Raw genomic sequence first — 134,682 nt, forward strand, 5'->3', positions numbered from 1 at the left:
ATATAATGTGCCATGCTATTGTACACTTAAAAAAATATGGAAAATGTAATTTTGAAGCTACTCAGTTTGTCACTTTCTAATGGTTGCTCTTCTGTAACTAAGAAACCCAATTCCCCCTAGAATTTTCAGAACTATTTCTGATCCACTCAATCAGCTACAAAATGTAAGTAATTTCTCCATGGCGATGGTATCTTTTTATCTTAAAGGCTATATCATGGGAAAGATTAAGATTGCATAATGGTTTCCATTTTGGCTATTTTAATTTCTTAAAACTTTCATTTCATGGCTGAAATTTTCTGTTTTTGATTTCTTAGAGAAGAGAACTTATTTCAATAAAGTTCCAGTAGGGACATTATGACAGTGAAAATTAGTGTAAAAGAATAAAAATATGTTGCAAGATGCCATAAATGTATCATGTTTAGGAAAAATGCATATTTCATCCTAGCTGGAACATGGTATATGATTATGTAATTAAATACTTTGTAATACATATGCGAAAAAGTACAGAGTTAAGGCTGTACCTGCAACCTGTACCTACATCCTGGTATTTCAAATGCTTAACAGTGAAAACATAATGTTCTGTTAATGTTTTGTTGTATGTAATTCATTTTGGCTAAAAATTAGTTGTGACCATGCTGTAAACCCTGCAGTATTCTCCTCTCCCTCTACTGCTTTTCCCCTATCCACTAGGCCAATAAGTCCTGTCAAAGAAGGAAATTAGGTTGGTTTGGCATGATTTATTCTCGACAAATCCATGCTGGTTATTCCTTATTACTCTATTATCCTCTGGGTGTGCACCAACTGATTGTTTGTTCATTTATTCCAGTATCTTTCCAGGTATTGAAGTTAGGCTGACTGCTTTGTAATTCACTGCTTCCCCTTTATTCCCCCTTTTTAAGAAAGGTACTATGTTTGCCCTTCTCCAGTCCTCTGGGACCTCGCACATCCTCCATGAGTTCTCAAAGATTGTTTCAGCTAGTTCCTCAAGTAACCTAGGGTGAATTTCATCAAGGCCTGCTAACTTGAATACATCTAAGTTGTCTAAAGATTCTTTTTCCCATTCTTTCACTATTTTGATATGTGTTCCTTCCCCTTTGGATGTAAACTCTGTCCAAAAAACACTAAAATAATAATTTTGGGCTATCCCTTTAGTGATTTCTGTGGAGGTAGGATGGGGTGTTCTTCCAAGAGGCAGGTAAAACTTGGGGAGTGAGATTTCTCAGCTACTGAAACTCCTTTTATTTATATTCATTTTGTACACTTTGTTTCAGATTTTGGGATCCAAACATGAATATCAGCCTCCAGGCACAGTCCTACTGTTCTGTATTTGTCATTCACATCCTGCCAATGTGTGTTAACTAAGCATTCAATTCAAGACTTCTTATAGTGAATTACTTTTTCATTGATTTCATAAATATTGTATTTTAATAGGTGTTCTGCTATAATTTATCTCTATTACTCAATTTGATGAACTGATAGGAAATTACAAAATGTGACACAACAATACACTTTCTCCTTTCAGTGGAATCATATTGAATATTTCATCTTACTTGGAAAATGATGTTTGCAGAATATTTCATTAGGTTTCCAATTTATTTTATATTTTCTGGCATAATAAAGAAATGGTTAGAAGTCTAATATGTAGCCTTGACTGAATAAAATAATATCAGCACTGTTGTTAATGATATGGAGTTTTGATTATACTGATATCTTAGCATTGTTAAATTAAGTTCTAATGTATTGTCTATCAGCGAAAGTAAAAATGTAAGCATAGCACAGAAATATCATACCATATGGTGAAGCTGTAATGCTGGAAACCATGAGGAAGGATTCTCTAGAAAGCACATTATAATAATCACAAATATTAATAATGCACATTAATAATCCTTTCTGACTGGACTGCAGCTTCATACTGTCCCTTGGGTGCTCATGGTAGGAAGAACAGAAAATGGGAAAAAAAGTCAGGGTGTTTTTTGTCATATTTGCCAACTGTACTCGTTTGCTCAGGCATATGCTGCAGTGTTACTAGTAGTTACCAGACAACATTATTAGAAATAAACTTATATGCTGTTTTTAAGTGAACACGCTGGCAGCTATTTTGGAGAAGGGCTTGTTGTGAGGTCTGGTGCAGTTGTTTTGGAAAGGTGTTTTAGGAGACACTAGTAAACGTTTGTTCTCTGCCTCAGTATATCTCAGTACAGCATTATTTGTTAGCTGTCCCCTATAGGGTGTACCCACATAAGCAAACAAAACCCTTAAATGTGTCAAAAACTGTATGTGTCTGGGGCTTGGATGTTGGTAGTCTTGACCAAAGTCCTAGTAGCAAGTTAAATTAAACAAGTACAGTACAGACCCATTTACGCGCGGATGTCAGGAATCAAGCCATCACGACCACGTGTTAACAGACCGCGGGTTAAGAGGGCCATGCTGAAAAAGTGTCTATGATTCACTTAGAAAAAAAGCTGGTATTTTCTGCTCTTTCTTGGCTCGCATTTTTTTTTCTTTCTTATGAAGTCTGTCGTTCGCCGCAGATGAATGATTTTGATATTTTCTGCATTTTGCTCCTCCATAAATCTTACAACAGTTTCTACAGCACTAAGGGCTTCTGTGGGCAAAACTTTGACCTTTTCAACAACATCATCACCATCATTTTCGCGGTCTGACGAAGCCTTGCAGCCTGTTAAAATTTCTCCCTCGGACAGAAATTCTGAAGTCGAGCAATCTTCATCCATCTCCAGCCACTCAGTAATGATTTCCGGCGACGTATCCAAACTAAAATCTTTTCTCATTTGAAAGAGAAGTTTACCTTTATCCTCTTTTGTCTGCGTGCGTGTTTGTAGGATGTCTTCTTCCGAAAATCCTTCAAGGCCTGGCTCTGAATCAGTGCCACTGCTGCAGTTTTCCGAGTCTGAGCTGTCTTTGACAGAAAAGGCATCACCGAGAGCCTTCAGCCAGCACTTTTCAAGGGACTTTTGTTTTACTCCGTCCCAAGCTTTTTTAACTAAATAAAGAATTTCTTTCATGTTTAACTGTTTCAGGAATTCGGAAATGCCTGAAGACATGCATGACATGATCGCTGAAATCAGCTCCCGTCGATAATTGTTTTTAAAATTCTGCATAATGGCCTGGTCTAAAGGTTGATTTTTGATGTTGTGTTGAATGGGAGGTATAGCTCTGGAATTTTTCCATCGCTCGATACCAGTGATTCAGCTGGAGGATGGGCTGGACAATTGTCAGGTAGCAAAAGTGCTTTGGCTTCAAGTTTCTTCGCCCGCAGATGCTTATGAACAGCTGGAACAAAGCTGTTGTGGAACCATTCGTCGAAAATGTCTCATCATCCAAGCATTTTTGCTGTTAGCATATATTACTGGCAGTTTTGCTCTATTGAGGTGATTAAAGCAGCGAGGGTTATGAAAGCAGCCAATGAGAAGAGGGGCAAGCTTATGGCTGCCCATCTTATTACTACAAAAAAGAGGAGTCACACGATCTTTTATCTTTTTAAATCCAGCTGTTTTCTGTGTCTCGTAATTAAAAGCTAAAGTCTTATCAGGTAGCAGTTTTGCAAATAAAGCTGTTTCATCACAATTATAAAGTTGTTCTTCATGGTAGTCTTCATTTTGTAAAATAGATTTTAACTCAGCGGGCAATGCGTTTGCAGCCGATTCATCAGCTGATTGGCTTTCTCCAGAAATCAATACCTGCGCTATGCCATGATGCTTTTTAAAAATGGCTTATAAACCCCTTGCTGGCTTGGAATGATCCATCCCCCATTAAATTTCCAAATTTTGTCGCTTGGGCTAGAAGAATTGCCCGCTTCACAGCATTCCTTTCAGCCTTTCCTGAGCAAACCCCGTGCGCACGGCTTTATCTATTGTGGGTTTTGCTGAATAGCGCACATGTGTTTGCTTAAGCCCTGTGGCAGAATCAATATTTTGTACAAAGCCATTCAGTTTAGATTAGTTTTTTAGCCATTTTTGGAGAGTAGATTCGGCAGTCCCAATATTTTTTGGGACTTTGGCCTGGGTTTCTCCGCTATTTACTCGATCTATTACAGCTAGCTTTTCTTCTACAGTGTAGGAACGCTGACTCTTGCCCTCTGCCATTATATTAGGCCTACGGTTAAAATTTTCTAATGTAGTATATATATTACTATATAACTACTATCTATATCTATATATATCTAGCGTGACAATGACTAAGCATGCGTGATACGTTTTTACCAATATCAGTAAAGACGTACAACATGTTTCTGCTCCACAGTTCCTGTCGATTTCTATGTCAGTGAATTAGTGAGCAAATCTGTAGCCCTACATAGCAAGTTCCTGTACCGCGTGTTAATGAGTCTCGCGTGTTAAATAGGTAGCACTGGGAGGCATGGTGCTACTGTGTGTTAAGTGGATTCGTGCGTAAATGGGTCTGTACTGTATACTTTGTTGGCCTTCTGCCATTATAAGCCACTGTGGGAATTGTGTGGAAGGCTTTTGGCTGCCTGTGCCCCTTCTCCCTGCCTGTTTAATTTGTTCTCCTCTCCACTAGAGCCTTTGTGAGCAGATGATGGTGTTATAAATACAGAAGAGGCAGTATGAGGAGTGACTAGGAAACAGGCCCCCTCCTTACTTCTCACTCCTGCATAGTAACAGTCATGCCACTTTAATGTCTGCTTACTGTGAGTAAGTTCCATCTCAGGGCTGAGACCTGTGAGGCACAGATGGGTGTCTGATAGCCCTGGGCAAGATATATGACATGGGGAACACACAGAGACACGTAGCACAGAAGATGTGAGGGTGATGATAGAGAGCATTGAGGACCTGGATTGAGATCACAGGGAGAGAGCACTGCAGTATTACCAATCCCAAATGTTCCAAAATCATGAGTCAGACCCTCAAAAGTCCTGAGATTGTCTTAAAAATCTCATGTCTTTTAGAAAAAGTCATTTTTGCTTTTCTTCTGGTATTCTTCTCTGCTAGTGGGAAGTTGCCCAATGCCAATTTGAAGGCCATCTTCTCTTATTCAAAATCAAAACTTGAATACACTCAAATAGTGGTTCCCTTCAGTCTGTATACTTCTCTCATATTTCTCTGTACCCCTCCCCCCATTCCTCTAATTCCTAATAGTCTACTGGTACATGCCCCCTCATGCCTGTTTCCTCCACGGCGTCATCCCCAGTACTTCCACATTCTCCTGGTCCCTGTCTAGTTCTCACATGGTGACTATATAGCCACTATCTTTTTTGAAGGCAGCCTGACTTTAGCCCTGCTGAGCAGTGGTGGCAATTTTAGCTTGGGGATGCCTCAGAAGATGGCAGGCACTGTGGATAAGGGCAAAACGACATGACATTGAAAGCAGAAATCAGAATACACTGCAATGAACCTGCTGTCTCATTACTACTGCTACCACAATCCTGTCACCACAGGAAAGGGAAGCATAGCCTGAGGCCAGAGGGACCAGGCTCAGGAAGAAGCTAGAGGATACGTATGTATGGGAGACCACAGTGCAGAGGGAAAACCTGAAAGCAGACAAACTAGGTATTGGGGCTGGAAAGCCTGAGAGCTGGACAGACGCACCCAGATGCAGGCAGGGAGCCGGAAGTAGCTGCAGCAGCAGGACACAGCTAGAATCTGCAAGCAGGAGGGCACTGTGGAGGGGTTACACTGGGACTCCATAACTTTCATACTGCTGGACTGACTGCTCCGAGGGGCTGGGTCGGGAACTGTTGTGTTTATCGATCTTTAATTGTTACTGTGAAAGTATGTGTGCCTAGCGTATTTTCACCTTTTATTTCTAGCATCGCTAGTAAAGGAATCCTCAGTTATGCAAAGTGAGAGTGTTTATGGGAATCCAAGCGCTAAAGCAAGGCGAACCTAGAGCCTGGAGTGCCTGTAGTGCTTGCCAAGAAGAGCACGTACACCCAAAACATTGTCTGACATCAGATGCTGTGGACTGGTGTACCACAGCACTCGCATCAACACCCTGCAGTGGGGTCAGTTACAACATCATGAAAACTTTTTTATCTTTTAAACAACCAACCAAGTAAAGGAAGACTTTTGATAAAATCATGAGAATTGGCAATACTACCCTGGTATACAGATACCAGTACCTTCTGTACACGAAGCACAGATGAGACAGAGAAGGGTGGGAGAACTGAGATAAGGAGAAACAGATTAAAAAAAGGGAACATGAGATGATAGGGTAAGCCTCAAATGACTCCACCCAAACACCTAGTGGAGACAAAGGGGGTTAAGCCCCAAATTTCACCCCCGGAAGACAGAGACAGAAACCCTGTGCACTTGATGATTGTTGTGATGGAGCAGGAGGAAAGCAAACTTCCAGGCTCCTCCTCGGATAAAGAAATGGGGAGTGTTTCCTGGAGGTCTTGACTGGGACAGTGAGATGGGGGATCCAGAGAGACTGTGGAAGGTGACCCAGGGAGATGGAAGACCTAGACAACATGTTAAAAGGGAACAAAGGTGATAGAGATGAAGAAGAGGAGTGCCCCATGCTTCTCCCTGTTATAGAGAAGCACAAGCAGGGGGAAATCAGGAAGGAACCTCTACCTTTAAGCGAAGAGAAAGAGGAGAGGAAATACCCCTTGAACAGGCTAAATGGGTGGAATGGGTCTGCCACCATCCTCCCCTAACGATGCCTGAAGAAATAGAACACCACTTGGGTTTGCTCTGTCCTCAAGAAGATAACTGTAGATAGCAAGCAGCTGTTATAAGAGGCAGTTTGTTTAAAGTAGTTGACAGGGGCCCTGTGGAGGCTCTGATAGATTTGACAAAATCTAGCATCTGCACTTCTGGCTGCTTATCTGAATCCCTAAGCTTCTGAGTGCCTGGAAAGTAAAATACATGAAACTAATTAAGAACTCTGGTGAATTTTAAAACAGAAGGCGTTATATTAATTGAATTTATAATATGTTGGGTATATTTGTATGGTGAATCCTTCTTTCTATTAAACTAATAGTTTATGACCCTCCCTCTTCCCAAAATGCTACACTTTCATACAGTAGATTATCAATATAGTAAACAAACCTGAATAACTTCATTCATATCTTCCTGGCTGTCTGAAAGAGCATGTTACATGTTTGTGTACTGTGTTAAACCTCTTAGATGCAGTACTGCAGTTGACAAGTTAAATAATTAAAGATGCACTTTACATTTGAGTTTGTGAATATGAATCTGTCACAAAACTGCTTCCAGAGGCATGGGTGAAACTCATAAGGGTTAGAGTTTGGCTCAGATTAGTATCCCAAAATTTGGATTGTTATCCAGACTCTCTAGATGTCTTCTGCCTGTATTATTGCACTGAAAATCTTGAGAGGAAAAGACTTCTTTATGGTATTCAGGGTGATCAGATGTCCCGATTTTCTAGGGACAGTACCAATTTTTGAATCTTTTTCTCACATAGGCATCTATTACCCCCCACCTCCTGTCCCGATTTTTGACACTTGCTATCTGGTCAGTCTAATGGTATTCTAACACTTTCATTTCTAGTTCTTACTGAAACCAGGAAGTTCCAAAACAGAGAGAGAGAGAGAGACAAAATCAGGTGTGGGAAAAGGGATGGATGAAAGATAGTGAGCCTCTTCTCGAGTTGTATAGCTCCCAGAACTGGGCTGTCTCCTGTGCACTTAAGGTTTTCATGAAAGAATCTCTGTTGAAAAGCTTAGGATTGCAACTGTTCAGGAAGATGCTTCTCAGGTGCATCACTAACAAAGTATGCTCAATTCCTCCCTTAACTGTTTTGCAATTAGAATGTTCCTAAAACTTGGTGTGGGCTCCTGAGGAGCTAAGTTTTATTTTTGAATACTTTCTTAGTTGGGCACTTTATGAACTTATGAAAAAAATGACTGTACATTCTCATTATGCAGTCCTCCAAAGATAAAGATGCTGCTTTTAAGGAAGACTATTTTCATATCAAATTTCACTTTTTAAAACCCACCCACAAGAAACTGGCATTAAGGCTCTTTTTTTTTATAGATAGGATTTTTATATTTACAAGGCAAATGTCTTTGCCTTCAAAAATAGTTGAAACCAATGCGCTCAAAGCTTCCAAAATTAATCACCTTAGGACAGGCAACAGTCAAGATAAACTTCAGTTACAGAATTGAAATTTTCAGAAAGGTTTGAAGGAACTGAAAACAAAGGGTTCGAATTTATGCCAGGTGTTCTCTCTCACAGTTACAGCTCCTGTGTTTCCAGTTGGCATTTTTTAACTCTTTGGGGCATGAATAGTCAGAATTTAATATATAGTACCAACAATGCATTTTAACTACTGACTACAATGTGAAGAAACCTGCCATCTGTCAAAAGTGTTGCTTCTTTCATCATATGTCGGTTGGCATTCATGCAAAAATCTGCAAGTGTCTAAATCCTGTATCTGCTGCATCTACAGTAGAACCTCAGAGTTACAAACATGAGAGTTGTGAACTGACCAGTCAACCACACACTTCATTTGGAACTGGAAGTACACAATCAGGCATCAGCAGAGAGAGACACACACCCCCACACAAAAGGCAAATATAGGACAGTATTATGTTAAATGTAAACTACTAAAAAAAGAGAAAAAAATGAAAGTTTAAAAAAAGATTTGACCAAGCTAAGGAAACTGTTCCTGTGCTTGCTTCATTTAAATTAAGACAGTTAAAAGCAGCATTTTTCTTCTGCATAGTAAAGTTTCAAAGATATATTAGGTCAATGTTCAATTGTAAACTTTTGAAAGAACAACCATAATGTTTTGTTCAGAGTTATGAATATTTCAGTTATGAACGTCCATTCCTGAGGTGTTCATAACTGAGGTTCCACTGTATATAATTAAAATATTTATTGTTTAGAAGTGCAAATAAAGAATCCATATTCCAAACTGTCTAGCAATGTCATTTACAGCACAGATTGAGAGAGTGAGGAACGTTTTCAAGAACAAAGCAGGTTAAAAGGTTGAGAAATTTTGTGTGATATAGATTGTTAGACAAACTAGCTTCCTAAAGACTGAGAAATGCAAGAGAGTGAACTCAGAGATATACGAGTGACAGAAGGATCTATGGCTATTTGTTTTCTAAAGTTCACTTTTTTTGTAGGCTTGGTTTTAAACTAAAATTTTAAGATCTTCAAAGGGTCTTGAAGGACTTTGTGCTCCATGCAAACCTGTGACTAATCGAGTGTTCTGTTCTCAGCCCCAAAAGAGGGCATCTCTGAACAGAAATGAATTCTGGCTACAGCACATCAAAGTCATTTTGTGGGGTAGATTTTTCAACGATCTTTTCCTACTTGATGAAACTTCACAACCTATCAACATTTTACAGGAGAGAGCCCTCAAAGCATTAGACTGCATAAATATAAATGTCTCTTAGGTTAACAAATGATCGGAAATCAAGTTAAGAAAAAAGAGGAATGTTGAACCAAGGTGGAGAAAACCCACCTTAACTGAAGAACAGTTAACAGGAAGCTGGTCAATGAATTATAACCTCATCTTATAAAGCTTTCATCCATCTGACAATTAATACTGATAGTTGCTTATATTATCATCAGAAGCTTTTCCTGAAAAGTGGACCTTTACTTGGAGCTTAGAGACTAACCAATTTATTTGAGCAGAAGCTTTCGTGAGCTACAGCTCACTTCATCGGATGCATTCAGTGGAAAACACAGTGGGGAGATTTATATACACACAGAACATGAAAAAATGGGTGTAATCATACACACTGTAAGGAGAGTGATCACTTAAGATGAGCTATTACCAGCAGGAGAGCGTGGGGGGGGTGGGGGAGGGGGAAACTTTTGTAGTGATAATCAAGGTGGGCCATTTCCAGCAGTTAACAGGGACGTCCGAGGAGCAGTGGGCGGTGGGGTGGGGAATAAACATGGGGAAATAGTTTTACTTTGTGTAATGACGCATCCACTCCAGTCTCTATTCAAGCCTAAGTTAATTGTATCCAGTTTGCAAATTAATTCCAATTCAGCAGTCTCTCGTTGGAGTCTGTTTTTGAAGTCTTTTTGTTCTAATATTGCAACCTTTAGGTCTGAAGTCGAGTGACCAGAGAGATTGAAGTGTTCTCCGACTGGTTTATGAATGTTCTAATTCTTGACATCTGATTTGTGTCCATTTATTCTTTTACGTAGAGACTGTCCAGTTTGACCAAAGTACATGGCAGAAGGGCATTGCTGGCACATGATGGCATATATCACATTGGTGGATGTGCAGGTGAACGAGCCTCTGATAGTGTGGCTGATGTGATTAGGCCCTATGAGGGTGTCCCCTGAATAGATATGTGGACACAGTTGGCAATGGGCTTTGTTGCAAGGATAGGTTCCTGGGTTAGAGGTTCTGTTCTATGGTGTGTGGTTGCTGGTGAGTATTTGCTTCAGGTTGGGGGGCTGTCTGTAAGCAAGGACTGGCCTGTGTCCCAAGATCTGTGTGAGTGATGGGTCGTCCTTCAGGATAGGTTGTAGATCCTTGATGATGCATTGGAGAGGTTTTAGTTGGGGGCTGAAGGTGATGGCTAGTGGTGTTCTGTTATTTTCTTTGTTAGGCCTGCCCTGTAGTAGGTGACTTCTGGGTACTCTTCTGGCTCTGTCAATTTGTTTCTTCACTTCAGCAGGTGGGTATTGTAGTTGTAAGAATGCTTGATAGTGATCTTGTATGTGTTTTTCTCTGTCTGAGGGGTTGGAGCAAATGCGGTTGTATCGTAGAGCTTGGCTATAGACGATGGATCGTGTGGTGTGGTCTGGGTGAAAGCTGAAGGCATGTAGGTAGGAATAGCGGTATAGGGTGGTGTTAATGTGACCATCGCTTATTAGCACCGTTGTGTCCAGGAAGTGGATCTCTTGTGTGGACTGGTCCAGGCTGAGGTTGATGTTGGGATGGAAATTGTTGAAATCATGGTGGAATTCCTCAAGGGCTTCTTTTCCGTGGGTCCAGATGATGAAGATGTCATCAATGTAGTGCAAGTAGAGGAGGGGCATTAGGGGATGGAGAGCTGAGGAAGCGTTGTTCTAAGTCAGCCATAAAAATGTTGGCATACTGTGGGGCCATGGGGGTACCCATAGCAGTGCTGCTGATTTGAAGGTATACATTGTCCCCAAATGTGAAATACTTATGGGTGAGGACAAAGTCACAAAGTTCAGCTACCAGGTTTGCCATGACTTTTATCGGGGATACTTTTCCTGACGGCTTGTAGTCCATCTTTGTGTGGAATGTTGGTGTAGAGGGCTTCTACATCCATAGTGGCCAGGATGGTGTTTTCAGGAAGATCACTGATGGATTGTAGTTTCCTCAGGAAGTCAGTGGTGTCTCAAAGATAGCTGGGAGTACTGGTAGCGTAGGGCCTGAGGAGGGAGTCTACATAGCCAGACAATCCTGCTGTCAGGGTGCCAATGCCTGAGATGATGGGGCGTCCAGGATTTCCAGGTTTATGGATCTTGGGTAGCAGATAGAATGCCCCAGGTCGAGGTTCCAGGGGTGTGTCTGTGCAGATTTGTTCTTGTGCTTTTTCAGGGAGTTTCTTGAGCAAATGCTGTAGTTTCTTTTGGTAACCCTCAGTGGGATCAGAGGGTAATGGCTTGTAGAAAGTGGTGCTGGAGAGCTGCCTAGCAGCCTCTTGTTGATATTCCGACCTATTCATGATGACGACAGCACCTTCTTTGTCAGCCTTTTTGATTATGATGTCAGAGTTGTTTCTGAGGCTGTGGATGGCATTGTGTTCTGCACGGCTGAGGTTATGGGCCAAGTGATGCTGCTTTTTCCACAATTTCAGCCCGTGCACGTCGGCGGAAGCACTCTATGTAGAAGTCCAATCTGTTGTTTCGACCTTCAGGAGGAGTCCACCTAGAATCCTTCTTTTTGTAGTGTTGGTAGGAAGGTCTCTGTGGATTAGTATGTTGTTCAGAGGTGTGTTGGAAATATTCCTTGAGTCGGAGACGTTGAAAATAGGATTCTAGGTCACCACAGAACTGTATCATGTTCGTGGGGGTGGAGGGGCAGAAGGAGAGGCCCTGAAATAGGACAGATTCTTCTGCTGGGCTAAGAAAATAGTTGGATAGATTGACAATATTGCTGGGTGGGTTAAGGGAACCATTGCTGTGGCTTCTTGTGGCATGTAGTAGTTTAGATAGTTTAGTGTCCTTTTTCTTTTGTAGAGAAGCAAAGTGTGTGTTGTAAATGGCTTGTCTACTTTTTGTAAAGTCCAGCCACGAGGAAGTTTGTGTGGAAGGTTGGTTTCTTATGAGAGTATCCAGTTTTCAGAGTTCATTCTTAATCTTTCCCTGTTTGCTGTAGAGGATGTTGATCAGGTGGTTCCGCAGTTTCTTTGAGAGCGTGTGGCACAAGCTGTCAGCATAGTCTGTATGGTTTGTAGATTGTAATGGATTTTTTACCTTCAGTCCTTTTGGTACTATGTCCATCTGTTTGCATTTGGAAAGGAAGATGATGTCTGTCTGTATCTGTACGAGTTTTTTCATGAAGTTGATAGATTTCCACTCCATACGGCTAAATGCAGTGCCTTGCATAATGACAGGTTTCAGAGAAGCAGCCGTGTTAGTCTGTATTTGCAAAAAGAAAAGGAGTACTTGTGGCACCTTAGAGACTAACCAATTTATTTGAGCATAAGCTTTCGTGAGCTACAGCTCACTTCATCGGATGCATTCAGTGGAAAATACAGTGAGGAGATTTATATACACACAGAACATGAAAAAATGGGTGTATCATATACACTGTAAGGAGAGTGATCACTTAAGATGAGCTATTACCAGCAGGAGAGCCGGGGGGAGAATACCTTTTGTAGTGATAATCAAGGTGGGCTATTTCCAGCAGTTAACAGGGATGTCCGTGTATTTTCCACTGAATGCATCCGATGAAGTGAGCTGTAGCTCACGAAAGCTTATGCTCAAATAACTTGGTTAGTCTCAAAGGTGCCACTAGTACTCCTTTTCTTTTTGCAAATACAGACTAACATGGCTGCTACTCTGATACTTGGAGCTTGACTTCTTTCCTTGGCTCACTGGTGAAAGATTGTAGTTGCAGTAGATTGAAAGTAATGTACCCACCTGCAAATGACATGAATTTCTTAGTCCATTCTTTTGGAAGAAAAATTAAGATAAATGAATAATCTAGGAATCTAGAAAAAGAAGTAAACTTTGACAATGACTGAAGAATGCACAAGGAGGCAACTGATGTTATTTTGCCTCATGTGCTGGGAAGGTTTTGTCCTATAGGACCCTGGCATTTTTTTTCAGAATGTAGTCTCTGCTTAATCACTGATTTCAGGACTTGTTCAACATATTTCTGTTTAAAAAAATCTTTAAGACCTGGGGAGTGCGTGTATGGAAAAAGTTGGGCGGGTCCTTAATTTGTCATCCTTTTATTTTAATAAGATTTGCATGATGATGATGTCATGCACATGTTTAAAATCCATCAGGTGATATCTTTTCAGTGCTCATGAAAGTGAAAGACTAATCCATGTCTTAAAGATTATCTTTTATGGATCAAGTGAGAGGAAAGATGGATAAGAGCACCAGGGGTAGACATCATAGGCTGTACCTGACTGATTTCACTATAAGGACTTTAAAAAATTCTTACACTGTTGTTGTTTGGGAGGCAAAGAAGTGGTTCTTTTTTTCCTCTTCCATAGACTCTGCGAAGTCTCAGGCAGTGGATTTGTTTTGCGTGGTTGACAGCTTGGTTAATCTGAGCAGCCTTGGCTTGGTGGCTGATTTGAATTCCTCCTATTATGAGGAAATGTCTCATTAGTTTTTGGATTAAGTGGAACCTGAGTGGTTTCAGGTCAAGCTGTCTGCTTCTGAGAATGCAAATAGGATCCAGAGGGAACAACTATTCAGTCTTCTCTGAATTTAGGCTAGTGACATTTACTGAGGTACAGGAAGTTTTGGGAGTATTTTGGTACAAAAACTGTTCTTTGGATCTCTGGTCTTCCTGGCTGGTGAATGTTATGGGGGAAGAACCGGGTTTTTTGCTGATGGAGATTGTCAGCATCTACTTTAACAAGGGTAGATGGCAGGTCTCTTAAGGAAGCTGTTGTGCAGCCTTTTCTCAAGAAAATGTCACTTGAAATTGACAGTCTGGTTAACTATCATCCACTATCCAGTCTTCCTTTTCGGATAACATGGTAGCTAATATCTATATGCCTTTGAATACCTTGAACCTTGTCACAAGGGTACAGTCCTTGGAAAGCACAGAGGTTGAAAAGGTAACCTAGATTGATAATCACTGCTTGATGAGGTATAGAAATCGGGTACCCATGTTAATATTGTTAGATCTAGTAGCTGCCTTTGAACATGAGATCATATTGACTTGCCTGTGCACTACAGCAGGAGCGGATGAGATTGCTCTAAGACCGTTCTTTCCTGCTGAACATTCATAGAGTGCTCTCATGTGCGGTCCTTCGGGATTTCAGCTTGCCCCCCTTGATAGCACGGAGTATATGGGGCCACTGGGAAAATTAGGGAGGTGGCATAGGCTATAGATATCCAGTTGTTTGTCTGATCTGAGCTAGTCATCACTGAGGAATTCCTTTCCCAGTGTGTGGTTGAGACTGGGGAATAGAGCTGGATGAACCTCAATCCAAATTAGACTGAGGTGATGTTGGTAGTTGGGGAGAAGTCACCATAAGTATGATGAGACTCGCATCTGGCCCTGTTGTTGAGATGTGTACCTGCTATTCATTGTTAGAGTTTACTGTCTGGGGATATTATTGGATCCCCAACTGCTATTAAATGGCCATATAATTTATAGGAAACCCTTATTTCATTTATGTCTGGCCTTGATACTGTGATGTGGATCTTGCTACGGTAACTTGGGCCTTTTTCACCTCAAACCTGGATCCCAGAGCATCCATTGCATATGCTCCCAGCAATATACTTAATAAGTGACTTACCAGATTCAGCAGCAGTTGATGTTTCCAGGTTAATTTTAAGGATTAGCCCAATGTAGAGCCAATTGCAGTAATCTAATCTTGAGGTGACAAATGCATGGATTACTTCAATGTACTCTACCTTGAGATTCTCCTTCAAATCAACCTGGAAAGTTCAACTGATGCACCGTGCAGCAGCCTGGAGCACATAAAACATGTGTGCCGGTATCTGTATTGTGATCTGGCTGCCTATTGGCTTCTTCCTGATTCTGTCCCATAACTTCTAAACGGTTTGGGGCCTGAATGCTTGCAAGATCTGCCTTTTTCACCATATCATACTGCCCCAGTTGTGATGAGCAGATACTCTTGAGAGGCCCCCCCTTCCATTGTCATAAGAGAGGGAACTGCATGCAAAGCATCCTCCATAGTGTGGCCTCAACTTTGCAATCTAGTTTCCCCACTCTGAATTGCCTGAAACTTCAGGGTCTGTTATACAGCCCATCTGTTTTCTCAGGCATCTGGGGAGTGAGGGATATGGAAGAGTGGTGTTTGCGGTAAGGGAATAGTTTTTATTTCATAGCCAGTTAATCATTTTCAGACATGGGGGACTGAGGAGGGGAAAGGGAGAGAGACAGCAGCTGGTTCAATTTCTTTTTGTGACTGTATTTTTAATTTATAGTGAGGGTGCCTGTGGCCTAAGATAGGCATCATGTATCTCAAATCCAAATAAATTAATAATTACCCTGGCTAAAGCCATGCATAGTACTTTCCTACAGTGAAGTGGAGATGGCATCTAGCTATGTTGTGGAAAGCAGGATTGTCAACAGACTGTAGAGGAAGTATAGCTAAGAAGCAGGAAATTAAGGGCTCCAGCAATGCAGCTAATTTATTATTTTATTTATTATTTTTATTACTGTAGACCAGGACCCTGTTGCAGTAGGTGCTGTACAAACAGAGAGCAAAAAGATGGTCCCTGCCCCAAACAGCTTAAAATCAAAATATAAGACAGGAGACAACAAATGGATACAGCTAGACAGGGGACTACAAGGGAAAAATGAGACAATATTGGTCAGCATCATAGGCAGAGGTATAACAGTTAAGTTTTTCATAGACATTGCAGCAAAGAAGAGGAATTTGAAAGAGCATAATCAGGTAGCTTTGTGGATATTTAGGAGAGCTCCTCCCAAGCACGTGGGACAGCATGAGAAATAATCACTATGGTGCTTCTTCGAAAATTTTACAAGTGGATGATGGTGGTGGCTTCATTGGCTGATCAAAGGTGGGAGTCAACAGCTTGAGAGTGAATGAGAGATGATAGATAGAGGACAGGACATGAAAGGACTTGAAAGTGAAGACAGACAACTTATGTTTGTGACGGAGAAGGAAGGGGGAGCCAGTTGAGGGATTAAAAGAGAGGGATAACGTAGTCAAACCAACAGTCTAGATAAATATTTGAAGTAGCATTCTGAATGGGGGAAAGATTGCATTTTTGAAGGGGAAAGATTGCATTTTTCACAGCCAAAGAAATAGATGTTGCAGTAATTGAGACACATAAGAACTACCATACTGGGTCAGACCAATGGTCCATCCATCCCAGTATCCTGTCTCTGACAGAGGTCGTACCAGAGCTTCAGGGAGAGTGTATAGAACACAGCAAGTGATCCACCCCTGTCTTCCACGCCTCTCTTCTGGAAATCAAAGGTTTAGGGTTCACCCAAGAATGGGATTGCCTCCCTGACCATCTTTTCTAATAGCCAATGATGGACATATTCTCCATGAACTTATCTAGTTCTTTTTTGAACCAAGTTATACCTTTGTCCTTCATTACATCCCATGCCAATGAGTTCCACAGGTTAAATTGTGCAGTGTGTGAAAAAGTACTTACTCTTGTTTGTATTAAACCTGCTGCCTATTAATTTCATTGGGGTGCCCCTCGTTTTTGTATTGTGGGAAAGGGTGAATAACACTTTTTCCCCAAAGCATTCATGATTTTACAGACCTCTATTGTATCCCCCATTAGTTGTCACTTTTCTAAGCTGAATAGCCCTAATCATTTTAGTCTGTATTCACACCGAACACACTATTATAATAATTTTTGTATCAGGTATGCCTTATAAGGTCATTTGAAAACTCATAATTTGCTGGTCAGTATTGTCCTTATAAAATGTGTGGCAACACTATATATGGACTTATAACATTCCCTTGTAGGGTGTTAACAACACATGAACCAAATCCCACAGCCCTGCCAAAGCAGAAGTTGGCAAACAGGTCTTCTCCTAAACAAAGGAATGTGTGCTTGCCTCAATTTGCATTTAAGCAGTAAACAGAGTAATCAAGCAAGAAGGAAAACGAAGGAAGCTCAAACAGGTGGAAAAAAAAACTGGAAACATCCTTCCTTCCACAAAGACTCTCTGTCTCCTAGTTCCCAGATGGAAATGTTTTTCAAAGGGGGGATTGAACTATAAAAAGGAGGACCAAATACCCTAAGGCCCTCCCCGCCCCCTCTGCCCATGTCTTTCTCTGCACCTCAGAAGACAAAAGGAAAAAGCCACTTGACTTTCCGGGCCGCAGAGCCTGACCTGAAAGTTTGATAAGTAATCTCCTGGTGCATGTGGTGAGACAGTTTCCTTTGCAATTAGGATAGTTTCTTAAGTAGACACTAAGAAGTGTTATATATTTACTTTTCTTGTAACCATTTCTGATTCTTATGCCTTATTACTTGTACTCACTTAAAATCTATCTCTTTGTAATTAATAAACTTGTTTTATTGTTTTATCTAATCCAATGTGTTTAAGTTGAAGTGTCTGGGTAATGATGATGTAAGAGCTAAGTATTTATTGTTAATTATAAAACAAAATAAAGAAGAATAAATAATTGGTCTTGGATGATTGTTCATGAAAGAGCCAGTGTCATTTCATATACAATTGATATTTGTTCTAGATCACACTTTAGGCTATTAGCTCATAATCACAATAATCAGGCTCATAATTAGTAATGTTAATCTTCAAGCACTGATTTTTTTTTGTTTGGTTGTTTCTAAAGAGTTTATCTGAGTAGGTTTCTTTTTTAAGATATTGGCTTTTATTTGGAATTTAAAGAATTGGAAATATTGAAATACTTTAGTAATAGATATAATTAATACTTAAAATAACAAAAATGTAATAAAAGAAGGTAAAACATTAACTGACAAAGATTTTTTTTCAGTTTATAGTAATTTTATATGGTGAATCTGCTTCTCCACGCTGTTATAGTAGTTCTTTGCTGGTATAATTTCACTGAATTATGCTTTTTCCTTCTCTCCTTTTTATCCTGTTTGCTCTTCTCCATGTTCTGTTTTTTTCAACTCAGTGTTTCTTTGCTATTTCCTCTTATTACCTTATTTTCTGATCTCTCCAAAATACTTTTTAACATTTATTTTGAGGGGTACGTTTTCAGAAGAATGGTCATAGAATCATAGAAGATTAGGGTTGGAAGAGACCTCAGGAGGTCATCTAGTCCAACCCCCTGTTCAAAGCAGGACCAACCCCAACTAAATGATCCCAGCCAGGGCCTGGTCAAGCCGGGCCTTAAAAACCTCTAAGTATGGAGATTCCACCACCTCCCTATGTAACCCATTCCAGAACTTCAACACCCTCCTAATGAAATTGTTTTTCCTAATATCCAACCTAGCCCTCCCCAACTGCAACTTGAGACCATTTCTCCTTGTTCTGTCATCTGCCACCACTGAGAACGGCTGAGCTCCATTCTCTTTGGAATCCCGCTTCAGATAGTTGAAGGCTGCTATCAAATCCCCCCTCACTCTTCTCTTCTGCAGACTAAATAAGCGCAGTTCCCTCAGCCTCTCCTCATACATCATGTGCCCTAGCCCCCTAATTATTTTCATTGCCCTCTGCTGGACTCTCTCCAATTTGTCCACATTCTTTCTGTAGTGGGGGGGCCCAAAACTGGGTGCAATACTACAGATGTGGGCTCACCAGTGCCGAATAGAGGGGAATAATCACTTCCCTCAATCTGCTGGCAATGCTCCTACCAATGCAGCCGAGTATGCCGTTAGCCTTCTTGGCAATGAGGGCACACTGTTGACTCATATCCAGCTTCTTGTCCACTGTAGTTTCCAGGTCCTTTTCTGCAGAACTGCTGCTTAGCCAGTCGGTCTCCAGCCTGTAGCGGTGCATGGGATTCTTCTGTACTAAGTGCAGGACTCTGCACTTGTCTTTGTTGAACCTCATCAGATTTCTTTTGGCCCAATCCTCCAATTTGTCTAGGTCACTCTGGATCCTATCCTTACCCTCCAGCTTATCTACCTCTCCCCTCAGTTCAGTGTCATCCGCAAACTTGCTGAGGGTGCAATCCATCCCATCATCTAGATCATTAATGAAGATGCTGAACAAAACTGGCCCCAGAACTGACCCCTGGGGCACTCCATTTAATACTGGCTGCCAACTAGACATTGAGCCATTGATCAGTACCTGTTGAGCCCGACAATCTAGCCAGCTTTCTATCCACCTTTATAGTCCATCCATCCAATCCATACTTCTTTAACTTGCTAGCAAGAATACTGTGGGAGACCATATCAAAAGCTTTGCTAAAATCAAGGTATATCGTGTCCACTGCTTTACTCATATCCACAGAACCAGTTATCTCATCTGGGAGCGCAATTGGGTTGGTCAGACATGACTTGCCCTTGGTGAATCCATGTTGACTGTTTCCAATCACCTTCCTCTCCTCCAAGTGCTTCAAAATGGATTCCTTGAGGATTTGCTCCATGATTTTTCTCGGGACTGAAGTGAGGTTGACCAGTCTGTAGTTACCCTGATTCTCCTTCTTCCCTTTTTAAAAGATGGGCACTATATTTGCCTTTTTCCAGTAGTCCGGGACTTCCCCCGATCGTCACAAGTTTTCAAAGATAATGGCCAATGGCTCTGCAATCACATCAGCCAACTCCCTCAGCACCCTCGGATGCATTGCATTCGGCCCCATGGACTCGTGCATGTCCAGCTTTTCTAAATAGCCCTTAACCTGTTCTTTCACCACTGAGGACTGCTCACCTCCTCCCCATACTGTGCTGCCCAGTGCAGCAGTCTGGGGGATAACATTGTCCTATATTTTAGCTAGGCAATCCCCCTTAGCGTCAAGGGGAATCCCTCCTTCAGTTATATTAGAAAGCTCTGGGCTGAAAATTTACCCTAAAGCCTTAAAAAGAGCCCTTTGCCTCCATTTTTTCCCTATTTTGCGGGAGGAGTGTGGAGCTTGAGTACAAACAGGATTTAAGGTTTTCAAACTTGAAAACCTCCTAGGAAGGAGGTTGCAGAAACATGGCAAAAATTTTGCAGCCATCAAGGCTTTGGCTGTGATTCTGTTTCTAAACTAAACATTTCTTTCTTTTACTTTTTCTTTTTCATTTCTCAGGGGTAGCCTATGGATTTTTAGGGTCTGCGGTTAACAAAGAACTCAAATGTATTGTTTAATTGATTGTGTTTATGCCACATTTATATGTACTACACACATACCAGCTGTTCCCAAGAAAGTAATCTTTTGCCTGTTGCTGGGCTTGATTCTTTGCTGTGTTGCATCAGTGTAACTCCATTGATTTTAGACTTCTCTAAATTTGTTCAGGGCAGAGCTGGCATAAGGGCAGCCTGAGTATCAGGAGCTAGTTGCCCCAGCGCTGCTGCACCCAGTAGAGTTTGAGGGTAGTAAAAGTCTGAGCTAGAATGTAATAAGTACAGAAGAATGGAAGGAGAATAACAAACAATTTACAATGTATATAGCATCTTTCATCTGAGGACCTCAAAGCATACAATAAACAAATAATTAAACTGTGTAACATCTTGGTGAAATTGTTTCTGATGTCTGCATTTTAAATATGGGTAAAGCTGATGTAGAGAGAGGTTAAGTGACTTCAACAAGGATGCTAGTCGCAGAACAAGGAACAGAATTCAATAGTTCTGATGGAGCCCCATCTTTGACCCTTAGGATCACTGTCCCAATAAGAAAGCAAAGATAATACAAAAGGTGGGAGTGAGACTCAAGCCCAGTGGGATGCCAAAGATTATCTTCTTGGGTATAGAAAAATAGGGATAGTAGGGGGGAAAATAGAGGGTACAGATGAATATGGATTTTAGCTCTGCCTTTTGCACTCCCTTTGCTCAGACTTGAGTTAAGACACTGTTGGTGTTTTAAAAAAACAGGATCTGTTTCATAATGTCTGAAAACAGTTATTTAAAGAGGATGTTTAATTAGTCAAAGAGAAGGGTAGTAAACTTGTTGAGTCAGCATTGCTCATATTGCCTGCAAAAAGTCTGTTAATTGTAGGCAAAATTTGAGTCTTTGCTGCTGTGACAGATTTCAGTTACCACTCTGCCTGAGGCATCAGGTGATCAGGCTGAGGCCACAGGATCATTTGGGGAGGGAAGGGGAGATGATGAAATACACCAAGTGTCTCAGTTTTAAAGCTTTATTGATAAAATAATAAAATAACAGCAGAGAGTGCAGGGGGGAGAGCTCCCCACATCACTCAGAGGAAGGAAGAAAGCATTAGTGCTCCAAGCCCTAACCCATTTTCATACTCACACCTGCACTATTCGAGGCTGGCCAAGCCTGGGTGTAACATAAGAAGAAGAGAGGGAGGGGTGGACGGGAGTTCTTGTCCCGTGCATGGGTCATCCAGGGTCTGCTGTGATCTCCGAATTGCTCCAGCTCTCAGGAGGGTTTTAAGTCCTGGGCTCCTTTGGGGGTGTTCCATTCCACGACCTCTGTTCCTGGTGCTCTTTGTGCCAGTCCAGACAGGCTTTCTGTGGTCTTCTTCGCTTTCCCAAAACACAATGGCTCCAGGGACGCAAAGCCCTGCTCCCCCCCTTGTCGTTTCACCTGTGTTTTCCATTTCTGCTGCCCTGGTTTTCTCGTGGCTGGGTGAGAGATAAACTTCTCGTCTAGCACTGTGACCTTGGCCTGGGGCCAGCGTCTTATAGTTGGACTGAGCTTGCTAGCTGCAGTGTTGAGTTTACCCATTCTCTGCTCTCTTTCTCCTTCCCCTTTTGGCCTTTCACAGCCTGCAAAAGAATCTTCCATTCCACACTCACTCATACCTTTGACCCTTCCCAAAATATCCTGCAATGCTTGCAACAGTGTTAGCAATATACAATGCTGATCTGCCTTCCCCAGGGGACCCCTTGAGGGAGGGGGCCAGCAGAGTGTGACACTGCCAACCTATTGCTCATGCTAGACTGATCTTCTCCCCTTATTAGCAAGCCTCTTCCCCTGTATTTTATTTCTCTGCAGATATCTGAAGTCAAGGCTATACACTAGGCTAGAAAACAACTTTACAGGAGAACCCTTAAACAAGGTGTCTCTGTGTTTGAACACTGAGTCAGATATTATTGAGTGCTTTCTTTAGCTGTTTGTTATAGTGTCTGTGGTACTGAATGTCCAGTTAGAACAATCCAGTAAATGTATTTCTCTTAAATTTCAAAGGGCATATAGCCCACACCTGCTTCTCCTATTCTATATTTCTGGTTTCCCAAATTCCACAGGGTATAAATTATTCTTCCTATTTGACCACTCGGAGATGCCTATTTTTTTTGAAACTTTGACCTGCTTCTTTCATAAATATCTGATTCAGGGGAAATGGGTGAGAGTCTGAGCCTTTGAAGAGACAGACAAGCCAGGTAGCAGCTAAACCAAGGCATTTGTATGTGATGATGACTTATTACTAACGCAGGTAGAAAGTGTACAGATATGACTATGGAATGGGCAGACACTACTATGGAGTATCATTTATTGTTAAAATATATGGTATCTCTCTTAAGAGACTTATGAAATCCTCCATACTCTGATCCAGTACATTTTTACCCTGCAAAGGCAAAATCCAACTCATCACAAAGGTTTTTTTTCCTGCCATTTTTGAGCAGCCCCCACAACAGACTTTTACACTATAATTCTATCTTTAATTAAACTAGTTTTTGTTTTTTGCTGTTACCTTCTGTCAAAACATTTGCAATGGCAGCTTTCAGCTAGTATACTATAAGTTTGGTTGCTCTGCTGAACTCATCTAGTGCATTAAATTCTTTTTTTTGGAAGATGACATAAGATCAAACAGCATTGTATGTCACTAAGAAAAGCTAATTATAATCATTACAAAATAGCTTTGTTGATTGCATTTGTTCTTTGGACTTCATCAGTTAGATTATTCTCTCTTCTGCATCTTTTGCCATCTGTCCTGTTTGCACTGCTATGGAAAGAAAAAGGATGATACAGAACCTATCAGTTTCCCTAGAGCCCTTTTTTATGTGATTGACAAAAGGGAGGTTATGTAGTGCACTTATGCAGTGGATGACATTTATGGATAAAGTGTATAGATGTAAATAGTCTAATCCAAAAACAGCTATTATCTAACAATCGTTGTTTCTCAGGATAGTTTCTGCTGGATTAGTTTTTATTTCATGTGCCCAAAGAGAGAGACTATGAATTTTAAGATGACATATAAAGAATAAGGGCTAGATGCACAAAAGGATTTGGGTACATAGGTCCAAAATTTAGGTAATCAAAACTCCCACCTAACCCTAAGGCACCAAAAGTTCCCTAGGCACCTATGTTGCCATTGATGGGCATGCGCAAAGCTGACTAAATTCTGTCACTGCTAAGCAGCTCGGTGCCTAACTGGTGCCTACGCCACAGCAGGACCCTCAAACAAGGCATTCCCCCACCTATCTCTACTGCAGGGCCTGATCAGGTAGCCATGCTCAGAGACCATCTGCCAGCCTGGGCCTGGCACAAAAAAACCCTCACCCTTATACTCAGTAGCCCAATATATTATTGGAGACCCAGGTTCAAATCCCCATGCTGCCTGATTCAGAGCAGGCACTTGAACTCAGGTTTTTCTATTTCCCAGGCAAGTGCACTAACCCCTGGGTTATCAGGTACTCTGGGTTGGACCTTTCTTAATCTCTTCTGTGGGAGACGTTCCACTTTGGCCAAATGATTATTTGCATACTTTATACAAAGAGCGAGTGACTCTATATCCTAGTGGTTATGGCAGTCACCTGGGAAACTTATGTTCAAGTCCCTGTTTGAATGAGTATTTAAGTACATATTTCTACAAAGTGGAACATCTTCAGCAGGAGAGATTGAGAGAGTGCCCCTCCCTTGGGAATGTCAGATAACTCAGTGGGTAGGACACTCAGCTGGGATGTGGGGATCCTAAATTCAAGTCCCTGTTTTGAATCAGGTACAGTGGAATTTGAACCTGAGTCTTCCATAGCCTAGGTCAGTGGTGGGCCACCTGCAGCCGCACATGGCCCATCAGTGTAATCTGCTGGTGGACTGTGAGACATTTTGTTTATGTTGACGGTCCGCAGGCATGGCCCCCGCAGCACCCAGTGGCTGCAGTTCGCTGTTCCCGGCCTATCCTGGCTAATAGCCATTGATAGACTATCCTCCATGAACTTATCTAGTTCTTTTTTGAATTCTGTTACTGTGTTGGCCTTCACAACATCCCTTGGCAATGAGTTCCACAGGTTGACACTGTGGTGTGTGAACAAATACTTCCTTTGTTTGTTTTAAACCTGCTGCCTATTTAATATTCTTTGACAATATCATAATTTGTGCATTGGTCTTAATGATTTTTCCTTTGTCTCTGTTTTGTATGATTTTCTTTCAGGTCTTTGGAAAGCCCCCAGTGTAGTCATTAGTCCTTGACTAATTTTGTACATTTTTTTGCATTAATTGTTTCCTGCTGTGCTTTTAGGTCCTATAGAAATTGCCAGTTATCTTGAATTGCTCTTTTTCTTAGATTTTCTGTCAGTGGGACCTTTATCTGTTATCTTTGTTTACTGTTTTCGACTGTTCCTTGTTTTCTAATATGAATTATATTATTTTATGATTACTGACACCTAAGAGGTTGGGGATCAATTACCTTCAGGGAGACTAAGAGATGTCCACAGTCTTGATCGTATTTATTACACAGAGGAAAGAAACTGATAGTAGAAAGGGAATAAAAAGCATGTCTCCCGCTGAGGAACAAAAATAGAAGATGATGAGGATCTTGGGGCTGAGCAGCACAGTAAAGGTGTTCTTTCATTATGATCCAGGTGGATAAGATTGAGAGACATTTTTGTCATTATAAAGTGATCCCTAGGAGCAAATTATCAGACATCATTGCTGTCACTAACACAGCTTTCTTCAAAAGTGACAGAAGTCCAAGCCCTGACAGAGCTGGGATTTGCCTCCTCAAACTTAAGTGCTTCATTGTTGAAGCCTGTACAGGACTAGGGGAGAGACTAATTCCTTCCTAAATAGCAGGTTTCAGAGTAACAGCCGTGTTAGTCTGTATTCGCAAAAAGAAAAGGAGTACTTGTGGCACCTTAGAGACTAACCAATTTATTTGAGCATGAGCTTTTGTGAGCTACATCACTTCAGGAAATTTAGATTAGAAATTAGACGAAGGTTTCTAACCATCAGAGGAGTGAAGTTTTGGAATAGCCTTCCGAGGGAAGTAGTGGGGGCAAAAGATCTATCTTGCTTTAAGATTAAACTCGATAAGTTTATGGAGGAGATGGTATGATGGGATAACATGGCTTTGGTAATTAAATATTCATGGTAAATAGGCCCAATGGCCTGTGATGGGTTTTAGATGGGGTAAGATCCAAGTTACCCGGGAAAGAATTTTCTGTAGTATCTGGCTGATGAATCTTGCCCATATGCTCAGGGTTTAGCTGATCGCCATATTTGGGGTCGGGAAGGAATTTTCCTCCTGGGCAGATTGGAAGGCCCTGGAGGTTTTTCGCCTTCCTCTGTAGCATGGGGCACGGATCACTTGCTGGAGGATTCTCTGCTCCTTGAGGTCTTTAAACTACAATTTGAGGACTTCAATAGCACAGATATAGGTGTGAGGTTTTTTTGTGGGAGTGGTGGGTGAAATTCTGTGGCCTGCGTTGTGCAGGAGGTCAGACTAGATGATCATAATGGTCCCTTCTGACCTAAATATCTATGAATCTATGAATCTATGAATCTTTTCTTTTTTCCTAAATAGCATTATTAATCATCATTAACACTTAGATCTTACAAGCCAAGGATCAGATTCAGCTGCTGCTAGAGAACTGGAAGGATAGTGCTGCTGTTTAAATGTCAGTGGAGCAGTTTTTAGACTTCTGCGTCTTCTTTCTCTATAATTATTACACACACGAAAGCACTAGTGCCCCTGGGATGAGATCTAGGCCCACTTACAATGTTCTGATCGTGTCTTCTGTTACTGAAAGGCAGAGGGGAGATGACCCAGTAGTTAGGGCATTAGCCTTTGACCTGGGAGATGCAGGTTCAGTTCCTTGCTTCACCACAGACTTCCTGTGTGACCTTGGTCACTTAGCTGCTCTGTTCCTCACCTGTGAAATAGGGATAATAGTACTTTCCTGCCCCACAGAGGTATTGTGAGATTGAATGCATTAGACTGTGAGGCACTCAGCTACTTTAGTGATGGGGCCCAAAAAAGTGCTCCAGACAGAATGTTGCAGCTGCTTTTCTTTTGGTGGTGGAATAGACTTCAGATACTAATAACGCTAGCTGGCACAAATCTCTCTTTCCCACTATTTATCATCCATAGTTGGACTCACAGTCAAGTATGTGGGAGGCATTGGGTTGGACCTGGGCACAGCCTCAGTGTGTATGATTGTGGCATTCATAGCCTCCAATGCAGATCTATTAATAGCCCACAGCAAGGGATCATGTTTGAATTGTGCTCTGTATTCTTGCCTTAGACCTCTGTCTTCAAGTGGTTATATTCAGCAATCCCCTGTAGTCCACCAGAATACAGCAAATGGCGTCTGTCTCTCCAGGTTAGAACATCTGGCTTTTCCAATTCTAATGCAGCAATTAACTTGTGAACCTGGACACCACCTTCTCTTGAAGCAGTATTTACACTCCAAACATAGTGAGCATTGGCAGCCCATCTATATCCAGATTGGCTTTACCAATTCCAAATCCAAATTAAACTATGCCCTTTGCCCTGGTATCTTTGGTTGCTATGATGCTTTGCGGCAGATAAACATTCTGTTGCACCAGAATAATTTCACTAGAGGTAGAAGGGATAGGATACTGCAGCTGTGCTTGATCTTCTTAATGTTGTTCTCACTTCTGGGCTTGTTACTATGGGCATAGCTAACATTTACTCCATCCTGCCTCTTTTGCTTTTTTGAGAGCTGGATAGCCTATTTTTAGTTTCAGTTTAGAGGTTTACATTCCCTCATTTTATTTTCTGCTCTCTCTCCTGTTTCCCTGAATGTGTCATTGGGTTATGGATCTGATGCTTAAGAGGATCCTTTCACTCTGTACATTGTGCTATCTTAAGCCATTTCCATCCTTTACTTTGTTAATTTCTCTTGTTCACACAGATATTAAAACTTCTTTAAAAAGCTGCAAATGCCAACTCTCCACTCCACCTTAACAAAAAGAATAGAAGCACTTTAAAAGTTGTTCCTTTCACTAGCTACGTTGATTATTGTAGATACTGAACGCTCATTTTTTCCTCAGTTTAGCTGCAAATTTTACATGCTCTCTCTCTCTTTTTTTTCTTAAGAGGTATCTGTTCTGCTTTCTACTCTAACCCACTTGTACTATGTGCAATAATCTTGTTGAGCTATTCCATATTTATTGTTTTGAGATATTCTTTTCTTTGGCTTTGCAACAACATACTTCGCAGCACAAAATAAAATGAGTTGAGTAAATGGAAGAATCTGGTCTCAAAATTGATGTATGCTTTCAGCAAATGAAGCTTAGTTGTTATGATGTCATGATGGAAGTAGGTAAATTTTAGAAGCTTGAGAACTTTTGGAAGAACACGTGGAGACTACATTTATTGACTAGTTTAAAAATGGGCCTGAGGTGTATCTGAGTAGTGTTGCTTTCCTGTCTTACGATGGTATATGCCAGAACTACTATCATATATTCAGGAAACGTTCTTTGCATCAGTACATAATTACATAAAAACTGTTTCCATGGACTGGTAATCACAACTATCACAAGAGACAGTCTGTTTCCAGGATGCATGGGATTCTTCCTATGAAATATGAATACTCGTGAACAACATGGCAGTTTCCCAGGGATTAAAGGTTTTCAAAGGTTTGTTCCCAAGTTCTGATGATAGATGCCATTTAAATACATCATCTTAAGTCTCTCAAGGCTCACAAACCAATTTAGTTTAATTAAACCTCACTGAATTACAGCTAAGATTCTTCCACCTAAAATGAACTTTAAATGAAATGGCATGCCTTACTTTTCCATCCATATAAAAATGGCATTCTATTCCACACTTGCAATAAAGAAACAATGAATAAATATGTAACTTTTGGTGTGTTTCTTTGAAACTTCTTACATTAACATTTGACAGACCACATTCAATCCTTGTTAAAATCTTGTTCCCTCTTGAAGTATCTGTACTGATCTCTAAACAAAGATATATTGCCACTGTCAGCCAAATCTGTATCAACGCTGCATATGTTCTGGGTGTACAACAGATGCCCTGGACAAGACAGCTTAAGCTTTCCCTCCTCTCTGTTTAAGCTAACTGTAAAACATGATATGGATGTGAAAATCCTATAAAATGCTGTCTTGTCTGTACTGTACATTAATCAATATTTTATACTGGGGCAACTTATTTATGAATTTAAAGCAAGATTTTCAATAGGTGCCTAGGCTTGTAAATTCTTATCTGAGCACCTAAAATAAATTAACTGATTTTTCAAAAGTATTGAGCACCAAGATGTTTCCAATTTGAACATCAGGCAACACAAATAGGTATCATAATATGGATTTAGGAGACTAAATTTAGGAACCAATTTTTGAAAATCTTGCCCCTACATTTCTATATAAGGAATCATTATACATCAGCTTTTATTGTAGTAACCCTCTCCCCTCCCCCAATCAAAACCATACCTGCAGGAGCTGAGCATCTTTTGACATTCGGACCACCTACACTGTTTAGGTGTATTTAGTTTAGCAGGAGGTGCCTAGCTTTAGGTACTCAAACTTGCAAATTTTGGCTTTAGTTTCTGTTGAAATTGCAGTCACACAGTATGTATGATGGGCTGTAGCTGTTGCAGAGAAGAGGAAGGTTATGTTATAGTGGTGGTTTGGTGTGCTTCCACGGGAAGGATTCGGTATGGGCTATCTGCTCTCTCAGAACAAGTGGAGATAAAATTATTTTAATTAGCCACTCTGACTTTTGTTTTAGGTGGAATATATCAGAATATATCAGAAATTACTTCAGTTAAAATCAAATCTATTTAATAAAATGTAGGGAAGGAGAAACCTAGAACATTGAATATACATTTTTTACATTCTCAGAAGTAATGTAACTTTTTAAATTGCCTGCTGAGACACACATTATTTTCCTGAAATGCCTCTTACAGAAGCATCTCCTTCTAAGTCATCCTTGCATTGAATGAAGAAACAGTGGTGCAAAGAGAAAATGGATATAACTTTGGTATTTTTAATTCTTTTTTTAAAAAAAGAGTAATAACAACCACTGTGGCACATAGCCAGAGGTGAAAGTAAGCCGGTAAGGTCCGGTATGGTGTACCGGACCCGCTTCCCCGACGGTGATTTAAAGGGCCGGGGCTCCAGCCGCTGTGGGGAGCCCCAAGCCCTTTAAATCACCACCAGAGTTCCGGCAGCGGGGCTCGGGTGGTGCTTTAAAGGGCCTGGGGCACCCCGCAGCAGCTGGAGCCCCGGGCCCTTTAAATCCCCGCCAGAGCCCAGCTGCCAGAGCCCTGATTGCCTTTCTCGCCTGCCTTTGCCTTCACCAGATGGTCCACCGGAGGATGAGGATGTAGTAGTTGTGCTTATTACAAGCACTCTTGCTGAAGTTACAAAAAAACAATTTCAAGCTGCTTGTTCAGCGTGCCAATTCAACAAAAACTACGGGAATTTCTGACAAAGAGATGGCCCAGTAACCCTAAAACCCTTGACCCAGTTTTGCTGCCTTCTTTTAGAGTTCAGGATGAACTTTCTTTGCTTGATGGCTGTGTGCTATGAGGTACACACCGGCTCCTTGTGCCAGAAGAATTACAGTCAAAACTCATACACCTGGCACATGATACTCATCAAGGAATTGTCAGAACCAAACACGACTACGGGATCTGTATTGATGGCCAGGGATGGACTCTCAAACGGAAGCACTCATAAAATCCTGTGTCACTTGCCAAATGCATGATAAGACAGCAGTGACATGTACCCCTCAATTACAGCCTGTTCCTCTTCCTGAATCTGCATGTGGAAAAGTGGTGATTGACTTTGCAGGACCCTTTGATACTGCTCCAATTGACTGTCATTATGCCATCACCTTAATAGACTATTTCAGTAAATGGCCTGAGGTAGCATTTACATCGCAAGTCTCTTCTGCTACAGTAATTAAGTTCCTCTCTTCAGTTTTTAGCAGGGAAGGTAACCCCAAAGAACTGGTTTCAGATAATGGTAGTCAATTTACTTCCCTGGAGTTTGAAACTTTTCTAGCTGAGAAGAACATTTTACACAGAAAGTCATCCCTACATTACCCTTGAGCCAATGGGGAAATCGAACTGTTTAACAGAAGTTTGAAAGAGAGTTTGCAAATGGCTAAACTGGAAGGGCAATTGTGAATAACCTTCACTACTGATTTCTTACAAGCATACCGGGCTACGTGACATGCCACAACGCAAAGATCACCCGCAGAGTTACTGCATGGGAAACAATGAATACTAAACTGAACATTGCTGGATTGTTAAAGGCACGACCTGATGCCCCAACCGAGGATGAGGTGAGAAAAACAGTTGAACAGAACCAAGCAAAGTATAAGGCTTTCACAGACAAGCGGCGGGGTGCTAAGGAACCAAAGTTTGAGTGTGGTTCCTTCATTAGAATACGAAAACCTGGAATTTTATGCAAAGGGGACCATAAATTCACAGCTCCTCTTAAAATCATAGAAAAGAAGGGACCTTACACTTATCGACTTTCTTATGGGCGGGTATGGAATACTTCTTATCTTGCACCTGCCTGTGCAACAAGAGGAGATTATGCCAACGCTCAGTCTGCATTGGATGACTTCACCATAGTATCAATACAACAAGACATTGCACTGGAGATGGCCTGTCAGACCCAGACGACCACCTGTCTGGACTAGAGACTGTTATGTAGTATCTACAGTGTTTTCAGTGTAATATTTCAGCCAACTGTATAGTGTCTTGTTTCATATTTGTTCCTATGTTTAGAACAACAATGTTTATTTTAATTGGGAGAGTTTCTTAAGAGAGGAGAGAATGTGGTGTTTAGATGCTGCTTGTAATTATTAGAACTGGGAGCACTGGCTGTTGGGAGTCTGAAAGGACAGGAAACAGGAAGGGGGGGCATTGAGGAGGCGGAGTGAGAGCTACTGAGGGTGCAGCAGCAACTTGGTAAAGAGGTTTCCACTTTAAAAATAAAGTCCTGTTGAAGTTTGTTAGTACCTTGCCTGGTTGCTACAACAACTGTGTATGTATAAATCAATTGTTCTTGGTGGGGGAGAGAGAATAAGTGACTCTAGTCCATTGGTTAGGGCACCCATCTAGGAAGTAGGAGATGCAGAGTCCTGTCCCTCTGCTTCAATGACTCTCTTTAATTATTTATCCAGAATGGAGAACAGCTTCAATAATACTTATTCCTGCCATGAGTGCAGGGGCCTGGACTAGAAGACGTCTTGAGGTCCCTTCCAGTTCTATGATTCTGTGATTCAACAGCAGAGACTGAGGGAGCCCCTCATCAGAATATCCCTTAGCCGAGTGGTTAGAGCACCTTCCTAAGCAGTATGGGGCAGGAGTTTTGTGGATTTCAGTGGCACCTAAAACTGGGACTCCAGTATCTTTATGGACCTGGACCCCTGAGACTAAGTTGCTGTAATGTGTTCTACTTGTGATGACACCTTATAAATATCTATGAATCTATGAATTCAGAGGGATGCTTTTAGTATGAGGGACAATCAGCCACTCCCATTTCTATTGAAAGGGGTGTGTGTGTGTCCCATCTAGGGTGACCAGATGTTCCGATTTTATAGGGACAGTCCCAATTTTTGGGTCTGTTTCTTAAATAGGCTCCTATTACACCCCACCCCCTGTCCCAATTTTTCACATTTGCTATCCTGTCACCCTAGTCCCATCTAAGGGAGTCTGTCCTGTCATTCCATCTCAGTTGGCTATCACGCTCACCAGAGTCAGATGTTTTGCAGGACTGGTTCTGAACAAAGTAATCACTTGAGGCAGTGTGGAATGAGTTCTGAGCAGACAGTTCCAAAATCTCAAGTGATTCACCTTTTCATGTCCTAGGATTGTGGAGACCATATGACAAAAGAATCCCAGGCCTGGTGCAGATATTTGTACTGTATGGTAGGATTAGTGGGAGCAGGCTTGCGGGTGGCCTATGTAAAACTCATATTTATTGAAGTGCATTTTTAGATTTGGCAAAAAAAATCCTAGATAATCTCAATTGGGGCAAACACATTGGTTCAGGGAAAGTAATAAATAACCTGAAATTGCACCAAAGTTTTTATGAAATCATTTACAAATTGTTTAACTTTTAAAATGTATTTCATTTTCATATATCTCTACATTGCCCACAGGGTGGATTTGATTTAAATCACTAGTCAGGAAGACTCAATTTAATCATGGATTTCTACATAAAAGTACATTCTTGTTGGTTGTTATAACCTTAATACATATTCTTCAGAGGCAGAGGAACTTCATTAAAATATTCCCAAACTGGGTCTTTTTTACGGTCTGCTGCCATTATAGATTTTCCCTTCTAGTGAGAGAATGGAATGGTAGATCTAAAATCAATGAAGGCTACACACAGAAAGACCTCAAGACTTCTGGAATATGCTGCTCAGACAGTTTCACTTTTGTTTCTACTGCCTGTCCCTCCCTTCTCACATTTATCTCCAGACTTCTTCTCCTTGTCCAGATCTATTCTGCCCCCAACAATCTTCTATTCATTGAACTTTTTGAGACTTTGCACTTTTAGAGAGAGGTAAGGGATTGACCCTGTGTACACAAATCTGCAAAGGGACAATAGGGTTGAGGTCTGTTATTTCTCACCTCAATACATTATTTATTTAAAAACATTTTTGCTCTTAACAAACATGTTATCTCTGGAGACACAAATCCAGAGTTTGAGAACTGCAAAACTAAGCATCTCTGATGGTATCTTCTAGACTGAGCACTGACTCCCACTGGGTAGATGAAAGATTAACCTAAATAATCTTATACAGAAGCCCCTGGAACCCCATAAAATTGGGTCCCTAATCCGTGGACTATTGGAACTCATTTACAAAACTTTTCTTAAACATTACATGAATATATTGTCTCATACAATAGAATTAGAATTTATAATCCGTATTCCACGATAAGATATCTTTGAGCTATAATGTATCTTAATTAAAACTATCTTTAGGTCAGGTTTTTTCCTCAAACATTTTATCATAAAAATCCAATTTAAATAAAAAAAATCTGATTTTTAATTTTTTTTTAAAATCATTGATTTTTATCCACCCAGATTGCCCAGTATTCTGGCTGGTATAGAAGTACTGCAACATAGGCCATTCTCTTTGTACTCCTGGCTTGACTGGAAACATGATATATTGGAAATCCAATCAGAGAGCCTATTGTCCTGAGATTTCCAGCTAAACTGTGCATACACAAAAGTATGGCTCATTTAGTCAGCTGTTTTCTCATCTTTTGGGTGCATTTCTGTTGCGGATTAAAAACTACACACCACTGGAAGTTCAAGCATCACTTCTTCAGATATTAGTAACAACTGTGCATAGCTGTTCCAAATACTTATTTATATATATTTGCTTTTGGAAAAATTAAATAAAAATTAAAAAATTGAACACGTAAATAATTCAATTCATATAAGAAAATGTGCACAGGATGGCAAGTTTTGTTTGGACCAACCATGACAGTATTGTTCTACTTATCTGACAGTTTTTGCATGTTCAAAACAGTTTTTAAGCCAACTCATTGCTTCCAGATTTACTATTGATGGGCATTTTATAAATAATATTTTTAAAACCTTCCTTCTGACTCTTCTATAATGTTGTGTATTAAATAAAAATATTTCAAATCAGAGCCAGAAAATAATGTCAAGTGGTAATAGCAAAAATATTTCAGACTTTCTTTTACTCCAACTCTGCATATGCATCTGCTTTTCTTATTTTCTTGTGTGTTACAAAAAAACTGATAAAGTTATTTTTCTATAGTCAGCAAGATGAGAAAAATGTAAATGACTGCCAAAAAATATTGATAGAACGTTTTATGTTCTTAGTCTTCTGTTATTGTTCACATGTGTTTGGTTCATATAGCACTGAAACACTCAATTGCTTGGAAAAATTCCCAGTTGTCTTTATATTTAAGGGAGATAATGGGGCTTTATTACTATAGGAACAATATACATATGAAATTTCCAGTTATCTTCTGACCTTTGCATAGCATACCCTTCTTTTGTTATAATCATTCATTTACTCCTTTGGTACAATGTGACAAGACCTCATTAAAGGTTCTCCTGTGGCTTTTGACATCATTATTCACAGTATTCTTATGAGCTGCCTGTCCTTTTTAATCAACACATCACCTCTCCTCCCTCTTTTTCTTTTTATAGTGCACCCATCACCATGATATGTGAATGCATCATGGACAGTGTTTGCTTAGTTGAAACAATTACAGGTAGGTAAGAAAAACAACAACACTGAAAGTCTGTGGTAGAAGAACTGGGACTATTATACCTTCACTTAGCTTAGATACATACTTTAATCAGCAATGTAAGTGCCTTTACCTGCAGCAGGTAGCATACAAACTATAGGTGTGTTTTGGAGGAAAAGCTACAAGGCTACTGCATTGCACATACTTTAACTGGATATTAATCAGATTCCTAAATAAGAGACTCAAACACTGGATTCAGAACCCTGTTCATTTTAGGGAAGTATATTTGCACTGGTTTATAAACAGATATTTTCTGACATGTGTTTCTGTACTGCTTCACAATTTCATCCCGCTGTGCTCCTCCTTTGATTCTCTTGATCTTTGACTGTTAGTTATATCATGCATTTATTGTAGGCGTTCATAACTAATTTTGAGTTGAATGTTAACAATTAACATACCACCATGCAGTTTAATAATTATGTGAGAACATGTTGATTTTCTCTTTTACACTAGCATATAATATGATCAGATATAATTTCTTCTTTTTATTTGATACTTCATTTGTGTTTCCTTATGATAAACAATTACAATACTAATCTTCTGTTAACTATAGAAGTTTGGTATGTGATTTCTGAAGTTCTGACAGTCACTGAAGACTAAGTAAATAGCTATCATTGAATAATTTACATGAATTTAGCCTTTTTATCTGCTCATAGAGCTTTTGGAACCAGACCACAATATCTTGAAATTTTTTAATTTATTTTAATATACATGACTATTTTGTGAGTTTAATTTACTCTATGGATTGAATGCAAAGAATTCACTATAGTTATTTGAAATGTGAGATGATTGGATAGCTGTGTCTATATATAAATAATAAATCACATGATGTTGTTTTTAGTCCCTGGTTAGATGAACATAATCCTTATGGGGTTGAAAGAATAATGCCTGTAGATATCAAAGCACTTTTCAAAAGACAGAAGTAATATAATTATCTCTTTTTTGCAGATGGGGAAACTGAGGTAGACAGATGAAATTATGTGTTAAAGGTCAGTGGTAGAGTCAGGAATAGAATTCAATTCTTCTGAGCCCCACATCACTTTGGACTTCAAAAGACTCTCAGGGAGAGGCAGAAGATAACACTTTTAGGGCGTTTAATAATATTTTAAGTATTTTTCTATTTGGGCCACACAAAGATAATTTCAGGAAAAATTAGGCTACTCTAAGATTTATTTGCTGTGCACCAATTATCATATGCATACAAAGTAATTGTGTGTGTGTGACCTTACAAGTGTACACAGACAATTGCATAGTCCACTTATTTAATGGCATCTGTATCAGTACTCTGCTTAGTGGTTTTGATAACCCTGTTCAGCAGTATTAGTGCAAATGCTGGAATATGCAAATTTAAAATGAACTTTTTGTTGCATTTGTGTGAGTAAAATTCAAAAATTAGTTGACAACAGAAAAGTGGTCAGAACATTGTGAAAACAAGCTCATCATAAAATGTGACTGAATACTTGTAGAACTGAGAGTGGAGTTGTCGGCTACAAGCCAAAGTTAGACATTTATAACATGCTTTAAATTTATGATTACAAGACAATATTATTGAACATTATGGTTTAATTTTAAATTATAATATAAAGCAAAACAATATAATATAAACTACAAAATAAAAGATGAAAACAGAATATAAAATACATTTCTAAATGAAGTCTTTTGAAAACAAAAAATTGAAACATTTAACTCTGATTTTTTTTAAGATGGTATTTCACTGAAATTGACCTGTTCCTGTAGAATGCTTGATTTCAACAACTCAGCATTTATAGATGGAAAAATATTCAGCTGGAAAAATTTTGAACAATTTTACACCTTATTTTCGTATAATAAATCAACACACCAATATGACTCACATAGTTGTGAGTTTCTGAAATTTTATAGAGGTGTGAACAGGATTATTTCACTGCTATCTTAATGATTTGGTATGCTTCACACTCCATGCCCTTACTCTTTAAACAAAGTGATTTTGTGATCTTTGTTCCTTCACCAGTTGTTCACTGAAATGGGCCTTTCTCACAGAATGCCCTCTAGGCATTGGCAGGTTGTTCCAGGTTTCTGTAGATACTAAATTTATTTGTCATTTGGTACTGATGAATATAAGCACCTTTCAGTCTAGTTCCTTGTTACAGTACTCAAATAACTTGATAAACATTGTGGTTTGGTATACACAGAAATGGATGGGACTCTGCCTTAGACCATGTAGTGAGGTTGGTATCCAAATGATTTGATTTTCTGTGTATCAGTTTCTCCATCTATAAAATGAGGATAATGATACTTAGACAGAACTTTGCAAAGCAATCTGAGATCCACAGATGAAAAGCTCTATATAAGGGGGGGGGGGGGGGGAAGGGAAGGGTGAGAAAACCTGGATTTGTGCTGGAAATGGCTCTACTTGAGGATCACTTTAGATAAGCTGTTGCCAGCGGGGGAGTGAGGTGGGAGGAAGTTTTGTTTCATGGTCTCTGTGTGTATATAATGTCTTCTGCAGTTTCCACGATATGCTATGCATCCGATGAAGTGAGCTGTAGCTCACGAAAGCTCATGCTCAAATAAACTGGTTAGTCTCTAAGGTGCCACAAGTACTCCTTTTCTTTTTACGAATACAGACTAACACGGCTGTTACTCTGAAACCAAGTATTATTTTTTGTCTGTCTGATCACTTTGATAGCTAATTGCTGTGCAACAGATTAAAGGTAGCACTGAATGTGCCCTAATAGCACTAATTTCTCATCTCCTTTGTGCTTGATGTGTATATTTTTAATTTTCTTTCTTTTTTGCCTTCTACTTCCTCCTATCCAGTCTTCCAGCTGTTTGCTGATCCTGGGTCATTGTTATGGGAAAGTCTCAATTTCCTAACAACTTGAGAGTTTATATGGTATGGCTTCTTCATACAGTATATTGTTTTGTTTTTGCAGGCTTTATTCATTTGCTTTGTTTATATGTTCTTAGGACCTTTTCATTTTTCTTTGGTGTCTGTAGACATCACCAAATGCATGTGTCTTTCTTTGCTTTTTATGAAGTTTAAATCAGTTAGCAACAATTCTTTCAATTATTGGGCTCTTAGCTTTATAGTAATTTCCTCCAGTGGGCGTGTGACACAAATGATCATGATCATCAATTTGTCATCTTTAAATATGGTAGTCATTGTGGGTGATAGCATTCTTTGATCAGGTGTTAGGCAGATCAAATACATTTTGTTATGAAAAATGTTTTTGTAGGATGAAAACAATGTGGTTTCATTTTTCTTTTTCTTCATTTAAGCTTTCTTTGTTGGGGCTGCTTGGTGGATATATTATCTTTGTATTCCATATCTTAAAAATATATTTGGGTTTTTTTCTTCTAATTTTGTTCTGCAATTTTGAGTACAGCCACTTGTAGTAAAGTACGAGAACAGAGTGAGAACCTGAACCTGCTTATCAAAAGGTAATTAGTTTTAAAAATGACATTTTTTGCTGTGAGGTTGGTTATGGGGCACTGAAAGCTGCTATGGTCCAAGACATGTCTTCCATACAAATGTCTAGATAATATTTGGGACTCTTGTCATTTTTATTGAAAAATGTGATATTAAGACTACATCTACAGGGCCCACAGTTCAGACTACTGGGGTGTAAACTGCAGTGTACATTGGTGTGCGGCACTGTAACTTACCCTTGTGGATGCTGCTGACATAAACTAAAAGATACCTAGTTCACATTAACATAGTCCTCTTTCAAACACACCTACATCAATGAGAACTAGGTGCCTTTTAGTTTGTGCCAGCAGCGTCCACATGGGGGAATTACAGCGCAGCATAGCATGCTAGTGTGCGCTGCAATTCACCCCCTGTTATCTGAACTGCTTAGTCTCAGAGTTTAAAGTATAGTAGGATGTGATCCAGCTGACCTTAAAACCTCCAGTATTTCCAACTTTGTAGGGGTGGGTGGACTCTTCTGCCGCTGTCCACTACAAGAGCCAATCTAAATGAAAGTTTGAGTTCAGATCCATGGCCTGGATGGTAAGCATGCTTCTTTCACTTCTTCTTGCTTGAAAAGCAGAGACTGAGTAAGGGATAGTACTCATGCACTGAACACAGAATGATATCAGGGGACAGATGCACATGCTATGAATAAACGAGGGAGGCAGTGACCTTCTAGCCCCACCAACTCCATTTCCATAGAATTATTAAGTGCCACTGGACGTTTTCATCTTTTTTCTCTTTTGTACCATCCCTTCTGCAACTCCCATTAACATGATTTTATCTTCAAAATCATGATAATAAATTTGAATACATAAAAGGAGACTTTTTGCAGGGAAAGAATTGGCATAGGAACCAGTTGGCATAGGTATGCTATAGCATTTCTGAAATATGGGCTTATTTCTCATAGGATGAGACAACCCAATAAAAGGTACCAGTATATTTCATCCTCACATGCTAGCACTACTAAAATTTTATTGCTTCCTACACCCTAGTACTACATCAACTGTTTGATAACACAATTTATCATTGAGACCCTCTCATCCTCTAGTTTCTATCCTTTCTTAATTTGATTAATCTTTGACATAGAAGAGGAACTAAATAAAGTACAGCATAAGTTTTATTTTTATATGAATGGTCCACTGCACCTGCTGTATAGTGTCTCCTTATAGTACTTCTCCATGTTAATAAGCAAGATTTAACATTGCAGAGAAGTGCTCTTTTACTTTGTGTATAGTTATCTGTTTTTCAGTTGTATGCTTTTTTTTTTTTTTTTGCAAAGATCAGTAAAAATTGAATTTTAAAGCAAAATGTCATATGATATTGGAAAAGCATTTTTAAAGTTAGAGAGCTAAGTACATTGCTCCCGTTGCCTCACTGGGTTTCTACCTCATTAGCTCCACTCTGTTAATATCTGAGAGAAAACTGTGTGCACAAGAGTGGACTAAGCACAATGTACTAAGAATGGACTAAGTCATGATAGCTATAGGATATATAATTTTTATTATATAATGCCCAAGGGCCCCAACCAAGATTGGTACTGTACATATATCTACTAAGAGACAATTCCTGTCTGAAAGAATTTACAATCTAAATACCTGTCCCTGCACCACTAAAGTCAATGACTTCAGTGGATGCTGGATTAAGCCATAAATAGGCAAGACAGATACTTGATGCGGGAGCGGGGAACAAGAGTGATCATAATACAGATGGGGCTTCAAGACACATAAGGTATGTCTACGTTTCGAGCTGGGGGTATGATAGAAATACTCTGAGGAGTAGATCTTCAGTTGGTATAAATTGTCATAGCATCATCAAAGTCAATGGAGCTATGACAATTCACACCATCTGAGGATCTGCCACCAAGAGATTAGTGACTTCCCCAGAGTCATTGAGAGAGCCTGCAGCACAGTTGGTAATTGAATTCAGATTGCCTGAGTCCTAAACCAATGCGTTAACCGCAAGACTATCCTTTCTATTTAAACAAAACATGTTTGCCTTTTTCTATCCTTTTTCCCCCTGTAGCCTGCTTTTCAGTGTAGAGGTGAGGTTTAGTAGGAGAGAGCTTACATACAGTGAGATTAGGTGAAGAAAGCAGAAAACATATTTATATGGAAGTATTCAGGGTATTTTTCTAAATGTTTAAACTCAAATTTTGGCATGTATGTTTCCTTACCATTTTTGTTTTAATGTCAGCTCTAAGATACTCACTTGACTGTAAGACACATTTCTGCTTTCCCCCATTCCTAAAGGTAGCCAAAGGTAAACTGGGCCTACATTTAAAGCAGCCCTGTGATGAGTTTCATATAAGTCACATTGTCTGGAATGATCATTTTGGGGAGTATTGTGTTCTGGCTCCATCACAGCCTACATCACCGCCTATGCCAAGAAATTGGAGAAGCGGATAGCATAAAGTCAGCATAATTAAGGCAGCTCTAAATTGCCTTTGTGTTGCTGTAGCAATGCAAAGGTAATTTGACCTGGGCCATTAAGTATTAAATTGATAAATTAAATTGCTCCTATCTAAAAATGCATCAAATTATGCTTTAGTAACAGTCTGCCAAACAAACAGTGAATGTACTCATAAACACATATGTCTCAAACAGACATTTAAATTCAGAGGTTCTTTGCAGTTCAAATGGTGGGGAACCCCCGAGGAGGTCATTCAAATAACACAGAATTTAATAGGAAATTGTGCTTAAACATATTTGTCTTTCCCAACTCAGTCATAACCAGTTTCTAAGTACATTACAATTTAACATCAAGACTATTAAATACCAACCATCTTCAACAGACTAAAGGAAAATATGTAAAAATTCAGTTGAAGAAAGATGTGTCTGTCAGTCCATAGGAGTCATGAAATTATTTAGTTTTTCCAGTTCGGGTTGCTTTAGCGTTCAGCCCATGCCCCCTGCAGAACTGATATAAAAAACTAAAAACTGATCCTCCAAAAGAAATGATGAGCTGAAGTTGTAAATCTGGAAGCCAAATGAGATGAAATGAAATGATGTATCAAACTGCAACAGAATTAAAAAATCAGAAACTTGCAGCTTTGGCCTTGTCAGAACAGACTGCTGCTGGAGATGATTCTGTCCCGGAGCCACACTGGCTCACATGTTTTGAGTCTGTCCCAGGATACAATCCTTTTGGCTAGAAGTAGGCAGGAGGATTAATGTGATAATGGAGAGCTCCTTAAAAAGTACTTGCCAGACTGTGTTTTGGGATATATACCATCATCTTAGAAACTCTCCAGCTAACGGAAAGCTTGGTTCTCTAGAACAGTGCTTGCTGCCAAAAAACCTATGCTGCTTACATGGAAAGGCAGACTCCTTCCAAAGATAGACGCTTGGCACAGCAACGTGGCTGACCTGGCAGCTAAGGAGCAGGTAACATTTTGGAGAAAAGGGACTTGAGACAAATTTGAAAAAATCCTAGTGGATGAAAACTAAGACATTGCTCTCCTTTCTCCTCCCAGTCCTCTTCCTTCCTCTCCTCCCTCGTTCTTTATTTTTTTGTCTTGGCTCTTCACTCTTTTTTTGGGGGGGCGGGGAAGGGAGGGCGGGGTGAGAGGAAAAAAAACTTGCTGCTTTAAAGGAAAGTTCCCCACTATTAGATATGGTCGATACTATGAGCGAGAAGAAAGCTTAATTGGAAATTTGAGCTTTCAATTCTAACACACACATTCCCTGAGTATGCGAAATCAGGAGTGTTACCTGTCCATAAATTGTACAGTATAGCCTGTCATGTCTGTCTGTCTTCAGGATAGTAAGTGTTTAGGTGGATAATTCACCAGGCCATGAACTGATTTCCTTTTATTGATAACAATGCACTGTTGATCTGGGAAATGGTATAATAATGGTCAAGTTGTAGATGAAGAGTCTAGGGCAATTCATCATATTCACACAGGGAAAATTTACAGGGCATATTTGAAGGTTTCTTAATGCAGTAGATAGAAGTTACTAGTATTTGATACAAGTTCACAATCGATCTTACTACACAACATGGTGAGTATACAAATCCTTAGATTCTCTCAGAAGGTAATGTGGCAGGGCAACTCCTTTGCCTGGTCAGTCTCATCGTTTCTTCCTTGTGGGGATAAGGAGCCTGAAGTAAACCAGTCTGACTCCGGAGGGTTTTTCTCTTCACTCAGGTTTTGTTTTCCTACATGGTGGGCCCAAAACGTCCCCTTAAGCAAAAGAAAAGAAACCCCCAAACTACAATGAAAAGAGAAATACTTTCACCTGCCCCTTCTTCCAGTACGTTACCTTACTACACTGGCTCCTCGTTGCCAGGGTTTCCCCATGCAGCTGTTATCTTAGGGCATGGCTACATTTGCAGATGTAGAGCACTTTGAGTCAAACCCACCTTGGGAGAGCGCAGTAGGGAAAATGCTGCAGTCTGTCCACACTAGCAGCTGCAAGTTCACTGGCGTGGCCACATTGGTGGCACTTGCAGCGGCATTGGGAGCAGTGCATTATGGGTAGCTATCCCAAAGAGCACCTCTTCCCATTCTGGCGCTGTGCCTTGTGGGAAAGGGGCACGGGGTGCTGGGCATTCTGGGTCCTGTCCCAATGCCCCGTGATGCATCAGTTCGCATCCCAGCAATTCCTATGCTTCCGTCCTCATTTGGCGCCATCTTTCAACATTTTTTGTACTGTGTGCTTTCGGTCTGCGGGAATGGAGCCCGAACTGCTGAGGAGTATGCTGATGAGTCTCGCCACGCATCACGTTTGGCAGTCAAGTTATTCCTTATGATCCAGAGTGACAGTGAGGGCTCCAGTGATGATTTCGACTCGAGTAACACATATGACATGAGTTTGCTTGTGGCATTCACGGACATGCTCACCACTGTGGAACACCGCTTTTGGACTCGGAAACAAGCACTCGGTGGTGGGATCACATCGTCATGCAAGTCTGGGATGATGAGAAGTGGCTGCAGAACTTTTGGATGAGAAAAGCCACATTCTTGGGACTTTGTGATGAGCTCACCCTCACCTTGCAGCGCAAGGACACGAGATTGAGAGCTGCCCTGACAGTGGAGAAGCGGGTGGCTATTACAGTCTGGAAGCTGGCAACTCCAGACAGCTACTCCAGTTGGAGTAACAAGTTTGGAGTGGGAAAGTTGACCGTTGGAATCATTTTGATGCAAGTTTGCAGTGCCATTAATCGCATCCTGCTCAGAAGAACTGTGACTGGGTAATGTGCATGACACTGTGGATGGCTTTGCACAAATGGGTTTCCCTAACTGCGGAGGGGTGATAGATGGCATGTATATTCCAGTTCTGCCACCACCCCACCTAGCCTCAGAGTATGTTAATCGGAAGGGGTATTCTCTATGGTTCTCCAGGCATTTGTGGATCACCGTGGGTGTTTCATTGACATTAATGCAGGCTGGCCCGGAAAGGTGCATGACGCACGCATTTTTCAGAACACTGGCCTGTTCAGGAAGCTGCAAGCTGGGACTTTTTTCCCAAACCAGAAGATCACCGTAGGGGAAGTTGAAATGCCCATTGTGATCCTTGGAGACCCTGCTTACCCTTTAATGCCGTGGCTCATGAAACCCTACACAGGGAGCCTTGACAGCAGCAAGGAGCAGTTCAACAACAGGCTGAGCTGGTGCAGAATGACTGTGGAGTGTGCTTTTGGCCATTTAAAGGGTCGCTGGCACTCTCTGTATGGGAAACTGGACCTGGCCGATGACAGCATCCCCGTGGTTCTATCCATGTGCTGTAGCCTCCATAACATTTGTGAAGGGAAGGGTGAATGATTCACTGAGGCATGGAACCTGGAGATTCGACACCTGGAGGCTGAATTTGAACAGCCAGAGAGCAGGACTATTAGAGGGGCCCAGCACGGGGCTGCAAGGATTAGGGATGCCTTGAGGGAGCAATCTGAGACTGAAAGCCTCCAGTAATGTCTGGTGCCCTGCATGGGAGTGATTCCAGTGTTAGCAGGAATCTGTGTTTGCTATGCTGACTTGCAGTGCCTGTTTCTTTCCTGGGCTAAGGTATCTTTTACTTTATGCAATAATAAAGAATGTTTTCAAAGCCAAAAAACCCATTTATTGAAAAGAAAATTCATTTATTGAAAAGAAACAACTGCTTGGGAAACACAAAGGGCAAGGGGGAGGGGTGGGGAACGGTACAATCACAGATTTGCATATGTCCTGTTATCATACTCAGCCTTCCTGTCTGGAGTGCTGCACTTCAGGATGGCTATCCTGCATGGTGATGGGGGTTGAGTGCAGTGGGTAAGGGTCGTAGTTTTCAGAGCTGGGTGGTGAAGCTACAGGTGTCGGAGGCAGCTGGTGGCAGTAAGAACCCGGATGTTGGGGAAAATGGATTAGAGATGACATGGGGGCACAAGGGAAAAAGTTTTGGGACAAGGGCTGCAGGGGCTGGGGGTGGGCGCGGTAGTGCTCCGCCTGCATGGCTACAAGCACCTGGATAGAGTCTGGTTGGTGCTCCATTATGCTTATCAGCCGATCTGTGCTTTGCTGCCGGAGCACTGCGCTTTTGTGCTGGCGCGCCTCATTCTGCTGGCGGATCCTCCTTTCACTGTCCTGCCACTCCTGAACTTTTTGATTTTCATTACTTGAATGCTGCATTACTACATGCAACATAGGGGGGAGGGATAGCTCAGTGATTTGAGCATTGGCCTGCTAAACCCAGGGTTGTGAGTTCAATCCTTGAGGGGGCCATTTAGGGATCTGGGCAAAAATTGGGGATTGGTCCTGCTTTGAGCAGGGGGTTGGACTAGATGACCTCCTGAGGTCCCTTCCAACCCTGATATTTATGATTCTATGTCTTCCTTGCTTCTACGTGGCCTCTTTCTGATTCTTTGGAGTTTTTCGGCTGGTGATAACACGGATGGCTGAGATCTCAAGGTTGCATCTGTAAAGGCAAAATGCAACACTTAACAGAGGCAGCATTATTCACACCAGACAGAGCAATGATTCCCCTGTACTTAAGCTCAAGCATAGTCTACACAATAGCATAATTTGTCCGTCCCAAAGCAAGCGCATGTAGCCCATGGGAGCCCCAAAAGGGTGAGTAAACACAGGGTCAAGCGTGACTTATTGTTTCACAGCTGTACTGTGCTCTGGGTTTCTGTGCCTTGGGGAGAGCCAACAGCAGCAGGGGGCCCCTATACTGAACACTATCCCCACATTTTCCACAAAAAGAAAAGGAGGACTTGTGGCACCTTAGAGACTAACAAATTTATTTGAGCATAACAAATTTATATCTCGCTGCTGAGGATGACCTGGGAAGCAAGGGAGGGTCTTCTACTGCAATGCAGCTTCTGCCCTGGCCAATATGCAGCCTGCCTGTGTGCAGCAATGGTCCTCCCGCCCCTCATGGTACAGTGGCCCTGACAAGTTAGCCTTACTGGACAAGGACCACAGTGGCTCTCCCGAGAAACCTGCGCAAGCGCATTGCCCAAGTTCTGGATGAGACCTTTGAAGAGATCACTGAGGCCGATGACTGTGATGTGAGAGAGCACATCAGTGCCCTATTCTGCAACTAGACATGCATGCCGCCCTAACCCTCCTCGCCCCAAGAGCTCACGCCGAATAACTTCCTTCCCAAAATAAAAGCTGCTTACCGGGAACCTCCTCTGGTGTTTGTCCATCCCCAAGCACCAGCTGCTGCGACTAGCTACCTTCCTCCTGGCTTGAGAACAGCTCCTGGCTGCATGCATCTAGGGATTCTGGGGTGTCTTCCACCACCTCAGCACCCTCGCTCCTGCTTTGCTCCTCCTCCTCCTCCTCCTGCCTTGTTGAACTGAGCTCTGAAGTGTCCATGGTGGTACTCGGAGTGGAGGTGGGGTCGACCCCAAGTATCACGTCCAGCTCTTTGTAGAAATGGCAGGTCGTAGGGGCAGCATCGGAACGGCTGTTTGCCTCGCGGGCTTTGCGGTAGGCATTCTGCAGCTCCTTCACTTTAATCCTGCTCTGCAGAGCGTCCCGGTCATGGCCCCTTTCCATCGTGTCCCTTGGTATCTGCCTGAAGGTATCATAATTCCTATGGCTGGAGAGCAGCTGGGACTGGACAGCTTCCTCCCCCAAACACTGATGAGGTCCAGCACCTCGCCATTGCTCTATACTGGCTCTTGCCTGGCGTGTGGAGGCATGGTCATCTGGAAAGATTCGCTGAGAGCACTCCGCGCCTGGCTGAGCAAACAGGAAGCGGATTTTCAAAATTCCCAGAGAATTTAAAGGGCGGGTCTGATGGTTGGTCACCTGAGGGCAGGGCAGTAGTGTTCAAAGTGATGACCAGAGTGGCTAGAACAGACATTGTAGGACACTTCTGGAGGCCGATCAGAGCACACTAACAGACCAGGGCATCTGCACTACTGCCGCGGCACTCCAGCGGGGTGCACCAAACATTATTCCACTCGCTGAGGGGGAGTACCAGGAGTGCTCTAGCCGCGTAGTCAGAGCGCTCTACGTGCCTTGCCAGTGTGGATGAGTAGTGAGCTAGTGTGCCCAGGGCTCCTTTAATGTGCTCTAACTCGCAAGTGTAGCCAAGCCCTTAGTTTCTTTCCCTATAGAGAGGGGAGACAGCCTTCCATCCAGGGAAGCCTTTCCTTCCTGCCACTGCCCCTGATGCAGTCTGTCTCTCATCTCTTACCTCTCCTCTCTCATCTGAATAGGGCTTTTTAAAGGTCATTGGCAGCCTTTAACTGGCCTTAAGTGTATGTAGTTTAGGGTGACCAGATGTCCTGATTTTATAGGGACAGTCCCGATTTTTGGGTCTTTTTCTTATATAGGCTCCTATTACCCCCCACCCCATGTCCCGATTTTTCACATTAGCTGTCTGGTCACCCTAATCTAGTTAACCTGAGGTAACCCTTTTTCAGCTCACAGGGAACAGGGTCTTCACCATTCTAGGGCTGATATATCTGTCCTCCACCACTCTTATATCTGTCAGGACTGACTTTGTCACAGTAAGTTGGCACTTTCCCATGTGACTGCTGGTTATTCTTGGTTTTCTAGATGATTTAAAATAATGCTTATCTCTATTCTGAGGAATATTTATTGTTGTCTTTTATCACATTTTGAGGCTTACCTAATAAGTTTGTTTCCAAGTTGCAATTTCCATGTTCCACTCTTGTGCTTAGTACAATAGCACACACAGCCATACTATTAAACTGGAATGGCATAACATTCTTCTTCTTGGAGCCCTGAAGCCAAAAACATCCTGAGTATAACTCCATTGACTACACTGGAATTACACCAGGGATGAATGTGACCCAGGTCTTAATTCTTACTAAAAGTTTGGGCTCAAATTCTGCTCTCTGTTACACCAGCGTAAATCCAGAGTAACTCCACTGAAATCCCTGGAGTAGTTTAAGATTTAAAGCAGTGGGCAGATTTTGGCTCAAAATTTTAAAATCCATTCTAAATCCATTTTAAAATCTCTTCTCAGCAGACAGAAAGACACATACATGCAGGGCATCATTTTTTCAAGAATTCTGCCACATAATAGTCAGTAGCTGGCATGGTGATTGGCTTGTTTCTGGCAAAATGAATTATTACTTTTATACTATTCCCATGTGATTCTTCAACCTTAGTTCATTTCAAAAAGATGTTAACACACTGTGCTTTTTTTGTTTTTTGTTTGGAAGTTGGACACTGGAAAATCTTGACTCTCTCTTACAAGCATCTAAGCTAGCCACCTTCCAAGAGGACCCTGCAGAGAGGCCTGTACCTTTGGTACAACTTTAGTTAACTTTGACTTTTTTACAAAAATTCTAATTTAAGTGTGATTTTTTTCCTTGCTGCAAAACTGATCTTGCAAAGCCTAGTACACTTGGTGATAGAAGAAGGGTGAGTGTCAACAGCTGTTGCCTGAGAGCTGTGAAATGCAGATAGTTTGCTGGAGTTGAGCATGAAATGAGTTCACATGAAGTTGAGGCCTCTAGGGGATCAGGATAATTGTTCATCAAAATATGGTGACAGTTGAGCTGGCTTTAGCAGTAGAGACCCACTCTGAATGTGCATCAACAGAACCAGTTTTGTCAGTCTTTGAAGCAAGCTGACCAACAACTGCCTCCTGGGTTTGAAGTGTTATGGCTCATTTACTGCAATGAGAAGCAGGTCTTGATCTTGGTACTCTTAACTGATGGAGACAATTTAGAACTCTTTGGAGGATTATGCCACTAGTGTTACTATATGCAGAGTTAAATGAATCAGGGTGATTTTTTTTTCTTCTTTAAAACCATTTTGGGTTTACTGTTTTTTTTTCTTGCTCAAACTGTATTATAGTGTAGGCAGAAACATGCAGGGCCTAGTCTTGAGTTCACTTAACTAGTGTAAATCAGGAGTAATCAGTGGGTTTACACTGGTGTAACACCAATGCATGTGAGACAAAATCAGGCCCATGGCCTTTCTGAGATTGGAAAAAATTCTTATTTCTTACAGAAAAAAAGAAAATTTAAATCAGTGAGGTGGTGGATGTTTGCTGCAAAGGCAGTTTGAGAGTCAGGTTCTTGTCCTAATCATGATAAATGAGTCTGATATAATGGATACTGATAATTAAGGATGACAAATGGGTTACCTTTTCAAATACTGTGGACTCTATTATGTCTTCCATGTGAATAACCATTTTAAAAAATTTCGATAAGGGACATGATTGTTATTAATTCTAAGTATAATACAGTGTAACTGAACTGACTTTGGCCCTGAGAACTTTTAAAACCTTCTTTCAATTTGTACAAGAAAGACATCTAAGGAAATTTTACATATTATTAGAAGTATGAATGGACAGTAAAATGCTTTGTACCAATAAGTAGCTCTGGGAATCTGAAGCCAACTCTCCCCAATATCCACCTAAAATGAATGGTAAAAACTACTTGAAATGAAACAAAACACAGTAGAAAAATTAATGGAACAAAATATATGCACAGAGAAACAGGTAGATCTACTGAACGTGATAATAAATGAATTATTTTAATTTAATTTAATTAATAAGGCCTTGATAAATTGAAATGTCAAACAGTTGAGCAATTTGACCCCTGTAGAGAAAAAGGATCTGACTGACAGTCAATTTTACAGCAGTTTCATGCTGAAATAATTCCATTAATTTCAGTGGAGTTACTCTCAATTTACTGCCATGTAAATGAGATGAGAATCAGGCCAGTAGTCTCTAGAATATAAAATTAGATTCTTTGTGGGACTAAGTGGCCTACAGGATTGATTAAAAAAGAGACAAAATGTGTAATTTGTATACTAATCCACTGGAATCTAGCCCATTCAATTAAGTGACTGAAAATTGTTACTTTATTATGTCTTTTTGGTGGTCTCAATCCAATTCCCAATAGATAGATCTCCAAAAAAATTACAACAAACAAAACAAAAACCCCTTTAATTGTCAATTATAGCAAAGAGCTAGGAAAAGAACACAGGATGCTGGATCTCCAACGTTCTACCGCTCATTGGCAAATAGTTTGCAATCCATTGGTAAAATGTATATTGACTCTTCTCTAGTAGCCGGTCTACATAAAGAAAAACAATTTGGCCCAGATCCACAAAGAGATTTAGGTGCCTAAATTCTCTGTAATCACAAAATCCCCATTTAGTTGCTGCCTAATCCTGAAGGCACCTAACCTGAACCATCGCCTACGATTCCACTGTAAAAGTTCTCTCGGCACATAAGTCTCTGCCTCAGGCAGCAGTACACGTGCCCAGTCTCCCACCTAAGCCTAAGTTCAAGCAGCAAATCAAAGGAAGACAGGTACTCCTCTGCCTAACTCATCTACAAAGCTCTACTGGTTAGGGCCGAGCTAAAAATCTGAGCAGTGGTGGTGGTTATCTTTTAACTTTTACCCAGTGATTAGTGGACTCATTTGGGATGTCAGAGAGCCTGGTTCAGTTCCCATTCTGCCTGATCGGGAGAATTCTGGTGAGGGGGTCTTTCAATCTATGCTGCTGAAGCCGTGCCACTTTTCAAAAATGCTTAGTCGCTGGGCAGAAAGAGAGTGAAAGTGTCTTTATAGCCTAGTGGTTAGGCACCCCCCTTGGATGTAGGAGACCCAGGGTCCAGTCCTACAACTCCAATGACTCTTCCATTATTTATTCAAAACAAAACAGTTTCAACATCACACAGACAACTGATCTGAGCACTCTCCTGAGAGGTGTCAAAACCCCCAGTTCAAATCCTATCAGCCAGAGTGGGGAGTTGAACCTAGGTCTCTCTCCTAGGGTTGCCAGGTGTCTGGTTTTTGACCGGAATGCCCGGTCGAAACGGGACCCTGGTGGCTCCGCTCAGCATTGCTGATCATGCTATTAAAAGTCCGGTTGGCAGTGCAGTGGGGCTCCCTGCCTACCCTGGCTCTGCGCATCTCCTGGAAGTGATCGGCTTGTCCCTGCAGCCCCTAGGCACAGGTTGCAATCAGGGAAGCTCTGTGCGCTGTCCTCTTCCTGAGCGCTGCCCCCTGCAGCTCCCATTGGCCAGGAACCACGGCCAATGGGAGCAGCGGGGGTGGCGCCTGTGGGCACAGGCAGCGTGCACTGCATAGAGCCACCTGGCCGTGCCTTCGTTTAGGGGCTGGACATGCCAGCCGCTTCCGAAAACCACGCAGAGCCAGGGCAGGCAGGGAGCCCGCCTTAGCCCCACTGCACTGCTGATCAGGAGCCGCCTGAGGTAAGCGCCACCTGGCTGGAGCCCGAACCCCCACCCGCACTGCAACCTCTTGCCCCTGCCCTGAACCCCCTCCCAGAACCTGCACCGCACACCCCATCCTGCACCCCAGCCCTGAGCCCGCTTCCACACCCCAACCTCCTGCCCAAGCCCAGTGGAAGTGAGTGAGGGTTGGGGAAAGTGAGTGACAGAGGGAGGGGGAATGGAATGAGTGGGGGCGGGGCCTCAAAGAAGGGGCAGGGTAGGGCCAGGGTTGAGGGTGTTCGGTTTTGTGCAATTAGAAAGTTGGCAACCCTACCCACATCCCAGGTGTGTATGTCTACCACTCGGCTATAAGGTAGGCAGCAGCACCGTTTCCTTCTCTGGCCATTTTATTTGGAGAAGGCAGGCACTTAACTTAGTCTTGCAAGAAATGGCTTCGGTGCCTAAGCTGCCTGACTCCAAGACGGGGGTTTCTGGCTGGGGGTCTAAAGCCCTGCCCTGCAGCCTGGCCTGAAGTGCTGAAGTCTGTGAAAGAGATGGTACTTAGGACACATCCCTGTCATTGGCATCTCCAAATGGCTAGCTTATGCGGCTCCCTGCCTAGAATGCTGGCATTTGTGGATCTCATTCTTAGGCACCACTCTCTCCTTATGCATCGCATAGGGAGCCTAGGCACCTAACTATGCATTTTGTGGATCCCATTGTTCCACTGATTTTTTAGGTGCCTAAAAATTAGGTGCTGCAATGCTGAGCTTTGTAACGTGTAAGTCCCTTTTTGGGTCTAGGCCTTACTTTCTTAGCTCAGGTGGTAGGGGTTTGTGCTGGGGAACTGGCTCTAGTATTCAAACCTTCTGGATGTGTGTATTTGTATTTACACATGATGACATTTCCTTTTCCATTCATTTAAAGAAAACTGCTTAATTCACACATTGAAGTCAGGTTTTATAGGTAAGTGACAGAGTATAATGTTTTTTTATGACCTGACATGCAACAAAACTCAGCTGTTCCACATTTTGGTCATTTGTCACACATTCTGATTGCTTGTGTCACACTGGCATGGTGAGTCAGTGTAGACATCGCTTGTGCAATGTCCGTTTTATGACTTCACAGAAAATATCTGTTTCCAGGGCTATCAATTTGGCTCCTTCCAAAACCATCAAATTTACAAGAGTGTTGTACATTACAAATGTAAGTATGTAACATGAGTAATACATGTTTATATAAAGAAGAATTTACAGACTCACAGACCATTGAACAGATTCTTACTCACAGACTTTATGCTCCAGTGCTGAATGTGGTGGTGATGACACCAGCAGAAGGCATACTAGGACATCTCAAGAGACAAAGCAGACTGCTGTTTTGGGGCTTCTTCTTTACAGGCCTACTATTATTCTTTAATCTTTTCTGGTTTTCTTCAATTTTACATGTCCTACAGAACTCATTTCCCTAGAAAGACAAAGGGGTTTATTTGTTCTTCAGTCCTTTCAAGGAGGACAAATACTCTTGCCAGCCTGGACTTCATTTTCTTTCACATTAACCCTGTGTTTCAGCATATTTTATCATCCAGATCATTTGCAGTATTTGAGAGAGATTCCATTATTGTCATCCTGCAAGTTGCATCAGTCTCTATTGGCCAGATTTTCAAAAATGCACTGCGTTCAGCTGCTCCCTCTGAAAACAATGGGAGCTGCTGGGAGCTCAGCACTATTGAAAAGCTGGACAAAAAGTGTGGTCCTCACATGAATGATTCATGACCCAATTCTGTCAGATTTATTCACACAAATAGCTTACTTCCTGAGTAATCCTATTGATTTGGAACAGTGTTTGTTCTGGTGGCAAAATCTGAGACACATGAAGCAACTCTAAGGCAAACCCTGCTCACATTTTTCATACGAGCAGTTCTGCAATACACCAGAGTTATGAAGTTGAATTGAAGTCATGCACAGAGGTCAATGGAATAACTCATAAGAGTAAAGCAAGAAGGATCCCTGGTGTTGATACCAAAACATGGCCAGTAGTTCATGTTCCTCTCTTTAGACATTTCCAATTCAGTCAGGCACTATGGAGCCAGATTTCATATTAAAATACAAAGATAGTTAGCAAAGGAATTGCAGATGTGAGCTCTGGATATAAAACTAGTATACGGGCCTTGCAAAGTGTCTTTCAGCTTAAGTAGAAGGGCTTTATTTGTGGGGCTAGAGGGGCTGGATTCAAACTCCACTTTGTGACCATAGTTGGTTATAAATTGATGAGGATTTTTATTATTATTCCTGCATACCAAGGTGTTTTCCAGCAAGCTTGTAGGAAGTTATCCTGCTTTTGGTCCCTTTTAATATTTGAAAAATTGCATATATGTAATCATTTGTATTTGCAGATATCTCTTAAAAATGATTTAGGAACAAGGCAAAGTCAATGAAATGTAGGCTCCTAAATGCTGAAAAGCCAGATTTTCAAAGGTATGTAGGCATCTTAGTATGCAGATAGGCACCTAATGGGATTTTCAAAAGCACTAAAGCAGCAAATGGAATCAATGGGATTTAGGTGACTAACCTGTCTGGAGCTTTTGAAAATCCACTAAGAACCTATCTGCATATTTAGGTGTCTAAATGTATTTGAAAATCTGCCCTTCTGTCACCTTTGAAAATGTTACCTTCTGGTTTGCATCATCATCGTCATCATAGCTTTTTCCTCCAGCTATATGTTCATGAATATATTATATTTTTGTATGTGCAGCCTGTGCTGAGAGTGACACATTTCGGCAAATAGTTTGTTTTTATTGGATTCTTAACACTTCCTGCTGATGTTGGAATCCTTTGCTTTGTTTTGTGGTTGCCTCTACATTCATTTCCAACACATCTTGCTTTTGCTATTTGTTTACCCTTGTATTCTTCTTCAAGTAGTGTCCCTTGGGTACTCCACTTCAGGTGTGCATGCGCCCCAGATAGGAGATTATTGGTAGCAGTGCGCATCCTTGTGGCCTGTAATGTAGTGAGTGAACTGCAATGGTCTTCAGCCAGAGACTGTCTAGTGAGTGTCTATTCACTGTGTACCTATTTCACCCTTTTTATTAGTGTTTTAGCTTTCTATTAGTTCTTAGTAGTAGGTTTAGTACCTTATAGCTGGAACATTTGTTCCTTCTTTTTCTTTCCTATATTTGTTTTTCTTTTCCCCCTATTAAGGGGCTTGAAAAACTTTTTCTTCTGTTGGCATCCTGGGGTTTAATAGGTACCTCTCTTCTTGAAAAACAATCCGTGTTAACGATGGCACTCCCATGGCATTTATTGCCTCGAAGACTCTCACATTCCCAGCAAGTGTAAAATCTGCTCTTCTTTTGAGGGAAGATCCTGTAAAAACAGGAAAATTAACTGTAGACTATTAATGATGGAACAAACCTTAACCCCTGCTTTGCACTTGGGTACAGAGAACCCTCCTGTACTGGACCCTCCAAGTCTGTCAGTGCCCCATTGAGATCATGATTACCAAGAGCTTCCAGTGGGAAGATAGCACCAAAACCCTGGTCTTCAGCTCTTTTCTTGACTGAGGTATCAATTAACGACATCGCTGGTACCAAGAGCTTGCCACTCCAAATATAAGGAAGGGGATAAAAGGAGTAAACAATAGAGTTCCTCCAGTCACTGGAGCCCTCAGGCCCGAAAGGAGTGCTAGTGAGGCTCTGAGTACTTTGGGTACTGTGAAGCGTATAAGTCTTCAACTAAGTCCCATACCTCAGCAGTAGAGGGCTGTACTGATAACTACTACTACCAAGAAGCCAGCTTCAGTAGAATTCTAAACCCCCTCAGTACTGACCTCAGTGTGCCATATGATGGCCTCTGTAACTTCATCGGTGCCATTACTTAGTTCTGTTTTCCTTCTAGTACCGCAGGAATTCTAGCACCTGAAAGATCTTATGGCACTGAATGAGCCTGAATGTCCACTCCTTGCAACCTCTGGATGCCTCTCAGCACCGAGGTTGGTTGGGTCACTGACTGCCAGCAGCCTATTAACGCCTAGGCTGGCAAATTTGCAGGAGCGGCAAATTTATAATAGCACCCAGAGGCTGCTTCCCCCGGCGCTGGTTTGTGCCCTCCTCCCCCGGCCCTGCCCCAACTCCACCCCTTCCCCACCCCCATTCCCCGCCCCCTCCCTGCCCTTATTGGTCCCCTTCTCCAAATCCCCACCCTGGCCCCGCCTCCTCTCCTGAGCGTGCTGTGTTCCCCCCGCTTCCCCCTCCTTTGTGAAGCTGTTTCGCACACAAGCACTGGCAGGGAGCGGGGACAAGCAGGACCCGGCGGTGCGCTCAGGGGAGGAGGCAGAGGCTGAGCAGAGGTGTGCTGGGGTGGGTGGGGCGGCAATTATTTCAGGGCTAGGGGCAGCAAAATCTTTAATCTGCTACTGCTGACTGCTCGTGTTTCTGGGAGATCTATCTCTTCTCCATGTTCAATTATCCATGAGTAGGGATTGTCACCTCTGATACAATATGTGGAGGAGCATTCTGACTCAGACTGAAATTTCTCTTACAGTATATTGCAGGAGATGTTGTCCTCTGTTGTAGATGTAACAGAGACATGACATCAGACTCCAGCCTTCCAACACTTTGAATCACTGTTACATTCCTCCCCTCAAGCCTTATGGTCTCCCTCATTGGCCTTATTGGGATCCATGGGCAATGTACCACCAGCACGTTTGAGGGACCTCAACTCAGCCCCACAGGGAATGCAGAAAATCTCATTTCCTGGTACTGTCCATCCCTTCTCTGCATTCTGACCTTGAGGAGAAGAGGCAAGGATGGACTAGGTTAACCCCTCCAAAACATCTTGTCATTGTCACCAGATGAGGGATTTATGCCACCACTACCATCATTAGTTGATTAGACTGTTCCAGGACCTGATGAAGTGGGTGGCTGGCACACTGCAAATTCCTCTGGAAGAAGTCCAGGATTCCCATCACATATTGCATCCTGGACATATTGCATACTCTACCTCAGTGTGGGTGACACTACCAATTAACAAAGCCCCCCGGGGCCAAACAAGTCCATCTGGAAAACTCCAGCAGTCATCCCCCCCATCTCCATCTCTCTTTAGGGACCCCTCTCACAAGCAATTGCTGATGCAGGAGATTTCATTACTCTCAAATCTAAGAGCCATAGAACCAGTCCCACATCAACATAGGGGAAAAGGGTTCTATTCAAGATATATTCTGAAAACCAAGACAAATGCAGGTAGGAGGCCAATACTAGATCTCAGACAATTGAATAAACATGGCAGACATCTGAAATGCAGGGTGGCATCCTTAGCTGCTATAATTCCCTCCCTGGAATTAAGGAACTGGATTATGACCCTTGACCTCAAAGATACCTACTTCCACATAGCAATTCATTCTTCTCACAAAAGATTTATTCATTTCATTTTCACTCACAGTCATTACTAGGTACTATTAGGTACCAGGTCCTACCCATTGACCTGCCTGGCACCCAAATGGTGTTCTCAAAAATCATGGCAGTTGTAGCTGCCTACCTCCATTGTCTAGGAATAACAGTCTTTTCCTACTTCGATGACTGGCTCCTCAAGGATCGATAATATCAGGAGGTATGGTCGGCAGTTCAAACAATAACATCACTATTCCGAAGTCTGGGCCTAAGGATAGATTCAAGAAATTGATCTTGACCTCTGCGCAATGAGTTCTCTTTATAGGAGTGCCTCACGATTTGATAACAGGCACAGCTTAACTCCCTCTTGACAAGTTCCTTGCTCTAAAGAACCTTATGCAAAAAGTGCTGTTTAGCCCTCAAGTTCCAGCAAGGACATGTCTGCAACTGCTGGGACACATGCAGCCCTGTTGATGGGGCGGGTCGGGGGAGGGAGCAATTGCCCAGGGGCCTGGGCAATTTAAAAGGGCTGGGGGCAGCTTGGAGCCCTGGGCATGGGCGGCGGATGAACCCTGGGCTTGGGGAGGCTAACCGCTGGCCTGGACCACCCCTTCTACATGAGGCCCTGCCTCTCCTGCTGGAGTCTCCCACTCTTCCCCGGCCTGGCAGCCAGCACCCAGCTACACACCCCAGGCCGCCCAAGTGCCATCAGCCCCAGAATGCCAGGCGGCACGGCCTCCCCCAGTCCCGGAGTGCCAGGTGGGTAAGTGGGCAGTGCAGCCCCCACTGCCTGTCCCAGAATGCTGGGAGGGTGAGCAAGCCGGGCAGCATGGCCGCCTCCTCTCCCACAGCCCCGGAACGCCAGGCGGGTGTGTGGGCCAGGCAGCGTGATGCGGCCTACCTTCCCCAGCCCCAGAGCACAGGCCAGCCCCCATTAGCCCCCAGCCTGGGGCCCTGGCCATGGGGGGAAGACCCCCCTGCCGCACAGCCTGGGAAGCAGGAAGGGGTCTGGGTGTGGAGCATGGGCAGGGCCACGCAAGGCTGTTTGGGGAGGCAGAGCCTCCCCCTGCCTTCGATACCTGCCACCCATGGCCACAGGCCCTTTTAAATTGTGTGGATGGGCCACAGGGGTGTGCGGGGTGGTACAGCCACCGCCGGCGGTAAAGGCAGCCTGGCAGGCATGTGGAAACCCTGGTTGTGCCAGAAGAGCGCATCCAGCAGCACAGCTAGCAGCAACTCTCTGGACACCAGCAGAGCAGCCAGCAGCAGCTTGCTGGGCACCAGCCAGCGCAGGTGCAGCACTGCCCAAAAACCTCAGCCGTCCCTTCTAAGGGGACCCATTGATTGTTCTGCCCTGGGGCCCGGAATTGCTGTCAGCGGGCCTGGCATATGGCAGATTGTGTTTTTTGTGACACAAAATTCCAGGTTGCATCTTCAGTGTCTCCAGGGGTGGCTCAGGACTGTTCATGTATTCAACGAACCGTCTCAACAGGCAGGTAGCTGTACCCAGTCAGGTCCTACAGTCACTCACATCCAAACTTTGTGCAAGAATCCTGTTCAATCAGTATCCCCCTACAATCATTGGATGTTTTCCTCTTGGGATGGCGAGCACATCTGGGTCCTCACACAGTCCAAGACAAATGGTCATAACAGGAACAGCGCTTAAACATCAATCTGTTGGAATTAAAGGATGTCAGAAATAGTTGCCTCTGCTTTCTTCCCCTACTTAAAAACTAGTCCATCAAGATCATGACAGACAATAGAGCGTGTATATTTTATATTAATTATCATGACAGGGCATGTGCCCCTTTGCTCTGCACCGAAGTGATAAAGCTTTGGAACTGGTGCATAACAAATTGGATAGTCCTCTTGTTTTGTATAAGCAGGAAGTAAGAAGCCACCGCGCTGGATGACCTGAAAAGATATTTCTCCCTAAATTATGAATGTGAGTTGGACTCTTGGGTCCCCAGCAAAATATTTCTAGCTTGGGGATTTCCAAAGGTTGACCTTTTTGCCATGGCAGACTACACAAAATGCAAGAAATTCTGTTTCAGAGTGGTACTTGAACCCCAATCTCTAGGAAATTCTTTTCTCATTGCATGGAAAAAGTTTTCTATGCATATCCTCCAGATCCATTGTTCTTAAAGGGCTTGGTCCTGTCTGATGTTGATAACGACACAGTGATTTTGATTGCACCAACTTGGTCTAGACAAGTTTGGTTTCCTTACCTAATCAAACTCTCCTTTTGTCCACTGTGGCAACCTCTCCTTCTGTCTTTTATGACATATTTTTAACGGTACAACTCAGTCAACCTATGGTACTCTTTACCAGAGAATGTTGTGAAGGCCAAGACCACAACAGGGTTAAAAAAAGAACTAGATGGAGGATAGGTGGTCCATCAATGGCTATTAGCCAGGATGAGCAGGGATGTGTCCCTAGTCTCTATTTGTCAGAATCTGGGAATGGGTGACAGGGCATGGATCACTTGAGGATGATAATGATGACTGTATGCATTTTGGGTCTTTTATATCTTGCCTTCACTTTCATTTGGAAAGTATCAGTGTCACTAGACCTCCAAATATCTCTGTTTGCAAAGTCAAATCTATTTTTCTTGCCACAGGCTGGTGGATTTTTCATTTTCCATTTCTCTGCTATATCACTTGCTTCCAGGAAAATTTGAAAGCACTGTAGTCACCTCCTGCAGCTCTCTGCCAAGTCCCCTTCTCAACTAATGGATTTAACAAGCTTATTTAATTCCATTTTTGTCAAAGATTAAGTTGACTCTGACACTATTTCTTCATGGTTTGACAGGATCCTAGTAAGTTTTGAATTCAGTTCAGATAAGCCTTCAAAATTTGCAAACCAAGAGTTTGATCTTGTAAAGATATGCTATTTATAGTTAAGCACGTGCTTAAGTTCACACATTTGAATAGTTCCACTGATTCAATTCACATTGATAACTCTTTTCAAGATGAGGGCCATACAGAAGATTGCAACTTGTTCTCCAATGATCCATCCCAACCTAAATCCACCTTCCTTGGTAGACCATTCAATAAACCTTCTTTCCAGTAATCAGCTTCCTCTCTCATAAGATTGAGAAAAGAAGTGAAAGTGGCTTCTGCTGACCCCCCTGAGCAAATAGGGGTGAGTCCAAGCCAGTTGGGGGTCCTCAGAAAATACCATATATTTGTTGTTTGCAGTGCTGTAGCTGTATTGGTCCCAGGATATTAGACAGGCAAGGCGGGTGAGGCAGTATCTTTTATTGGACCAACTTCTGTTAGTGAAAGAGGCAAGCTTTCAAGCTTCCACAGAGCTTTTCTTCAGGACTGACCTGAAGAAGAGCTCTGTGTAAAAATGTAGGAGATTATCATTTTCGCCAACAGAATTTGGTCCAATAAAAAATATTGCCTCACCTACCTTGTCTGTCTAATATAACTTCATGACATGAAATTATGAAATCCAACCAGTCCAGGTCAAAACTTGAAAATGCACCAGGATCAATTGCCAGGACACTTTTGTGGATATCCATACAGTGAAAACATTTTTTGCTCAACTTTGCAAAAATTTTGCTGATGTAAAAAATTGGACACAACCATGCATTCTTGGGAAAGCTCAACTTACTAGTACAGGAACAAATTTTGAGTTTTTCAGTGCTTATTTCACACAGCCTTAGTGTTTGGTAATTGTAGGAGTAAAGAAAGAGTACTGGAGCTGGGTGAATCATATCCATTAGAGAAGTTTCCTTAAATCTCACTCAGAATATTTTTACATGTAAATTTTTGATGATATTCTAGCTCTTCACTTGTGCTTTTTCAAACTGAGCGGTCTCTCTGTTCAAGCCATGTGCCCTCAGTACTCTTGTGCTATAGAGTTTTGGAATGACAGGCTGTCACTTGGAACTTAGTTGATTTGAGAAACATAGGGCAGTTCAACAAAGCAAGCTGTCAGTTTCTTTGAACTTCAAATACACTGTAGGCTCCAAATGATTGGAAACTTTTCTGGCAATGATCCTAAATCTAATACATTTTTAGTTTTATTTATTATGAAGAAATGTTGGATCTACTTCAATCATCAACATAATATCTAGTGTGTATGTAGTGCCTTTCATCCATAGATTTCAGAGCATTTTAAAAAGGATGTCAATATCATTATCCCCATTTTATAAAACTGGTAATAATAATAATGAGGTTGAGTGTATTAAATGGAAGAATAATTTGAATTTCATTACACTAATTAGTTGTATTGTCAGAGAAGTACAGAAAAGTTTAGACGAGCTTTGGATAAGCATCCAGATTTTATGTTGCTTATTCAAATATAAACATAAGCTTGAAACTTTTAGAGGTTTGTCCATCACTAAGTATACATTACATCTATATATTTATGTTACAGCATGTTTCCTGTTTGTTTTCTGTTAATGAAATTCAGAGCAAATGTATTTAATTTACAAGTCAAACAAGATTTTCTAACTGCCAACAATGTGACCTGAATTTGTTATCTGAAAAGCAAGCTGTGTGCTTTCAGCTTCATACATCATCAGCAATTTCAACAACCAGTAACAACAAAGATTCTGAGCCAAATAATGTTATGGGCCAAATTATTCCATCAGTTCCCTATTGAAACTTCCCTGATTACACTTGAAGAGCAGAGTTTGATCCTCTGACAGCATAACTGCTGGCAGTTTGATAAATAAAACATAAAAGAATACAGCTTAGTCTTTCTTAGCTAGGTTGGTTTAACAATGCTTATAGTTGTAAAACCACATTTTTTTCACTAAATTAAGAATGGCTGTGATGAAGTTATGGGGTGAAATCCTGGCCCTATTGAAGTCAATGACAGGTTTGCCATGTACTTTATCAAACTACCATATTTGCTGACCTAAGGTGGATGGTGTTAAGGAAATAATGATTACACAATAACAACGAGGAGTCCAGTGGCACCTTAAAGACTAACAGATTTATTTGGGCATAAGCTTTTGTGGGTAAAAAACCCACTTCTTCAGATGCATGGAGTGAAAATTTCAGATGCAGGCATTATTATACTGACACATGAAGAGAAGAGCATTACCTCATACTGTATCTTCTGTACCAAGTATTTGATGAGTTCTGTTTTATGCATTATACTATATTCACTGAATTTTATCTTATTGGATTTACTAGAAATATGGTTATTTGATTTATATACTGGTTATGTTTACTTTTATCATGACTGACATAAAAGTTTAACTATTTTGATAGTGCTTCTTATAGTATAAATATAAAGTTATGAGAGTCATATAAATGGAATCCAATTATCCATATCTATTTGCTCTCATGTTAAACAAAATTATTCATTCTAGGATGAATTATGACTGCTTCGTCTCCAGAATTTAATAAAAACTGATTTCCTTTCACAATGTTAAATCATTAATGATGGCGGGGGGGAAATGCCTGCAATAATAATAATCAAATGATTTGGATCCAGGTTTTGCATGGCCTTAATTTATGTTTTCTCAGTTGTGTATTAGTTCATAAATTTTAATGCTCATAATTATCCATCTAGTGTGAAAAATGCATGTTCAACAGATTGCAGTTTGTATTTAATGAACATACAGTACATTTCACATGAAACCCATTCATCTCCTACATTTTACCTTACTCAGTACTGTTCCTAGTGAACTGTTCAGAAGACTTAACTTCCATGCGAGTCTGACTTTTTTCATTATTGTACTCAATACTGTGAGCTAGAATGTCCAGTCCAATATTCAGAGGTGTTCTATATTATTGTCGAACTAGTTTCTAATGGGACACTCTGAGTCTGTTTTTTTTCTAAATGGGGCTTCAGTGACTGTGTACATAACTTGTACACACAAATTTATCTTAATGGCCTGTGGAAATGGAAAGTTAGTCCCATAATTGGACAGTTGTTTGTGAAAATGCCTGATTTGCATGCATAATTGTGATGAGAATGCAAATTAGGAGTATAATTATGCATGTATAGTTACAAAATAATATCCTGTAATGGCCTGTGTCTATAGTACTGACAGATCAGAGGTCTGAACATTGGACCTTGTCCATTTGTGAGACTCTTCTCTTAAAAAGGGAGTATACTTGATGACACTGGCTGGCTTACCACCATTAAGTACGGGAAAGGGGGAAAATTGTAAAGGAGATATAGATTTATACTACACCCTGCAGGTTTTAAAGGATAAATGCTGCACTACAAAGTCTGATCTTGTCATAGAAATTTTTGTGGGGCTTTTTTGCATTTTTTGTGAAATTTTATATTTCTTAAAAACCCAATTTTCTTAAAAAAACAAATTTTTAATTGGAAAAAAGGTTTTTATGGAGAACATATGGAAGTGCTTTAAGAATTAATGCTTTGAAATGATTTTAGATGAATGCTCTATTTCTAAATGTTATTGATATTAAGAATGCAGAATAAAATACTGACAGATTCTAAGCTTGCAGCACAGACAAAAAATGCATGAAACTCACCCATAAGCACTCTAGGTAATGTTTTTAGAGACAAGAAATCCAGTGTCCAGACCCTTAGTTTTTTCATTAAGGGATAATGCTAGATCCAGGCCAAAAAATTCTTGATCCGCTATGCCAGTTATATCTGGCATACGTCTTTTTTGTGCTGACATGCAAAGCCAATGAATGCGTGTTCTTTTGATCCTGGTAGATAAAAGGGAACCTAATTGTCTTCTGTGCAAATAAGGAAAGAACAGTTTTCCTGTCTGTTTTCATTATGGACTTTTCAAGACTCATCCATCTACGTTCGTTGCACATAGCAGTGCATCATTTACATTCTTACTATTTAGGTACTTGATATAACATCAGTAGACAAAGTAATATACCTTGATACTCATTTAGGACCAAATCCTGATTGCCTTACTCCTCCAAAATCCCTGTAGTTCCATGATTATTTTCTTACAGTAAAACCAAGAATTGGATTAAATCAAATTGCCATCCTGCTCTGGTATCCTGGGCTCTGAATAACTTCCATATGCTTTTCTTTTGCAGAAGTTTGGATGGGGTTTATTGAACTATTGATCTCTAATAGGTTTTAATTCCTTTTCTAATTTATATGTGCTCCCAAAATGCAGAACTTTTCTGCCCAGGAAGGGGGAGCTGTCCAACATTTTTCAGATAATGTATTTTCCTAATCACTCTCTCTAGCCACTTATTCCATGACAGCCCTCAGCTTCTTCTGTGGGGATGAAAAGTTCACATGTTCTAAAATCATTCTTTGATAATGGTTTCATCCCCCTGAGCCTCAAATCACTTCTGTGATGTTGCTGGGATTTACTGTTCTGAGAAATAAAACTTCCACTGGTTTCATGACAAAGCACTATGCAGCATTTATGTCGTCATGAATACTGACCATAAAACTTTCCTTTTCAAGTTCCATATTGTTTGTTTCTCTGTGGCTTCCAAGAGTAAATTTCCATGTAAAAATACAAGTTCATTTAGCTCTCTGACTTGCAAATATAACCTTGAATCTAAAAGTCAAAGAGATTTTGTTTTTTTCCCCTTCTGGTTGGTGCATCATCAACAGTAAAGATTTTGCAGGCCAAATTCTGAGCTCAGTTATACTTGTGCAACCCCAAGGTTCTTAGGATTTGGTCCTGCAATTGGAACATAAGGTTGGATTCCGGACACCTCAGTGCAGGTTTGCAAAGGCAGAGGCCAACATAAGAAACCTCCTTTCCCTTGCAGAGCAACATGCTAGAATCTCAGAAAGTGAAGTGTTTTCTTAGCTGTCTAAAAGTACAGAGAAGTGGGGAATGGTAGGGTCATGGCCCTGCCACTCCTCTGCATCAGATAATGAAGATCAGTGTTGTCAGACATCACCAGTGTGATGCTCTGCTCTATCCAATGTTGATTATAGTTGGCTGCATGCATGTGTTCCCTCTGTATGCTGCCCTGGCTCTGTGCAGATAGCTGACCCAGCAGACCCCAAGAGAACCCCCAATGGCCACAGACTCCGATAAGGTACACAGACACCCAGCCAGGTTTATTGTCAAACAAAGCACAGTAATAGTTTCCCGCAGACTCTACCGGACATACTATGAATATGTGCCCCCTGGCAATGGACATGGCTCAGTTAGTGACAGGACTTTCCAGTGCCCCTTAGACTGGACAAAGACAAGCCACAGGTCAGAGCCAGGAACAGGGATCAGGAACAGGGCAGAAAGGCAAGCACAGGAGCAAAGCAGGGAACCAGGAACCAGGGGCAAGTCAGGAAGGCAGGGTCTGATGTAGTAGCCAGTAAGGAATTCACCTAGTTGCATGGATGACTTCCTGTCTCTCTTTCTGGCTTAAATAGTTTACCTGGCCCAGTCATGGACTCCGGTGTTTGTCCAGTCAGGTCTCTATAGGTTATACCTTTAGTGGAGCACAAAACCTTAGGGCAGGCCCGCAGACAGCAATTCTGGGCCCCAGGGCAGAACAGTCAATGCCCGCCCTAGAAAGTTTACAACGCTACTTTTTATCCCATTGATAACACATTAGAACTCACTATGCGTAAGTTGTGGCATTGCTTGATCTAGTTAACTTTTTTTTCCAGTTACAACACCAGTATTATACAAATGGTGAGCCTAAATATACAATGTAAAATTTGTTATTTTGAATTATATATTTAAATTAAATAAATACAAAACATTTAAAGAAGCAAAAGGTAAGAAAATACCTAAAGTATCAAGCAGGATAATTAAACACCCTAATCGTGTTTCCTGTGTAAGCTAAAGACAAGGAAAAAAACTGAATATGAGCAACAAAGTTAAAATATACAATACAATACAATACTTGTTCTGCTGGTGCTGTGGGACATCAACACCCAGAACAATGAGGAGACGGCAGGCATGGTGCACCACATCTACCGGGAGATCTCTGAGGAGGCGGACAGGGGCGAAGGCAGAGGGAAAACCCGCGCCTTGTTCCCTGGCTGAGCGGTGGAGGTGGCCCCTCATGCTGCACTAGTGATAGTGGCTCGTCAGCCAGTGCTAGTGGCAGCAAAGGGGGGGGGCGGGGCTAGCCCCAGCTGCCTCTCTGCCAACTTAGAGAGGCTCGATTGGGTGGCTGAACTTGCTGGCTTGTTTAGTGAGGAGCTGCAGCCCCGGGGGAGGAAAATGGTAGCACAGAGGGAGCTTGTTCCTCTCAAGTCTCCCTATCCTCAGCCCCGCAGCCAGACAGCAGGCACAGCGAGCAGCCAGAGGAGGCAGCAAGCTCTGCGGTTCCCAGGCTGCTATTCCTGAGACTCTGCCAGACCAGCAGGGTGCAGCAGTGCTCTGGCAAACTGTTACTGTCACAGTGAGGGATGGCAGTCTTTATAGAGCAGAAGCAGCAGGAAACCGGATATCTTTCTTTTTTTAAATCTTAAATTTTATTAAAAATATGTATCTATCCCATTCACCCAGGCGCATTTAAATTGCCAGGCCTCTAGGCAGTTGATGCCTTTCCTTCCCCCCCGACCCCACCCCCATTGGCAGGCCTGCCTTAGGATTCCCAATTCTCCAGTCACTAATAGAGGTGTCTGGTGGTGGCATAGATGCGGCAGCAGCTTAAGAGCCCCCTGGACCTGCAGAGCCTAACATTGAGCCCAATTGCTGCAGTCCTCAGGATTATTGCACTAAATTCAGAACACTGTAGAGGCCCTCCTCTTTGGTGGTCTTAACTTATTCAGCACATCCACCAATGACTCCTTGCATTCTCTGAAGGACTTTCACAAAAACTTTTCGTTTTTGGGCATATACTCCTGCAAACAAGAAGAGGGTTAGTCAGTCTCAGGCAGGTCAGAGGTCCCACTCTGCCCAGTTTCCCACCTACCTAGAATGCTGAGGGGAAGGTTATCAGCCACTGCACCTGGATTGACACAGGGGCTATAATCTACAAAGCATTGGTTTTGACACCTCAATCAAGGGCCACGAACACCTCTGTGCTCCAGATCTGATGCCGTTACACCCTGCCAACTTTTAAATCATCTCTGCCATTTTCCCAGCTCATGGGAGCAGATTACCACCAACAGATGAGTCCTGAAGGTTATAACATTAGGCTACTCCATCCATTTTCATTCCATACTTCCTTCTCTTCCTCCTTCCCCATCCTTTTTCTGGGTCCAATTTCATGAGCCTTGCCTGAGATAAGATGTTTACTCCCTCCTCCTCTTAGAAACCATGCAACTAGTTCCCACTCACTACAAAGGAAAAAGATTTTACTCCAAGTACCTTCCAAAGAAGGGCGGGTGGCAGCCAATTTTAGGTCTCAGAATGCTGAATACATTTGTCAAGATACAAAAATTCAAGATGGTAACACTCATAGTTATTATTCCACCCCTGGATTTGGAAGATTATTTTGCAACCATTGACCTTCAAGGCATGTACTTTAATGTCACAATACATGTGTCTCACAGGAGATTCCTACACTTTGCCATAGGTCAGGACCACTATTAATATTGAGTTCTCCCTTTCAGACGATCTACTGCTCCCAGGGTGTTTACAACAGTAATGGCAATAGTCACTGCATAGCTTTGCTAGTGGGGAGAAATTGTCTTCCCCTATCTCAACAACTGCCTTCTAAAAGGGTGTTCCTATATCAAATTTCAAAGAGCAGTAAAGAAGGCCAGGTCTTTCTTTGAAGACACTCTCTGTCCTCAGCTCAATACTCCAAAGTCCTTCCTCTTACCTCTAGAAGGGGTAGAGTTCACAGAGGCCACTCTTCATGTCATGACATCCAGAACCCATCTACCAGAAGACCGATTTCTCACTCTGATACACTTAATTGCACAAGTTCAAATGAGTACACAGGTCACTCCCAGATCATGCCTTCAGCTCCTCAGGCACATGGAAGTATGCTCTTTCATCATGCTACATGCTTGTTTACATCTGCACTACTTCCAGACCTGACTCAAGACAGTTTATACCCCCAATGGAGACAGTCTGAACATATTGCTCTCTAGTAGTCTTCCTCTACTGATGGAAGAATCCAGAAAAGGTGTGCTCAGTTGTTCCCGTCAAACATCCCCCTTCCACAGTTTCAGTAGTTTTGAATTAATCTTTCCTAGGATGGGGAGCTCATCTACAGAACCACATTATCCAGGATAGATGGTTAAATATCAACATTCTGGAGTTCCAGGCCATGAGATATGCTTGTCACCTCTTCTTCTCCATGACAGAAGATCACCCATCTGCATAATGACAGGCAACAGGGTCAGTATATACTACATAGATTGACAAGGAGATTGAGGTCCCCTTCCCTTTGCTCAGAGGCCATCAGGTTATGGAACCAGTTCACAGTGCAACAAATCCTTATCTTGACAGTTTTTGCCCAGTTTTTGCTCCACAACATCATAGTGGTGACCTCAGTAGACACTTCATTGAAGATCACATGTGGGAACTTGACAGATCCATACTCAGGCAGATATTCCTTACCTGGAGTTTTCTGTACATAGACCTTTTCTGCCATCACTGACAACTGGAAATGTGCAAAATTCTGATTGAGGGGAGGTCTTGGTTGCCATTCCATGGGTGGCACCTTTCCACTGTTTTGGTCAAGAAGTCTCCTACATGCCTTCCCTCTAATGCCACTAACCCTCAGGGTTCTAAACAAAATTAAACAGGAAAAAGCCATAAAAATCATGTTCACACCCACTGGCTGAGAAAAATGTGGTTTAGTTATCTACTTCACTTCTCCTCCTGGCCAGTGATCAGTCTCCTGTTGATGCCTGGTCTTCTCACTCAGGGGTTAGGGAATGTTTGTTACTCCAACCTGACCTCTTTGCGACTCAGGGCTTGGTACCTGGTTGGCTTTCAGGGTTAGAACTCTGCTGTTCAAGAAGTCCTGTTGAACAGCAGAAAGGAATCCACAAGGAAAACTTACCATCAGAAATGGAAAAGATTTTACCACTGGGTACACTCACCATCACTATCTAGAAAACCTTGGCACTCTGAAGCAGAGAGGTCTCTCTTTGAGCCTTAGTAAAGGTCATCTAGCTACTGTCACAAAGTCACATTTTCCTGTGGAAGTTTCTCAGTATTTGCAAACCATACAACTTCCAGATTCATCAGAGGGTTATCCAACCTCTTCTCAAAATCAGAAAGCCCACCCCAACTTTGCACTTGAACTGAGTTCTTAATTATCTGATGAAACCTCCCTCTGAGCCCTTAGCTACTTATATTCTTTTAAACTTTTCCATGAAAACCTCCTTTTTAGTAGCAATTACCTCTGCTTGAAGAGTTGGTAAATAAATTAGGAGTTGTGATAGCTGAATCCCCTTAAACTGTTGTCTTCAAGGATAAGGTACATCTCAGATCAAACCTGCAGTTCTTACCTAAAGTCACCTCCGATTTTCATATCAATCAGACAGTTCATCCGCTGGTCTTCCACCCTACTGCTCATCAGGCTAAGGAGGATTCTGCCTTTCACATCTTAGATGTTAGGAAAGGGCTAAGATATTATTTGGATGGATGAAACCTTTTTGAATTCCTCCAAGGCTATTTATATCCAGTGTTCACTCAGAGATTTTCTAAGTGGGTTTCTGGCTGCATCCTCTCCTGCTATGCAGCAGCTAATGTGCCATGCCCTGATTAGGTCATAGCCCATTCTACTAGTTCTCAGTCCACATCTGTTGCCCTCCTAAAAGATGTTCCTGTTGCAGAAATCTGCAAAGTGCTACATGGGCCTTGAGTCACACCTCCTCAAGACACTATGCCTTAGTGCATGCCTCTACAGCACATGTTATCTTTGATTCTGTAGTTCTGAAGACAGTTATAAATCTGGTTCTAAAGCTCATACTTCCTTCAGTGGATACTGCTCAGGAGTTATCTCAAGTAGAGCACCCATAGGGACACTACTCCAAAGAAGGAGAGGTTACTCACCTTGTGCTGTAACCAGAGTTCTTCAAGATGTGTGTGCTATGTGTGCTCTGCTACCCACTGTTCTTTGCCTCTGCTGCAGAGGCTGGTCTCCCTGGGATTGTGCAGTAGGGGAGGTATTGAGAGTGGTTCATCCCTCACAGCCCTATGTACCCCTGATATGTGGCATAAGAAAGATAGGGTGGATGAAAGGACCAGATAAACACTGCTGCTGAAAATATTCTATTGAAGGCACACATGCACCTCCAAAGGAGTACCCATCAGGATGCACATCCAGAAGAACTCCAGTTACTGCACAAGGTGAGTAACCTGTCCTGCTTAATTTGTTCAGGAAGGCTTTTAACATCTGAATGATATGTCAGCAAGTGTGTTAAGCTGAGTAGGCATACAAGATCAACAAGGGGCAACTCTGAATAATGTAGTTTAGTAGTAAGCCATTCTCTCTTGCTACAGTAACTTTGTTACTTCCATAGCACTAGATTCCTAGCATATCAACTGATAGATTTACCTACTTTAAAGACTCATTTACGCAAATCTGTGCAAAAGAAAGTCAACATTTAATTTGTGTTTATTAACATAAATCTATTTAATATTTGTTCAAAGAAGGCAAAGATGGGGTCATGTATTGGCATATGTAAATACTCCACTTCTTGGAGTTGAAGAAAGAACAGCTTATGACTGAGGAATATTCATGCACAAGATGAGCTCAAATTATCTGCTACAAAAAAACAGACAAACCAGAAACAAAAACAAAATTTAATTTCCACCTTAAATCAAACTAAGGTAGTGAGAAAAGAATACTACTAATTTAATTTAGATGCTGTATTGAAGAGAAGTCTGCATATTGACCTTGGAGTTCTTAAAGTTCAGCAGCACTGGTGTGATTACATTTCATTGTTAATGGGAAGTTCAGCAACAAAATTAAATAGAAATTGCTGCATTTGAATTATTTTTCTTGTCCTATTTTTACTTTTCCTTGCATAAGGTATTACAAAGCTTGGGTAAAGTAAAAAGTTTCCAAACAATCAGCTGGTGGAAATACAGAACAGTATAAACTAGAATATGGAAAATAAGTTCAAAGTCCAAGTGCAGATAGTGAGATTTCTGGGTTGTTTTTTTTTCCCTTCACATTTTGGCATAAACAGATAAATTTCCACTTGCTTGGATTCCTTGCACCACCAATAGGCCATTTGCATATGGTGTGCTCTGAGTCACTGCAGCCACCTGTGATACAATAGTAGTGAAATAAATTAAACTCTGTACAAATATCTCCAAAATATCTTGAAAATGAAAACAAAATGCAACGTCACAATGCAGAGTTAGGGTACCAGCTTTCCTCAGTGCAGGGGGAAGGAAGATAGGCACACACACACACACACTGAACATAACAAGCTCTATGAAAGGATAATCTGGCATTAAATCAGAATCATAGCTTCATAGCACTTAATACCAAAAAAAGTCCATATTGCAGGATGAAATTAAATCTGTCAAATAGTGATTGCTCCCACTCCCTCTTGGGACTGGATCATTTGGCACATCCATGCAATAATAATTCTTCCAGCTATTTTGAAATAAACCCTGTAAAAACACTTTACTATATGTTTCTGTTTTGCAGCTTTAATTGTGTTGGTCTCATAGTTACATAAATAAATGTAAAAAAACCCCAGAAATCTGAATTGTGATTGAAAGCAGTTATGTAAAATTGGCTTCTAACTATAACTGGAAAAGAAGGAACTGTACTGTTCCACATCATAAGGGATGTTCCAGGGTGTTGATGTGGAAGAACAGAAAATAGATACAGAGAATTGCCCTTTTCAAATTCCAGCAGCAAAACAAGAGAGAGAGAGAACTTTCTAGAAGTGGAGGATTAAATCATTACACCTTTGAAATGAGATGTAATGGGAAAATCAAGTGTGTGATCTCAGTCGTGTGGACAGTTATGCATGTACTTAACTGTTATGCATATGAGTATTCCCATTGCTTTCAGTTGGACATATGTAAAGTTAAGCACATGTATAACTGTTTATAGGTGAGGCTTCGGAGTTGCTATGCAAGGGCATATATCTTGCTGCTTTTACTGGAGTAAGCAGGGTAGATGAGAAGTCATTGGGACTATTGAGTTTAACAGAATTTGGTCTTTGCTTGGAAGCTCTTAATTTTGAATATTCTTATTGTACCTCAGTCTGAAGATGGGATGTTTTAATCCTCAATTTCCAGAGAAGTTTTCTCTTTTCATTTATTTTTGCTACTGTAATTTTGAAAAGGCCAATTTTCTGTAACCGTGTTCTGTTCCTGCAGAAAATATTATATTTGCAACAAGCAGTCTGTTATTTTCACACAATAGCACATCACTTTACAATTCCAGTACAGTAATTATCATCATTGTGGGTCAGTGCTTATAAGTCTGCAGGCATTTTTTGGCCCCATTTTTTGAAATCTTGTGCTTTCATCCAGTTTCCAAATGTAGTCCAAGCAATCAGTCTATTTCATTGTCACAGAATAAGCCCTGTATAAAAATCAACCTTCTTCATTTTTTTTGAAAAGTTTACTATTTTAAATTTGAGTCATATTTCTGTAGTAAAAGTTGCTGTCTTTGTGCATCTCAGTTCTGAAACTCTCACAATATTTTCTCAAACATAGTCCTCCCTAACAAAAAATATAAACTCTATCTTGATCAATACAATAATTCCTTAGAGGCAGCACCAACCCTTCCTAAATTGCTTAACAAAGGGACTGTCTTGGGATCCATTCTAAATCAATGGATCAAATGAGCAATTTTTTGTGCTAATAAAGAAAGTCAGCCAAATATAGAAAGTTATGCACCATTGCAATGGCTGAGTTTAGCTGAAGCACTTGTATGCTTTTGCTCAAGAATTGCATCCTTGAGGACTGAATGAAGGATGGTTTTTGTGTATGAATCACTGTGAAACTTATTTCTTCATCTGTCCCGCTGAGGTGAGTTTGTGTACTTTCAGTGATTACCCAAAGCTTATCTGTTCAATCAAGCCTTCGCTAAATGGCTGTATACTTAAGGCTTCTTTATGCACAGAAATTGCACTGGTTTAACTAAATGTATGATGATGCACCAATATCGTTAAACAGATGCAACTTTGTATGTGGGTGCTGTACATCAGTTTAAAGCTGTCTTATTTCCTCTTAGCTTGCCCCATAATAGTAGGAACATGTGAAACCAAAGTAAACCAGGTTTAAACCAATGTAGACTATCCACACATAAAATTGCACCAGTTTAGCTAAATCAGTGCAACATCACACCTTTGGTATAACTTTGTGTGTAAACTAGGCCAAAGTAACTATATTTTCCTTTAATGCTTGTCTCAGTTCTTTCCTAGTGGGTGGGTGACAAACTAGGCAAGAGTTAGCATGGTTTAAATCTGGAAAGATCTCTGAATGAAGTTCCGGTGCACAGTCTGGACTTAAAAAAAAGCTGTTTAAAACTTCCAAACAGGCTGGCCCAGCAGTCTGGTCGTATCACATTGTGTTGCCATATGGGGGAATCAGAGTTTGTTTCCTGACTTAACCTCAAGTTTGCTAGTCAGTGATCTTAACCTCAGGGTCCCTGAGCTAGCAGCCCTGTGAACTCAGTCAAGAAGATCCCTTTTGAACGGTTAGTGTGCAAATAATTTTTCCATTGCACATTTTTCCATTTTTTTACTGAGGTTTGCCAGATAACATAAATCAGACCTGTGGGGTGGTGCTTTTCATACTGGGGAAGAGCTAGGTGTCTGATAGTGTCTATCCAGTAGTATCTATCTAAATACCTCAACAGATATGCAGGCCTGATTTCCCTCTCACTCACTCTGGTTTTTCACCACTGTAATTCCTTTAACTCAAGTGGAGTGACTCCTGAGTGAAAGGAGAATCTGGCCCATAGACAGTACTTTAATCTGCATAATTTATAGTTAGGTGAAACACTTTTGATTTCATTATATCTGATTTACTCTTCTTTATCTCTATTAAATATCACTGTCATGAATATTTGCTTTTGGCAATATGAAAATCTGCTTTTGCTGACATCCTTTGACTCATATTTATGTCACACAATGTCCTTTGGAGCCTACATTGGTGAAATGTACTTTATTGCCCCATCATTTCACCAACCAACTCATCATATGCTAGTACTCACTGCTATTGGTGTAATGTTCGTATAGCTAATGTACATTTTGTGCTGTAAGTTTAAATTGCCAAACAATACTTTCACATCTTAACTATGCAAGGGTTTATTTCATTGGTTTAAAGTACATTTAAAAGTGACGATTTTATTCATAACTTGCATAACGGTCACCTTCACATCTAACTGAACAGTCTGTTAAAAAGAGAGGCAAGAAATACTCTACTTCTGTCAGTGATTTTAATTTGTGTAGATATAAAATTAGCTAAGCACACAGTTTCTCTCTGAGGCTGCAGTCAGAAAGCCAGATTTTCTTCCCAGATCAATTTATGCAAGAGGATAAAAGAGGAGGTAGAAGCATACTAAATATGAAATATCTGAAATCTTATAGATGCTTTGGAAAATTCAGATTTCTTTATGATTACAATTAAATTTCTACTATGAGTCAGCAGAATCATGACCTAAACTTTCCCAGAAGTGAAAACTGGTAATAAATAGTAAAAAGACCGGGTAAGAGTAAATGTTTATATATACATATAAAATATTTCTCTAGTGATAGGGACATCTATTCTTCTTAATATCTTCTAATAAATTTGATAATTTACAGAAGGACTGCACTTTTCCAATCACTTGCATTGGTTTTGTAGGTTCTTCCATGGGCTTCCACTTTATCTCCACTTTGTTTTTAATTAAAAAAGAAATGCATGTAATTACTCCATTATAATTCTCTTTGTGATAGTACAAAGGCACCGAAAATGAATTGCATTATTTGAGAAGGCCAGCAATTATGAAAGATAATCCAAATGGCAGTGCTTGCCCGGTAAAAGTGAATGATAAAAGAGATGTTGCTATGTCCACATGTTATGAAGCAGATGGTGTCCACACCCCAAGTAATCATTCCCCCCTCCCCAATTTCCTGATCTCTAGAAGGGGATTGGATGGGAGTAGGAGCGGTTCTTTTACTTCCAAAAGGCCTAGTGCATCCAAACACCTTAGTGTATCTAAGCAATGATATCAGTGGGGTGAAACTGGAATCAGATTTAAGGGCACTATAGTCAGAGAGGTTTTATAATTTTTCCTTCTGCTTGGGGTCTAGTTGCTATTATCTTGGCCTTTGGGACAAAAGGCACCATTTTAAAACGTAGAATGGAAGAAGTATATTGAGTGACCGCAAGAAAACATTTTTTTTGTAAACGTATGTCTATTTCTACTAGCAGCATCTGTGTCAGTGGTGTTATGGTTGTATATTTATTGTAAATAGTCCTTTTCAATTTCTGAGGCAGAAGAGTTGTTGATAAAATTTGAATTCGGGTCTTTTATATGGAAAAGCTTGTCATCAAATCTGAGGCAGTGATTTCTGAGTGAAGGAATACCAAATGTTTTGTGAGAACATTTGTGCATTCCCTTCGAGGAAGCCCTTTTACTGTGCCTCTGTGTTTTAATGGCTTTGGACCAGTAAACACCTATGGTAAGTGACAATGAAAAGTAATCTTTTAAATTTTTCAGTTTGCACAAATGCTCTTCTCCAAGAGAGAACTCAAATGAAGATTATATGAAGAGGGTGGCAGACTTTTAGTCCCTACATAGGTATGCAGAACTCTTCTGTTTAAGTTGCCCTGACTTTGGGTGCTAAAACGCTGTTAAGTTTGGGGTAAATACTGCTGGATTATTCTGGCTGTGACAGATAGTGCATGCAGTTGCAGTATCTTTGGGGACCATGTTGTGTTAAGTGTATGAATGGTTTATGTTACGTTGTGGGCTAGGAGTTGTATGTAACTCCAGAGTGGGAGGGTTGCTACAGCTCCACCGGGAATTCAAAACAGTCGAGGGTGACAGGTGGATCATTAATGTTATAAACACATCTGGAGGGGGACCAGCCCCTAGAAGGCTTTCATATACTGGTTCAGACTGGTTTTTCCAGAAACCAACAAAGAAAAGCCTTTTAATTTAAAAAAGCTGGATTTCAACTGACTTGAGGCCTTCTTTCTGATCTATCAAATGCAGAGCCTGGTGTCAAAGGTGGGCTGCAACCCTTACAGGTGGGTTGGAAATATATTGGCCTATTAAGGTCTCATAGCACTGATTGGTGACCTCTGGGAATCGGAAACTTAAGTGGGTGCCCTTGAAAGACCATGGAAGGGGAATGTGGGTGTAAGTACCCTTAAATATTGAAATAGGCAGGGGGCAAAGTTAGATCTAACTAGGCTATAAAGGAAGTAGAAATTAGGGAGATAAGAGATAAAAAATTTTTCTTTATATTTAAAATTTTGCTGTATGTTTAGAGTGCCACCAGATAATTGTACCTGAAAACTGGTATTTTGCTGAACTGTTTTAGTGGATTAGAGACACTTATAAAATGAACTTTAGAGCACATTTTATCTATTGAGCTTGCCGCCAACTAGTCAATACCAGCATCTTGAACCGTGCAAAGAAGTACTGCCCTTGAAAATGCTAATTTTCAGAAAGACAGCACCCATGGGTGGTGCGTGAATCGCCGGCTGGGGAAGGCTTGCCCCCAATCCTGCCCCTTCTGCCTGAAGCCCTGCCCCTTCCATCCTCCGCCGGAGCCCATAGCCCCCCCACCATGGCCCCAGCCCTCACCTCAGGCTAGTGCCCCCAGCCTTGGCATGCTGGGGGGGTGGGCAGTGCAGTCCCAGTCCCAGAGTGCCAGGAGGGTGGGTGGTGCATCCCCAGGGCCAGCTTGAGCCCTAGCTGGGACCATGGCACAGGGACAGGGGAACTGGCAGGAGGGAGTCTGGGGACGGAGCATGGGAGAGGCAATGCCTGTTTGGGGAGGAACAGCTTCCCCCAGCCTATGATACCCCCTGACCATGACAGCACCACCTCAGGCAGTTCTGATGATTGATGATGTAAAATTATTACCAGAAATATAATATATGGGAGGTTGGTACTCCTGGTGCACATAAGGGTGTCTTCTTCACTCTTACCAAGATGTACACACATGTGTAGGCACTCACACAAATGTTTTCAGTTTTGTTGGTGGCATTTTCCTTTAGTAAAAATAGTCTGTTGTTTCCCCTCTATTTTTCCTTCAATTACTACAGTATTATGATTCCACAGAGCACAATTTCTGCTGCATGCACAGTCAGTAATTGAATTGTAGAGGAAAGCATCTATGGAGATATGTAAAATCAAGATTTCCAGCTTTTTATGCAAGTGTTTTGCCCATGGAAGCGAAGAAGCAGCTGTACTAGCTTAAGGCAGCAGAGATTCTGCTAAAAATAACACAGGCTTCCTTGTACTATTTTTTGTCAATTCCTTCATTTCTTCTTCAGAAGCTGTAAGTATTTACTAATTCTCCTTTATTTATCTCCTGACTGCTTGGTAGTATATGCAAAAAAATAACTGAAACAGGCTTCCTAAGACTAAGATTGTGCTTAACCCCAACAATTTAAAAAGTACTCAGAATCCCTTGTTTAATCATTACAAGTGATCTGCCTTAAAATTTTTGTTCCTGTCTTCATGTGCTTCCTGTACCTTTTATTTATGGCAAGATAAAAACAATGGTGAAACTTAGCTAGACCATAATAGACTTAATCTCTGGCTATAAGCTTGTGGAACAATTGGATATCTTTGAGATCATGTCATTACACAATGGAATCTGTCACTTAGTCTGCATAATGATTAGAATTTAGAAATGAGGATGATACCATTTTAAAGGTTCTGAGTTTGTGCAAGGTTTGAATAAATAAGAAGTAGGGATTTTTAAAATTAATATCTTACCAGAAATAATGAGGGGTCATATGGATTTGAAGTTTGCGACCCTAATGGACAGAAATTTTATGAGAAGAAGCTTTCTCTTTTTGGACAGGACGAGACCATTCTCACAGTATTTATCTTTAAGCATCCAGTCACAACTTAAATTACTAATTTTTTTCTAAGCTTTGAAAGGGTTGAAAAAGAAGTTTGGGTTTTATCTCAGTGGATTCTTACTTTATTTGACCCAGTTTTTGGATCTGTAATCAGAATATATTTTTCTATTCAATCCATACACCCAAAGACTGAGGTGGATAGTCTGTCAATGCCATTCTAAATGGTGGCCCAAACTAGTTGTATGAGGTGTCCCAGCTCAGAGAGGTTAGGTTGCTGTGCTTGATCTTAAATGAAGATCTTGACAGACTTCTTTCATTCAAATGCTTGCCAAAGTTCTTAGTAATAGAGAAACTACACAGCAGACCTTCATTTAATTGAATTTTCGAGATGTAAAATGAAGGATAAAGCTAGAAATGTAAACACAGCAATAGTAGGTAGAACATGTAGACCGGCTGCACATCTTGTTTTATTTTAACACAACAAAAATGCTACAGTATGATCAGCCATTCTGCTTCAAATAATGAATTCATTCATTAAGAAGACAAGAATACCTAACAATCCAAGAATTCTGAACAAAAGTAAGCATATTTAATATGGAATTAAACTACTTTAAGAATGTTATTAAAAAGAATGGGATGTATAAAAACAGCAGACAATTCAATACAACATCATTTAGAATACAATGCTACAGTGAAATGGTGAAGGATGAAAATTCATCTGGAAAAATTAACAAATTGCATTTATAGCATCTGGCTGTGAAAGTTGCAATGATTGAAGGAAAGCCAGAAAATGTCAGTATGGTATAATCACTCTGCCTCCAAACAGGTTACAGAGAAAATGAATATAAAAAATGCCTATCTTGGGCTGCATGCAAGTATGTACAAGTGGTTGCCTAGTTTTTAGGTCCATTTATTTCAACTTAGGTGTTTGTATATGCATATGCCTAATTTGTACGTGTAAACATGATAATTTTTGGGACTAGTCATATGAGTAACTGTTCATCAATATGAGTAAACAGTTCTCAATCTGGCCCATGGAGAGGGAGCTAGATTTCTCCAGCACAGAAAGTACAACGGCCTGTAAATTCCTTTGCTAAAAGATTCACAGAAAGTAGAAACAAAAGAGGCAAGAACAGGTTAAAAGTAAATTTGTTTAAATGGATAGTAATGGAAAACCAACTCTAGTAATTCCCCAGCTTATAGTAGAATGCAATTCACTAGGGCAATTGCCAGTAAGGGAATATCTACACTGCATTTTGGAGCTCGTGGGAGCAAGCACCCAGCCTGGGTTGATAAGCATGATTTTCACTGGCTTTCTAAAGAACTGTGGAGACAACATTTTGAAGTTATGGTTCGGGCTTGAGCTCGAATTCTAAAGTCCACCCCCTTCTGTAGGCTTCAGAGCTTGACATCTAGCCCAAGCTGCAATTTCAAAGTACTGTCTACACAGTTCTTTCGAGAAACCAACACAAGCCCCCCTAGCATAAGACAACGCATGCCTTCTGATACTGGGTTCAGGGGCACAATCTAAATGGGAGGACACTTGACCTCCCCACGTGTCTCCTCTGCCCAGCAACCTCTCAGCCTGGGGCCCCCATGCTCTCCCCACCCCATCAAAGTTACCTGCAGAGGGGGTGGGGCTCTGTCCTTTTCCCTCCACACCTCCCCCTCTGCACGTTTGGCAGCTGGCCCCCGGCAGGGAGCAGAAGGGAACCACTTCTCATGCCGGCTGAAGCTGGCTGCTCAGGGTCACTGACTCTGTGTAGCGCAGCAGCTGCCTGAGAGAGCCTGGCTAGGGCAGTGACCCACCCCATCCTCTCTGCTCCCTGCCTGGGCCCGGCTACCAGTCACGGGGCCTGAGCAAGGAGGAGCTCCCCCTCCCCACCAGCACTTTTCCGGCTCACTTGGCCACCGTCCCTGGCAGCTGGGCCCAGGTGGGGAACAGAGGGAGTGGGGTGGGCTTCCACCCCTGCCAGGCACTCTCTCAGGCAGGTGCCGTATTGAAGAGAACAGCGACCCAGAGTGGACGGTGTGAGAAGTAGCTGGTCCTGCCCCTTCTGGGTCCAGGCAGGGAGCGGCTGCCAGGGACAGGGGCTGAGCGTGCTGGGGGGCAGACACAGTGGGAGAAGGGAGCCCCTCTCTGTGCCCCCAGGCAGGCCAAGCAGAAATCTGGGGGGAGCCACTTGTAGGGGGGCATGTGGGGTTATATTGCCTATGCCCCCTAGCCCAAGTTTGTTGACCCAGACTGGGAGGCTTGCTCCCATAGGCTCCAAAATGCTGTATAGACATACCCTGAGAGGCATCCTCTTGTTGTCAAAGTAGAGGACTTTAGTGAAGGATCTGGTCCGCAGTTGTGTACCTTAACCTCAAGACTATGTCTTCTCCCTGCAATTGTTCTAGCTGATTATCCAAATTACCCAGAGATTTGTTGTCCTTAATAATCAGGCACATAGCTGTCTGACTTTATGAACTAGTTGTCTTGCAACATGGCCAGGATGGATACTGTGAGTACAGGCAGGAGGTTCTCCTGCCATGTTAAATTCAAGAAACAATCTGGTATGAAGGCTGAGAGAAATTATCAGAAGACCCATATTGGAACATATATTTGGAACTGTAATGCCTCTGGGCCTTGGTTTAAGGGTTTCTGTAAACCAAGCTCCCATGTGTGGGTGGTCAGAACTTCCCATTTCTTCTCTCCCTGCAGATATGAAAAATGTGGACAGAATTTTTTGTTTTAGGTTATTTGTCGGTAGTTTATCTGAGAACAATCTACACCCAGGAGAGAATGAGTGTCCTATGCACAGGCTTCTGAAAGTATTCTGAGCAGTTATGTAGGCCTGACTCCAACCCCTCATGTTTTCTTCTCGCTCACGTTCCTTAATCACTACCCCTCCTCCTTACCTGAGGCTCCCAACCCTTCTTCCTTCCCCTACCTCCCATTTCTGTTTCTCCTCCTCCCCATAATACCCCCATCCCTCACTGCAGACCCAATCACCTTTCCCTATTACCAACCACTCTTCCACCCATAATTACCCCTCTTGTCTCAAAAAACTTTCACAGAGGCAGTGTTTACAGTTCTTTTTCAGATTTCTACCCAGGGTGGGTTTCCAACTGTAAAATTGCAGGCTCAGAGAGGTGTTAAATGGCCCATTAATCTCAATGAGATATTCTTAGCTGAAAGAAAATACCTGATGAAGATGAATGCAGCCTGAAACATTAGCTCTGAGAAGTGTAAACTGCTCCATTCATTTCAATGGGTATTCCCTTTCCCCCTCTCCAGTCCTGGAGAGTTTCTGATATGTGTCAAGCATACTTGTTCTCAGGGCCCAAATGGTGTGCCAGGTGAGGAGTGTCTTTAGTGCCCAACCCCCTCCATTTGTTAAACTTTTGAATACCTTACAGCCCACCCTGAGCCTGGCAACTCAGGCAGTTTTGTGGGTCGCCTGCCCCTAAACATGGCCCTGCTTGTTCTTAGCTCCTCATCCCGGCCGCATCAATGTGTTCTTGACACATGTACCCAGCATGGCTGTCCTAATCTCCCCACCCAGAGGAGGGGAGGGGTAGGGCTTCCCCAGATCCTGATACATATGAGGGGGTAAGAAGAGGGGCCGAGGCACCCCAGATAGGCAAGCCCCCTCCAGAATCTGGCTCATATGAGTGGGGGTGGGGGTCAGGGAAGAGAGAATCACACCCTTGTAGATGGGTTGGGTATGCCCATATCATGGTACACACAGAAAGGGCAACGTGGTGTTGATAAGCACCCCAGACCCTATTATCACCCAGAACACCTGCGTTCCCCTTCCCAGTGCCCCAGCATTCACCTCACACTCATACATACCCATTCTAGTTTCTCTCCTCCTCAGCTGATCCCCCTGTTTCCACCTACTCTTCCACCCCAATCCCCCTCCCCTCCCAGTAAGCATTTGCTTGTATAAAAATAGTTTGAGCACCTTCTGAATATTCCACTGTACTTAGATTACATTTCCCCAAAATAAAAATCCCCCTATGTGAGGGGCAGACTGGAGCAGTATGTCTGCTTTTTTTACTTCAGATTTCTGCCATGGAACCTGGGGTTTGTGCTTAGATTCAATGACCATAACATATCCTCAGAGCCATGGTCCTGTGATGGAGAGGTAGTTTTCCAGATAGTTAGGCTCATGACTAGCCTCACATGCTTAATCACAGTCTCAATGGCTACACTGAGCACTTGCCTAGAGAGAAGCTAACTGGAGAAGCAAACTCTTTTTCAAATAATGTTTTAGTTGACTTCCCCCAAATGGCTGGTGTGTGTTATGCGCTCTGTTGAGGGTAACCCTCGCGGGTTGGAGACCCTGGTGTGATGATCTGAGCCCTGAGTTGACCTTTCTCTGTGAGCACAAAAAAGGTTGCCGCAATCTCTCAACTTTAAGAAAAGTTGTTTTTTCCCTTAGGAGTTGTGTCTCTGGAACCCCTTGGTCAGAAGCACCAAATGTGGATTACTAACAGTACTCTGTGACCCCATGAGGAACACCAATTACAAGACAATTCGAGTAACTATGTAGATTATAGATCCCTTAGATTAAGAGTCGAGCTTTAAACAGAAAGTTGTTTTTAAACTTAACTATAGCACAGCTGTCATTCTGCTGTAATAGAAGCCTATCTAATGTAGAAGGAGGACTTCTCCATAAGTCGGCACTTTCTCTGATAAGCCTAGCTTGTCTGTCATGAGATCTGACAGACGCATGCTCTGTGTCCTGTACCTGTTCATTCAGGGAAATACTTGATTCAGTGTGATGTTGCAGAGTAAACAGTAAGTTGCAAACACATTACAGAGATTGTTGTTTGCCAAACAGATTGCTCTCTTATATCAAAGCAAGCATATATTAAAACTTAATCACATAAAGTGACATAGTGTACTGAATTGTACCTCTTCTGTGTGTGGATTTCAGATAGTGTAGGCAATGGTAAAGCTAGGATAGAGCACAATATGGCATCCTACTAAAAAGCACAGGCCATGCTCGCCTTCTGAAGCCTCAGGAGATGCAGTATTTCTTTCCTGAATGATGATATCATAATGCCCAATAGGTATGATAGTCTCTTCATTCTTTCCATTTATGCTTGCATCTACCATGAAGCTGCATGGAAAAATATTCCAGCTTAGCCCTAGCCTTGACAATAGCAAAACATGTGAATAGAACTCAAATGTTAATTAGAGCTCATCTGGTTCAGAAAAAAAACAACAACCGCTAAATTCATTTCTTCCACCTAATTCCAGATTACAAGAGCATTCCTATCCAAACACAGAAACCTGTGGCCCAGTTCCAGGTCTCCTCTTCCCAACTCTCTGCCTTTCCCATCTGCAAATCTTTTCCCTTTATTTCAGATGTTGCTGAATCCAGTCAACACTTCTGTCAATCAGTACGCTGAGCCTGAGAGCTCAGGAGTTCTAGCTTCACAGTGCTTCCCTCCTATGAGACTCTGTATACAGTCCATGAAGAAACCATCATCAATTCAGTCTAGACCAATGGTTCTCAACCAGGGGTATGCGTACCCCTGGGGGTATGCAGAGGTCTTCCAGGGGGGTACATCAACTCATCTAGATATTTGCCTTGTTTTATAAACAGGCTACATAAAAAGCACTAGTGAAGTCCGTGCAAACTAAAATTTCATATAATAGTTTGTTTATATTGCTCTATATACTATCCACTGAAATTTAAGTACAATATTTGTATTCCAGTAGATTTATTTTATAATTGTATGGTAAAACAGAGAAAGTCAGCAATTTTTCAGTAACAGTGTGCTGTGACACTTTTGTATTTTTACGTCTGATTTTGAAAGCAAGTAGTTTTTAAGAGAGGTGAAAATTGGGGTTATGAAAGACCAATCAGACTCCTAAAAGGGGTACAGTAGTCTGGAAAGGTTGAGAGGCACTTGTCTAGACTGTGTAGCCTGAAGGCGGTAGTGAGAGATGAAAGCCAGTATCTAGTAAGATTAAAGGACGAGGATCTTTAAGCAAGTCTATATTGGGAAGACTGAAGAGAGATCTACTTATGCACAGTTGTTCTGAGGGGGAATATATATGAGTAATGCATCTTATGGCAGAGAAGAAGAACCAGTTTGAGTTTGGATATTTATGTAAATGGGTATATGGGAGAAACCCCTCCATTCTGTGAGGATGAAGAGATCCTTGAGATATAGTGATAAGGTGCAACATACTGTACTGATGCTGTCAGCTATACACACAAGACACTTTAGAAATTCTCCTTCCCTTTCTGAGGGATTGAACTAAATATTCCTTTGCCATTAGCTCCTTTATGAAGGAGGTACTCACTGTGTCCTATGAAACAGCTCCTCCTCCCCATCTGGCAAAATTCTCTCTCAGGTCCACAGAGGTTTACCTGAAAGATGGCTCAGGGAAGAACACAGCAATTAATTGAAGCAGTATTTTCTCAGAAGAACAATAATGAGGTCTCTGAGTTGCTGATGCCCTTTGCACTTGTTTTATAATACAGAATCATAGAAAGGTAGAGCAGGAAGGGACCTCAAGAAGTCATCAAGTCCAGCCTCCTGCACTGTGGCAGGACTAAGCAAACCCAGACCATCCCTGACAGGTGTTTGTCAAACTTGTTTTTAAAAGCTTCCAATGAAAGGGCCTCCACAACCTCCCTTGGAAGCCTATTCCAGAATTTGTTCTAACCCTTACAGTTAGAAAGTTTTCCTAACATCTAACCTAAATCTCCCTTGCTGCAGATTAAGCCCATTATTTCTTATCCTAACTTCAGTGGACATGGAGAACCATTGATCATCAATCTCTTTATAACAGCCTTTAACATATTGGAAGACTGTTATGAAGTTCCCCCTCAGTCTTCTTTTCTCAAGGCTAAACATAGCCATTTTTTTAAACCTTTCAGATCAGTAGATCAGTTTTTCTAAACCCTTTCATCATTTTTGTTGCTCTCCTCTGGACTCTTTCCAGTTTCTCCACATCTTTCCTAAATTGTGGTGCCCAAAATTGGACACAGTGGGACCTCATCAGTGCCATGTAGAAACAGGACAATTACCTCCTGTGTCTTATGTACAACCCTCCTGTTAATGCACCCCAGAATCATATTACCCTTTTTTGCAGCTATATCACATTGATGACTCATATTCAATTTCTGGTCCACTATAACCCTGAGATCCTTTCCAGCAATGCTAATACCTAGGCAGTTATTCCCCTTTTGTAGATGTTCATTAATTTTTCCTTCCTAAGTGAAGTACTTTGCACTTGTCTTTTATTGAATTTTAACATGTTGAATTCAGACCAATTCTCCAATTTGTCAAGGTCATTTTGAATTTTAAACCTGCCCTCCAGAGGGCTTGCAACTCTTCCCAGCTTGGTGTCATCTGCAAATTTTATAAGCATATTCATTACTCCATTATCCAAGTAATTAATGAAAATATTGAATAGTACTGGAACCAGAACTGACCCCTGCAGGATCCTACGAGCTACATCCTCCCAATTTGACAGCAAATCATTGATAACTATTCTTTGAGTACAGTCTTTCAGCCAGTTGTACACTGACCTTATAGTAATTTCCTCTACACCACATTTCCCTAGTTTGCTTATGAGAATTTCATGTGGGACTGTATCAAAAACCTTTCTGAAATCAAGGTATATCATGTCTACTCTTTCCCCCCCCTCACTAGGCCAGTAACCCTATCAACGAAGGAAATTACAATAATATACCCTTCAGTCTCTCTCTCTAGGATGATCAGCAATGATTCGAGATACAAAGAGAAGATCAGGAGAAAGCCACAGGCTTATTTATTAATTCACTAGAGTATGAAGAGATGTAATAGAGCGAAAAGAGGCATTGTGACTGCCACCACTATAGCAGTGCTGACACTGAGGAAGTAAAGGGATAGTACTTGCAGTATTATGTTTTTGTAGCACCTAGGTCAAGATACCAGTCTCATCAACTAGAGCATGATGAAAATGGATATAGACAGCCAAGCAAATACATATGGTATGAGTACCAAGTGTATTTCTTAAGTGCAGTATTCCCCCAGTTGGCAGAGTCCACATAAGCTGTCATGATTTTTTTTAATGTATGATTAATTAGATAGGTCATTGTTAGTTTCAGTTTGAACTGGATTCATTTTTGAAAAAAAAAAAAAGGACTTTCTACATTAAATAGAGAACATTATATGGAATGGAGTGTTCATCATCTTCCTTCTCTCCATGCATGAAACTGATAAAAGAGTAAAATGGAGGGAAGAAGGTATCCGGTATCCAGATGACTTTTAACTGAATGAGATCACATTCATGGAGGAGAGGGCCCTTTGTTATTACAATAGACAGCATTTTAAAACAACTTTTCTGATTAGTTCTTTAGCACTGAAACATAGAAATGAAGGGCTGGAAGGAACCTCGAGGTCATCGAGTCCATCTCCCTGCACTGAGGCAGGGCCAAGTAAACCTAGACCATCTCTGACAGGTGTTTGTCCACTCAGTTCTTAAAAACCTCTAATGATGGGGATTCTACCACCTTTCTTGGAAGCTTACTCCAGAGCTTAACTACCCTTGCAGTTAAATATTAGGAAAAATGTTCTAATTTAAGGCTGTAAACTCCCCAGTGTAGCCATGCTCGAAATCTCCCTGGCTGCAGGTTAAGCCCATTACTACTTGTCCTGCTTTCAGTGGACATGGAAAACAATTGATCACATTCTTCTTTATAACAGCCCTTAACATATTGGAAGACTGTTATCAGGTTTCCCCCTCACCATTGCCAAGTAGAGCAGGACATTTATCTCCTGTGTTTTACATATGACTCCTGTGAATACACCCCAGAATGTTAACCTTTTTCACAACTGCATCACAAGGCTGACTCATATACAATTTGTAATCCACTATAACCCCAGACTCCTTTTCATGAGCTACTAAAGCCCAGTTTTGTTATATACTCCATGTAATTCATGGGAAGTTTTAAGTGGCACTTTTGGATTTCATGGATACTTCTAAGTCATTAAGTTCGGGAAGGGGCAGGAGAAGGCTTCACATGGAGTGGCCATTTTATTTAGTTGAATTCTGTTGGCCCTTGTCCAAAGCCTATTGAAGTCAATGGAAACATCCTATTGACTTGAATAGGCTTTGGATTAGCCCCATAGGCCCCGATACAGCAAAGTAATTAGAGCCAGGCTTAATCCAGTTTAACACCCTTTAGTTTTCTTTGAGTTCAAAGTTCTTAGCTTTCCTTTCAGTGTGGCCCTGATTCAGGAAAGCACTTAAACACCTGCTGAATGTTAAGCATGTGCTTACTTTCTAAGTGCTAAGTCACATGTTAATCAAGTGCTTGTCTGAAACTACATTTACACTACATGATAGGGGTGTGATTCCCCTGCTTGCATACACATATTTGTGCCAGCTTTCATTGAGCTAGCAAGAGTATAAATAGCAATGTAGCCGTGGTAGGACAGATAGCAGCAGTGGAGGCATGGCTGGGCTGTGTTGAGTAGAAACCCCCCTGAAACCTGTGGGTATGTGCTCAACACGGCTCAGCCATGCCTCTGTGGCTGCTACCCATGCTACCATGGCTACACTGCTGTTTATATTTGTGCTAGCTTGATGAGAGTTAGAATGAGTAGGGTGTATACGAGTAGTGGAATCACACCCCTTTAGCTCATAGTGTAGACATAGCCTGAACTGGGGCCATACCAAGGATCTGTGAGTAGAAAAGAAATTAACTTCCCATTATGTTGAAAAGGAAGCCAAGAGCTTTGAACCCAAAGAAATCTAAACTGTTAAATTGGATAGTTTCTACTGAGTGAATATTATGTTTTGCTTAAGCTATGGAGTTAAATGTTAATTAGTGAGGGAAACCACACAAAAAATTGAAAGTTATGAGTATTGTACATGCTGTTTATATTTAATATTTTTTGGCAATGTCTATGCATGTTGAAGTTATAAAATATGCTTAATGGAAGACATTTAAAGGAATGATTTTGTATAAAAGGATTATTCTGTTGAAACAAAACATAATGGGAACTCACATTTTCAAATTAAAATGGAAATCATATAAAGGAAATGGAGCTTTTAAAAAAGATTAAGAATGTATGCACTGAGCATTATTCCAGCACAGCAAGTTAATTTGGAGGTCAGCAATAAAGGGAAAAGAAAGTTTTTGTTGGACAGGAGTAACTGATATAAATACAAATTGTTACTGTATTCATTATAGTAGCACCTAGAACACTCAGTCAGGACTAAGGTCTCATTGTATTTGATACCGAACATATGTAAAATAAGAGCTCAAGAGTTCAGAATCTGAACAAGACATGATAGGTGGGTGAAGAATCCCATGGACTAGTGTGAAGGAGACATGGTTGTATTGAATATTTAGGAATTGTATTGATTGAAACCAAGCCCCTGTGCCCCAACCCCACTTCCCAGGAGTGCCAGGCGGGCAGAGCGGGGCAAGCCCCCATGTCCCGCCCCCAGCAGGAACGCCGGGGGAGGAGCAGGTCTGGGTGCGGGGACCCATTTTTCTGGGGGCACCCCCAATTGGCCGGGGCCCTGCGCATGAGCCCTATTGGCCCAGTGGCTAATATGCCACTCTATCCAATTCCATGAATTTCTTTAGTTACAGGATATACCTTTTGTATGATTATATTTACACTTGTTAATGGTGAATCAAAAATACACTTTGGTCAACTGAGTGAATGCCCTGTCTGTTTATCCGGGGTAAATACATGTAGCTGTTCTTAATTTTTCCCCACAGGGATGCATCCGGCAGCCAGGAAGGGACTCCTATCTCCTTTGAATTTTAATGTTGCTGAGAAACAGGGAGAATGAGATGGGGGTTTAGACCTACAATCTAAGAAGAAAAAAAACGCATCACAAATTTCTTTGCATTTTCCTGAGAATTACTTAAAAATCTTAACAACAAAACTGTGAGTATTATTATTGAAGTATGCCGTGACATGCATTTATGGCACACTCATTGACAGATAGTGTGCACCGCTGACATCACATAAGGGCTGCTCAGGCTTACAGAAGCAATGTTATTCATTATGAAAGACAGACTTATGCAGGATCTTGGCAGAAATCACATGGATCCGATGATGAATACTTTTCTTCCCCTATAACTGCATTAATAGGTTTTTGGAGGACAAATAAATAACCTCCTTGCTCTTATTGTTACGTGTTTTCTAGTATCATATACATTTGAATTAGAAAGGAAAATATTAGGTCATGTTGTCCTTCCCTGGATCATTATACGTGTGCTTCCTACACTGCTTTCTCAAGTGCTTTTGTATTAATTTGTGTTTTTCTTTTATGTACATTTAAAGTAATGTTTGCTTTCTTTTTTCTTTTTTGCAGTCTAAGAGAAGAATGTGACATTCTATATTTGAAAATGGATCAACACACCTTCTTGTGAGCAATTTGGTGCTCCTTTACTCATTCTGCAGGCACTGCCTTATTCTTCACATGGATGACTCATTCTCTTTCAGAACTGACAGGCCTAAATGGGATACAAGCAGCAACAATGCTACGTTTATCAAATGTCATCTTATAAAGCGGCAAAGCAGCAGTAACAGTCTTACACAGAGGGTAGGTTTACCTACGCAGCATGAATAATTTGGGACTCTGCTTACAGTGATGTGAACAGTTGATGTGCACACTAAGTCCACTCTTTCAGGTTTTACTTCTCATTTTTACTGCTACAGAGATGGAAAATAAATCTGAATAGAAGAGAAGTTCAGTCACCAGCTTCGCTGCAATAACAGACCTGATAGAATTAAAGTGTGGGGGGGAAATGCCCTTTGTACCGAGGTTGTGGAGTGCAAGTATCTCTATAATCAGACAGATTGCCTCTTTTGTGAAGTTATAATTCAATTAAAAGAAAAGGAATACTAGTGGCACCTTAGAGACTAACCAATTTATTTGAGCATAAGCTTTCGTGAGGTACAGCTCACTTCATCGGATGCATCCGATGAAGTGAGCTGTAGCTCACGAAAGCTTATGCTCAAATAAATTGGTTAGTCTCTAAGGTGCCACTAGTACTCCTTTTCTTTTTGCAAATACAGACTAACATGGCTGCTACTCTGAAACCTGTCATAATTCAATTGCAGCCTTTTCTGTAGAACAATTTTTGACTTCTCTCTCTTTTTATGACACTTCAGAAATGACTATCCTTATAAAGCTGGATTATTTAGCGAACCAGACAGGAGTTTGGTGTACTCTGTTGCAGTACTTTCTTGAGTCATTTTCTGCAGTACAGTGTGCCCTTTGAATTGTGAGGTCTTGTGAGCGGGATCTAATTTTTTCAGTGTGTCTACTCATTTTGAGTTTCTCAATTTTTGACTTCCCTTGAAGCCAGTTAGTGCTGTGGGTGCTCAGCGTCTCTGAAAATAGGGTCTTAAATTATTCAAGTTAGGCACCCAAAACTTGAGTAACTTCAAATTAGTGGACACTTTTGAAAATTTTTGCCTCAATGACTGTTTTTTTCAGTAGATTTCCTATGATATCTCAGATAGCAGAAAATCAAATGAAAGTTTTCATTATATTGATCCATACGCATTGATAAAATGACATGATTTTGCCTCAGCTGTCTTGCCGTTAAAAAGTTATTTCTGCATAGTCTGTTGATATAGATGCATAGCTGATGCATAGCCTACTGGCCAAGAGAACAGCTATTATTCAGTATTCTCTGTATCCTCTCCAGTCAGCATCCTTATGATTCTTTAATCCACAAATGGAAACTTTCAGACTCTTATAGTATGGTGACTTCTACATCTTAGTATATAAACAAAATTGGTTTGATTCTCAGCCTTAACATTCTTCTGCTATAAATCTTGACTAATCTTTGTACAGTCAAATATAGAGAGGTATAACTTCTGGCTATTCAGAAGACAGCAGGATATGAAAAGCAGTATAATTAATACTCTGCAGGTTTATTATTATGGTTATGCATACTGTTCAATTGTTCCACTGATGGATTTTCTTTTAGAGGTTTTCATAACGCAATGGTTATAAATTAAGGCAAGTCATATAAAGGCAGCTGTTTATCCTCTATAGCTCTTTATACAATGTTATAGAAGAACTTCACTGTGTAGTATTTTGCCAAGTGTTAATTTCAACTTGAAATACAGTTTTCTTTGCATTTTCTTATCACATCCAAAACTGGCATTTTATCCCAGTTTAGAACAGTTTTAAACACATTTTGTAGAGAAACTGAGTATTTTAGCACTAGATGCATTATTTTATTCTGCTACAAATGAAAAATGATAGGCAGTTAGCTGAATTTATTTCATGGATATAGGTGTCATAAATCTTATAAGGAATAAAAGTGGAATGACACTTCATGATAAAATCTGAAAAAATCCACCAATAAAATTATCTATCAACAAAGGTGGATTTAAAAGTTAAGGGTCCAATCCTGCTCCTAATGAAGTCAATGCAATTTTTGCTTTAATGGGAGCAGAAATGATCCTCTTGTCCTGTACATTTAGAAGTGACAACTGAAGTGTATCAGCTAATCTCGTCCGTTTTGGGGGCTCATTTAAACAAAATAATTATACGTGTCTTAATTATGAATTACCTCAGTATGTGGTTTCTAGTCTGATAAATTCAGCTAATGGGTAGCAAGACATAGAGCAAGACATCTTTTCCATAGACTCCTGAGTCCTAAGACAAAGTGAACAATAGATATAGAAAAAACATTCTAAGGGGCATAGGCCCAGATCCTCAAAGGGATTTAGGTGTCTAACTCCCATTGGATTTCAAGGGAGCTATGACAGTTTATACCAGCTCAGGATGTGGTGCCAATGTTGTTGATCCTGGCCTGAGGAAGCTGCTGGCAGGGTGTTTTCTGTGAGGACTCCCTCCCTTTGGATTTTACTCCTTCTTTGGTTGAAGGTTCAGAATGTGCTGCAAAGCCCATCTATTTATACAGGCTTGGGGACAGAGCCCAAACAGCTGCGTTGCAACAGCAGAGTCTAGGAGGAGGGGTTGGAGTATTTTCTTAAGTATTGGCTTCTTTCAGGAGTTCTTTTTTTGTCATGTAGCACTATATTCTTGTATTAATTGATCTGTGTTTTTTTTAAACCTGTGAGGTGTTGTGATAGGTGTTATTAAATACATCAGAAGGAATAAATAAACTGCAAAGTTTTGTGCATGTATCACACCAAAACCAAAATAAATACATAGTTGTACATGCTCAAAATTATATAGAACATAAACTGCATATGATAATGATGGCGACAGCAGCTGGGTTTTGTTGTGTCAAAATACTGTGTTGAACAAACTAAAGGAAGATGAATTTGTTATTCAAAGAGCCAGGTGCTCTGAGCTGGCAGCCCCTGAGTGGCTGAGAGGCTCTATGGCTGAGCAGGTATAAGTGGGAGCAGCTGTCCTTAATGGTTACTTCCCACTCTGCTTTTCATTGTGATTTTCAGCACCTGCGCAGTGCCAGTGCTCTCCCTGTGTCTCTGCTTATGCTGTCTAGTGGGCAGACACTCACAAATGAGGCTGTCTGTGCTGTTTGGCAGGTGAAAATGAGGGCTGTAAATATGAGCACTGGCCCACTAAGAAACAGACTCTCACTAGCAGGCAAGCCAAGACTAGGCAGTTTTTAGAAACAAAGGGCCAAATGTTGCCCTGAGTTCCACATGGTCTATGTTCTTCTTCCCCCATCTCACTCTTACTCAGCACAATCTTTTCCTAGGTCTGATCTTGTCTAGGAAAAAAATACACTTGCGCTAACATATGTGAGATATGAAATATCCTTTTCTTTTGGAGGCTTTAATAGAAGTTTTCTTCTTCTCACCATTTAAGCCCAAATTTCTTTCCTTCAGGAGAAATTAATCATCCAGCACCTCTGACTGGGCTGTAGACTGCCTGTGTGTGAGTTGCAGCAATCTAAAGCTAGCACCAATTCTCCTGGCAGAATGCATACAGGCAGAAATATATATTCCCTGTAAACTGAATTGGTAGGGAGGTTATTTTTTCTCATTCTTTGTTCTTATTCTATAATTGTTATTCTGTGTTAACATTTTCTATTCCCTTTGAACATCTGTAATTTTGCCTCTCCCAACCCATTACCCACACACTGTAACCTTTTAATTGTGCAATAATTACAGTTTCTGTACAGTGACACCTTCTGGCAAATACTCTTTTCAATGTGGGTTCTTCAGGGAGGATATTCCATCAATGGAAACATGTCCAGTGGGGCACTCTTGGGACTTGCAGTGAGCCAACATAATATGATATTGTGAAATAATGTTGTAGTTTGGGCCACGATATGGCCCAGTCTTTCTTCAGTGGACTTCTTCAATATACATTTCAGCTATCAGTATAAGTTTATGCTTACAGTCTGAAGAAGGAGAGTAGGGGGAAATTAAACAGTTTTCTATGCATATTTTTGGAAATGTAAACAGATTTTGGCAGAAATTTGTTTAACGTTTCCATCCCACATCTCCAACTTGTCCAGCGGAAAAAAAAGCCCAAGATCTGGCCAATATAAGCCTCATAAATCTGGTCCCGAAGGAAGTTTTTTAAATGAAAAACCTCTCGGGAATGATCTCATGATCCGCATCCTCCCATCCTGTCTAGATTGTGATTGGTCACCAATTAGCAGGATCTAATTATTATTAATGTAACAGTTGTGCTCAAAGACCACAACAAGAATTAGAGACCTATGGTACTGTAAAAATGATCTTGTAAGAAAGAGCCCCTTCTTGATAAATGTACAGTCTGTGACAAAGCTATGTCCTTGCCTCCATGGGTCCCGCGTTTCTTGGCGGATTTCGCTAGCCTCAGAGGCTCACTGTGACCCTCCACGTAACCCTTCTTTCTCTAGAGACAAGGGTCACAGTCTACTGAGCCATTTTCATCATAAGCCAGCAAGGGAGGTGAGGAGAAATTATCCTTCCTTGCACATCTCTGTTGTCTCCCAGTCTCAGTGATTAATCAGGGGGCAAAGGTGAGGGGGGAGCCCGGGCCCACTCTCTACTCCAGGCTCCAGCCCAGGGACCCTAATAGCATCAGCTATGGTAGCTGACCTTTTAGAAACATTACATGTACAATTCCCTGGGCTACTTCCCCCACAGCAGCCCTCACTTCCTCAAGCTCCACTTCACCCTTACCTCAGGGCCTCCTTCCTTGTGCCTGATATGGTGTGTACTACTCAGTCTCTCCAACAGCACAACTTCCTTCTACAGCTCCTGACATGCACACCCACCTGGCTGGGATGCTTTTAACTAGTTTCAGCCAGCCCCTGATTGGCTTCAGGTGTCCCAATCAACCTAGCATTCTCCCTGCCTTCTGAAAAGTTCTTAATTGGCCCCAGGTGTCTTAATCGACCTGGAGCAGCTGCCATTTCACTTAACCTGGTACCAGGGATTTGTTTAGCCTGGAGCTAATATATCTATCTCCCACAACTTTTCTATAGCCATCTCGCCTTGCCCCATCACAAGTCTAAGGCCCCAGTGCCATATAATTAAATTTATGAACTTAGTCCCATTGAAGTCAAAGGAACTACTCAGAGTGCGTAAAGTTAATCACATGTGTAAGTCTTTGCATGATCAGGGCCTAATTTAAGACAAGATACATCATGTGAGTGTAACAAACAATGAAAGAAGATGTCTGTGGGAGGAAGAAGGATGAGAGTAACAGCAGTAAAGTCACATGGATACACTGATCCACTGTTGCACAGCTTGATAGTTCCAAACATCTGACTGTTGTAAAAATAAACAAATGAAATACTGCGGCAGCACCAAGCTATCAGCTGTTAATTTGCCAATTTCTTATACATGTAGCAGCAGAAGTGGGATTTGAGATGGGATTTGAAGGGAGGAAGGGGAAGGGCATTCCAAGTACACAGTAAAGTGTTCTACAGCATCCTTCCAGCCTGGGAAGAAGGTGCATTGCTCAGTAACTGTCACAACTGTTCAAAGCCTCACTACTGTAAACTTAATTCTACTACTGGGAAACATAAGAGACCCTTTCTCCCATTTGAGCATTTTTTAAAGTTTGAATTGGGGTAGGGTCTGGTCACTGCTAAGACAAAAAAGCATTTTTGGATTGTCAAGAAGTGCTTCTCGGTTATTAAAAAGTCGAGAGTCAGAGTGTGACCGTGAGGTCTGAAATAGCCTGAGACAATTGTACAAAATACTTGATGTTGTGCAGAGCCTTTTGTTTCCAGAATCATTCTTATAAAGGTTGCCATTAGAACCAGTGCTAATTGCTATAGATAACAGACACACGCAGCATGGGAACAGTTAATCAAACTTCCTTTACGATTTTTCTAGTAGGTATGATATTACCTTTTCTAACAATATACTCTATTCTAAGTATAATGATACCTGTTCAAACTGGTAACATGTTACTTGGTACTGACAACGTACAACAAAACACAAAAGTTAACTGCATCCATTGTATCTCGGTACGTGAGAATTCCTGTATTAATTACACAGAAGTATAGATGATTTAACTACTAGTGAGCCACAACTTCAAAGCATTGTCTATACAGCTGCTTTTTAGAGTGCTAGCATGAGCCCTGCTAACCTGAGTCTTTTGGCCTAGGTTGGGATGCTTGCTTCTGTGGGCTGCGCAGACATACCCACAGAAACAGAGGGAGCCAGACCGGAACAGGAAGCGTGAGGCAGGAGAAAGCAAGGTCACACAAGCTGGGAAAGGGACTCCATGAGAAAGAGACAACTCAGCATGCAATAGCCTGCATGAGGCAGGGGACACTGATGATGCCTTAGGACTCCCAAGGGAAGGGTGATCTAGAAGGTGGCATTGCAGTTAAGATATTTGTTGTTTTATATGATCTGTACTCTCCTGTGCTTTACGTGGTTAAGTTAAAGAGCATTAAGGTGTTAAACTGTGGGCAAAGTGTCTTAAACACTTCACAACTGCTGCATGCAAAGGAAGTTAAATTGTACCCCAGAAGCTTCACACCTTTCGGGTGGAGATCTGGGAAGGGTATGTTTTAACTGTGGGGGAGACTGAAGGTCAGCCCTGTGCCCAGTGGGGATAGGAGCTGGACAGTGGGTTCCAGCTCAGAAGGGAGTGTAAGACTGCAGGCCTGCACTCTGTGCTTAGGGAGCCCAAGATTGGGGAAGTAACTGGACTTTGTTCAGGCTTAAGAAACTTAAAAGAGCTGGGAATCCAGGGACACAGAGGCTTGAATTCCCCTCAGAGCAGTCTGATGGGTTGCCAGAAGGGAGCGCCCTGCCAGATCTGTGATAGAAAATGACTACCAGCAGCACCTTGAAGTCCCCAGAAAGGAATCACAAGCTGTTTGACTTTTCCCTACTTTCCCCAAAAAGCCTTGTAAAATATTGGGAGAAGAAGACTGATGCGTAGCGGAAGAGAAGACGTAGGGCTTCCTTCGTCTGGAAAGTAGTGCTGTGCAGTGGAAGGACCTTGGACTAGGAATAAGAAGGCATGGGTTCAATTCTTGATCTGTAACTGACCTGCGTGACTTTGGACAGGTCACTTCACCTTCCGTGCCTCTGTTTCCCCAGTGAAAATGATGATTATTTTTCCTTCTTTGTAAATCACAGAGATCTATGGAAGTTAAGTGCTATATAGAAGCTAAGAATTATCTCCTTCCTCTGGAATCCATATCAGAATTTTTTCAAAATTTAATGAAAAGTTTCATTTTAATGTTGAATGGATGAAAGTGAAAGTTGGAATATGGCATTCCATATTTTTGTTCAAGTTTGCCCACCCCTTATTGAAATCACAGAGCAGTGAATCTGAAATATAATGTTCCATGCTACTGCTTTTTCTGTTTTTCTTTTTATAAAGGGAATGCTTGAGCAAACTTGGGGAAATGCACTTATAGTACTAACTCCAATACTTTTCTCATACCTATTAGATTTAAAAATAATATTCATTTTCTTTCTGCTTAACAACAAAGAGATCAATTCTTTTCAAAGAACAGACATGTTCAGTCTATCAGTTTTATCTATAATACTTTAAAAGCAGTTTATAATGAGCATTCTGATTTGGTTCTTAGTGTCAACCGAAGTGTCCAGAAAATACCTTCTATAATAAATGAAAACAATTAAACCGAGTACTAAAATGTTATGTGAACCTTTGACTCTGAGAAAAATGCAGTCAAAATGACTAATACATTGGGCTTTTGTATTTGCATTATATAACAAATAATCTGTGCCAGGATGAGGGAGTGATCTGCCCTTGCTATGTTGTTTTGTTTTGCAAAGTATAACTTTTAAAGATTTATTAGACAGTTTGTTTAAGCCAATTGTAGGGTTTTTTTTAAAAGATTTTGCAGCTTGCTTTGTTCTCAAAAGTGTCAGCAGTTATAAGTAAAAAATATATTCAACTTGATGTCTGAGTAATGAATTTGAAAACTTGATTGGGTAATAAGAAGGAATAAGTGAGCCCAGGTGAGTGCTATAAAAGCTAGCAAAAGCTAGAAAGCAAGACTGCTTGGAAACTAACAAAAATAAAACTACCAAGGGAAATGGGAGAAAAACTAAACAGTATGCGGTGATGGGATATACCTGATCTTTATGGCTCCTTACAGGAGGCCCTGTGGGTCTTACTACACTCCTGTCCCAGGAAAGAAGTAGTGAAGATGGGTTCTCCAGGCCTGCCTAGAGAGGCTGTATGGAAGCAGCTAATCAGAGTCCAGCAGGCTCAGAAAGAAGGAGCTGCAGAGCCTTAGCAGGTCCGATTCTGACTGGGACCAGAGGGACAAGACAGGGTGTTTATCTCTGCTCAAGGGAGCTTAAAAGAGAACTAGCATTTAGTTCTGGCTGCATTTGCTTATGCTGGGGGAGAGAGAACCTGAGAACTTTAACCCTGAAGTAAGGGGTGAAGATCAAGGGGCCAGGTGGGAAGAGGTCCAGGGAAGTAGCAGCAATGAATTGAATTGAGAGGTACATGGCTGCTGTTTATAGGGTCCCTGGGTTGGAACCTGGGGTAATGGGTGGGCCCAGGTTCCCCCACTGGCTACCAGCAATGTGGTGTAAACCTGAGAAGGGAGCAAGGCTCTTAGAAGCCTGAGCAAAAAGCTGAATTTAAAGGGCCTGGAGTTGGGGCTGAAGATACTGGTAAGGGGAGACAGACAGTTTTGTTGGACTTTGCTACCTTGGGACAGCTTCACTTTGATTGTATGACCCAGCTGGAGGGCTGACCCACTGATGACCTGCCAAGCAAGGCTGAAAACCTGTGGGGGTCTAGGAGTGGGAAAAGGACTGAAGCACTGCATGTAGCAGCAAGACGCACTCCAGAGGTGAGTGTTCTCCGTTACACATGCTTAGGCAGTTGATGTTCTATAATAGTCACGGTTTTAGCATGCATTTTTCACTTTAATATATTATAATTTATGTCTAGAAAACAAGAGCTCTTAGCATTAGGGCAAAAGAACTGATAAATCATGAGATAAAACCAAGATTTGGCCTTGTAGCGCTCTTGTTTTATAACTCTGTCTCTAAACGGGGAGGGAAATCTCTCATAATAAAGAGATGAGAACTAGGTACTGTCTTATTATGTAGATTAACTAAATATTGACAATGTTCAAGTGCTTATATACAAATACAAGAAGTCTAAATACTAAGATGGGTGAACTAGAATGCCTGGCATTAAATGAGGCATCCTGGAAACTTGGTGAAATAAGCATACTTAATAGGGCATGGTAACAGTAGAGTACAAATATATATAGGAATGATAGACAAGGTCATGCTGGTGGGGGAATGGCACTTTGTGTGGAAGAAAATATAGTCAAATAAGGTGAAAATCTTCAGTGACTCAAACTGTACCACAGACTCTCTATAAATAGAAATTTCATACTTGAGCAATGAGTATAACAGTAAGAATATACAACTAACCACCCTGGCCAGGATGGTGACTGTGAAACGCTCAGGGACATTAGAGAGGCTACAAAACCAGAAAACACAATGATAATGGGGGGGTTTCAACTATCCTCATATTGACTAAGTACATGTCACATCACGGTGTGATGCAGAGATAAAATTTTTAGACCCCCCATAAATAACTGCTTCTTGGAGCTGCTAGTCCTGGAACCCACAAGAGGCGATTTTTGATCTAATCCTAAGTGGAGCACAAGATGTGATCCAAGAAGCAACTATAGCTGAACTGCCTAGTAATAGTGATCATAATATAGTTAACATTAGCGTACGTGGCGCGGGAGAATACCAGAAAAACCCACCATGTTAATATTTAACTTTTTAAAAGAGGAACTACACAACAATGAGGATGCTAATTAAATGGAAATTTATAACGAGAAGTCATAAGGGTAAAATGTCTGCAAACACCATGGGGACTATTTAAAAAGACCATAATAGAGGCTCAGACTAAATGTATACTCCAAATAAAAAAGACTGCCACCATGGCTAATTAGCAGAGTAATAGATGCTGTTAGAGGCAAAAAGGCATCCTTTAAAATTTGAAGTCAAATCCTTCCGAGGAAAACAGATATGAGCATAAACTGTGGTATGTCAAGTGTAAAAGCATAATTGGGCAGGCAAAAAAAGAACTTCAAGAGTAACAAGCAGAAGACACACAAGCTAATTACATTTTTTTAAGTACATCAGAAGCAAGAAGCCTGCCAAACTGGCAGTGAGGCCACTAGATGACAAAGGTGTTTAGAGGAGCATTCAGGGAAGACAAGGTCATTGCGGAGAAGCTAAATGAATTCTTTGCATCAGTCTTCACTGCAGAGCATGTGGGGGAAGAAACCCACATCAGAGTCATTCCTTTTGGGCAACTAATCTGGAGTATTTTCCCCAAATGGATCTCACTAGAAAAGGTTTTTAGAAAAAAAATTACTAAACAGTATTAAGTCACCAGGACCAAATGATTTACTGTAGTATATAGCATAGTAGTATATTGTATACTGTAGTATATAACCTATCACTGAAATAAGTCTCTGTGCTAGGTGACTGGAGGGTAGCTAGCTGATGCAGAGCTTTAAAAAGGGCTCCAAGGTTATCCTAGTAATTATAGGCCAGTGAGCCTAACTTTAGTACGGGGCAGATTTGTAGAAACTATAGTAAAGAACAGAATTATCAGACACATAGATTAACATGATGTGTTGGGGAAGAGTCAACATGGCTTTTGTAAGTGGGGAGGGATTATTTTCTATAAGAATTCTTTGAGGGAGTCAGCAAACATGTGCATAAGGTGATCCACTTGATAAAATGAACTTGGATTTTCAGAAAGCCTTTCACAAGGTACCTCACCAAAGGTTCTTAAATCATGGGATAAGAGGGAAGGTTCTCTTTTGGTTCAGTAACTGGTAAAAGGAGTAGGAATAAATGGTTGGTTTTCATAGTGGAGAGAGGTAAATAGTGGAGTCCACCAAGGATCTGTTCTAAATGTTGAACAGTACTGGTCCCAGTAATGATCTGGAAAAGGGGATGAACAGTGAAGTGGCAAAGTTGGCATACAATACAAGTTCAACATAGTAAAGTCTAAAGCAGACTTCAAAGAGTTACAAAGAGCACTCATTAAACAGGGAGACAAGGCAACAAAATGGCAATGAAATTAAATATTAAGTTCAAAGTAATGCACCCTGCCAAAAATAATTCCAATTATACATATACAGTGATGGGTTCTAAATTAGCTGTTACCAGTGGTGAGCTGGAGCTGGTTCGCACCGGTTCGCTGGAACCGGCTGTTAAATGTAGAAGCCCTTTTAGAACTGGCTGGGGACAACCGGTTCTAAAAGGGCTTCTACATTTAACAACCAGCCAAAAGTGGCGCCTTAGGTGCCACCTCCATGGATGCTCCAGGGCTGGAGCACCCACGGGGAAAATTTGGTGGGTGCAGAGCACCCACTGGCAGCTTCTCGCCTGGCCCCAGCTCACCTCCGCTCCACCTCCACCTCCTCCCCTGAAGCCGCCCCGCTCTGCTTCTCCGCCCCCTCCCCCTGCCCTGGCTTCCCGCGAATGAGCTGTTCACGCGGGACGCTGGGGAGGGCTGAGAATCAGGCGGCGGCTTCGCGCTCAGGCCCAGGGAGGAGGAGGCAGAGCGGAGGTGAGCTGGGGTGGCGGGGGGTGCAAGGAGGGCTGCCCGTGCCGCAGCAGGTAACCCGGGGGTGGGGGGCGCAGGGGAACCGCTCCCCACCCCAGCTCACCTCCACCTCCCTGGGCCTGAGCATGAAGCCGCTGCCTGCTTCTCAGCCCTCCCAGGCCATGACCCCCTCGTGGGGTGAGGAGGGAACCGGTTAAGATTTTGGCAGCTCATCACTGACTGTTACCACTCAAGAAAGAGATCTTGGAGTCACTGGAAAGTTTTCTGAAAACTTTCACTCAGTGCACAATAGCAGTCAAAAAGGCTGAAGGTATGTTAAGAACTATTAGGAAAGGGATGGAAAACAAGACAAAATATCATACTAGTCTATAAATCCATGGTGTGCTTGCACCTTGAATATGGAGTCTAGTTCTGGTTGCCTCATCCCAAAAAGATATAGTGAAACTGGGAAAGGTTCAGAAAAGGGCAACAAGGATGATCAGGGGTATGGAATGGCTTCCATATGATGACAGCTTAAAAATAAAATATAAGAGGAGGGAGGTATGCTATATGTCTATAAAAATCATGAAGAGTGTACAGCAAGTGAATAGAGAAGTGTTATTTACCCTTTCCCACAATCCAAAAATGTGTGTGTGTGTCCCAATGAAATTAATAGGCAGTAGGTTTAATACAAACAAGAGAAAATACTTTGTCACACAACACACCATTAACCTGTGGAAATCTTTGCCCTGGGATGTTGTAAAGGCCAACAGTATAACTGGGTTAAAAAAAAATGAACTAGATACGTTCATGGAGAGTAGGTCCATCAATGGCTATTAACTAAGATGGTCTGGGACACAACCCTATACTCAGGGCAAATCTAAACCTCTGACTGCCAGAGATGGGTCAGTCCTTAATTGTCCTGTTCTGCATACTCACTGTGAAGCTCAGGTACAAGCCACTGTCAGAGATAGGATATTGGGCAAGAGGGACCACAATCTGATCCTGTATGGCAGCTCTTTTGTTCTTATGCCATGTACTAGTAGAACAGGCTATAATGTAATTCCAAACTACTACCCTGAGTAAACAAAAATATCTGAAGACACCGTTTTCATTTGAATTATTTTTAGGTTGACTAAACTTTTTAGTTTGCTCTTAAAATATCTGTTGCAAGACTGTTAATAATGGAAGTCATATGATTACATCACCATGTTGAATACTTATCTGTTATGTGTAAGTAGTAACTAAATATATCCAACTCATGTTTAAATTCTGCTGTTAACTTTTTGTGATACATTAATTTATTTTGGAGTTATATTTTGAACTTAAGCTTTTGTTTTCACAATTCATAAATTCTCATGGTATTAACACTTCAGGCAAACATCTTAAAATCTTTTAAATAAAATATATTATCATGGTTACAGGGCTAACTGTACCTCTGGATTCTCTGATTGCATCACCACATCTTAGGCCTTGTGGCCTTTCTTCTTCTGGAGTGGAATCCTGTGATTTCCTTCCCCAAACTATTAGACTGAGCCTAGGCAATAGTACCCTGTATCATGCACGCTTGCCAGCAGGTCTGACTAGGTATGCAACCTACGGTTCATCCCTATGGGAGCTTGTGACAAGTGGTGAACTCACTGGCCCAAAAATCCTGCTATTGAATTAAACTCAATATATGCGTACAGTAAACCATGCAGTGCCCTGGTCAAGATAGTGTTTATAAGTTATTACAGACTGCTCCAACCCTATAACGCTTACTTTGGTGTTGCTGGTGCACACTTTGGTGAGTAGCACACTTTCGTCATTATCTAAACCAATGTGAAATACAAAGTTTCTATATTCCATCTCCCTTTTCTCTCCCTGGATACTCTTGCTCCCAGTACCAAACAGCAGTAAGAAATGGAGACAGGGCATATTCAGCTAGAACCCTTTCAGCATTGGAGCACTAATCTTTATTAATGGCTGAGGGTAACCAGCATTTAAATGCTAAATATTTAACAGTAGCAATGCTGCTCCTTTTTTGCACTCCCTTTTATGCAGTATTCAAACTGATTCTCTTGTTTACCAAGGGAAAACATTTCCCCTCTATTATGTAACCTTTTTTTTTCGCTTCAGGCATAAATGTAAAACAGGCAGTTATCATATGAGCTTCCTTAATACCGGTGTAAATGAAAAGCTACTTCAGACTCTAGTGGTTAAACATGATTGTCAACATGGAGAACCAGATTTGTCAAAGCTGTAGATGGCAGCGCTTGTCTTACTGATATTTTGCTCTCTAACGCTGTAATTTAAGATTAACAACATGATTGTGCCAAAAACTTAATTTTGGACTTTAGTTATAATATCAGTATTAAAAATAAATAATAATTTGGCCATTCTGCAACCATTATTCCTACTATCACTCTGTTTATTCCTACTGTTACTCTGAATAACAACAGATAGGCTTATTTTTATCAAATAGCAGTATCCTGTAGGCTGGGCATGTGAGGTTCAATACTGAAAACAGCCTGTATAAGCAAATTAGTTGACCTTGTATTGTATTGTACTTCAGTACGCACTGAAATATCCTAGTTCAAACTTCTACCAGTAGAGAAGAATTCATTTAACAAAGAACTTTCTAATACACAATGCTTTAAAAACCTAGGCTATATAAAAATTGATATCTAAAGCCTCCAGATTCATGCAATTTGGCTGAGCCAAACTTTGCCATAGAATTCACCCTCTTAATAAAATTATATTCACTAACTTATTTTCTCCTTTCATTCCTTTTGTAGAATTCTGTTTACAAAAGCGCATAGAGAATCTCCTCCACCTGAATTTGCTCTGCCCTTTCCACATGATAGCTTTGGATATGTCTGAGTTAATTTGATTGGCAAGTATAGACCCACATCAATGGCAGAAATAATGTGTGCCATATATAGGCAATTGCATTCCTTTATTATAGTCCTTAATACCTGTAGAAAATAAATGCTACTACACTAACTCAGGATCATCAGGGTTCCAAGATAAGCTGCTTCAGGGCTTTCATTGCCAGAACTACAATTTGCATTATTAGACTAGGACCACATTTCTATAAACCACCAATAATGTAGGATAACCTTTGTAATTTGTACAGGCATCTTCTATTGTCATCTGTAAACTAATGCATCAACATAAAATAGTAAAAGCTCAAACACTTACATCTCTCTCTAAATTTGACTCAGCAACCCTATTAAAACTAATGAGATGGCAGGAATTGACAAATACCAAGGAACCCAATAAAAAGCAAATAGTTCAAAATTAACTAAAATTTTTAATTCAGAGGGAATATTTATTAACCTCTGGGTACAACATGCTATTTCTATGGTAAACCATTATAGTATTACTCATCTTACAAAGTGGAGTATAACTAGAGAAGGCTATCAATAATACCTAGAAACAATCAGCAAAAGTTGTGAAAGGCTTCTCTGTCTGCTCATATCTATTAATTTTTTTTGTTCAGCTTTATGCGTGAGACGTTTTCAAACTTTGATCTTTAGTATTGGCCGATGGATGGACTTTCACACAGGGTAAGTTGTCGTCGTCATCTTCTTTTTAAATCAGCAAGTTTTGAACTCAAAATCCATCATTTCCTATATCCTATGATCTGGTCAGTTTAACGATAGACAATCTTTCCACAGAGTTCAATAAACTTTGGATCAGGCCCTGAGAGTATGTCTGGACTTCCATTAGACATCCATGGCTGGCCTATGCCAGCTGACTCAGGCTAGGTCCCAGGGGCCGTGTAGCTGGGTGTAGACGTTTGGACTCAGGCTGCAGCCCAATTGCTGGGACCCTCCCACTTCCCAGGATCCTAGGGCCTGGCTCTAGTTCTTGCCTGAAGTTCTACACGAGCCAGCTGCGGGTTTTTAATTACAGTGTAGACATACCCTTAGACACCTCCATCCAAAAAGGCTGGCTTCTGGAGCACTTTCCTTACATTTTAATTAAAAGTTCTATGTTTATTTGCTAGAAATCCTATAATAATCAGTGCTATAGGACAGGGGTTCCCAAACTTTTTTCCCTGAGGCCCACGTGTGCAGCTGCAGTAGGCACTGTGGCCCACTATTAACACTTCCTGAAGAAAATTATTCACTTTGTTTATTTAGAAATTTATAGTTTATTTGTATGTAATAATTAATGTACATTTTTCCTTTTCATTTTAATGTAAACAATTGTATTGATAGAAATCCCTAGCAATGGGCACTCAAAGAAATGCTTCAAGATCTTTGAAACCAAATAGTTTTAGTAAAACTACACTTAAAAAAATGTTCAGAGCAAAATGTAGCGGTCAAAAAGGGAAAACACAACGTAGAAATGTACAATGTTTAAAACTGAATGATAAGCAACTCAACAATGTTAACACAATGTGTTTAACAACTTTGTTCTTTTTTGGTTTTAAAACAAAACAATTGTCCAACTTTGAATACTAAATTGTGTTCAATTTTTTTTCGTGTAAAATCTGCTGTGTAAGTAAAGACCCAGCCCTACTCTCTACTAATTAGAAAAGAATCAACGCAACCCTACTCTCTACTAGTTAGAAAAGAATCAAATATTGTAAAGCAAAAATATTAAATAACCGTTATAATGCACTGAGGCAACAGGTATTCATCTGATCTGCTAAAGGAGAATCCAAACCTCAAGTATGAGTGATCATATTTTCTTAACACTTTCTTTATATTTTTGGCTGGCTCATTTTATGTAGCTGTAGATGGTCTGGGACTTTCATTATCTTCACCACCACTGCACTCTTCTTGGCTCAATTTACTTTTTAAAAACATGTCAGATTGAAATACTGCTTGATGTTTTTTACAGTTGTAAATGGTGGACTGTGTGTATGTTGCTAAGTTACCTTGCAGTGAAACGCACCATTGTATTCACGAGAATTAAACTTGACATATTGCAGCTTGTTTTTTAAAATAAATAAATATTTTTTTCTATACTCTGTCCAACATATACAGCTCAAAGCATTACATTTATATAGCTTTCACTTAGATTAAACAAGTCTATGGGAAGTTAAAGATTTACTAAGATCTTGACTGGAGAATGCAGTTGTGCTGGCGGACCACCAAGCCGTGTGTCGTGGCCCACAGTTTGGGAACCCTTTCCTTCAGATATAAATAATCTTTAATTCTTCCTCTGTGCAAGGACTATATAATCTGCATCAACCCTATGTCTGGTTCATCTTACTTTCCCCCTCCACACTGACTGAGCAGCTCCAGCTAGCACATTGTGGCGGAGGGATCAGAGCCAAAGCTTCACCCACTCCTCACTCTTGCCAATCCACTTCCCACCCACCTGTCCAGCTAAGGAATTTAAGTTCATATCTGGAAGTTTATGTTGACTTTAGTCTGGATTGTGTTATGAGGGTTTTTTTTTTTAAGAACAATAATTCAATAGAGCTGACACTAGCAAAGGCTTTAAGCCTTTCATTCACATACTTCTGTTCTGACAGTCCCCTCAAAACCACTCCATTCTGAATCTATATTGTACCTTCCATTGAGTGGCACTAAACATTTCCTCTCCATATTCCAACCCAAGTAGTAAGAGTTTACAAGCCATTTCCTTGATGCACAAAATATTTCCATATCCTTACACAGTCCTCATTCTATCAAATTACGTGAGCATACACACAACTTGAAGTCAATGGGACTACTCACAGGTTTTGGAGTTTTGCTGGACCAGAAGCCAGATAATCTCAATCTGTAAAACGTATGGTTGCCAAAAAGTATGTCACCCTAGTCAGTGTACAATTAAGGTGTCTGCGGAGGGTTTTGAATTTGAATTGCTTCTGAACACTGGATTGTGTGGCTATGTTGAAATTTAATGTGACACTAACAGGTTTTTCATTTAATAATAAATATATTTCTAGAACTAGTGACAGTTCTGTAACTCAAATCCATGCTCTAACTCCTTTTCTCTGCTCTCCTTGAAAACTTCAGATCCCAAGTGTTTGATGATAGAGCGGTGCAGCTCACAGAGCTTTGTGGCTCAATTGTGTGAAAGATCATCATGTATCAGTATGAGAGAGCGCTCTGGCAGCTGTTAGAGCAAGTTACTCTTTTTTTTTTTTTTTAAAAAGGTTAACATTTCCAGCCACTTTAATGGGAATTATTTACTCTTTGGGCATCACTGCCTTATTTCAGATGTCCCTTTTTTCTATCGTAACAATGAGACATGCTGTCTCACTTACAAACTATATAAAATTATGAGATAAGAACTGGGCATCAGGCCAAAATTATGACATTATTTTAATGAGCAGTAGGTTTGTGGTGACTTTTCCTATACAGGAGTGGTTGGAGTTTAGTACACTCTCAATTGTAATTCTCCTTGATCTTTTACTGGTCTTTGATTGATGTATTCTGTTGAAATGCTTGAAGCCTTATGCAGACACTTTGGGCCCTACTGTCATGGTTTTATTTCTGTTTGCCTCAATAGTGCCAGTTTGTCCGTGTAGCACTAGCTAAATGCTTTTCTGATCTTTGTTGTTATGAACTACAGATTACCTAAGACTCTGCCCTGGTGCCTATGCTTTATAATAGCCATAGGTTTCCTTCACATCTTATAAACCACACCATAGTGTCAAGGATTGGGTTTATTCTCTCTGATAAATCTTGCAGCACTGGTATCAGTCTTGTCTGAATGAAGACGTTACAGGCTAGATGTCTGCCAAATGAATTTTTGGACAATAGACACTTTCTTTGTTTACATGTATAACACAACCACTTTCCTCTGTAGCTGCCCATGAGATGGCCTTGTTGGACCCCAGCCCATTTGCCTCACAACTAATATGTTTAATGCTTTGAACAATTTATGGTCTAATACAGTGGTTCCCAAACTTGTTCCACCGCCTGTGCAGGGAAAGCCCCTGGTGGGCTGTGCTGGCCCGCCAGGGGCTTTCCCCACATAAGCAGCGGAACAAGTTTGGGAACCACTGGTCTAAAATAACTATTGGAATTCTGAACCACTGCAGGTGAGATAGGACCCTTTTGAATCTGGGGGTACATTTCATTATATTTGGGTAATATTATTTTATAATTGATATATAAACCTAAATTCTGAACAGGCTTCTAAGGGAGGTTGTGGACTCGCTACCAGAGGCTTAAGAACAGGTTGGACAAACACCTGTCAAGGATCAGCTCTCTAGGTTTACTTGGCCCTCAATGCAGGGGAATTAACTTGATGACCTCTTGAGGTCCTTTCCAGCCCTACATTTCTTATTGTTTCATAATATTGATCATGATTATTTGGATTATGGCAATACATAAAGATCCCAACTGAGATTGAGACTCCATTGTGCTAGGTGCAGTACAGACATATAATAAGAGTTGGTCCCTGCCCCCAAAAGGTTAGTCTCTGGCACAAGCCCTGAGTAAAAGAAGGCACATAGTTACACTTCTCCAGGACCAAACTGTCTGAGTCACAATCTGGTTCCGGTTTCCACCTGTGCACAGAGGAAGAATTAATCTGCATCAATCCTATGTCTGGTGCAGCTTATTTTCCCCCTCCACACTAACTGAGCAGCTCCAGCTTGCACATTGTGGTAGAGGGATCAGAGCCAAAGCTTCACCCACTCCTCACTCCTGCCTACCCACTTCCCACCCATCTGTCCAGGAAGGAAGTAGAGGCCTGTGAAGGCTACTCTCCTTACCTCCATCCCCTTCCTACCCTGCGCTGCTAACTGTGATACAAATAGCCAGTCCAGGGGATTAAAGACAAGACACGTGCTTGAAATAAATAAGGCTTGGAGCAAGTGAGGAAGAGAGAGGGAAGTCAAGTATTGAAGTATCAACAGTATGTTTTTTACAGCAGTGTGCACAAATCATAGGTAAACATTTCAGTAATGCTGGTTTACTTCCTATCTAGCCATTATCAGATGAAATGAAATTCTAGCTTTTACCATCCTAAAGGAATTGTGCTTGGCTGCAACTTCTGCTCTTGCAGAATTACTTCAAAATATTTCTCCAGGATCCTCAAATTAGATCACGTCAAACCCATTTGTAAGTTTTCGTACTAGGGTTTCTTGCTCAAAATAAACACTCAAGTCATATTTTTCCTGCTTTGCTTGAAAGGTTACACTGAGTTTCTGTTAAAACAGCCTATTGATAAGACCTCTTATTAGAATAATGTTTCATAGTTCTGGACCTTCATGTATTGAATGACCTTGCTATTGCTTGGGGGCCTTATTGTGCCAAGGATTCTGCTGACCTTGTTCTACTGAGTCCTACCTACCACCTCAAGATGTATGCCTTGAGGACTTTCAGATGTTATACAGAATTCTGACACATAGGGTGCAAATGTCAAGTCTGTTAATGCTTTCAGAGTAACAGTTATTATTTAGCTTTGCTTTTTAGCTATTTTAAAATCTTTTCTGTATCTCAAAAGCACTTTAAAATGCTTAGTTTTTTACTGTATTAACCTTGACAAAGGGGAGAATTGATGTGTGAGGAACATATACCTTTCTTTGTGTTGAGGCTTGATCTGTAATTTTAAGTTATTTATTTCAATTTTTGATGTGAATGTATGTTATGTGGAAAATGGCAACATTGTCTACCTGCTTTTACAAATATCCACTGTGCTATCCATCTGCCAGCATTCAAGAAAAAGGAGAACTATAAGAAGTAATGTTCTCCTTAAATATAATGTTTGTTGTTGTACTTTAAACTAAATATTATAAGCTCTAATACAGCAAAGCTTATCACTGTGACTAATAATATTGTTGAAGGATGAATCTTTGTCTTTTCCTAAATATATAGTTTGGTGTCACTATTTTCCCTCTTTGAGATACCAGAATCTAGGACTTACTAATTTGATCATGGAAGCTATTGCTGCTGTTGCACTGCTGGACTGGCTCACTTTAGATTAGGTGCACAAAGGTGAAACAATATGATTATTATAGATTGTGTGTACCACAGATTCTATAAATAAATTGTTACAGTAGATTTTAACAATTCTGCTACATATACCTGGCTTATAAAATATTCTGCTAGACTATTAAAAAATTGAACTGAGAAAATGTTAGGTTCATATTTTGGAAAAGAGAAGTTTTGAATTTCTTGTCTGAACAATTTTCATGCCTATTTAAACTACTAATGAATGGTAAGTGGTCACTTTCTGTACATGCAAACAAATGTATTAAGCCATTTTTTCCAATCAACATTTGTTCTTTGTACTGTGAAATTACCATAAATGAAGTAAATTAAAATTTAACTTACTAATATCATTTTACCTCTATTCAGAATAAACTGAATTGTAGGAAACACCCAAATTTGAATAAAAACTGATCTTCTCCTCCCTTAAAAACAAAGTGTCCTGGAGGGCATGGTTCACATGTGTCTTTTGTGTCCGGTACAGTAGCTGAATCCCACAGTTAGTCATATCTACCCATATGGGACTACTGTGATCATCTAGTCTGAACTCTTGCAAAACACTGGCCATAGAACTTCCCTGAATTAGGTCCTGTTTGTATTAGACTATATCTTTTTAGCAAAAATATCCAATCAAGTTGTTCCAGTGGCTAATTTCCCTCATTGTTTATACACTTGTTCCTTCTCTATAGCAGCTGATTGTCCCAGTTCCTCTTCCTAGTTTGTAACATAATCTGGAAGTTTGATGTTATCCAGAGCTTTGTAAATTTCTACATGAAAGTCTCTTGTATATTGTGACACTGATAGACCTGGCAATCTGGGTATGACCCAAAACAACAAGAGGCATTGAAATGTAATCAAGACAAAGAGACAGGCACCGACTCCATGGGTGAGCTGGGGCTGCAGCACCCACAGGGGAAAAAAATAGTGCGTGCTCAGCACCCACCAGCCACAGATGGTTGGAGGTACCACCCCTGATTAGCTAATTGGAGGCTGGGGGAGGGGCTTGGGGGAAGGTGGAGAGCAACGAGTGGGTGAGGGCCTTGGGGAGGGAGCGGCGCAGGGCCAGGAAAAGACAGAGTGAGGGGGGGGACTTGGGAAGGGGGGAGCAGGAAGAGGTGGAGTGGGGGCAAGGCCTCCGGGCAGACCAGGGATAGAGCACCCCTGGGGAAAAGAAAAACTCTGTGCCTATGCAAAGAGAAATATTAGACTAGCAGTTGTCAACTCATTTATTTGTAGTAATAGCATCTACCCTTGATTTCTAAGTGTATTTGTTTGTTTACACCTATATCTTGTTAGAAGTTAAACAATCTAACTAGATTAGCTTGTAGATGCTAGTTCCATTTCATGTCTTAATTGCCTTAGTTATGTATGCGACTGTGTCCAGTTGACCTTAAGATCAAAGGTGTAAGATACTGCAGGAAACTAATATTATCTACTTTGTTTTCAGTGTAATTACCTATGCTATAATGAAGTACCAACTATTTTCCTTGTGTGAATGAATGCAACTAGTTTACCTGTGTATGCATAGGAAATAGAAGATTGTCTGTGTACAATTGCTTTGAAGCTAATCTGCGCTGCCTATTCTTCCTCCAGGGACGGTCCTGTTGTGACAAGAGACTTGTCAGCTTGCTAGAGAACTATAAAAGAAAGGCCTGGGCCTGATCCATCTCTAGTCTGCTTAAGCTTTGAACAGGGAAAGTATAAGTTGTAAGATGGAGATCTTCCAAATAATTTTTTAGGAATAACCTGGAAAATACTTGGAAAGACTTTACATCTAAGCTACCTTTGGGTTCTGACCTGTTGGGATGATTCCAGACTTTTTTTTTTTTTTTTACAAGCCAGCAGTTTATTCCATCACTGCTGCTATCCTGAACCATGAACACTGGAAGTCCCTGGTATGTATATTGATCTTTTAACTATTTGCAACTCTCTTCTTTCTCTTTTTTTATTATTAAAGTTTGTTTTAGTTACTAAAGGATTGGCATCAGCATGATTATTAGGTAAGATCTGAGACTCATATGGACTGGGGGATAAGTGTCTGGTCCTCTGGGATTGGTGAACCTCATGTATGGTGAATCAGGTTTTCAGTAACCCCTCGTTAGACTCTGTCTAAGTGGGAGCCAAGAGCTGGAATGCATAAAGAGGACTGTATTTGGCTTCTTGTTTACCCATGTGGTATTACAGAAGCTATTGTGTTACTGGCTTGGTGAATCTAATGATAGAATAAACCATCAGTTTTGGCGATTGCCTGCCCTATTTCTTGCAGTCTGCCCTGAGTTTAGCATTCTCAGTGTGCCCCATCCAGGCACCTTGGGCACATATTTATTTAAAATTATAAAGTACTTCCACCAGAATCCTTCATTTGTCACTGTTTCAGCGATTAGACTGGTTTAGTGAGGGTCTGTATGAATGAATACATTTTTCTGTTAAGCTAAATTTATGCAATATGTCTTTCATTGCTCTCTCTCATAGCCAAAGACAGCTACCTTTCCTGGCTTCTGTTTAGTACCTGTGACTCTTCCATCTCCTTCATTCAGCCATGCACAATTTGCCTGCTCGTGCCCCAGATGCAGCTGATTCATGGGCTTATCCCTTTTCTCCTAGCCTTGGTCAATACTCTCTGGTTCTGGTTCCTGGAGGATACTCAGGTTTTCTGCTTTTTACAACAATAAGCACAGACTGCCAGATCCCTCTGGTCTCTCTCATTAGCCGGTCCAAACACCTCCTTGCTAGTATTTTCAGGATGGTTGCGCCCATCAAACCTCTTCAGCTTATCAACTAATTTTGTATGTATGTGCACACGCTTCTTAGGACCGTGGGGGTCTCTCTATACTGGTTCCTCCTCCTTCTTTTGGCATAATTGTACCAAGCCTCTGGGCACTGGTTTAGTAACACCCCAAGATGAGTTGCACTCTATGCATATCATCCACGTGCTCAATTCTGCAAACACTTCCAAAGCTATTGTCTCGCATTTAAAGCATAAACTGGGATGTCGTTGGTGGTACTTACCTCACCACACCCTGCTCACTTCCTGTATAAATGAGACTAAATAGGTGACAGTTTCCCCCTTTCCCTCATGAGCCCCAGAGTATGTCAGTGTTCTGCAGACCTCAGACTTGATAGTGAATCAGTGCAGAACAGTAAAAAAAATTGTCCAAACAGTTGGGAACTTCTTGCATTAGAATGCTCATTTCCTAAAAAAGACTATTTTGAGATGAGGGAGCACTACAAATTGTTCATACTTGGCTGATTCCATAGGAAAAACAATTGTCCCAGGATGAAATTGTTTCTGCATTACAGGTAGATCTGGGTGAATAGTGCAATATGTTTCCCATTAATATTCACTCACATTGTGATGCTGGCAGACCAGGTGCTAGCTCATGTCAAGGCCCCAGGCCTCAAGAAATACTCAGAAATCCATAGCTGGAAACTAGTCTCATGTACCTGTGTTATCAAAGCATTATCAAAACTAATATTAGCTCTCAAATTTATAAGAATGTGTTCAGTGTGTTATAAAATGCTTCTAGGATGCTTCATGTGTTGTTCTCACTCACATTAGAACATGAGGTATAGTTATCCGCAAACACTTATCAGCATGACCCTGTAACTCAGTAATCCATCAGATGAGAATGAAGCCTGGTAATGCAAATTATCTCTTACAAAAGATGTTAAATCCTGTTCATTAAATCAAATGAGTCATGTGTGAGATCAAGGATCAAGACTTTAAATGCCTTCCTCCCGCTCCTGCCATCCATGAAGAAAGGACCTGTGTGGGAACTGTTGCGGTCAGCTTGGTTTCTGCGAGAAGCTATAAATATGGACACAGAAAAATTCTTTATCACTAGACTGCTTGGATTCTAACAGGGCAGAATAACTGAATGAGAAGCCTGAGATTCCCAGAGTTACTCTGGGTAGCCCTAAAAGACTTTTGGGAAACTGGCAGATTGCTATATCTCTGCTACCTTTTGAAATTATAGGCTGTGACTCACCCGTACATATATATTTTTTTACCTGCTTTAACCTCTCAATAACTCATTCCCTTTTCTGAGCTAAAAAACCTTTAGTTTACTATAGAATTGGCTCTCCGTATTTGTCTTTGTGAGATCTAGGATGCAAGTTGACCTGGGTGAGCTACTGGCCTCCTGGGACGGGGTGTAACCTGGAATATTTGATTTTTGGTGTAAGTGACCATTTATTACTTAGTCCAGCTTGCTTGGATGGCAAAATAGACTGGAGTGTTTCAAGGGGATTGTCTGTGACTCCACTGTAGTATTTTGGGAGTTCACATTTAGCACTGGGTTGGCGAACTCTAATTATAGAACATACTACCAGTGGGTTGTCTGCCCTGCTTTTGACAGTCTGCCCTGATGTAGGATGTCATGGAATTGAGCCACTCCAGACAGTGTGACCCCGGTATTTAAATTGGCCATGTGCTGTGCCTTTTCACGTTTGTTTTTCCACAAACGCTGAAGTGACCAAGTTGATGAATATTTGCAGAAACCAAATTGCAAAGTTATACATACTAATGTCTGAGACAACTGAATTTATAATTTATACACGTGAACTTTTGTACATTAATTGACATTTGCAGTCTCCTCCAATTCGGGAACCAAAAATACCATGTGTCTCTTCTGATCAGTGAGAGCTCAGCAACACAGCCCAGTTTTTAAACATTGAGTATTGCATGCTTGTAGCAAACTGTTCATGATCAATCCAGAAGTATTTTTAAGACCACAAAAATGTGAGTAAATTCAGTTGACGAATATCTTTTGACAAACTTGGAATCTGATCATGGACAGTTAACCAAGAAGAAAAACCAGTCTTATTTTGGACAGGGTAAAGGAAGTTCTACCAGTGAGGAAGAAGATGGACACTTGTGAATTGCAGTGGAGGGGGAGAGGACAATACCACGTCTAGTAGACAGATGGCCTGGAGCAATTTGGCTACCTCCTCCCTACAGATGATGCCAGCAAGCATGATTAAGGTTACAGATCTGTCACAGAGGTCACGGATTCTGTGATTTTTAGGAGACTGCTGTGACTTCTTGAATATTCCAATAATTCAGCCCCGGGCAGCGGGGCTTGGACTTCAACAAATCCAGGATTTATTGTTTATTGCCCACGTCTTGTCCATGACTTGTAATAAAAAATACTCGTGCCAAAATCGTAGGCTTAAGCATGAATCTGCTTCATGTGTTTTGAAGTGCTCACACACATGAGGCTAGTTTGTTTTTGCACGTAAAGGCTGTGTACAAAAAATTACATCTGCACTATCAGACACATGTATATAAATCTAAATGATAGATTATAGCATGTCCATTTTATATCTTCATAATCAGTGAGTGTCTGTTTGGGATTATGGAAATCCTGAATGTAATAAAGTGGGACAATCTTGACCTTTCTGACAAGTACATCGCAGCAATTTTTGTGTACCGGTTAGGTAAATAACTGACGAGTCTTATAATGAAAATCCTGACACTACCGCTAATAAACTTAGGTACTGATGAGCCTATTGTCATAGTAACACTTCTTCATCACTAATCGTGAGCCTGCATATTTTCCTTATATTTAAGAGTTTAAAAATATTTATGTAAATTACTGACCTATATATAATTACATTCTAAACAGTTCTTCATTATCTACTCTTTTTGTAGGTAATTACAGGTATTCTGATAAATAACTTGTTCTTTTGATCCTTCACCATACATCTGAGATGTAAAAGGGTGTTAATGTTTTACTACTCATTAAGAAACTTTAATTATCCATATAATTTATCTTTTGAAGTAGGTGAAGAAAAGTTCAGTTTCATCAATATCAGAGCCAGATGTATTCAGCTTCTGTATTTTTGAATGTACATATGCTATAAAGTACAGCATCTAATATTGAAAACTGGAAATAGAAAATGGCATCACTTCATATATTCATAGATTTGAATGCCAGAAGGGACCACTATAATACTTAACCTGACCTCCTGTGTAACATAGGCCATAGAACTTCCCCATAATAATTCCTAAAGAAATCTTTTAGGAACATATCCAATCTTGATTTTAAAAAATATCAGTAATGGAGAATCTACCATGTTGCTTGGTAAATTGTCCCAGTGGTTCATTATTCCCCCTGTCAAAAATGTACACCTTATTTCCAGTCTGAATCTGTCTAACTTCAATTTCCAGCCATTGGATTGTTAACCTTTCTCTTCTAGACTGAAGACCCCATTATTAAATATTTGTTCCCCCTGTAGATACTTACAGACTCTGATCAAGTTACCCTTTGACCTTCTTTATATTAAGCTAAATAGACTCAAAGAGCTCAATCATTATAAGGCATGTTTTCTAATCCTTTAAATATTCTTGTGGCTCTGATGTTAACTATCTCCAGTTTATCAGTATCCTTCTTGAATTGGGGGCACTAAACTGGGCACAGTATTCCAGCAATGGTTACATGATTGCCAAATAGAGGTAAAATAACCTCTCTACTCCTACTTGAGATTTTCCTGTCTATGCATCCCACGATTGCATTAACTCTTTTGGCTACAGTGTCACATTGGCAGCTCCTGGTCAGACCCCAAAATCTTTCAGGTCAGGACTGGTCAGATAAATTACATGACATGTTTCCAATTCCCAAAGTGGATGAGTGTGCAAGAATGTGTGCAAATTTAAAATTCCATTTTAACAAATAATCATAGTGATCTTTGCAATTAGATTTCTACTTTTTTACTTTTTTTCTTTTACTACTAATTTGCTATATTTTCAATAAAATTTGATCATTTCAGGGATTTAGAGCACAAAATGATGCAAAATATGGCCAAGGAGAATTTAATTTAAGAATTCAAATGAAATCTATAATTCCCAGATTCCTTTCAAGCATCATAGTACAGTTAAGTGAGTTAAATAATTAAGGCATATAGAAGGCATCAGTCTATAGTGTTTTATCATATGGGGAGCAAAGGAGAAAAGGAACCTTTACTCCACCTCCTATGGAAGAGGTGGAACGGGTTCAAACTCATAGCTGTTCATAACCTGGAGCTCCCCATTCAGAGTCCTTACACTAGCATTACCAGAAAAAAGATGGGTTAGGAGGAATACACCCTCTACACCGATCTACTGGCAGATATCTCATCAAATGAATTATCTCAAAAATCTCTCTTCCCCCTCCCCCCCTCTCGCCACTTCCACACAAACCTGGGACCCTGTAACAAATAGCCAACAACATTTCAAATTCCTAGGGAAAGCAAAATGAAACCTCTTCCATGAATGTTATCAGTTTCTTTGCTAACAATCTTATCACCTACTACTGCTCCATGTTGGATACTGTAGATAAACATATACATTGAAAAATAAATAAATTAGCCGCCATACTGACAAATTATTTTTTTTAACTATAAGATTCTACTGAGTCTCTCCAACTTCGTCCTTAACAGTAGTGTATTACAGCTATGCAGGAAGAATTGTGGTGTGGTTAGGACCCTAAAATGGGACTCAGGAGATCTGGGCTCAGTTCTCAGCTTACACACAGCCTTCGTGTGTGACCTGGGGCAAGCCACTTTAGCTTCTCTGTGCCTCAATTTTCCATTGTAAAACAGTGTTGTAAGCAGAAAAGTGATCAAAGGCTTATAGTAGTTAGATATGTTCAGAATCCCCAAACCAAAACTTTCATTGTTCTATAGCAAGGAATAGCTTTTAGAATGGCAGAAGGGCTTCAGAAGTGAAATAGAGGAAAGGCAGATCAAGTGAACATATATTTCAGATTTCCCTCCTTCTGTTCAAGTCACAATTTGTGATCAAGATCATTGCATGTAGGTGATAGGAATAAAATACTGGCTTGATCTGAGGGCCATGCTCTAGCTACCACACTTAAATGTGCATCTTTTGTTCATCAGTGATTTTTACTTTTGCTATGTAGCTGTGAAGACCTTGTGCAAGAGAAGACAAATAGAAAACCATATAGCAACTAACTTTGCTTCTATAAAACACCTGCTCATATGCTGTATTTTGAATGTTGCTTTAATTATACAAATACCCCTATGACAAAGGCTGTAATCACTCTGCTATAAATTAACATGCTTTTGTTCTATAATATGATCATATTATTTATGCACAGTAAATGTCCATACTGTTGTCAGATGTACATTCTTAACATGAGAAATATGCTGAGCACTTCTTTGTATCTAGGCCAGCATTTCCCAATGTGACACATGTACCCCACGAGATGGGGCACAAAGGACTAGCCATGATGGGCATAAGATGGATAGGCCTTTAATAACATATGGTGCGCTGAAGTTGGATGCAACTAGTTCTCTTTTCCTGCAGGGAAGATAGAGAAATGCTGAGATGGACCATGAACAGGATGCTTGTGGTATTGTAATAAGTTATATTGTCATAAATTATTCTACCCTCATTCTCAGAGTAGTGGGTGCATGTGGCTTGGGACAGGCACAAGCTGAAGATGGTGGGGGGGGAATAGAAACTAAAATCAAGTGTTTTGGCATGACACTTTAGATAGCCTGCTGTTGGGTCACAAGAACTGTGCGAAGGGTCTGGTTAGATTAAAGGACAGTGAGTTTTTAAGATAATGTCTCACTTTATTGGGATACCTGTGATGCAATTTATAGATAAAATAGGATATGAATGTATTTGATGTCATTTGTTGGTCATTGTATAGTTTACAATCTTTTTTCCAATCTAATATTGTATCTTCATATGTTTATACAATAACATTCCATTTTGTTCTATTGTATATAACATGCCTCAATCATTAACAACTCTGATTTTTGGTTTTCCTATTTGCTGGACAAAGTGTGTGTGGTTGGTGGGGGGAGGAAGGAATCTTTCTCTCAAAAGGGACACTGCTTGTGCAACCAAAATACTAGATGTTCATAGAGGATGAAAATCTGTTTTGGTGACTTATATTACAGCTTGTGCTGCTGATAATCTAGCTAGCTACGAACAACAGATGAGATGCTTCATTGGCTCATCTCAAAAGTGCAATGTAACTCTAGTTAAATGTCATTCTAACCTTTTTTTTTTTTTAAACATAAAGATACCTCTGCAAAATGAACCAAGTTTCATGGATGATTTTACTGAATTATTTGACTGCCTACATTTGGAGCTGTTTCTATATAGATTATTTGGCTTGAAAGACTACAGCATAACACTGAGTCATAATGATTACTGTTGGCACTCCACGGAGTGCAAGCTGCCTTTTGGGGAAAAAGATGAAAGTATACATATGAAGGTGGGAGATTATTTTCTCAGAGTGATGAATCCTCGGAAGGCTTTAAGGACATTAATGTTGGAAGAATATCCATTTGTTAGGACTTGTTACAGTTTCCCATCTATTCGTTAATTTTCAGGTACACAAGAAGCAGGACACGTGCAGTTACTATAGTCTGTATAATGAAATCAATAGCTTCAGAATGATGGTCCACCTTTGTGCTGCTTGCATGTTAGCCATACTATTTATCACCAAAAGAAATCTTCAATATTCTTCCCAAAAATACTTTCAGATGAGAACATGAACAATTACATTACTTGCCATTCCCAATGGGTTCTTTTTAGAGTCCCAAAATGGCACAATGGTTATTACTGTGGTGAACATTAGAAAGAAAGTGAGAGACCTTTCCTCTTATGTCCGTGAATAATAGAACTGGGGGGTAAAAGGAAATATTCAATGTTCTGTCACTTCAAGACCTATGAGAGTGTCCTGGACCTACAGTACATCCCAGCTATCTGAATTGCACATGCACATGATGGGTGTAGTGGGTTAGGGTCATAGATTTACCCAGTCCATATGCATATATGCACTTTGTGTCCTTGACTGAAATTAACTATTTACTATTTTCTTGGAAATGGACGCTAGGGACATGCAATGTCCGGACTGACCACAGAGTCCAGTTCTTATTTGCCCACCACTAGGAGGACTGCTTTGTCCCAGCCTTGCAATGAGCTCCATACTGGGGTAGGGTTCTGCCCAAGTACAGATATTTGCAAGGCTAAGGCTTTAGTTAATTCAGCTAAAAAATTAGTTAATTGAGCTTTAAAAAATTAGCTAAAAAGGGTATTGATCTGTTAGAATCTGAGACTAGGTTCCTGTTACTTTTGAGCTTTATACAATTTGAAACTTGGTGCCTGAAGGAAGACACTGTTCTCCAGTAAGCAGGAGTGTAACAAGGTATAAAAGTGATTTGGCATGTAGGGGATTATGGATTACTGCCTATCACATGTCTGATCTGAGTGAGGTTATAAAAAGAATAAGGAATCTGGTGCAAAGGTATCTTAAGGGAAGAATATGAACATCTCTCCTCCTCACTGGCTGAAGCTGGAAAGGCCGTGGGTGATTGTTACCCATTAGTTGGAGCTGAATTTTTTGTCCTGGTTTTGATTTTGGAAACAAAGCAAGATCTGAGGAAAAGAGTGTGCAGTGACCTGTAGCTCAAGGTTTTAGGTTTTCTTCCTTGGCTGGTGAGTTTGCATACTGGTTTGCAAAGAGTAGTGTAAAACAGCATACTCAGACCATTACAGCTAACATCAAGAAAAAACATAAGTATTGATGGAAAAACAACTTTTCCTAGATATTTAGTTCTTGGATGAACTGTATAAAATAAATGAAAATATTGCATCTTTATATAATAAAGTCCATGTTGTGCAAAACCACATAGGACTTAAGAAACACCAATGATTTTTGATGCCATAGATGCAGTGGTGAGCTGGAGCCAGTTTGCACCGGTTCGCTGGAACCGGTTGTTAAATGTAGAAGCCCTTTTAGAACCTATTGTCCCTTAAAAGGGCTTCTACATTTAACAACCGGCCAAAAGTGGCACCTTAGGCGCCACCTCCATGGGTGCTCCGGGACTGGAGCACCAACGGGGAAAATTTGATGGGTGCAGAGCACGCACCGGCAGCTCCTCGCCTGGCCCCAGCTGACCTCACCTCCGCCTCCTCCCCTGAACGTGCCGCCCCGCTCTGCTTCTCCGCCCCCCCCCCCAGGTTTCCTGCGAATCAGCTGTTTGTGCGGGAAGCCTGGGAGGGCTGAGAAGCAGGCGGCGGCTTCGCACTCAGGCCCAGGGAGGCGGAGGCGGAGTGGAGGTGATCTGGGGTAGGAGGGCGTGAGGAGGGCCACCGGCGCCACAGCAGGTAACAGGACACCTTAGCTGTTTTATATAATGCTTTTCGTCTATAGATCTTGGCACTTGACGAATGTGTTAGATAGTAAAGCCTCATATTAAGAACCTTCTTATTCAATTATATAGTACCATAGAAAATAAAGTCAAAATTTTATTGGAGTATAATAGACCTTTTTAACAATGGGATTAATGTACTCAAGTAAACCGGATCTAGTTCAAACTCACCTGTCTGTACTAAATGCAATCTATGGAGAACCCACACCAGAAGACTCGAAAGTAATCAGTGATGGAAATAACAAAGACATTAACATCTGCATATCAGTTTCACTAAGGAATTATCTGTATCTTGCAATATAAGAAAATGGAAAAAAAATTCATAAGCAAAACGTTTATCAAAGGATAAATCTAAGGATAGCCGCCTGAGGACTCATGTTTGGCAATGGTATTTGTGGTTTTATCAAAATGAATCACTGCAGAAAATGGCTTAATCTAATAAGTACTTTGGATGGAAACTATTTCAGCATGAAAAGGATTTAACTTAATATAATTCCCCACCACCCAGATGAGAACATCACCCAGGCCTTTTGTTAACACTCAGTTCATTCACAGAATCACTTGGTAACAATATGCAAATCTGCACAGCAATAATATCTGTCCATATTTATATTTTAAAAAAGCAATCCTAATGGTAATTTATTTATAAGACAAAATGAACAACTCAAAATAAGCCTAGAGGACTCCAAAGCATAGATTGAATGGAATGGATGTGTATCACAATCCTCAAAAGACACATTCATTTATCATGGCTGAGAGAGACAGCAGGAGTGAAAAAATTCCTTCTGTTCCAAAGAGTCAAGTGATGAACTGTAAACTGATTTGCAAGATGTCATGATTGGCCTAATCTAATGGGGGGAGAGGAGGAACGGAAAGCTGTAACTAATAAAAGGTACTGTCTGCATGAAACAATCAACAGCGTCTCCCTAGACCTAGATGAAATTTTGTAAAGTCAAAAATGTTGATTTCTATTCATAGAAGTTTTAAATTTGGACTAAAAAGGGGGGATGGAGGGAATTTTTCAATGACAATTTTAACTTTTTCTTCAGTTTTGACTCAATCTACTTAATATGCACCTTTTTAATCTCTCTCTTCAGGACTGCAAGGCTCACGCAATCCTGACTGAACCATCTAAAACAAATCAAAATGTAACCGATGATAAAGCCAACTCTTTGGGACCTAATAGAAGGTTTGTTGTCAGAGGAACAATTGTATTGCTTGTTTGAAAATTGTGAAGTATGACATTTAAAGTTGCCTTCCTGTAGTGGAATCACCAAGGAAAGGTGGGGTCAGCACTGCAAGCTTGCTTTCCAACAGGATGAATTACCTCATGCAATGCAGATGTCCCTCTGGGGTGTAAATTGGATCACCCTTGTGTCAGTCTGTCCTTTTTATCTCTAGTTCTGATCCAACCCCAAAGCAAATGTTGCACAGTCACTAAGTTGTCAGAGAATTATTGCTTTGTAGAGGTCATAAAGATCCTTGGATGTAAGGCCCACAGAGGAACATCAGTTCTATTGATTCTGATTTTAGCTTTTAGTTTCAAATGTAGAGTCCTCATCATCATTACAAGAATAGTTCAAACCTGTTCGGACCTATTGTGATATCGTGATAGTTTTTGTGAAACTCTGGAAGCTTGTCAGTGTCCACAGGTGTTACTATAGAGCAGTTTTGCTTTGGTGAAAAGATACCTTCAGCAATAGTATAATATTAATGCCCCAGATTTTCAGTTGAACTCAGCAGAATGCTGAGAGGGGGATCCCCAGAAAGCTGGCTGTGGCTCCTTGATTCTGGGACCTGTTTTATTCCAGTCCTGGCCTCAGTGCATTTAATGTGTTCTAAAACGATGCCAGCTGATAAAGGGCCATCCACCAGATGGGAATTGTGTGCTGGCCATGCTCCCTTCCTGTTTCCATTGCGCTCCTCCCCCTCTGCCCCCATGCTGCTTTGGGGTCTGTAGTGGAGGGGGACCATAGGAATTGGATGTCAGCTGCATTTCAGCTGGGGAATACCTAGCTAGGAAGACTTGGCTACTTCCTGGGCTTTTTGTGCTGCCAGAGCATTGCAAAGAGCAAGACTGCCACTCATTACAATTATAGTTGTCCATGTCTTAACAGGGGTATATAAGTTTCATTAAAATGGGATAGGGCTTCAGTTTTTTCTCCCTTATCTTGATAACTTATGCAAAACCAAACTATAGAGCAATTTGATAATGAAGCATGGAATAAGGATGTAAAAGAAGACTACTTATCAGGCAACCAGATTTGCTAGCTGAGTGTCCATACTTTTGCATACAGATGTTGCTATTAAAAAGAAATCCAGCTTTATGGAGCCACAGGAAATTCTAGACTTTGATAGACTGAGACTAGAGTGGGAAATGAAGAAACTCGTAATTCACTGAAAGTAGGACACAATGTAGAACATGTTCTAACTTGCAGTATTTTAAGAGTTGATCCTTACATGGAATCAGACTAGAACTGTTGAAACCATATGTTTGTCAAACGAGTCTATAGCTGTACCTGATATGTCTGTTTATACCTGTACAAAACCCTGTGCATTACAAGGCAAAAGTCTTAATTTTTAATTTAATATTTGCTTTCATTTGTTTTCCAGTTATTAAAAGTTGAAGGTGTAGCATTCCTTGTGGATGTTTGCTACCAAAACCACAAACAAAACACAAGGAAATGTAGGAATAAAATTACAAATTGGTGACAAAAATGAGGACTCCTTGTGGCACCGTAGAGACTAACAAATTTATTTGGGCATAAGCTTTTGTGGGCTAGAACCCACTTCATCAGATGCATGGAGTGGAAAATACAGGAGCAGGTATAAATACATGAAAAGATGTGAGTTGCCTTACCAAGTGTGAGGTCAGTCTAATGAGACAAATCAATTAACAGCAGGATACCAAGGGAGGAAAAATAACCTTTGAAGTGGTAATGAGAGTGGCCCATTTCAGACTGTTGACAAGAAGCTGAGTGTAACACTAGGGGAAAATTAGCCCACTTATGCCCGAATAAAACTCATGCCCAAATAAATTTGTTAGTCTCTAAGGTGCCACAAGGACTCCTCGTTGTTTTTGCTGATACAGACTAACACGGCTACCGCTCTGAAATTGGTGACAGCAGAACATTTTAAAATGGTGGGATTTAAATTACCTCTGTTCTGGGATTGATTGAGTTCACACCATTATGCTGATGTGTCACCTGTTTGGGGCATGCAGCCCCTCTTCAGTATGTCAAAGGAAGCAGAATGTACTTTTTGGATTAGTAAACAGTGATGACAAGACATACTAAAGCCATTAATCATTTATTTATTCTAGCAGTCACATGGGCAGGTGAAGCATGACACACATTTGTATCCATAGTCATGTAATAGCAATTACAAAAAAGTGGTTATCTAAATACATAAGATGCGCTGCACATCCTCATCTTATGCAATCTCTTTGATACAGTCTTTGCAGGGGACAGGTGCTTAACAGCTAGTTTGAGAGCTCTTTATTTGAGAACCAGCACTGAAAATTTGAGCGACGAGCTGCTTGATAGGCCAATGGCACAGCAATATCAATGAACGGCCCATGTAAGATGATGGCCAGTCATGAGGAGAAATTTTTTTAATGTTTAATTTTTAGATGTTGGATATGGGAGTAGAAATTAAGGGTTTTTGAATGGTGGGGGCAAGATGGGTTGGCCTTGCATGTTTTTTGAATAACCCTAATTATTCTCAAATTTGCCTGCATGCTTTCAGAAGCCACCAGCTTCCAATGGAAAATGTAGGCCAAATAGTAAGAAATCATGACAGAACTATAAGACTCAAGACAGGTGGCATCAGAGATTCTCTTGTTAGTTTCTGTTGGTGGTGGATCTCTTGGGGAAACTCATATTGACAAGTTATCCTGAGTATTGATTTGAGAAACTGATCCGCCTTGGGAGAGGTAGCTGACTTCCAAATGCTTATAATTTGAAAATAGGGAGAATAAGCTCTGTGGGTTTTGGTTTCTGTGGGCTATATATAACAGACCCTGCAGAATGAGTTTACAGAAGTTGGCTTGTAACAATCTTATGATGGCTCACTTGGAGGATGGATACTGAATCCAGGCCACCAAGAAACTTCCCCTCCTGAGCCTCTTGACATTTCTGCGCAACTTGTGGTTTCCAAGATCTATCCTGGGTCCTGATTCAGTAGATTGCTTTCTTGGTATTTTAAATGGCAGTAAGTGACAACTACACCCCTCTTCCTCAACTTCAGGGAGGATACTAAGTGGGGAGTGCAATCCACACCATCCTCCAGATCCTCATGGAGCAGGTCCTCAAAGAATCAATCCTGAAGCACTTACATGAGAGGAAAGTGATCAGGAACAGTCAGCATGGATTCACCAAGGGAAGGTCATGCCTGACTAATCTAATTGCCTTTTATGATGAGATTACTGGTTCTGTGGATGAAGGGAAAGCAGTGGATGTATTGTTTCTTGACTTTAGCAAAGCTTTTGACACGGTCTCCCACAGTATTCTTGTCAGCAAGTTAAGGAAGTATGGGCTGGATGAATGCACTATAAGGTGGGTAGAAAGCTGGCTAGATTGTCGGGCTCAACGGGTAGTGATCAATGGCACCATGTCTAGTTGGCAGCCGGTGTCAAGTGGAGTGCCCCAGGGGTCGGTCCTGGGGCCGGTTTTGTTCAATATCTTCATAAATGATCTGGAGGATGGTGTGGATTGCACTCTCAGCAAATTTGCGGATGATACTAAACTGGGAGGAGTGGTAGATACGCTGGAGGGGAGGGATAGGATACAGAAGGACCTAGACAAATTGGAGGATTGGGCCAAAAGAAATCTGATGAGGTTCAATAAGGATAAGTGCAGGGTCCTGCACTTAGGATGGAAGAATCCAATGCACCGCTACAGACTAGGGACCGAATGGCTAGGCAGCAGTTCTGTGGAAAAGGACCTAGGGGTGACAGTGGGCGAGAAGCTGGATATGAGTCAGCAGTGTGCCCTTGTTGCCAAGAAGGCCAATGGCATTTTGGGATGTATAAGTAGGGGCATAGCGAGCAGATCGAGGGACGTGATCGTTCCCCTCTATTCGACACTGGTGAGGCCTCATCTGGAGTACTGTGTCCAGTTTTGGGCCCCACACTACAAGAAGGATGTGGATAAATTGGAGAGAGTCCAGCGAAGGGCAACAAAAATGATTAGGGGTCTAGAGCACATGACTTATGAGGAGAGGCTGAGGGAGCTGGGATTGTTTAGTCTGCAGAAGAGAAGAATGAGGGGGGATTTGATAGCTGCTTTCAACTACCTGAAAGGGGGTTCCAAAGAGGATGGCTCTAGACTGTTCTCAATGGTAGCAGATGACAGAACGAGGAGTAATGGTCTCAAGTTGCAATGGGGGAGGTTTAGATTGGATATTAGGAAAAACTTTTTCACTAAGAGGGTGGTGAAACACTGGAATGCGTTACCTAGGGAGGTGGTAGAATCTCCTTCCTTAGAGGTTTTTAAGGTCAGGCTTGACAAAGCCCTGGCTGGGATGATTTAACTGGAACTTGGTCCTGCTTCAAGCAGGGGGTTGGACTAGATGACCTTCTGGGGTCCCTTCCAACCCTGATATTCTATGATTCTATGAGTGACAAAGCCAGGTCACTGGAGGGTAGTGGAATGCAGCAGCCTCTCTGTACGCTTAGACCACAGGGAGAGGGGAAACTCCCAATGCCATAGAGCAACCACTGCTAGATTAAGGCAGGGGCAGATAGTGCCACACAATCCATAGTGTGGTAGCTGGGAACTGCGAGTTGGTTATGGGGCTTCACTTTCTCAGTGTGCATTTACTGAGGAATCCCCGAGAGATTCTATTTTGTGTTTCTGGTGGAAAGTTTTACTGTCTTATTCATGGTCTGAGATAAACTACTAAATATTGCTATGAATTCTGAGCTCTTTCCAATATACAGAGGTGTATATAATATTGTTTTGTAACTTCCACTTTTAAAAGAAAACAAAAATAATCAGATAGCTAGTCCGTGTACTACACCCAGTATCCAAAATATGACATAACATCTGTTTCATCATGCATTCGGCCTCAGTAACTCCTTCCTTTGCAATCCTTAACAAGAGGAGCGAGAACTCACAATAACTAGAACATGTATTTATCAAGATTCTAGTGGGCATAAAGTCTTTTCAATGATGCTAAACTGCTTATTGAATTCATGAGATGAGAATTATTAGCAGAATCACGGTGGGTGAGGCAATATATTTTTCTGGAACAACTTCATTGGTGAAAGAGACAAGCATTTGAGCTTACTCAGAGCTGCTGTTTGGGTTTGGGAGAAGTCCAGTAAAAGATATTACCTCACCTACTGTGTCTCTCTAATATCCTGGATCCAACACAGCTATAATAACACTGCAAACAAGTTAGCAGAATCACTGATTCAGAATGCAGCTGCCTCCACTGATGATATGGGAGAATTCAAACAGTACTTTGCACTTCCTGCACTGAATTTTATGCCTAGAATTGCAGGAGATGGGAGAGGAGGATAGGCTCTTTGTACCACATTCTTTCCTCAGCAGGTGATATCAGGAGCTTACTCCTTAAGTATTTTACAAATACTAATTTATTAATTCTCACAATGCCCCTGTGAGGTATGTGAATATTATACTAGTATTTCTAGGAGGACCGAGATAGTGGGTAAATGGCTTGTTCAAGGCCAAAGAGGATATATTTCAGTGCATGGATTAGGTTCCTCCAACACAAGAGAATGCCTAGGTGTGATAAAGCTGGGAGCAGAATATACTCCATCTCCCTGTCCCTCAACATAATAAAGGCAGGGCTGAGGAGAGGAGAAGTGGCCCAAGCACTGCCATGCTCTGTTGATCCCTGGTTTTATCTTGCATTGGAGGCTGAACTGGTGCATGATAGCCTTGGGGTTTGGGAAGCACAGAGGCTTACCTTTTTGCCCCATACTCTTGCATCTTATCCTGTATGGAACTTGGCCAGTCCTGATATCCAGGGCCAGTGTTCTCAATAGAAATGTAATGAAAGTAAAGCTAAAAAATATAACACCTACAGTAACAGATGATCTGTTAAATAATCACATTAACTAATGTTGCAAAATGGTAACAGTGAGCAGTGAATGCCTCAGATAAGATGGTAATTAGGTTTAATCAGGCATCAATTCTGACATTTGTGTTGTTTGAGGTTCAGTGCATCCAGTTGCCTTGTAACTAAATGAAACAAAGTAAAAGGACATGTAACTGCTTTCTTGTTATAACCTTGGAAATAAGGTACAGTATTTCTAAGCTTCAGAATAGGGCTCATGCTTCCTTTTTATGTGCAGTTCTCTGGTTTTATAAGTCACTGTTCAAATCAACACACAGTAGACCTTCTCTAGTGCTCCATCACATAATCAAATGCATTCTTGTACAGAAAATTTGCTCACTTTAATAGTATATTCAGAATAGATAATACAGCCACTAGTGACTTTTTTCCCTAGCCCTCCTGTGTGCTCCCAATAAATGAGTTATAATGGAAGTAAATTTTGGTAAGACATTTGAAGGTGTACAACATAACATGGGGGAGAAACAAGGTTCAACAATGAAAAAGGAATTGACTCCTTCTTCATTACTAATCCCATCTTTTCAGACTTATTAGCACACCCAAATACTATCCTTAAGCATATGTGACATGGAAATTTATATACAATCTGGGGTCATTGAATAGAATCAGAAAACAAATGTAAAAAACCTGTGAAATCATACCCTCTTTCTTGTCAGTGAAAGAGTATGGTGTGTTCTCAAGTATTTTGTCTTGTTTTTATACTAACATGATCATCACCATGGCATCTGTGTGTCTTAGTCCAGAATTAATTTTTGCATTGTGGGGCTTCCCTCGGCAAGAATATTCTGTACGGTAATAGATTTTACTGCTAAGAATTTGTTCTTGATTTTTATAGCCTGTTTTCTTTTGCTCAGTTTTAGCCCACTCATTCCTAATTATACCATTCTGATCCATCTGCAGTAATTTCTTTATCCTTGAGTCTTGACCTTCATTTACTTAGCTGATCATGTTTTGCATAGCTGTAATTTAGTTAAACTATATATTTTAAGCTTTCTTCATAAAGGACTGCAGGGACTGATTTGTTTTCCTCTTCTGCTGTTGTCCCACAATATAGAAGTCCTCAGACAGGTACTGTCTTACTTGTGATGTACAGAGGAGGACAATCACTTCTTTGGTCCATGGAGTGGTCTCTGTATATGCTGCCTGAAATTGCATTAACTGACTTTCGTTTGTTTGTTTTTATTTTCTGGCCATATTGCATGGCAAACATCATAGATTAATTTCCTTTTGTTATTGTCATGAGTTGTTTTTAAGGCTTGCAGCTATTCAAATATTTATTTAACATCTTACTTTTGTGAGGTAAGATGTTAAATAAGATTGTGTCAAGAATAGATCCTTTAGGACAGTGGCTCTCAATTTTTCCAGACTACTGTAGCCCTTTCAGGAGTCTGATTTGTCTTGTGTACCCCCAAGTTTCACCTCACTTGAAAAGTACTTGCTTACAAAATCAGACATAAAAATACAAATGTGTCACAGCACACTATTACTGAAAAATTACTTATGTTCTCATTTTTACCATATAATTATAAAATAAATCGATTGGAATATAAATGTATTTACACATCAGTGTATAATATATAAAGCAGCATAAACAAGTCATTGTATGAAATTTTCATTTCAACTGACTTAACTAGTGCTTTTTATGTAGCATGTTGTAAAACTAGGCAAATATCTTGATGAGTTGATGGAAACCCCTGGGGGTATGCAGAGGTCTTCTAGGGGGATGCATACTCCTGGTTGAGAACCACTGCCTTAGGAGTCATTAAATTTCTTCTTCCCTAAACTAATACTGGAGATTGGAGAACATCCAAAGGTGCAGATTATGGGTTGGCTTTACATAAGCATAATAAACATGGGCTCCCACCTCCTATTGATGTATTTCTCCATTAAATCCTCTCCTCTCTCTTCCCCCACATTGTGCTGTCGTCTTGGGAGACCACACTGCCATTTAGAGTTTTTGCTGAGAAGCCAGCTATCCTAGTCTCTAGTCATTAGAACTTCAGGTGCAGATGAGACTTTCCTCTCCTCCAAATCCCAGATAAGGCATCTTCTGGAATGTAGACAGCCTGCCTCATCACCTCATTCTTCAGCTTGCAGACAAGTGAAATAGGTATTTTTGTTTTACATCAGCTTTAGTGTACATAATATTTTAAAGAATCAGATCTACAGGAAACAGAGGATCCGCTGGAACCCAGCTGAAGAAAAATAATGGGATTGCAGCTAGAAAGGCTTTTGGTTCTCCTAAAGATGCCTTACGAAAAGGCAGTGGGAAGAAATGCCCCTAAAGTACACACTTACACAAAGGCATAGTGTAAAAGCATGGTGCTCCCGAGTGGTGTGTGTGTGTGTGTATTCCCTCATTTCCTTTTAGATTGTTTGTTTTACATTTTGTTTAGAATTGTTTACTACTGTGCAGGACTGTTTCTAAAGTGGTTCTTAAACCTTTTCATGCTCTGAACCACTTCATAAGAGAAATATCTTCCCATAACCCAACTTCCTCTCCTCAAATGCCAGCCCCAACTGTTTGTCCCTTAAAATATTTGAATCTACAGACCATCAGCAATGTCTCTTCAGACTGTGTTTGCAGAACAGCAACGTATATATTTCAGTATTTAAGTGCCCATGGAATGTGTTCTGCTGCTACTTATAACATCTCACTGTAAAATGTCTTCATGAGTATATGTTAAAATTGATTGTAAAGAAGCATCACTGATGGTGTGCACTATAATGTAAAATAGCTGTGAATTTTGATTGTTTTGGGGAGAATTTTCATAGGGCTTGTCTACACAATGAAATTATACTGCAATAAGATAAGGTGTAAATTTAAATTGCAATAGATATTGCAGAATAGTGCCCTGTGTGGACACTTTTGTGTGTGAGGGGGGGAATAAGGGTGCCTTTTCCTGGTTTTAGCATATTCCAGAATAGCTATTTTGGTCAGTTCCTCATATAGACAAGCATTAAGGAAAAAATTCTTGATTTGGTTTGTATCTGGTGCATAGGGGATATCCACCTAAGAAAATGAGCACCTACCTACCATTAGAGAAACACGGGGGTAGTCTCAGTCAGTCAGGAAATTAGAAGGAAAAACACAGGTGACTTCCACTGTATACATTGGTCCTGTCCCTATACAGGAAACTGTGTGGGCAACTGTGCCTGTGTAGCACCCCATTGACATAAGTGAGGCTCTGTGAAGATGCAGGAGGCCACTCCTATGATTCTCTTTGCAAAAGCTGAACCTCAATGCATGTTGTGATTTTTTTCTCTGACTAGTAAAGATGGTGTCAAAGGTATGAATTTCATAGGCAACTCCAAATCTGAACATTCACAGAGTTCTGAGGTATTTAAATCCTGGATTCTGGTTAGGTCTCATTATGATCTTTGCTATGAATTTTAGATCTGGAGCTGTCAAATATTGCTAATATACAGTGGCTTTGGATCTAGATGTCTGTTTCTGGTCCTGTTGTCAAGGCCAAGTTGCTCCTTCCCCAAAGTTCAAATGTGAAGTGATTATGTTAGTAAAAGTGAGCCAGTGGAAACATGTTATTGCAAAAGAGCTCAATGGTATAAGAAAAAATGTATTTTATAAATGCAATAACTTGCGTCCTGTCCTTCCCTCGCCCCGCCCAAACGAGAAGCATAACGCTCTGTTCAAAACCCACTGAAGTCACTGGAAAGACTCCCACTGATTTCAGTGGGCTTTGGATCAGGCCCTAGGAGACCCCAACATAAGAGTTACAAGTAACACACTTTCAAATATACAGTTAAAATCCTTTTTGTTCTCTAGTTCCTACTCTGTTGAAACTTATGACATGAAGTAGGGCAGGGATCCAGAATCAGAAATGTCTTCATTAACTAAGAACTAACAAATTCTTTTTGTTCTTATTACATACCAATTAAAGATCTAAACAACATTTTCAAGCAACAATGGGAGTTCATTTTAAAACAATAAGAATATAATTATATGTGTATTGCAGAGGTAATTTTGCATAAATGAGTTAGCAACTTTGCATATCTCTTGTATTAATACTGAATTTCGGTAAGTGCTCTTTGAGCAATCAATATTTAATTAACTCACAATACAGCTGCTTTTTAAAATGCAAATTAAATAGTTATTTAAGACACTTAATTCAAGGTTGAAAAATGAATGGACCAACTTATGTTGTGTGTATATATATATATATATTCACCAGCTATTTGCAAAAACTTCTCACTGTTGCTAACGCTGATTCAGTTAGCAATGCTGGAAGCTCAAGTATAGAACTGTTGCCAGTATTCTAGGCATTCTGTTGGTTAGACATGCTTAAAACACTGGCTGGCAGACTGTCAGCCTCAGGCTCCCGAAGTTGCCATTTCCAGTGGAGCTAAGTTGGTGTTGGCAACAGTGGTGATACTTCTGAAAACTTTCCATAGCGTAGACGTGTTGGTAATGTAGTGTAAAAGCATGTTCATAATGCAAAGCAAAGGGATATGCTTAGTGTGGGGACCAATTCCAAGATAGTTCAGAAGGCTCACTGCTTCAGCTCTGGCTTTTATAGCTTTTTGTTTAAAATCTTAAGCCATGAGTTAAGACTGCTATGATTGATACTAACATGTCAATCAGTCTGCTAACTTGTTAGTGCTCCTTCAGAGAAGTAGTGTATCCAGCTTCCATATATTAACTACATTCCAGTGTCTCAATGTTTCATGATTTGGGGTCTAAAGCAAAAATCCTATTAAGAGCCATCCATGGTCATTGTTTAGATAATCTGTAGATGTAGAATGACACATTCATGTGAGTAAATGGGGTAAATGCAACTGGTGGGTGGCAGCTCAAAGAAGTTTAGTACTGCAACTACTGGCTCCTCTAGCATCTGAGACAAAACCCACTGAAGTCCCAATGACTTCAGTGTGCTTTGAAGAAGTCTCCAGGGAGAATTCCCATTGACTTCAGTAGTGCTAGAACATGACCCTGCCAAGAGGCTTGGAGTTTGAAATTGTGACTGGGTTAACTTGAATGAGACACATGCGATGTATTCAGCTACTAGGTGGGGAGTGATCGTCCATGAATTCGTTAAATAGACTCTTGTTGTATCTGCCAATTGGCAGGCAGAAACAAAAATAATGTTTTTTATTTGTATCTGGGCTGTAACATCTTTGAAACAGGGACTGTTTTCTTCTGTATCTTCTATATGGCTGAACATGATTAGCAAATATATGGTCATGTCCACATCTGTGCAAAATCAGAAAATGCTTAGAGATACTCTACCATAAGTTCCAGGATGAGGGAGGATTTAGGTGAGATTTAAAGAGATGAAATGATTTACAGGACTGAAAGGGGATGTTCAGAAGCACAAGGTAGACAGTCAACTGAAGCAGAAAGTGTCTCACAGCTGTGATTAGAGAGGTAATAGAGAAAAGACTTAGATTGAGGGAGCAGAAATAGCGGTAACCAATGCCACACATTCAGTACAATGACAGACTAGAAAGCCATATTTAGTCCATTGTGAAAAGGAGAAAACAAGTGCTGTATCTTAACAATGAAACAGGTGGGTGATTTTTTTTTCTGACTTCTAAAACAATTCACTCGACTTGAAAGAAATATGTCAGGTTTTAAAAATTCAACAAACAATTGTTCCCAACTGTATACTTGTTTTTACTTTGTGCAGTCAAAATCATTCCAGATCTGTTTAATCAAAATTATAGTAATCAAAAATAACTTTATTTAGAAATGTGTCTACAGAAAGGAGAGATCATATGTTCTAGCTGCATAAGGGAAATGATATTAAGAATCTATAGGAATTTATAGCTCAAGTGAAGTATTTCAAGATTTGCAAAGGAGAACCTTGTTTAGACAACAAAAATAGCTCTGATCTGAATACCGTATGCAATGAATGCATGTGTGTGCCTGGTTCTGGCAACCTTAATGTAAGAAATGTTGACATTTTCCTTACTAAGTATATGGGTATCGTGTGGAATTTGCTTGATAGGTGGAGGGAATAATTTACATTTTTAAATATTGTAAGTAACATCTTGGTTTTGTTTCTAATCTTTGTTTTCCAGATGCCAATGCAATGTGTGATACACATTTTTATATCGAGCTAATCATGTACTTCTGTTCCCATCACTGCCATTTCCTATACTCCAAAAAGGAGAGAGATTAAAGTATATATTACAATACTCCCAACTGCCACTTCAATGTGTGTTGCTATGCAGCTGTAAGGAGATATAATTCTCTGACTGTACTTTTAAATATAGATGAGTGTCCCTGGCTATTGAAGGATGAGTTGTGAGGGAGATAGCATTTTGTGTTTCATTTCAGATGCAGAATGTTACTCTGTTCTCTCTCTAATGGAGATTTTGGGACAGATTCTGTGCTGTAACCGTTCCCTAATAGGCAGCATGAGATGCATAAAGGAACAAGTTGCAGCTGCATTACACTCTGGCCAGGCCTGCAATGATTTGGTCTCAACATAGTTTAGAGAAGCCTCAAAATTTCTTTGAATTGCACCAGCTGGTAATAGCCCTCCAAAGCATCACCCAGCTGGTAGCATCAGCCTATGCCACATCTGAGAATTGTCCCATGCTGAGGGAATTTTTGGAAGGGAGAAATTTAGCCAACTGCTGCCAGAGCAGTGATGAGAGGGCCAGACTGTAAGAGAGAATCTTTCCTGTTGTTTTTGTTCATCTTCTAGATTTAATGAGTGAGTTTTAAGAATTAAACCTGTTGGTTTGTGTGGCAGTCCAATCAGAAATATACTTTCCTACTTAAAGGGAAGCCTCTGCTATGCAAATATTGAAGACAATCAAGAAAAAATAATGTGTAGTACTCTGCTGCTGCTCGTACTCAGGTCCCTTAGAGACTTACTACAGTGCACTGCCTCAATGAGCTTCATAAGTGGGGGGGAGGAGGGGTGTTGGATTTTGTTCTTCTTAAAAAGAAGGCCCAATGTGCCAACCATGAACAAATTACATGCAGGCTGATGTTTAGGGTTTATGGACCAGCACACTATTTGCTGCTTTCTTGTGAACCAGCTTGTTGGATTTTTGTTTTTTCAGAACACTGATGTTGCTTTTCATGAGATGTATCAACATGTTACCTTTCCTGTTACCACGTCAGCCAACCACTTTCCTAACTGATAAGGCCTTGATGTTTGGGTCTACAGAGTAGTGAGTTTATGAGCATCTCTCACACATGGCAATGTAGTAGACGGCCTATTGAAGAGAAGATAGCACCCATTTTTGCCATTAGGGTATTATTATTTGAGTAAGTCTCTAACTTTGCAGTAGCCACGCGGCAGTAGACTAGGTAGCCCAATTTAGGGAGAAACAGAAGACTATACTCACACGTAACCCAAAGCAATGGTGGCCCTAGTGTTTGATCCACTGCTAGCAGCAGCTCTGTGCCATAACAGAGCAACAACTGAGGGAAAATGTACAACAGGTGGCATAGCATATTATCTCCCACTGAATGAAGCTGAATGACCTGTTTCAAAGACATTGAGTCACAGATATATGTGGATGCCTTAAACTCTAATATTTCATATTAGCACTTTGCTACTGTGCTATGAGGCAGCAATTACATGGAGAGCTGCAAGACAGTATAACTGGTAGCATAGCACAGCTACTGCCTCTATAATCTTTTTATTGAAATTTTTTATATCAGGCAGGTGGGTGTGTGTGTGTG

The 134,682-nt window shown here is 40.9% G+C and overlaps 1 long non-coding RNA gene across 2 annotated transcripts; it reads left to right on the plus strand.

Annotated features, from left to right (window-relative positions):
• The first annotated feature begins 34,510 nt into the window (after positions 1–34,510).
• Positions 34,511–113,952, plus strand: LOC122465969. Of its 2 annotated transcripts, none has more exons than XR_006291129.1 (4): positions 34,511–34,575; positions 87,608–87,779; positions 88,210–96,538; positions 113,573–113,952. It is a non-coding gene; the product is annotated as an uncharacterized LOC122465969 (long non-coding RNA). The 2 variants fall into 2 exon arrangements; XR_006291130.1 differs by lacking the exon at positions 113,573–113,952 and having other exon boundaries at positions 88,210–88,440; positions 94,414–96,188.
• Positions 113,953–134,682: the final 20,730 nt, after the last annotated feature.

Source organism: Chelonia mydas, chromosome 5 (assembly GCF_015237465.2).
Source record: "Chelonia mydas isolate rCheMyd1 chromosome 5, rCheMyd1.pri.v2, whole genome shotgun sequence".
Classification (NCBI taxonomy): Eukaryota; Metazoa; Chordata; order Testudines; family Cheloniidae; genus Chelonia; species Chelonia mydas.